This window comes from Pseudonaja textilis, chromosome 1 (genome assembly GCF_049901715.1).
Source record: "Pseudonaja textilis isolate UNSWEBS1 chromosome 1, rPseTex1.2, whole genome shotgun sequence".
NCBI lineage: Eukaryota > Metazoa > Chordata > Lepidosauria > Squamata > Elapidae > Pseudonaja > Pseudonaja textilis.
In genome coordinates this window covers 165,636,424-165,780,602 of record NC_141990.1, presented here as the reverse complement: position 1 = coordinate 165,780,602, position 144,179 = coordinate 165,636,424, and the positions used below count along the sequence as shown (strand labels likewise).

The window sequence follows — 144,179 nt, the reverse complement described above, 5'->3', positions numbered from 1 at the left end:
GACACTTCTGATTCCTGTCATCCTCCCTCCTTATATTCCTCCATTCCCCTCTCCCCTTTTTTATGGCAGGATACCATCAAAGCAAAGTAAGGCCGAGACAGTGCAATGGCAGATCTGACAAGGTTCACTGATTTTGAGCCAGAAGAGTGATTGTATTGACAGAAATGGATTAAATGTATAATCTTTGTAGATGCTGTTTCGTTTTTCAAAATCTGTAAAATCAAAATGTGACTAGACACAGAAGCAGTAGCTATTTCAAAGGAACAGGTAGCATGAAAGCCAAGGGTCACTAAAATAGGGCTTGGACACAAGTATGTAACAGGATGTCATGTATGCCATCATAAAAATAAATCAAAATACGTATGACATAATCACGGCTTCTTCCAGATGCCTGTATCCCTGGCTAATATCAATGCACCAATTAACAAATGTGGGGTTCTACTGGTTCTGTACGGTTCTATAGAACCCCTTGTTAACTTTCTAAGCAGTTCAGAGAACCAGTAGTTAGAAGCAATCTCCTTTTCCACCTTCCACTTTTGTTTTTTTCCAGTCTTATTACATTCTTGCCAGTATGCCTAGACTTCCTGTCTTCAGAGCTTCTGCGGCTTGACTTTCTTAAAGGGGAAGGGATGTTTTAAGATTTTTACACTGCTGTTGGGAGGAGATACTTCCCTGGCCAATCAGCACTTTGAATAAATAATTGAATAATGAAGCAAAGCTTTTAGTGACAGGGAATCAAGATGAGTGAGGCTTGGCTTCTTGGCTAGCTAGAAAGATTGACATTCAAACGTGAGTTTACATACCCTTTCTGAGTTTTGGTCTAAAAGTGGTTTTTGGTGAAGCTTAATTTTGTGCTTGGTGAAGTTTAATCCTGTGTTTATTGGTGGGATAATTTTCCCTATTCAGCTTCAACAAGCAACAGTTACTGTTGTGATTTAATTATTTGTATTGTGTTTGGATTTTTTCCTGCCTCATGGTTTCTTTTTCTATCTAGGGAGGGGGTCTTCCTTCACTGCTTTAGTACTATCTGGCACTGTTCTTTTGGGCTATACTTCCAAGTGGCAGGATGCAAGCTTGGCACTGATTTTTTTACTGCCTTTCTGGGGGGCATGTGGCCTTTCCTTAAATCTGGATGATATCCTTAGGATATCTTGTGAGGTGAGTGAGATCAGCTGGTATTTTTAAGTGATACAAATGGAATTTAGGATTGCTTTTCCTGGGTGTGCTTTTTCTGGAGAGCTTAAATGACCTCTCTGCTAAAGGGTTTCACTTTATGAGCAAGAGTTGGCTGCTTGATAGTTATCAATGCATTTTAACTATTTTAATTCCTCAAGGTGCTCTGGCACCCTGCCTGATTTGTAACTCTGGCTTGGAGGTATTTTTAATCTAATGATTGGTATTTAGGGCAGCTTTTTGCAAGCAAAGAAGCTTTTTGTATTTTTGTACAGGTAATCCTTGACTTATAACAGTTCATTTAGTGACCATTCAAAGTTACAATGGCACTGAAAAAAGTGACTTATGAACATTTTTCACACTTACGACCATTGCAGCATCCCCATTGTCATGAGAGGCCAGGCAAGAAGCACCCCTTGACATGAGTGATGTCAAGTTGGCCACACCCATCCAGCCACATGACCACCAAGCCACACCCACCAACTAAGCCACGCCCACAGAATCAGTTGTTAAAAAAACTGAATCCCACCCCTGTCTAGAATGGGGAGAGAGCTGGTGCAATATAGCAATTAAGGCACCAAGCTTGAAACAGGAGGACTATGTTGTAGTCAGGGGTGGGATTCTACCAGTTCACACCTATTCGCTAGAACCGGTTGTTAACATTCTAAGCAGTTCGGAGAACTGGTTGTTAGAAGAAATTACTGGCCTAATCCTGTAAGGAAGGCAGGAAGGAAACATTCTGGTGTTGCTTACAGAAACTGCCTCTCCATTGACTCTTATTACATTCTTGGCAGGACTAGACTTCCTGTTTCAGGAACTTCTCTGGAGTTTTTTTTCCCTCCTTTGCTAGTATTTTGCTTGTGTGGAGTGACAATTTAAAGTTACAATGGCACTAAAAAAAGTGACTAATGACCTTTTTCACACTTACAACTGTTGCAGCATCCCTACAGTCATGAGAGGCCAGGTGAGGAGATGTGTGCCTCGATGTGAGTGATATTGAGTTGGCCATGCCCAGCCAATAACGTAGCCACCAAGCCACGTTCACCCAGTCACATGACCACCAAGCCATGCCCACCAACTAAGCCACGCCCACAGAACCAGTTGTTTAAAAAATTGAATCCCACTCCTGGTTGTAGTCCCACCATGGCACAAAGCTAGTTGGGTGACCTTGGGCCCTCTCAGCCTCAGGAAGCAGGGAAAGACAAACCACTTCTGGAAATCTTGCCAAGAAAATGCCAGGGGTTAGTTCAAACAGCTAGGCAGTCACCAAGAAGTCACAAGGGATCCACTATGATTTAAAAGCACCAAAACAAAAATGATGTGGGTCACTTTTAGACGTTGTGACCACGGTTAAATTTTTTTGCATGGCCAAATCTTCAGTCTTACAAAAGTTTCCTCTTTTACGTGCATTATTTCATGTACAAATTTGTGATAAAATTCCCTGCTGCATCTTTTTTTTTACCAGGTACAATGCTGGATTGTCCCTCTAGTGGCATAGGTGGCTATGATAAACTATTCCCAGTTCTAGGTTTCTGCTGAATGTTGCATAATGCTCATTCTATCAGGATTGCCCTAATCTACTGCTGCAATTAAAGAAAATGAAGGATGCTAATTTGCTGGAGAAGATAAATATGCTATGCCCTGGTATACACTGCCATCTGGTGATACTATATTATGGATATATTATCCTCTACAGCAGGAGAAAAACATGATTTCCTTTTACTTGTGGTCTCCTTGAATACATCTAGCAGGGATCTCAAGTAAGCTTTCTTATTCAGTTCTTTCTGTATGTCTTGATCTAGCTGTGACAATATTTCATCTGTACCCAGCAAAAAATACAAAAAGAGTCTTGCTACTGTTTCTTTTCAGATTTTATTTTACATAGAAGCATAAGCAATCATATTTCCAAGGAGTTTTAAAATTCTTAAAATAGGATAAAGGTAAAGATTTACAAAAGAATGGTGCAATGACACATAGGGAACAAAAGAATATTTTTTCTGCTCTGTACATAGAATAGAAATTTGCAAGAAACCATTGTGTTTTTATTGCCAATAACAGATCTTGTGTAAGAGGTGAGGTCTATCCTAACATATCCCCTAGTGTTTCAACTGCTTCACCCACACATGTCCACACCTGTTGTCAAGCTACAGAACTTTTCCCATTCACTCAACTAGAATGAACTTCTGAAAACGTATCAAAATGTATCAAAAAGGAATCCTTTATTGAGATGAGACAATTCATGTAGGAGTTCAAAGCAGCGTCTGAGATCTCTCAGGCATACAGGGATACATAAGGGAGTTTAGAACCCCTCCCCTTATCTCAATGTGTATTTAGTGAAACAAAAGCCAGTATGTTAATTCCTCCCCACCCCTTTTGTAAGGAACGATCTTTTTCCCAGGGTATACCTAATTTCCCCCCGCCACCCCATTTTTAAAACAAACTTTTCCAGAGATTCCCAGGACACATCTCACTGTGGAATTTTTATGATCTTCTCATCTCCTGGCTGTGCCTCTCAGAGGTGATAATTCTGGCCATCTGGCTTTTCTCCCTCCATTGTATCATGTGTGGGTTATACAAATTCGATATAAGAGTAAATATATTCAGGTTACATCAAGAAAGGATTTCTTTATCAGCCTCCCTCCCGTTTTCTTCTTCCACTGAAGAAATGACAGATACACGGATCTGACATCCTGCCCTCCTTAAAATACAGATAGGTCTACCTGGAGAAAAAAAATCATGCATTACATTTGCAGTTCAGGATGGTTTATCAAGGTATTTTTGGTGGAACTTATGTAGTAATGTGGGTGCTTTTACATGTTGTTTGGCTACCCACTCATTTTCTGAGGAAGGAAGGTGTCTCCAAGCTACTAAATATTGTGTGGATCCACGATGAGTGCGTGAATCAAAGATATCTTTAATTTCAAAATGTTGTTCCCCATGTACCATGATGGGGGTTGGAGGTGTGGGGGGGGGTCTGAGGTTTGAAGTGATCTCTGGTTTGAGCAAACTACAGTGAAATACTGGATGAATCTGCCTAAGTGTTTTTGGAAGTTGAAGCTCTACCATCATGGGGTTAATAATTCTGGAGATGGGGAATGGGATAATAAATTTTGGTCCTAATTTCTTAGAGGGTTGTAATGATTTTAAGAATTTTGTGGACAAATATAATACACGGTCCCCAATCTTGAAAGGTTTAGGTTCACAACATTTTTTGTCTGTTTGAGTTTTGTAAACTGCTCTAGCTTCCTGTAAAGATAATCTTACCACTGGCCACATGGCTTGTAAGTTATCCATCCACTCCTTAACGGAAGGGATTTCAGGATCTTTGGTGGGTAGTTCCGGCATGGGGTTGAATTTTTGGCCCGTGGCTACCTGGGATGGAATGAACCCCATGCTACTATGGACTGAGTTATTGTATGCTACCTCTACAAAAGGAAGAAGGTCAGTCCAATTGTCCTGTTGGTGATTATTAAAACATCTTAAATATTGTTCTAATATGCTGTTCACTTTCTCCGTCAATCCGTCAGTTTGGGGGTGATTTCCTGATGACAACTGCTGGGTGGAGCCTAATAGGTTTAAAAACGCCCGCCAAAATTTGGATGTGAACTGAACACACCTATCTGAGATAATCCGTTGGGGAGCTCCATGAAGGCGATAAATGTGTATTAAGAACATCTTTGCCGATGCCTTGGCAGTTGGGAACTTTTGGCATGGAATAAAGTGAACCTGTTTGGAAAAAAGATCAGTTACAACCCAAATGACAGTATTTCCAGCACTTTTGGGAAGCTCCACTATAAAGTTCATAGAGATCTCTTTCCAGGGAACAGAAGGGTCTGCTACTGTTTGTAAAAGTCCAGGATATTTTCCTTGTCTTCTCTTTGCAGCAGCACAGGTGGGGCTGCTCGCAACATAGCTTTCGATGTCCTTTTTGAGGGACGGCCACCAAAATTGTCTTTTGATGAGGTGCAGAGTTTTTACAAACCCAAAGTGTCCTGCTATTTTGGAGTTGTGGCAGCATTTCATGAGGTCCATTCTCTAGCTTGCAGGGACATAAAGTTTGTTTATGTCCATTGTCCAGATAAGGGGTTGCCTTGGTTTGGGTTTCTCCCCCCCCCCCCCCTTCGTTTTTAGCAAGTTTGTGATAGGGAAGGCAATGTTTGCAAAAGCTAGAATGAATTGGTGATAAAAGTTCACAAACCCCAGGAAGTTGTTGCAGTTGTTTGCGGGTGTGCGGTGGGTCCCAGTCCAATACAGCTTTTACTTTCTGTGGGTCCATCTCTATTCCCTCGTGGGATATTCTATATCCCAAATAGTCAATTTTTTCTTGGTTGAATTCAAATTTGGAGAGTTTTGCGTATAGTTTAGTGTCTAAGAGTTTTGTGAGGACTGCACAGAGTAGCTTGATGTGTTCTTCCATCGTTTCCGTGTAGATTAAAATATCATCAAGATACACTAGAACCCCTTTATATAAAAATTCATGAAGGGTTTCATTGATCAATTGCATAAACACAGCAGGCACTCCTTGCAGTCCAAAGGGGAGCACTTTAAATTGGTTGCATCCCAATGGTGTGTTAAAAGCTGTCCTCCACTCATCCCCTTCCTTTATTCTTATGCCGGAATATGCCTTTTGTAGGACTAACTTTGAAAAAAAAATTCCTTTTGAAGGGTGGGTTAACATGTCCTTCATGAGGGGGAGTGGATACATATTCTCTATGCAAATTGCGTTCAATTTTTTGTAATGAACACACAAGCGTGCTGAGCCATCTTTCTTTTCGCGGAATAACACTGGGGCAGCTATTTTTGGTCAGGTAGGTTCAATGAAACCCCTTTTTAAATTTTTATTGATAAATGCTCTGAGTTCTTTCAGTTCTCTGGGAGACATGCAGTACATTTGTGGTTTGGGGAGTTTAGCCCCTGGTAGGATTTCGATAGCGCAGTCTGTGGCACGATGGGGTGGGAGTTCATCACAAGCTTTCTCACTAAATGCTTGGGCCAGATCCTGGTACTCATTGGGGATGTTAATGGATTCAGCCGACTGTCCAGTCATGGCTGATTCTCTGTTCTCTGTCCCTTTCTTTATCCTTTCCTCTGAGCTATTTGCAAATATTACGTCTCTCTGGAATTGTACGGTTCCTTTCCTCCAATTTATTTTTGGATTCCATTTCCGCAGCCATGTGAGACCTAGGACCAGCGGCTCTTCCATTCCTGGGGCTACAATGAATGTGAGCATCTCCCTATGGTTCCCTAGTCTTATTTTCAATGGTTCTGTGGTAAATCTGGCTGTCCCCGCCCCCCCACTATAGTTCCATCTAATTGGCAGAAAGCAATCAGATTTTCCATTTCTTTCAGTTGGATCCCCAATTTCTCTGCAAGGGAGGGATTTATTAGGCATTGGGTGCATCCCGAATCCAGTAACGCTGCAACTTCCTCCCGTTTCCCTCGGCTGGGGATAAACAGTCTCAGGGGTAGGGTGATTGAGTCAATTGGATTGCTTACCAGCGGGTCATCTTCAAGATCGCTTTCGGGCTGGCTCAGGTCCCCTCAGAGCATTGGGGGTTCTTCCTCTGAGTTGGTGGGGGATCAGAATCCCACATCTACTCGGCCCCTCAGGCCAGTCTCCTTTCCATGAGGGCTGGATGTTCTGGATTTCCCCCTTGATGGGTGGTCTAGCTTTCTGGCAGGGGTCTTTGAACGGCATTCTGCTGCGCGGTGTCCCTCCTTTCCACACTTAAAGCAACCAGACATTCTTGGAGTTATGGTGGATTGGGGTTTGAAGACTTTCTGTTTCCCCAGGGGTGGGGATCTTTTCCAACACTTGCCACTGTGGTACCGGTTTCAAGTCATGTCTATCTCCACCTCCTCTGCCATCATGTACCATTCGTGCAACAGGTTTGGGGCCCCACGGGCCAGGCAGGCAGCGTATAGGTCATCATTTAGTCCATCTTTGAACCAACAGACTAGGATATCCTCTGGCCAGTCTACCCGGCCAGCCAGGTCACAAAATTCCTCGGTGTATTCTGCTACTGGGCGATGGCATTTTTTTACGACTCTAATGCAATCGCGGGCTTTTCTATTAGCAAGGGGGTCCTCAAAGCAGTGTCGTAAGTCTGTCATGAAGCAATCGAGGTTCCTTAATTCTGGGGCATTGATGCTGTGCAGCATCAAATGCCGTGGCATTGCTCTAAACACTGTGGCAGCAAGGGGGAAGGGAAAGCAACGGTAGCGGAAGGTCTCCCGATATGAAGTACCCCACCAACACAGGCAGCACCATATCTGGGCATGCAACAAAAGTACTTCCTAACGGCAAGCCCCCCCCCGCACCATTCCCTCCCCATTTCGCATGTTTAATATGGGCCTTAATTTGGGGGGAGGGGCTTAATTTGATTTTATGCCAATAAAACATGGTGGGGCTTCCTACTGGTGGAGGCTGTATTGTTGGAGAAACATGGTAATATCTTTTTTTCCAAAAATCTATTTTCTCTAACCATTCTTATAATAAATCTTCTAGACCAGGGATGTCAAACTCACAGTGTCACAGCAGCATTAGTGACATATTGTGACTTTTCCCCCCTTTGCTAAACTGGGTGTTGGCATCAACAGTGCATGATGCATGGCCGCAAGTTTGACAGCCTTGTTCTAGCCAGCAATAGCTTTCTCATGCAGTTGAGTTCAGTGTGCTTGAGAGTTGTGATGTTACCAACATTACTCACTTATAGGACTGATTTAAAAAGTGCATACTGCATTTAACAGGAAAAGAAAATCAGATTTTATCCATAAGCACTGAGACTGCAAGATTATGAAATAGATTGCATTGGAAAATCTGATCAAATCAGATTATAAAATTTATCATGGCTTAGATCGGGGTGGGCAACAATGGCCCTTTTACGTCCAATGGACTTCAACTCCCAGAATTCTGGGAGTTGAAGTCAACAAGTCATAAAGGGGCCATAATTGCCCACCTCTGGGCTTGATAGATCTCAAATGGCTAATAGGTTAGGATTAAAATTAGGATTAAGGTCATTGATCACTTGTCTCTCTGGAGGACTGGAGGATATGAAAGAGCAGCTCCTCTAATACTGTACCAAATGTGTGAACTGTTCATATATACAGACAAAAAACAAAGTTCTGAAATGTGAACATTGCAAGAACATGGCAGTGATGATTCCTCTATCGTGTTATTAGTTGGCAAAATCACATGGGCTTTCCAGCACCTCCTGCAGCTGTATTTCCAAGTTATTTTCTAAGCACATTGTGCTATACTGTTTGTCCTCTGAACAGCAACCATGTTTTGGAAGACTACTGCTGCTACAAAGCTTCACACATCAAAAGGCCTTCAGTTTACCTCCAGCTTAAGTTGGCTAGAGCAAAGGCACTTTGTTGTTCTTTATGATTCAGAGTGGTAGGGTTCCTCATGTCACTCTTACTTAAGAGCCCAGCACATTTACTTGTATCTCTCTTTCATTTTATTTTTAATTGTCCATTACTTTTTAGCCTCTTCCTTGTTTTTAGAATTGATCTGCAGAAATATTTTTGGAGAATCCTCCTGCCAACTGACTGATAGGGAAAAGAATAAGAGATTAAGAAGACAGATGGAAACTCATCTCCCCAAACCCAGGAAAATCTCAAAATATCTGACGACTGATGAACTAATTCTGATGGTGGACTGAACATCAGTAAACAAGCATGATTTATTCACACCAAACAGTCAGTTTAATCCTCTAGGTATAACAAAAACTGAAGCCATGTGGTAAAACAATGGGGAATGAACCCTCCTCCTTCTCTGAATGCAGTCTTATTTCCTCCTAAGAGTAATCAAACTAACTAACAGAAACTAACAGAAATGAGCCACAGAGGAATTCCTCAACAGGTTGTTCCCATTCTGATCTTCCATCAAGCCAAGGCTTCCTCTTGGCAGCCTCCCTTAATGACATGCTTGACATTGGCTGAATAATTTGTCTACTTATATTAGTATGTGTGCACTGAATGCATCCCCTTGGTGTTGGTTAGATACGTAACTTACTGCCATCTAAAGAAGAGGCCTCCCCCAGTTTCCTACTTTCTGTGGCTGCCAGTCTGTAAAATGCTGGACAATTTAATCATATGAGGCAAGATTCCTGGAACAAGAGACTGAGAGATGTAATGAATATGGGAATGCAAAATAGCTAGAAAAGATCAAACTGAAATAGAAGGAAGTGGCAGATTTCTGGACAAATAAACTTGACCACTATTTGACTGATTTGAAATTCATGCAAAAAATAAGAATGGATATATAGCAGATGGAAAAGATGAAAATTAAGGAGTAAAATGGCATAGGAAGAAAAAATCCCAGAAGGTGCAAGATCAAATCAAACCTTTGGGCAGAAGTGGGGTGAGGGGGGAAGAGGCTTGGAAAGCCTGCTATTTGTGGAGATCCAAGTCAGAATTTCAATAAGGAAGAATGAGAAAACATGAAGAAGTAGAGAAAATGACAGAGGATAATACAAAAGGCAGACGATGCCATATAAAGATTTCCCTTCCTAACTTGCTCCCCCAGTCCCTGTCCCAACCATCTCATTTGTTGTTTCAAGCCTAATACCTCTTGTTACAGGGTAGGGGGGTAGGAGGTATGGATTTCAGGGTATGGATTTCTGAAGAGGTAATGGTAGGAAAATACTTTTGTATTTATTGTAGACAAGGAGATAGCGTTGACCAGAGATCCCATCAATTCAGATTTGAGAAATTGACGTAAGAATGGTTAGGAGTTTTGGAGGGGTTAGTGCAGTACATGTAGATGTATAAGATTCTATAATGTAAATTTAGCTAACTTCATGACAATTTAATTTGGGGGAGAGATTATTGTTTTTTATTGGATATTAATGTGGGTAATTATTCTTTAATAGTACTTTTATAGCAAGATATATATTTATACATTCACTTTATATTTAATTGTATTTTAAACTTTATAATACATTAAAATTACAGAACATTTAAGTACTGTTGTCAACTAAAAAGATACTCCTTTGGTCTTTTTACCTGCCAGAAAAAGGGAGTGGGGGAAAAAAAACAAGGCATTCCTTAAATGCCTGGATAATCACCCCGGCAGCCCAAAGTTGTCAGAGCGTAAGAAAGTTATTGGAGAGCATGATGGATGACTCTTGGAGATGGATGTGTCCCATTGGAGAAGTCACATCCAGGGGGTGGGGGGAGACCAGGGTCAAAGGGGAAATGTATGATGCAATTTAGTATCAGCTGCACCCAGCTAAACGCCAACACGGCCACTTCTAATAAATCAATTTTCTTTTCTCTGAGATGCAACTAGAGATTTTTGATTTGAATAGGGCTGGATTTGTTGGAACCCTGACAACTGTATCATTTCGAAGTGTTAGAGAACTCTAATTTATTTTTGACTGTGCATGGAAGAATCTACTTGTGGTGAAAGACGTATGCATCTCCATGTTAGATGGAAATGTTTTGCCTTATGAATTCTGATGAAGTAGATATTCTTTTGGTTGTCTCCAATTATTTGTAGGCTTGATTCTACCTCCCCCCCAGCCCCTCCCCCTCCCACATACATTCATGGTTCCTTGGGAAGGAGATCCAGCACATAGTCAATACTTCACTATATTTATTTATTTAGCATATGGCATATCATACATGGACTTGTAATATATATTAACATTTCACCTGAAGGTTAAAAAAACCTGTATTCAAACACCAATATCTAGGCCATCGAACCATTAAAGGGCAGTAGCGTTTATCTTTATGGGGTGTGAAACTAGTTTCCCTCCTCATGGTGCATCCTGGATAGCTCTGTAGACTTTCCTGGCTCTCAAAATACATGGCAATGAAATCCACACTTCACTATGGCAGAAATTGATGCAAGCAGCATTGAAAGAAGCTATGTGTCAGCCTCCAAGCTTTCTTCTTCTGCTTGACTCTTTCTGGCTGCCATAGAAATGGGGGTGGGGAGGGAAATAATTGGGCTTCATAGGGGGAAGGGTGCTGGAGATTGAAGTTGTGTGAACTGTAAAAGTTAGGATGCTTTCCTGCTTACTGCGCAGATGCAGCCACTTATCTTTTCTAGGTCAAGGTCAATCATCTTGGCATACCAAGATGTGTGAAATGCCACCTGAAGATGTAACCCACATGACATTATACACACCTCAGATTGGATATCCCATTTGAATTGTTGGGGGTGTGGACTTGGGATAACTTTCTATATGTAATTTCCCTACCTTTTGCCTCAGATCTTGTTATTTCTTTTGTTGCTATCACTTCATATTCAGTAAAAGCACTTTTCTCTATAAAAATGGAGTCTCAGGCTTTCTTTCTTGGATTTTGAATGGAGCCACATCTGACATTATATAAGATCTGTTTTTAACCAGCCTACCTGGAGATTAACCTTTATGTCTTCCAAGGGGGTTTGAAAAACGATGTCTAATTCAGCTAGCGATCAAGAAGATCTGGGGGCTGCTGGAGCTACTGCCTCACTGCTTCTCAACACTCAAGAGGAGGCCGAGTTACTGGTGAGGCTGCAGATTGAAGAAAAACCGGTGGTCTGACACAAATGGTCTCTGCGAGTAGGATGGAGAATGCCTGAGGTGATCCGCTCCTTGGTGACAACTGCCAGACACCAGTGTGGAGAAGCTGCATGGCAGGAGGAAAACAGAGAAGATCTCCTGCTAACCCAAGCTTTTCATCTGTTGATGAAGCCCTAGAAGGTCGGAGGGCTAAAGAAAGGTATGCATTGCCTGCATGTGAAGAGGCTGGGGAAGAGAGGAGGAGGCAGAAGCCTTTGAAGATCCACCGGCACTTCCCTTAGCTCAGCCAGGGCCAGATCAAATGGCAGGAATGTCAGTGGCTGCAGTAGCCCAAGCCCTCCCCCTCCAAGTACCGAATTCCAAAAGTTCCTCCCCTGGAAGCAAAATACAGAGGGGATCTCAAGAAATTAGGATTCTTCCTAGCCCAAGTCTGGAACCATATGGAGCAGCGTTTGCCAACTGGTGGGCCATGGAAAAATTTTGGTGGGCCACAGAAGAAATGGCCCCCAAAAGCAATTAATCTGGGCCGTGCAGTTCTCTCACCTCCCGGCTCTTTGCGGGACCCCAGAGTCAGGTCCCTGAGATGCAAGCACCAACCAGCTCCCACACACGGCGGCGGTGGCAACAACAGTCCCCACCCCCAGCGCCCACTGTTAGCTCTCCCCATTAGTTCTCTAGCTTTGAATTGCTCCCAGCTCTCTTTCCTCCCTCCCTCCCCGCAGGCAGCAAAGGAAAGGGAGACGAAGCTGTGCGCAGCTCTCAGCTCTTCCAGCCCTCGCTGCCTCTCCCAACATCGAAGCCTCGGAAACGCAGGCAAAGCCACCGCAGCGGTAGTGCCTTGAGTTGCTTTAGCATGCTTGGTTAGTTAAGAATCACCCTACCCAGAGAAGGAGGTGATGGAGGAGGAGGAGGAGTGGAAAAGCAAGCAACTCAGGGCGCTACCGTGTGGCGGCTTTGGCTGCATCTCCGAGGTGTCTCCGACGCACCGAGGGCTGGGAAAGCGGAGAGCTGCGCACGGACCTGTCTCCCTTTCCTGCCTGCACTTGGGCGTGGGGGGAAAGAGAGAGAGCTAGGAGCAATTCAAAGCTAGAGAAATAATGAGGAGAGCTGACAGTGGGCGCTGGGGGAGGAGACTGTTGTTGTTGCTGCCGCTGTGTGTGGGAGCGAGCATCTCAGGGACCTGAGTCGGGAGGCGTGGGAACTGCAAGTAGGAGCATTTGGTGGTTTTTAAGATCTCCTGGAATCCGGTAGATTGGTGTTTTGTAGGTCTCGGTGAAAGAGTGAGTTTTTTTTTAATAATTTTTTTTATTAATTTTCAATAAACAAACATAGACAAACAAAACACAAAACATGAAAACATAAAACTTCTTTTTGAAAAGCGGCTTAGTCCCGGGTTACATCTTTTTGTACAGACATAAATCAAATTCATGCTCACTTTATATACCATTTCATATCTTATTTACCATTCTACATTTTCTGTATAGCTTCTCCCCTCTTTTCACTCTCTTAATTCTATTTTATTTTTCATCTCAATTTAAATCATTATGCTTGTATCTTTTGTCTGTTCTATTTCAATTATCTATTATCTTTTCTCATTAACACAAAATTTCTCCTGTAATCACTGATTGAAGTATTACACCTTTATATCTTTCCCCTAAATTTAACACTTAAAATAATATATAATTTTCATTCTGATTCTGCTTAGTACATTCTAAAGTTACGTACTATATTTTAAAATAGGAAAATAATAAGTTTATAATATAATTAAAACAATAATCCATAGCAAATTAAACTCTATCATTAAGTCTTAAGCATTTTACACATTCCTTTTAATATTTTATCCCATTTTATAATCATATAATGTTCCAGTTTTCTAACATTATTTCAAATACAAATACAACAATACAGTCTTATGTACTTTTGCAGAATCTCTTTTTTAATTATATTTTTACCCATTATCTCTGAATAAATCCTGTTTCTTTACATCTTGTTTCAAACCTTTGTAACTTCTCTTCCCTTTTTCCCTTCCTTTCTTCTCCAATCTAGCCTTTTTACCCCACCCCCCTCGTCTTTTGATCTCCACCCTCTTAATCTCCACTCTCTTCTGTATTCCTCTTTTCTGTTGCTTTCTGACATTGTATCAATTTTTCACCTTATTTTTCCCTTTTTTGGTTGTTTTTTTAAGTCTTAAATTCTCCATTCTCTTTCCCCTCTTTCCCTTTTCTTCCCCAGTTAAAGTTGTTTGTTCATTAAAGATGGCTTCTTCTTCTTCATCCCAACCTTCTTGTTCTTGTAATTTCTGATAGGTAGAAATCACCATTTCTAAAAAGTGAAAAACAGATCCAGAAGAGCCCTTCCCTTCTTGTTCCTCTTCTTTTAGCTTTTTAAATTCCATTTTCAGTTCATCAACAAGTAATGCCATTATGAAAAAGTTTTTTAAACAACCCAAATGTTTTTAGTCTTTCAAATAATAATTTCCAAAGGTCCCAAAGTCACCAAGCAATCCAATACACAAACTGTTTCATTTAGCACTTTCTTCTTTTTATACTTTCTCTTCCTAGGGTACAGTTCAATTGCAAAGTTCCAAAATATATCTTTTAGAAGTCTTGTTACAATTTAACTCTAGTCTTATAAGTTCCAAGCAGCCTCCTCCAGCCAAGTCTTAATATTAATTCTTTTCCTCTCCCTTCCCAATTATAGCAAAAAATAATACTTTTTTTTTCCAGTGTTCAGAAATCTTTAATGTCCCCTTGACTTTAACTTTCAAGTTTAATTACCTGCTGGTGCCAAAATGGGTTTTTCCGATTTCTTTCTGCTATCACTGTAAGGAAGGAGAGTGAGAAAAAAAAACCTTTCCCTTTTAACTTTATCCGCCGCTTTTCCCGATCTTCTTTGGGAATGATATATCTTTAATGAAATTAAAATTCCAGGGTATTTAGATGTTACTTGTTATCCCGGTCAGCCAAAAACTTTCACTTTCACAGCTTCCTCCTGCACATTCTTATCCGGATGAAAGCTTCTTTGTGGCGGCCATTGCTGACCACCGCTCCACCGCTTTCGGAAAAGGGAGTTAAGCCAGCTGAGGAGGGGGGTTGCGATTTCCCCGGACCCCTGCTGGATCTCCCCTATCTTCAGTTACCTCTACGGGGAAACTATTAGCCCCCAAATCTGGCTGGATCAGGGGCACTCCAGCGGCAAGTGCAGCAGGAACTGTGCATGATCGCGGATTCCTGCTGCCGCCGAAGCCTTGCAAACCGGAAGCCTGGTGAAAGAGTGAGTTTCCTCCCCTGCTAATAGGATAGATGCTGTCTCTTTCTCCCCCCACCCACCCCCAAATAATCACTGGCTGTGGCTGGGTTTGGCAGTGAAGTGCTAAAGTGAGCTAAATGCCCCCAGGGACATCTTTCCTTGCCTGTCTCCAGGTGAGGCTGGAAGAGCCACCTTCCCTGCCCCTCAGCTTTTCCTCCGCTGCAGATCTGAGCTCTTTATCCTCCACCTGGCATCTGAAAGGCTCTTCTGTCTCTTTGGAAGGTGGAGGTGGGGGGTGCAGGTGCAGCCCAGAACGTTTTGTTATCATTAAGCATTTACGTTTTTGTTATAATTAAATAAGTGCGTATGTTCTGTAGAAGCCTGATGATGGCAGATGAGATTCTGCCAAACGTTGCTATACAACTTTAAAAGCACAACTATAATGACATGGGAAAATACCCGAACAAAGCTGAATACCATACATATAAATACCCGCAAAAACTTAAGAAAACATATATATATATATAAAACACACACACACACACACACACACACACACACACACATATATATTCTTAAGTTTTCGTGGGTACTTACATGTATGGCATTCAGCTTTGTTCGGGTATTTTCCCATGTCATTGCAGTTGTGCTTTTAAAGCAAAATCTCAGCAAAATCTCATCTGCCATCATCAGGCTTCTGTATAGTGTTCATCTATATATATATTTGTTTTCTGAGGTTTTCGCGGCTATTTGTATGTGAATCTTTGGTTATTCGGGTTTTCTCCCACATAAAATTGGAAGTAATTTATATTTTTATAAAATTTATATTTAATATAAAAATTTTATATTAAATATATTAGCTTTTTTAAAAAAAATCATATTAGTAGTCCTCGGGATTTAAAAGTATGAATTTGGTGGTCCCTCGGATCCAAAAAGGTTGGTGAACCCTAATATGGAGGAATATGGGGATGATTTCACCTCAGAAGCAGCCAAAGTGAGATACATCATCAAAGCCCTAGAAGGGACTGCAGCCCAATGGATGGTCACTCTTCACAGTGATGATGGCCCTCAATTAAGGAACTATGACTTGTTTATGGCAGCCTTACACACACATTTTGAAGATCCTCTTGCTGAATGCAATGCAAGGATTAGGATGAAAACCATAAATCAGGGGCGAAGGTCCTTAGTGGAATACACTCAAAAATTTAGAGAGTTGGTGTGCCACATGCGAGGTTCGTCCCAAGAGGACCTGATGGAGGCTTTTAAAGATGGGCTAAATGAGGGCATTTATCAAATCTGTATCGGCAGAAGAGATCCTAGAGATCTTCAACTCTGGTACATGTTGGCTGGTAATGTGGAAATCGATCTGACCAGAAACAGACACAGGAGTGGCCCTGACTGGAGCAATCCCACACCTACCAACCCCCGAGAGGCACCCAAAGTTCAAAAGGATGGGTTGGCTGTGAAACCCAAAACTACAGCGTGCTTCTTATGCGGAAAGGAGGGTCACCGGGTGGCAGATTGCCATGCTAAACTGGATGCAAAAGGAATGCTGGCCCGGAGGGAAGGTTGAGAAACCACTGGCCAAGCCACGTGAAATGGCCCTGAAGGCTGTGGAAATCGTTGAGTTCACTTCTCCAGGAAAAGAGGAGCTGGAAATTCTGACATCTTCTGGCGAGAGTGAGTCCGACTCTGAGGATGATCCTCTGGTAAGTCCACAAAGGGGCCCCATGACCATCCCAGTGGAACTAAGGCTCCCAGGGGAGAATGTTGGTGTTGCTGGACTCTGGGTGTACTATATGTGTAATTAGCCCAGAAGTACTGGATAAACTGGGGTTGAGATTAAGAACTTTGAAGACTCTCATAGCATTTTGTCAACTAGATGGATCAGTGGCTGGGAGTGGCCCTGCTCATTTTGTAATAGAGCCAGTGGAAATGTCAATGGGAAGACATCGAGAGACTTGGTATTTTATTGTGGCTCCTGGGATGGGGCGCCCCTTATTGCTTGGATTACCCTGGCTCAGGAAATGGAATCCCCAAGTGAACTGGAGGAAGGGGCTGCTGCGCATATGCACCAACCAACCACTGGAAGGGGAGAAGCCATCCCAGGTAAGGCCCCAGGACCCCAAGGAGTGGGCATCGGTCACTAGTGAATGCATCATGGGGGAGGAGAAAATTCCAGAAGAATATTGGGACCTCAGGGAGGTCTTTAGCGAGAAGGTGTCAGATGCACTTCCTTCATTGCCCCAAACATTGCAGCATAGAGATTCTTCCTGGAGCAAAGCTCCCTAAGCTAAAACTGTATTCGATAACACTACAAGAGTTGCAGGAATTGTGGCCTTTTATTGATTAAAAACCTAAAATGGGGTTTCATCCAACCTGACAGGCCCTGAGTGGTGGCCCCAGTGTTGTTCCAAGAAAAAAAAAAGATGGGCTCGTTTTGCTTATGCGTGGACTATAAAAACCTGAACACCATTTGCATGGAAAATGTTTACCCACTCCCCTTAATGAAGACTTGTTAGCTCACCTTGCCAAGGGAAAATTTTTCACTAAGCTTTTATTTGAGAGAAGCTTACTATTGAGTCCGAATTAAGGAAGGGGATGAATGGAAGACTGCATTTAATTGCCCTTTGGGTTGTTTTCAATTTAACGTTCTCCCATTTGGCCTACAAGGAGCTCCTGCCGTATTCATGCAACTGATAAATGAGGTGCTGCATGAACATCTATACAAGGGGGTGCTGGTTTATCTCGACAATATTCTTATCTATACGGAAACCATGGATGAGCATTTGAAATAGGTGCAGTCAGTTTTGAAAAAGCTTCAGGAGGCTGAACTGTATGCTAAGTTATCTAAGTGTGAATTTCACCAAGAGAAAATTGGCTATTTGGGTTATCACATATCACATGAAAGAATAGAGATGGACCCAGAGAAGGTCCAGGCCATTTTAGAATAGGCTTCCCCATGCACCAGAAAGCAGAAAACAATTGCAGAGTTTTCTAGGATTTGCTAATTTCTACCGTCAATTTATCCCAGCGTTTGCAGATTGTGTTGCCCATTACAAACCTCCTAAAGACTAAAGGAGAATTGAAACCAAAACCCAACCGACCATTGGAATAGTCCATGGAGTGCCAGAAGGCTTTTGAGAAACTGAAACAATTCTTTGCAGCTGAACCGGTGCTTAAGCATCCAGATATGGACACCCCTTTTGTGATCCAGGCCAATGCAAGTGATATGGCGATGGGAGCAGTACTGCTCCAATCCAATGCAAATGGAACCTTACAACCTTGTGCTTACACCTCCCGAAAAATGATACAGAAAGCAGATGGGCTATTTGGGAGAAAGAAGCATTTGCTGTTTGATGGGCATTAACAACTTGGAGACATTTCCTTAAAGGGGTAAAACTGAACAGATCATTAAAACCTGGAGGCGCTGAAAACCCCTCGAAAATTGTCTTCTAAGCAAATTTGTTGGCCACAATACTTTAAGCTGTTTAATTTTTCATTAAAATACCTGCTTGGGGGGGGGGATTTTTTTATGGCTGACGCTTTATATAGATTGCCCAATATAAGTGTCCATCTTGAAGTGATCCGTCCTATTGTGCCTACAAAGCAACTGGCTACCCCAGTGGTCACCAGATCCCAGGAAAAGGGAAATGTTTACCTTTCAAATGATTTAACTGAACAGTTAAAAGAAGCTTTAAAATTGGATGATTGGTTTTTAACCCACTCAAATGGTTGTACTATTTGCAATGGTCTAGCATGGGTGGGGGTAAAATTATATGTCCCAGCTAGCCTTAGAGGGGCCATCCTGAAACAAGCCCATGATTCGAAGGCTGCTGGACATTTTGGTTTTGTGAAAACCTTACACTTGGTCAAATGGCAATTTTGGTGGCCATCTTTGAAGAAAGACATAGAAGTGTATGTAGCTAGTTGTCCTGTTTGTGCTTCAGCCAAAAGATCTCCTGGGAAACTTGCCAGTCTGCTACAAAATGTGCTATGTGCCCCTCCTATGCTCCACTGTTTTTTCCTGAGCCCCAGGGGAGCCTTCTGTGAGCAAAAACACCCCCCAGAGGCTCCTCTGAGGCCAGGAAGGCCCCAAAACGGAGCGTGGAGAAGTGCTCCGATGCTGTTTTTTCCTTCCTGAACCCCAGGGGAGCCTTCTGGGAGCAAAAGCCCCCCCCGGCTCCCCTAGACCAGGAAGGCCCAAAAATGAGGTGGGGTTTGGTGCTGGTCCTGCCAAAAAAGCCACGCCTACCCAATCACATGGGCACACCCACCTAGCCACACCCACAGAACTGGTAGTGAAAAAATTTGAATCCCACCACTGATGTCCAGTTTGGGGGTGGGGACTTGGGATAACTTTTTATACATAATGTCCATGCCTTTCGCCTCAGATCTTGTATTTCTTTTGTTACCACCACTTCATATACAGTAAAAGTACTTTTTTCTATAAAAATGGAGTCTAAGGCTTTCTTTTTTGGATTTTGAATGGAGCCACATCTGACACTACGGTTTGCCTCTTCCCTAAGAAAATGTTTTAAATCCCAGACTTTCTCTTTTTAAAGATAATTGAAATCATTGTTGATGTTCATCCTAGAGAAAACAGATTGTTAGCCTGTCTTTATTTTTTTAAAATAAAATCTTGAGTTCTTTTCTCACTCTCTCTTCTTTCTCAGGGCTAAGTTGCTGTTTCATTAAACATAGTTGCATTGTTTCCTCAAGAATCATAACTGTAATGGACAAGCAGAGATTGTATTCAAGTTTACATGTTATATTTAGGATATTATTATGTGACCCTTGAATATACATGATGTAAAAACTGACGGGGGGTGGGGGGGAATGCCCTGCCTGATCTTGAAGACTGAGGGATCACTCTTTCTGTGACCCATGCATACTTGAACTGGATGGATTGCTCCAAGAAAAGTTCCTATTCTTGGAATGCTGCTTTTATCACTATCAACTCTTTATTGCAAATATCATTCTTTTCAGCTGAGATCAGCAATCTGAAATAAAAGGCACACTTTCTGTCTCACTTCGAAGATACTGGTTCCTAATGCTGTTTGATGTGTTCACTTACACACAACTAAAGAGTCATGGGATAACAAGTCTTCAATGGCAGCTGGGGAAAAAAGATTTTTTAAAGTCCTTTTTAAGAGCTACTTGTTCTTGAGCAAACCATTTATTTAATTCTTTAAAAGTTGAGATAGTGCATTATGCATACTACCAAATTAGGGATGAACGTTCTATAAACATTTGCAAAGCTTCAGCAAGTTTTTTTTGCTGACGATGGAGTACCTCAAAGTCCTCATGCCATTTTAATGAAAATTTGAATCCCTCTCTGAATAGAGTGGGGAGCCTTTCAAAATTTGTGTCAGCCTTTCAAGGTAGGTCAGAGCTCTATTGTTGCAGAATATAACAGAATCATGAAAGACTGAGTTTCCATCTGACCACTTATATGAAAGAGAATCAATACAGGATTATCTTGATCTTCTTTTTCAACTTCTCTCCCATCCCTGTATCCTTAATGTTTTTTCACCATTTTTTACTTTCTCTTTCAAGATTATCTCCTTATTCTTTATTGACCCAATAAATCAGTAAGGATTGTGCCCTAGGCATGAGAACATGATAGCATTGGTTACTCCTATGATTCTCCTTTGTCTAGACCTGGCTGGAGGAAGTGTACCTCTCCTGGTTCTTTTAGATCTCTCAGCAGCTAGGGCTTGGTCCTCTCTACTCAGCTCTTTGAGGTATACCAGATCAAAAGACAGAATTCATCAGAATACTAGAACTATATTTTATTAATATAAATTATAATAAAAAGAACATTGTAAAACTATGTGTCTATGGAGATTCTCAAACATCCAGGCCATAGTTGTCTCAAAGCTTTTTTTCTTCAAAGGGCAACGGGAGTGTTTCTTCCTCAAGGAAAAAACAGTTCAATTGCCTTTTGAAAGAAAAAAGCACCCTTGCAAGTCTGTACTTTTCTTTTGTCTCATACTTTAGTGTGTTGGGACAGAGGATGAGAGGGGATTTAAATTGCGAATTTTAAATTGTAGATTTTTAATGTTGCACACTACACAGAGACAGTGTGTGAGTCGGTCATCTATATAAAATTATTTAATAAATACTGAAACAGATCCCCAGAAGAGTAAGAGATATGAGAAAACAATACCAATTTTTGACAAGACAGTTAATTAAACATGATGTAAATTTCAGATGGCTGATACCCGAGGGAATACTGGTGACCTGGATGGAACAAAGATATAGACTGGATACTATAGAGAAAGCAGAGCAATTTTTTGATGAGCAATTTGGACCATATGAGGAAGAAAGAGAGAAGGAGATGATAAAAAACAAGAGGAAGCATCAGGAGGAGGAAACACACAACCAAAAGACGATGAAATAGAATTAAAGGAAAGAGCAGAACGAGAAGGTGCAAAGACAAAAGATCTGAGAAAAAAAAGAACAACTAGAATAACAAGACCTATTTACAAGTAAAAATGTGGAAGAAGAAATACAATTCTTGTCAAATATAAAGGGACTGAATTCCCCTATGAAAAAGAAAAGGACTTTCAATAAATTAGGAAAGTTAAAATTAGATATAATTTGCCTTCAAGAAGTCCACATTAAAAAACAATATAATAAACTATTGGAATATCCTAAATTTGAGAAATTATACTTCTTACTAGCACAACAAAAGATAAGAGGTGTAGCCTTATATATTAAAGAAACAATAAATGCCAAGCAAATCTTTGCAAATGAAGATTGGAGAATTGTGATGGGCGGGGTAACTATAAATTAAAAACAGATACTTTTGGTAGCAATATATGCACCAAACAATAAACAAGAAAAGTTACACAAGAAAAGTACAGAATTGGAGTATGAAAATATCTGTACAGTAGGATACTTTAATACAATTGTAGATGCAAAACTTGATCACAAAAGCAGCAAAGCAAACAAAAAAGCTAGGAAAAATACTTTCAAAGACTTTCTTTAAAATGGTGGAAGAAATAGGTAATTAAGATGTATGGAGGGAGATGAATCCTAAGAGAAATCAATATACATTTTATTCAAATAGACATATGACCTGATCAAGAATATATATGATATGGATGCCAGTGGAATTAAAGTCAAATGTTCAAGAAATAGAAATAGAGGCAAGTGTCTGGGCAGATCACAACCCTGTGAGAGTCAACTGGAAAGGACAAAAGAAAAAAACGGAGATGGACATTAAACCAGTCAATACTAAAAGATGAGGAATTTATACAAACTATGGAAAGAGAAATGGACTTTTAAAAAAAAGAACAGGAAAGAAGAAACCTTGCTACAAAATGTATGGGATGCCCCAAGGTGTATTCAGGGATTACTTATATCATATTGGGGGGGAGAGATAAGAAAAAGAAAATAAACCAAAAGACATTTAGAAGCATATTAAAGATTGGAATTAGACTTACATAAAGAACCACAAAAAAGACTTTAAAAAATCAAATGGAAAAAAAAACACAAACTGAATTTGCTAAACAAACAAGAATTGGCTCTAAAATTAAAAATGCAAAACAATTTTTTTTTGAAAATGAAAAAAAAAACCTGGAAAATGGCTGGCACACAAATTGAAAATAGAGAAATGAAACTGATACATAGATTAGTAGATGAGAAAGGAACTTTGTATCATCAAAATGAGGCCAAATATGCTTTTTCAAGAGGCAACTGGACTATTTTCCTTGAAGATGTTTCACTTATCCAGGAAGCTTCTTCAGTTCTGACTGAATGATGGGGAATGGAAGGATTTATATTCCTTGTGGTCATCTGGTTGCTAGCATTCTGAGAGTCATTGAAGGCCACTTGGAGATTCATCTGTGCCTTCAAGGTCACCTGAATAGTGTAAATGGGTGTGAAACTTTTTTGAAACTGTTGAACGGACTGTTGTAAACAGGAGATAGGTGGTATCGTATCACTCCCCCTCTGTTGAGAGGGCAGTTAAATTTTAATGTAGGTGGCCTCTTTGACCCCTCTTTCAAACCACCAGTCCTCTGTCCAGAATGTGGGTTTTGCTATCTTCAAGAGTGGTCTTTGTCTTTCAAATGCAGATGGGTTGCTGAATCTGATGTTGTGCCATACAGTTATTTCGTTGCAGGAATATTTGATAATTTGTTTTTCCAACTTATGGAAAAACAAGTTATCATTCTTTTCCCAGAATTGCTGCTGGATCACAAAATAATGCCTTCTGAAACTCACCTATGGTGAAAATCCATCCTCTGTTTTTTGCAAGGCTAGTTTCCCACTGAGATGGGTTTTTTTGAACCCATCAGTAGGGTTTTGTCTTAGCTTGGCCAGATTTTTTGTTCTCATCCCAAAACAGGCATTCGAGAATGAGGGAAATGCATTAGCATTTTTTCCAGCACATTTTGCTAAATATATAATCGTTTAAAATAAAAAAAATTAAACGTGTATTTTATAAAACTATAACGAAACAGTTACTTCCAGACGTGATTCTTTGCTACCATACATATTTGTTCTCCTACCAAAAATCTTTCCTCCGTTTCCTCACGTGCGACCATCTTTCTTTAAAAAAAACAACAAAAAAAAACCCGTCCAAGCATTTTCTCTGTTTACATTTCCAAGCCTTGGCACGCTTTTGCTCCCATCCAGGCAGAATCGCAATCTCGCTCCGCCCGCCTTGCTTTCTACCCTAAATTCTCCCCGGTTTTGCTCAGCCTGCCCCTTCCTTACAGTATTCGCCGAACTGCCTCTTGCTGTCTTCGGATGCACTCGTCTCCTTTCGGAAATTTGTGCCCCCGACCTCCGTTTCGATTGCCCCGGGAGTGGCAGAGGGTTACTGGGCAAAGCGAGGGCCATTCCTTTCTGCCAAGAAAGCAAGCAGACGGAGAGCCGTGCTCTTCCTCGTAGCCCTGTCCTCCTCTTGGATCATGAACGTGGATCTGTGCTTTGTCGGTCAGGCCGAGCAACTAAAATGTCTGCTCAACAGTTCCCGCTTTAACAGCAGGCGTTATTCTCCCTCCCCTCCCCCCTCCCGCGCCATTCCGCGGGTAGTCTGTCGGTCGTTCTTTTCCGCCGCGGCAGCTTACCCCCTTCGGGCATTTCCGTGGAGGCCGTTCGGTTCTTTCCGTGCACAGAGAGGAGGGAGGGGGCGTGCGCGGGGCGGGGGCGGAGGAGAGCCGAGGCATGTTCGGCGGCGCTTGCTCCCTGGCTGGCTCCTCTCTCCCTCTCAGTCGGCCGCTGCTGCCTGCCTGTCGCCGGGGCTGGGAGAGCCTGAGAGAGCGTGTGTGTGTTATGTGAGTGACGCGGCGGAGGTGTAGTTTGACGCGGTGTGTTACGTGGGGGAGAGAATAAAACTGCGGCGAGAGCCTAGGCGCGAACGAAAGCAGTGACGGAGCAGCCTGTAGCCGGTAAGAGGAGAAAAGCAAAGAGAAGGAAGGAAGGCGACTAACAGCCCGAGAAGAAAAACAGGGAGGGGCGGCAGCCACAGGGCCGCCACCACCAGTACCAGCAGCGGCGCGGCCGTTGAGGCGGGGTTGCCTCTCGAGCGGGTGTTCGGGGAGGGGGGGAGGGAGACGGCAGTCGTGGGGAGCGAGAGGGAAGGAAGGACGGAGAGCCGAGTCCCGGTCTGGCCACTCCAGCAGCGCCGGGTCGTCTCCCCCTCGGCCTCGGGGTGGCCTTAATTTAAAATGGAGGCGCCTCTTTCCCCGCAGTTGCTCCTCTCCCGCCGAGCCCAGCCGCCGCCGGCCCGCGTGAGGAACAAAGAATAATGGCGGATGGAGACGGCGGCCGGGCGAGCGAGCAGCGGCGGGAACGGCGCCGCCGCCGCCGCCGCTCTTCCTCCGTGGGGAGGGGACGGTTCGGCGGCGGCTGTCCAGGGTTCCGGGGAGGGGGCAGGAGCGGGAACTCCACTCTCCCGCCACCGCTCTCTTGACCTCGGCGCCTGCAGAGAGAAGCGGCCCTGGGCGATCGGTCCCGGCCGTCTTTCTCCTTTTGGCGTGGCAGCGCGGGAGGCTCCTTCCTCTTCTCCGGCGGTGAGAAGCCTCCGTGCGCTTCCTCGCACGGGCCTGCCTAAGCCTTGGCTGGTTTACCCGCGGGTGTCCCGTTTGGCTGCAGTGGTTGACTGGGGAGCAGCGGTTTTGCCCTGGCAGGCAATCCCCTTTTTTTCCAGCTTCTCTTGCCCTCCAACCCCAACGCAGCTTGGCCACGTAGCCCTAGGTAACGAGGAGTTTGGGGGCCCAGCCCCAAAACCCGCTTGGATTTTCCCGCCCCTCTCCTGCAGGGAGTTCCTTGGCAGTGTTGACGGGGTTGGGGCAGCCTGGCCAAGTTACATCTGCAGTCTCTGCCGTTCTTCCTCTGTTTCTAGAGTTCCACATAGCCCAATGTTTTAAATTCAAATTTTTAATTTTTATGACTGCCCAAAATGTGCACCGAGATTAAAAAGCTTTCAGAGTCCCTTTGTAATAAAGTTCTTTGAATCAAACCTACATTCTAGAACAATTTCCTCCCTCTCGGCGCTCTCTATATAGTGTGAAAGGCTGAGGCTATCGGAAACAAACTTTTATCAGCTTTTGAGAGAACTTGGCTTCACTTTTCCTCCAGTTTCATTTTCTGTATTTCACCTGTCTAGCATAGTAATCCATGATCACAGTAAAGATAAGAGATACATTAAATGAAGTGATTCTTTGTTAGTAATATACTTTGTGTAGTGATACAATGTATATTGTCCTAAACATACTATAAAGAAATCCTTCTAGAATTAGGGTTAGTAAAAACTTCAAGTGATAGTAATAGGTGATAAGTGATAGTAATATTTGGGTTTCTGTCTTGCAGTTATCTGTACATTTGCACTCCGCATTTGCCAGCTCAGAATATTCTAAGGCCTGAGAACATGTAATCATATATTATCTTGTTAGTATAGAGAAATATCATTAGCACTCAAAAAGCTGGCACAACATGTAAGGGAATTTTACACTTAAAATGCAGAGGGGTTTTTTCCAGTTTCAGATTAGTCTGTAATGTACATTATGTTTCTATTGATTTTTTAACTACCACCCACGTAGATTGGATATTAAAATATGAATTCTTCAAAACATTATTCAACTTGTGCAGACTGGATGCTATTGACCCCTTCCAAACCTGAAAAATGGCTCATGGGGATTAGAAACTCTTTGAAAACCAGAGGCTTCCACGACTAGTTAATCAGATTAGGATAAACTGGGTGTCCCTGGTGATGCTATCTGATTTAGATTTCACAGATTGCATTCTTAGTCATCTATCTGTAATTGGCAGCTAAATGCTTTGACAAAAAATAAAATTTGAGCCTAAAAGTGCTAAAACATAAGACACACTGGTACTCACATTCCTTTTTTTAACTTCCCTAATAATTGTCTTTCAGTCCAATACTTCATGTTAGTTATTGAAAAAAATACCAGGATTATCATATTTTATTTGATTATATACCATCTTTATTTTTGGTTAATGTGAGACAGTGTATATGCTGTTGCCTCCTATTTACACATAACAACCCTCTGATGGGCCTTGGGCTGAGAAAGAAATGACCCAAAGTCATCTCTAGATTCTAGACATATATTCTTTTCCATGTAGTGTAGTGCAAATAATACTATCTACTGCAGATAGCACTGAACTTCACAGGGATGCAGAGGTTTTAGTTTTGCAACATTAAGAAAGTCATAAGTTGCTCACTCAGATATAATTGGGGAAAACTTCATAACTTTAGAAGCTGAAATTCTTGCAGTGCTAAAAGGAAAATGTTTGGAAGCTATACCTTTTAAGTCATTCAAAAAGTTCTGGATTTTTTCAAATATTGAGGGTTATACTGCATTGCTTTATCTTTTAGAGTTTTGACCAATCATTCTGATTTTTTTTGATTAGTAGGATAGTATTCATATGCCAAGCACAATAATCTGGGATGCATTTATTGACTGCTTTCCTCCTCCTGTACTTTGAATAAAAGTTCCCGGTTTCTTTTTAAAGAGATAACAGACTTCGTTAGCTGTATAATCCCATATACTAGTCAACGGTCAAACATCTTATTTGTTAAAATACAGTAATCATTTTTCACATAATCTGTTCCATATGGATACCATCAGAAAATGAATATTTTAAAGAAAAGTAATCTATTTTCCAAGAGATGTTGCTTGTAAGGGGAGCTTTCCATTGGGTTGCCTATGCTGCAGGCCATAAATGGCCAAGTTTACTTTACAAAAATGCCTCTGAAAGCATTATTAGGATAAAGAGAAACTTGGAAAATGTAATGGGGCTAATAAACCTGGTTGCAAAAAATGCAGACTGTATAAGAGGACAAGAACAAGACTTGGTATCTTGTTTGTTTGCTTCCCCCCCCCAACTTTTATTTATAAATCAAAGGTGATGAGCATATCTAATACCTCTTCCTCCTATTTTCTCCACAATAACAACCCCAAGAGATAGGATGGGTTAAGAGAATGATGGGCCCAAAGTCATCCAGCAGTTGTTACTACAAACTACTACTTATTCAGATTTTTGCACCCTGATTTAGTAGCCTTAAAAAATAGGGATGAATGAATGTTGCAGTGCTTTAGTTTTCTGTAGAGTGTAATAGGCTACTGTAATTTGTTTTCAAATGAATACATATTTTTTCCATCTTCATTTTTTTTGAAAATTTGATAATATTTCTAATTGCTACATTATATGTAAGGATTTTTCAGAAGAATTAAATGTACTTTAGCCAAGTGTTAAAAGCCTAACGTTGGAAAGCCTCACATATCCTTTTAATTGCCTTATTTAAAGTCTATTATTTAAACTTGAATCCCAACCTCAACTATGAAATTCAGATTTTGTATATTTCCATCTATTTGCTGTTCATCCAATATAAAAACAAAAGATGTTCCAATTTGTGTGGTCTACTTGTGGATTGTATAGAAAATTAGTTTTTAATCCAATAATTTCAAGTTTTCTGGCATGTTTACCTGTATCAGGATCATATGTGAAGATAAACAGTTCTCATCAACTGGACTTCTATTAAGCAATCATTTCAATGAGCCACAATTGACTCTTTTATGTCATACGAGTCACAAATCATGGTTTATGCATCATAATAGCTGGATTCATATATTACTAAACAAGCACCAAACATATAACTTCTTGCACAATATGTGAATCAATTCATAAAGCTATCCCAGACCAGTTACTCCTGTTTACCCTGCATGTGCTGATGAACAAATGATTTTCACACTTTCTTCCCTTTAATATCTACCTGCACCAATTCATGATTGGGGGTGGGTGGGGGGATGTTCATTTTTGATGCCTTTGTGTCAATCTTGATTCCTGGCAGTTGCCTGAACTGGTAACTGCAGTATTTTTTTTAGAAGTGGTTTGTCTTTCGGTGTCTGTTTTCTGGGACTGAGAAGAATGACTGGCCCAAGGTCACCTGGTTTTGTGCTTAAAGTAGAACTAGAATGCAGAATCTCCCAATTTCTAGCATGGTGCCTTAATCACTATTCTTTGGTTCTTTGTGATACAGCAGAGAAATAGTCCCGCACACAGTGAAAATATATAGCCTATCATGATTTTGTCATAAAATGAAAAATGAAACTTTAACAGCTCTTATGGCTCAAGCTTGAATTGATGGGAAATGTGTGGGAGAAGTTTTCCCACAATTTTAATGCCTATCAGTGATGGGTCTCTGCTAAAGATCTCTTCTTAACTTCATTAATGATAGCAGAAAGTCTTGTCTGCCTTATGTTCTTATACCTGGTACATTTGCTAAGCTGTAAATGGTAGTTTTATTATAAAATTGGTTGGAATCATGTCAAAAATATGGCAAAACAAAACCAGAAATGCATTTTGATTGAAGTACATTATATAAAGCGAGAACCAAGCCTGCAACTCCTAAAAAGTTGTGTGTAACCCCTCAAATGTTTCCATTATAAGCACTCACTCCAGCAAACTTAAGAATGACCAGCCCAGAACATACCCAGCACTCATGGCTTTACACAGAAGAAAATTGGAAACACAAATATATATTTATTTAGCATATGGCAAGTAATGTAAATAGCTTCACTTAAGAGAAACATATCTGTCATTACTTACCTGTCAAGACTGTGAGAACCAGAGTACCCCCTCTGATTCACTTCAGCAGGCTTATGGTTATACTGTAGTTATGGTGTCCTAGTTACATATCTCAACTGCAAACTTATGTATATCACTTGAAAGTAAGGCTGAGCTTTGGAAGACTAACCTCCATTAAAATATTGGTCTATATGTGACCCATTTAAACCATGTGTATGCAAAAACCTAAAATTGCATTTTTTGAAGATAAGTATAAGACAAGTATAAGGCAATTATTTTCTATTAAAATTAAAGCTAAAATATTTATTAAATCAACTTTCTGCATTCTTGAAAAAAGCTTATAGTATATCAAATATACAATTAAAACACAACAAAACATAGCAGTCTAAACAAAGGGCTCCACAAACACATTGACTTCAGGCTTGTGAAAATAGCTAAGTCTTAATGGCCTTCTAGAACTGTAGGAGAGTGGGTTCTATACATAATGTGGGGGCAATTCTATACCAGAAGATAGAGCTGTGAAATAGAAAGCTAAGGGATACAAAAAGAAACAATTTTCCTTTGGAAGTAAAATTGTTTTGGTAATATATTTATTATTAATGCATCTGTAATTAATCCTCATGCTATTACATTGGTATTAAAGAATTTATCATCGGCTATTTACAATTGTAAATTGCTCTGATAAAATTACTGAATAAAATTCTGCTAATTTTGGTAAAGACAGTAGTTTTTTAAAAGTCAGTGTTCATTTTTGGAGAAACAATATATAGCATCCCAAAACAACATGTCTTATGTTTTTTAAAATTGTTAGTAGTCTATTTTATGGATGATCAAACCTTCATTTTCACAGAAAGCTGCATATTGATTCAGTGACTGATAAAATTGTGCACCATCCAGAGCCTATAGTTTGGGATGATATTGTATCATAAATAAAACCATTAATATTGACTAGTGTCACTTTTTTTAAATGTGCCTTTTTCTTTTGAGATTAAAGTTGCATAGGTATATATCCAGTTAATAGTATGTTCCATAATTGCTCTAATCATAACATTTATATTAAAATTACATTTAATTCAAATGATTGAATCACAATTAAGTGAATGGCAGACTCGATAATTGCTATTAAACTGAAAATAGACAGCAAGATACTAAAGGAAGAGATGCGTGTGAATGAGAGCCTTAAACACTACACTCTGAGTGGGTTATTATTAATCCTGCTGAAACCTGATACCCTTAGATGCTGGGTTAATAGTGGTTAGCAAAGTGACTGCTAGAATTCCTAGGTGATTGAAAAAGACATGTCAGAGGAGCATAATGACATACTTTATTTTGTAGTGTATCATCAGATAAGGACATTGCTTAAGCTTTGCTTATTTCAAATCTTAGGGATAAGGGACATTCAAAATCTAGATAAGGAAAACTTTCTAATTGATCTATAAACCAGCACTCTTATCAGCTGATCTTAAACCAAAGAACGCCATCAACCACTTTCATCCAAGTTAAGAAAACAATTTAAGGTCTTTTGTCTTTCTTTTTAGACTTCAGTAAAAATTCCTATTAAAAATTTATCACATTTGCACTAAATGGTAATGTGTTTTTACTGTAGCCTCACAGAATTTGTTTATTGTATTGATAATAGTACATATTATCTCATTCAATTTGTGGTCAACACTTGTTCCAAAATATTTTTAACCAGTAGCATTACCAAAATCCTATCAGATATACAATGGATATTTCCCATCCTATATCTGCATTTGCTTTTTGTTTGCTAAATGAAGAAATGCTCATTCATGTTTATACTGTTAAATTTCATTCTGTTCTTTTCAGCATTTCCCATTCAGCATTTTCCCACAACCTATCAAGATACTTCTAAGTACTTTTTTCTTCTTGGTCATTGGCTACATCAACCAAATATGTATTAGTGAAAATTTGATGAGCATTCCATCAGCCTCTTCATCAAAATCATTAATAAAAACATTTAACAACAGAGACTGTTCTCTTCCTTTCTGTTTGAAGAACCATTGATGAGTGTTCTTTGGGTATTTCTTTAAGCCAAGCTATGTACCCACCTAATCATGCCACTCCACATTTAACAAGCTTGTTAAAAGCCCATACTGTTATGGGCTCTTTGTCATATGCTGTGGTGATGTCAAGATACATTATGCCCATTGTATTCCTGCAGGCTATTAAGGAAATTGGTTCTGTGATTGAAGGCACCAGAATAGAAACCAGGAGGTGTGAGTGTTAGCTTGCCTTAGGAACAAAATTAACTGGGTGACCTTAGGCCAATCACTCTCACTCAGCCCTAGGAAAAAGGCAGTGGTAAACCAAAATTTTGCCAAGAAAACTCCAGAGACTCACAGTCACCAGGAGTCAACAATGACTTGAAAGCATGTGTGTATACATGCACGTGCACATACACAAAGTATCACTGAATCAAAATTTCATCTGGCACAATTTATTCTCAACAAACTGCTGAATCCTGTTATTGCTGTGCTTTCAAGGTATACTGGAATTTCACCATGTATTGGAATTCAGCTAACTGTTTTGTACTTTTCTGGGAGTACTTTTCCCCTCCCCACATATACTTTTTCAAACACTGGGAAGTTGGCTCTCTTGATTATTTGACACTTCGCCAGTTGTAGAATTTCTCAAAGATCATCTACAAGAGTTCAATCAAGTTATCGGAAACCAGTATGTTAAGGTACACTTCATTTCATCTTGAAGATTTAAACTTAACCAAAATAACTTTAAAGAAGTCTTAGATTTTTTTTAAAAAAAGAAAAACATTTTCAGGAGGAGACTGAACTTTTTAATGCCCTTGATGGAGAGAAACATCCCAAGTTTTCCTTCTGCTCTCCCCAATTTCTTGGTAAAACAGATACAATTTAATTGACTTTCTCTCAGTATTCTGCAGGCTTGCTTAATTAATTGATTTCAATGATTCTCACATATCCGAAAAATCAGTTTTGTTTCACATTTATAAAAATACAGTCTCGGAATAAATCCAATCTTCACAGCATAGAAGTATGCTGAGAAAAAGCTGGCTGAATACTGTAAACAAGAAACTTATGCAGACTCATAATTAGTTTCTATAATCCAGTACTGTATTGTTTATTATGAAAGCCAATTAATTGATCATTTTAATCTGGCATAGATTAAATGGTGTATTCAGTAACATGTCCTTTGTTACTGAGTTCTGGGCTATCTCCAAGGCTGGAACATTCCCTGTGTATTGTATAAATAAAAATTGAACAGGCTGAGTTCAGGTTTCAAAATGTGTTTTAAAAATTGGACAATCTCTTATTAAAACTTTAAATCCCTTCTGTAGCGATTTTGTCATCATGAGTATTTTATAAAAAAGTTGCACGTTCTGTTGATTTACATGTCTAATGAACATAAACTGAACACAATGTAGTGTATTATTACACAATAATTCATGTTGCAGCCAGTACATATGAATAGGCCAGCTCTATTTCATGCACCTATAGGTGACAATACAGGTAGTCCTCAGTTTACAACCATAATTGAGCCCAGAATATCTGTTACTAAGTGAGACATTTGTTAAGTGAATTTCACCCCATTTTACAATCTTTCTTGCAACTGTTAAGTGAACCACTGCAATTAAGTTAGTAACATGGTTATATGTATTTGGCTTCCCCATTAACTGCTTGTCAGAAGGAGGCAAAAGGTGATCACATGATCACAGGACACTACAATTGTCATAAATATGAGTCAGTTGCCAAGCATCTGTACTTTGATCTCATAACTAAGGGGGTGCGGCAACAGTTATGTGAAAAATGGTCATGTCTCTTTTTTTAGTGTCATAACTTTGAATGGCCACTAAATTAACTTATAAGTTGAGGACTATTTTTAACGTTAACTAAGCCACGAATGTCATTTATAATTTTTATACAGTATTGTCTGCCAGAGCTTAATGTTACCATTAAGCTCTGGCAAACAATTACTGATCAAAAGTCAAGATGGCTTTCTTTGTTACAGTATTTGAGGTTTTAAGCATTGTTTTAGGTGTCGACTATTGTTTTAATCTTCAGTCCACAACATTATTCACAGATCATTGGAAAAATAGACATATTTTCTTAATATGGTCAGGTTGTGATAAAATAGATTTAAAGAAAATGAAAGTTATTTCAAGTATGGTAGTAGTTTGAATGTTGATAGATAATTTAAAGTTTGCAGGTTTGTTCCATTACACATATTCTCAGTTGCATTTATAAAATACTGTGTACTCATTTATGTTTATTTCCTACATTTATATCCTGCCTTTCCACCAGAGCTCGGGTGGCTTATATATGCATTATTCTCCTTCAATGTTTCTTCATAAGAAGCCTTAATTAGATTGGCTTTCAAGAGAGCGCTTGACTAAAGTAAACTTATATGGCTGAAGGTGGACCTGAATCTGAATCTCAATCTAGCTTTTATATCATACTGGTGCAGAATATTTTGTTGTGTTGTGAGATTGTTTTGTGTATGTGTAACTAAGACAAACATAACGCTTCTAAATAAAATTGCACTTTCTGAATTTAATTTTGCTATTTTTCCTAATTGGGGAAGGCTCTCAGTGATGGCAAGGAACATTAATGATGGAACTCTCGTTATCAGTTTTCTTCATGAGTTGTAGTGGAAACCTTGCTTTTCTTTCCTGTTCAGCCAAAGACTGGAGTTGCAGCTTTACAATCTCTTGTTTATCAAAGTTGGCTAATTGCTTTGATTTAAACATATTAAATCGGGTCATTCTGGAAGACTGCTCTGTGGAACCCATGGTGATCTCAGTCTTGCACATCAATTGCAGCTTCTTTGTTGGTTTCCTGATTTACGCGAGTGAATCTAATTCTGTGGAGGCTGACCAAAGAGTGGTCACTTGAAGAATTGATCTCTCTCTTCTCTCTCTCTCTCTCTCTCTCTCTCTCACACACACACACACACACACACACACACTAGTTTGATGTGTAGACAAATGCTTTCTCCTGATAGAAACTGGCAAGAACAACACTATCATGGCACTTAAATAATAATTCATCTTCATCTATTATGACTAAAATTATGTCAGAAATAGTATAGGGAGGAAAAATCTGCAAAGTATAATTTTTACTTGTCATAGTGAAAAATAATCTCATTAGTGCAATTCTTTACTACATTTACAATTGATATAAAAATGTGTTAAGATAATAACTTTTAAAATTCCCAAAGAACAGTATTCTCCAAGAGGAGGAAAGCAGCAAGCAGATTTTTAATAAGAGAATCAGAAGCTGTCTCTAAAGAGGGTGGTTATCTTATTTTATGTATTTGTAATTTTTATTAGTTGGCCATCTTACACCAAGATAAGTCTGGGTGGCTTATGGGATAATTAATTATTAATCTTTAATCATTTCATTATTGTGGATATATACTAAATTGGGGCCTAGATATAAACTATAATCAGTGAATGTCTTGCAATATTGATTATATTACTAGTACAATGGTAATAAAGTTAGTGACCCAATCCAGAGTAAGAGATTTTATCCTTTTAGTTTCATTTCAATGTTGTCTATGCAAATTATAGCTTGCCTTGGCACCCAAATAGAATTTTTTTTGCTTGCATTTGATCTTTAAAACTTAACCACTTCAAAGCACTGTGATTTGATGTGCAAGTGCACAAACTGACTTACCAACTCAGTCAAGATGGCTTGGGGCACAACATCAGAGAAGGACTTGGCCGTGCTCATCGACAGCAAGCTGAAAAAGAGCATCTGCTAACACAGTTCTGGGGTGCATCAGAACACCCCTCTATTCATATAGAATATTGTAAATGATTCTGAACACCATATTTCCAAAGAGATATTGTTAGATTAAAATAGGTTCAAAAGAAGGCAAAATTTAATTCAGAAAGGTGAGAATAAGCTCTATTGTGAGGACATTTTGAAGGAACTTGGGATATTTCATCTAGAGAAAAGAAGACTAAGGGGAGAGATGGTATTTTTGTTCAGTAATATAAAAGGGACTCATAAGAGAAGATAGCGAGAAACTATCTTCCATTGCCATATAAACTAATACCAAAAATATTGCTTGTCAGTGCAGATACAAAGTTTTAAATACAAGGGGAAAGTTACTGTTAAGATCAGTACAGCAGTGGAAAAGTCTACCCATGGTAGCTGTAGATTCTCTACTTCTGGAGTGTTTTTTATTTTTCAAAAGCGCCTGGAGAGCCATCTCTCACATATAGTTTAGTCCCGTCCCCCTCCCCCCCATTGCAAAAGGTTGAACTAGTTGATCTTTGGGTCTATTCCAACTTTACAGTTCTTTCATTTTGAGATTCTGTGCATCTGCATTCTTACCATTTTTTCAATATTCTTACAGCATTGGCTATTGGTTATTTGTTTCTTCAGTACTAGTTTGTATAGCATTTATTTTGCTTCATTGTTTTATAACTGATAAAATAAACATAAATTCTTAGACAAATTTCCAAATACTTTCTCCAACATCAGTTTTATCCCAGATCATTTTATAACCTTGAAATTCCAATAATTCCAATTTTATCCCTCTTCACTCAGTTCTGAAACAATTTCATATTTCCATTAAAATCATTCTGTTTCATTGTCTTTTAATCTTAACTGTTCCTTTGATTACATTATTTTTAACTATGCAGCAATTACTCTTGTTCCATACACAGCCTCTTCCATTTCATACTTCTTTCAAGGATCCTTTCTCATTTTTTCCATGTAACTTGAGATATGCCCTTACTATAAGAAGCACTCATGAAACAGATCACCATCCTCATTTGTTGTAGGCTCCCCAAATGGCCCAGTCACTTTGCTTTCTTGTCTTTGTCCATTCATGTCCCATCACAGAATCATTATTTCCTTTGAGTTACAATTGTTCCGAACTTTCCCCCAAACTCATCTCAGCTTCTCCCATCAAGACATTTCCCTGAAGTATAATACACAGCTATCACCAATCTATTAATTTTATTTTCACACATGCTATAACATCCTAAATAGAAATTATTGACCTATATTACAGCTCTGTCATTCATTATTACACTATATGTAATCCTCAAGTTAAAACCACAGTTGAACCCAAAATTTATGCTGCTAAGTGAAACATATGGTGATTTTTGCCCCATTGTATGATTTTTCCTGCCATAATTGTTGTGAATCATTGTATTTGTTAAGTTAGTAACATGGTTAAGTGAATCTGGATTCCCCATTGACTTTGCTTGTCAGAAGGTCTCAAAAGCTGATCACGTGACCCCAGGTCACTGTTACCATCATAAATATGAACCAGTTGCCAAGCATCTGAAATTTGATCATTAACCATGGGGATGCTGCAATGATTGTAAGTGTGAAAAATGGTCATAAGTCACTTTTTTCAGTGCCTTTGAACAGTTACTAAATGAACTGTTGTAAGTCGAGGACTACTTGTATAGGTTTACTTTTCTGCATGTAATATACAGTGGTGGGCTGCTACTGATTCAGACCGGCTTGCCTGTACCGGTAGTTCCGGCCACCGGCTGAGCCTGCCTACCCACCCAGTGCTATCCTGTTCTATATATCCAGCTTGCTTGCCCCCGCGCATGCAGCCCAGCTAAGTTTTTGCACCCCGCCCACTCTGCTCACTGCGGCTGCTGCGCGCAGGAAATCTCCAGTTTTTTCAGCTGTGTGCAAGTGCAGATGGTGCACACGCTCACATTTTTGGTTCTGCACTAGGCAAACCAGTTGTTACAGTCTGTGCAACCCACCTCTCTACATAGAAGTATTTTTCATTCCATTTCTTAATTCATGCTCTGTCATTTACTCCTTACATTTTAATTTACACTGTTTTATATGGCACAGTTGGCACTAAGTCACAGACATTTGTTTCTTTCACTCTTCATGATTGGCTCAATTAAGGTTTTCCCATAATGCTTTTTTGTAAGTTGGAGTTGATTGCCAGCTGTAGTTGAAGCTGTGCCACATGTAGTATTCCCTGCTTAACAATTAGAACAGGAGTGGTCAGCCTGAGCGTGTATTGGCCAAAATATCACTTGTGCAACCAGAGCCCAGCATGCTCATAGTTTCATGCAAGATAGAATCTAAATTTTAACAATAGCAAGTTTTATCATAAACTAGGTTATCAGAGTTTATTGTTTGGTGGACGGTTACAGTTAAAAATCCACATCAAGAGTAAAGGATAATTTTAAAATTTTAAATTACCAGACCCTTCAAATCTTAACATCACTTTTAGTTGACATTTTGTTGCAACTTTTTTGGCAAAAATCTTTGCCATAATTATTATTTCATAATTTATTTTTTATGCTACTTCTATCTTCAATTTGATTGCTTGTTATGCTAGTTCTTATCTTTGATAAAACATGTAACATAGACAATACTCTTAAGCAAGATTAGAAAAATCATCAGAGACAACTTCTAGAAATAAAAAGTGATTCTCCCTTCTTACCCTGTATCATGTATGACTTACTCAGTAGGTCCTCTGATCTTCTAAGGAGGTCTGTGAGAGGATTGGGAGGAGCAGAACAGAGAGCCAAGTTCCACCAGTTACTTTGCATAAGGTTTTCTGTAGGAAAAAAATGCAGTTGATTTTACCTGTAAATAAATGCAAAATGTATTATTTTTGTAATGTTAAATCTAATTGCGTGCAGAACTGCTGTAATTAATTTATTATCAAAAGCAGCCCTCACTTAACCACAACTGGGACTGGAATCTTGGCCATTAAGTGAGACATTTGACTATTCGCATGACTGCTTTGTTCAATTACTGCACTCCTGGCTGTGGTCTTTAAGTGATTGCATTGTTCATTAAGCAGACTGTAGTCCCAGGATGTCTCTGGCAGAGAGAGATGTCTCAGAAGCTGAAAATCTTTCCCACTGAAATCCTGAGGAAGAGACACTCATGTGCAGCCTGTCCCAAGTCTCACCCCCCAGTCACCCAGTGTTCTTTATGTAACTGTGCTGCCACACTCCTTGAGCTGAAACAATTGCTTGGATTTTGTCTTCCTTTCATCTCTACGGGTTGGTTGAAAAAACTGCCTATCAAAGGATATCCGCTCTTTCCCATCCTAGAAGAGAATTCCTTCCATGAGGTGCAGAAACTGAGCTTAAATCATCAAAAAGGATATCAGTTCTCACTATGTGTGAAAGGAATGTTTTCGATGGGGTGCAGGAATGGAGTCTGATCTTTAAGGAGTTTGGTTTCTTCACCCCACAGAATGAGTTTAGCTTTCCTCAGTCAGCCTCATAAACCAAAGAGAGTCCTCTAGACAAGTGGTAGAGAAGATTGCAAATGGCAATCACATGATTGCAGGACCTTACCCTCTTAAGAGTGAACAGCTTGCTCAGCACCCAGATCACAATCATGTCACTTGGGGAGGAAGGTGGTGCAACCTTTTGTGATGACCTGTAAAGCATCCTTTCCTACACTATCGTAAGTTTGAACATCATTAAGCAATCAATCATAAACTCAAGACTACTTCTATGTAAATGAAAAAGTTCTAATATAACATAAAATAATAACTAATAAATATCTGTTTATTGTTTTTATAATAAATATTCTTTATTTGTTACATGTGAATGATGATGATCATGATTATTACAGATAACTAAATGACAATGGAATCTGGTGCAGAGAACCAACAGAGTGGAGATGCAGCTGTTACAGAGGCAGAAAATCAACAGATGACTGTTCAGGCACAACCACAAATTGCAACATTGGCCCAGGTACAGATTTGTACAGACTGATTTATTTCCCATCTGTGGGATCTACAAAATCTTGCATTGATGAGCAAATTGGAAATTTTGAGACATTTTCCTGGCATTTTCAAAGGAGATTAATGGTGGGATACCCATTTACAAAATTACTGCCATAGTGAAATGACACATTTTAAAGCACTAAAGTTATTTTAAATACATTTTATGTGTATATTTTAGAATCAGTGGATTTTTCTTTAAAAAAAAATTAAAACAAATCAATTGTAGAACCTTAAAACTCTTAAAATAATAAAATCCCCATTTTGTTCGTTTGGAAACATGGCTGCATAAATCTGAGAATGTTTTAGCTTGTAACATTTTATGCATCTGGGTGAAGCATGAATGTACCAAAATATTATCTGCCAACCTATGTAGTCTCCTCTACATAGTTTTATTCTTTTCCAGGTATGTAGGCATATTTCAGATTAAAGCTGTTTACCATTTTATGGGATCTATTTGATGCTAAGAGGTAGTTTTGGAAATAAAAATGAGCATGTATGCTGGCAATTTGCTTTACAGCATTCCTTTTTTTAAAAAGTCAGGTGCAATAAGAAATCTGCTAGTTGCCCTGTAGTGTTTAATGCCACACTGTAGATTCAAGAAGTAATTTTGGTGGAGCTATTAAGTTAATTTTGTGGTCAAATGATTATCCAATTAAATTTTAAATAAATTAAAAACAGTTGTTCTCTTCATAGTTGTAACAATCAGAACAATATTTATATAAATTTGCTGATATAAATGATATAAGGGGTAACAGATTGGACTAGCAAGGGGTAGAAGGAAAATTTAGAGTGGGAAAATGCAGAGTATTATATACAGCTGCTAGACTTACTATACCTTCTGTTAGAGAAATAATCTGATTCCATTAACCATTACTAGTATTATTCATTTTCATAGCACTTTATATGATTATCCTTTTTTCTTTTCACTGAGTATGGCTAGCAAATGGATCAAATGTAAGAATAGTAAATTGTTCAAAAGTACATTGCACAATCTGATAGTGAAGATTTACATGAAAAATATAATAGATTTTGGGGGATTTGAAAGTAAAATATTCACTGGTTTGCAGTTAACTTGAAAAGTTAGTACAAAATCTGCACAAAGCAAGAGTATTGTCACCTTGGATGTTTCTTTCTGAGGAAAAACTAAAATGATGGCTTCTGATTCATCATGAACAATATGCGCATTCACAATTCCTGCAGGACCCTGTAATCTGTCTCAAATAGGTGGTAATTTTTTTGCATATAGTAAGTTTCATAATTTTGTATATCTAGCTACATGAAGTTTATGATACTAACTACATCAAAGGAAAGCCAATATAATTGATTGTAGGTGTATATTTCCAGGTTTCTTGCAAAAGCTAATCATTGCTAATTTTATCTGGGTGGTTCAAATATTGCATCCAAATATATCTGCTTAACAAAGTCTGACTGTATGACTAGAATAGAATTTTAACTTAGAAACTTTGCTGACTTCCAGTGACACATTCAGTGTCTCCGAGAATGCCTAGGTGCACACAAGGATTTACATGTCTACAGACACCTTTGTATATAGACAAATTCTCTCAGTATAGGAAATGTTATTCCTGATAGATCTGGAGATAAATCAAGACTATTAAGGAGAGGAGACATAGCTGTCTCCCTTCTTCTCCAGTGATATCATTGCAACTGATCTTAACAGGAGAATTTTGAACGTAGCCATATATTGTTGGTAGAAGCAAGGCAGGGGTGGAATTCAACCAGTGTTACTACTGGTTCGGTGACTCTGTTTTGCGTGCGCATGCGCGTGTCAAAAAACATCAGCTGTGCCATCCGGACAGCTGAAAAGCATTGCACGCAGGTGTGCAGTGTTTCAAAAGCCTCTTTTTTTCCTGCTTTTCAACCTTAGCTGTGCCACGCAAAGCAGCTGAGGTTGAAAAAGCAGGAAATAAAGGACAGGCGGGCAGGTGGGCCAAACAGCAGCAAACACCGAACTGATTCGGTATCTGCTGCTCTTCAGAGTTACCGGTTCTATAGCATCCCACCCCTGAAGCAAGGGTTGGTGCAAGACAGGCAGCTGGTGAGATCTGGGAACCTGTGGCAAGCCACACAAGAGCCATTTAGGAGTTACAAATGGTCTGCCAACTGGAGATCTATCCTTATGCTGACATTAAATGTTTTTAAAAATAATGTGTCACTCTCTTTCATTAGGTATCTATGCCCGCAGCTCATGCAACATCTTCCGCTCCCACTGTGACCTTAGTACAATTGCCTAATGGACAGACAGTTCAAGTTCATGGTGTTATTCAAGCTGCACAGCCATCAGTTATTCAGTCTCCACAAGTCCAGACAGTTCAGGTAAATTTTAAAATTGTCACAAAAGGCATAGAGCTACTGGGAAATTGCTGTATATTGAGTTACATTACGTGGTATATATACCTATGATATACCACTTTAATTTTATGAATGTAAGTTTTAAACAATGCCTTGTGGTACTCCTCTATTATTATTCCACAGATAATCTATACCATTTAAGTTTAATTATTATTTTGTCTTAAATGTGAATTGTGACTTCCCTGGTATAAGAATATATACTGTATGCACTGGTTAGGGTTAAAAGTTACTTCAGAATGTGCTCAGGGGAGGCCTTAGAAGCTTCATTGGTAAAATGGTTTCTCTTCACTGTCAAAGTTTATCTCAGTAAAGTTTTTGATTCAGGTTAAAAAAACTAAGAACAGCTTGTGTCACATCTTCATTGTATACACAAAATGTTCATGGAGTAAATAACAAGTTGAAAATGTTTGTGATAGAATATGCAGTCCATCAAAGAAAGTAGTACAGGTAGTCCTTTTTTTTTTGTAAGTTTTATTTGAGTTTTCACAAAGAGAAAAAAAAATACAAATAAAACATCTTTTTTGAAAGTAGTGTAATCCCAGGTTACATTTCTTCATACAGACACAAATTCAGGTTCATGCTCATTTTTATATTCTATTATATATCTTATTACTATTTTACATTTTCTGCATAGCTTCTCCCCTCTTTTAATTTTCTCAATTTTATTTTAATTATCTCATCTCAATTCAAATCATTGTATTTATATTTTTTGTCTGTCCTGTTTCAATTATCTATTATCTTTTCTCATTAAACAAAATTTCTCCTGTACTTACTGATTGGAGTATGACGCCTTTATATCTTTTCCCTAAAGTTGTAACATTCAATATAATACATAACTTCCATTCGGATTCTGCTTGGTACATTCTTAAAATACACACTGTATTCTTAAAAAAAGAAAAAATATAAATGTATATAATTAAAACAACATTCTATTCCAATTCAATTCTATCATTAATATTAATATTCATTAAAGTCTTAACATCTTTAACATTACTTTTCAATTAAATATCATACTTCTATGGGAACTATTATAAGCTTTCCATAGTTAATTCCCCCCCTTCACTTATATTTTATAAAACATTAACTAATTAAAATGTTCCCGTTCTTTCCTAATTCAATTTTCTCATTTATTTTATTTCACTTATTTTATTTACAAACATTTCACTAAATTACACTATTTTATCCCTCATTTTAATCATACATTGTTTCCAATTTTCTAAAGTTATTTCTATTACTAATATATCGTATATACTCGAGTATAAGCCGACCCGAATATAAGCCGAGGCACCCCTAATTTTACCACAAAAAACTGGGAAAACTTATTGACTCAAGTATAAGCCTAGGGTGGGAAATGCAGCAGCTACTGGTAAATTTCAAAAATAAAAATAGATACCTCTATGAAAAATAGATACTTCTATGAAATATAACTAAAAAGGCATGTTGCTTTCATTAGTGTCAAGATGGCATGAATTAACATGGCATACTCAATTGCAAGTTAACTTCATTCACTCTTGACATTAAAAAATGCCACCGGGAGGGAATTATTATCTAATTAAAACTTTCACTAGGACAGTTGAGAGTAAGTTTGATGTTTACAATTTCCTCTTTGAAAGAGACCAGTAAATAGGGAACAAGAAGATGAAGAAAAAGAAGTGTGTTTTTTCACACTTTTCACACTGCAATCAACAAAAATGGCATCTTATTCTCAGTCCAAAGGTTTGTTTCTGATTTCTTCCCTGATTTAAGGGAAATTTGGGAAACGATCTCACTATCATGAAAGGTTTAATTGATTCACTAATCCAAAGAAGATGATGATGATGACAGTGGGAGGCAGGAGTCACTCTCTCCCTTGCAAGAAAAAAGCAAGAGCCATTCTTATGATCTCTGTCTCTCTCTCTCTCTGGAATACAGTCAAGCCCTTTCCAGCACGCGCGATCCGCCGCCGCGCTTGCACCTTGCAAATGCAACATCCGGGTTTTGCATTTGCAAGGTGCAGGTGGGGTGTGGATCGCGCATGCTGGAAAGGGCTTGACTGTATTCCGGGGAGAGAGAGAGAGAGATCATAAGAAAGGCGCTTGCTTTTCTCGCAAGGGCCGGGCACTGGGGGCTTGCAGAGAGAGAGTGACTCCTGCCTCCCACTGTCGTCATCATCTTCTTCTTTTGGGTTAGTGAATCAATTAATTTGGGAAACGATCTCACTATCATGAAAGTCAGTGTTCTCTGCCCATGGGGCGTTTGGAAGAAAATGCCCCGCGGCATATCCACGTGCGTGTAAGGGGAATCAGAAATCCCCGCGTTCAACGCCTAGCACGGCAGAAGAGAAAATGCAGCTGTGAGCAAATACTGGGAAAACCTGATTGATCAGAAGGAAGGAGGCAAAAGAGGGAGGGGTGGTGGTGGACGGAGGTCCCACTGGTATTTGTGAAACACTCGGTCGGCAGTGCTTAAAGTCAACGTCCTCGCTCCCACCCACCCAAAGCCACGAAGTTCCCCAATCGCACAGCCCAGAATCGCCCTCCCCTCAGGGGGCAGCAAAAATGCCCAGTGTTTCCCGAGACAAGAAGCTCCACCATGCAATGACAGCGCCCTGGCTCTAGGCTCGCGGGCTCAGAAGACAACGCGAGCCGAGGTGGCTTTGGCTCCGCTTGGCTTTGTTTCCTCAGCCCCAGCTGCTTTCAGTCCGCTCGGGAGGAGGAGGTGGTGGTGGCGGCTCGCGTTGTTTTTGAGCCCTAGAGCCTATAGAGCTCAGAAAACAATGCGAGCCGCCGCCACCACCTCCTCCCCCTCCTCCCGAGCGGACTGAAAGCAGCTGGGGCTGAGGAAACGAAGCCAAGCGGAGCCGAAGCCACCTCGGCTCGCGTTGTTTTCTGAGCCCTAGAGCCAGGGCGCTTTCATTGCACGGCAGAACTTCTTGTCTCGGGAAACACCGGGCGTCGTTGCTGCCCCCTGAGGGGAGGGTGATTCTGGGCTGCGCGATTGGGGGACTTCGTGGCTTTGGGTGGGTGGGAGCGAGGACGGACGGAGTCCGTGAAGTGGGGCTTGCCTGCCCTTGTTGGCTGCCTCTGCTTAGGGGCGGGGAAGGGGGCTCATCTGGACCAAGGGTGAGTCTCCCCCTCAGTTTCCCCTGAAGGATCTTCCGTCGCTTTTGCCTTCTCCCTACGTCTTCCCTCTGTTAAAATCCCCCCCCACACACACACACACTTATTTTCGGGCGGATAGATTTCGTGTCTGAGCATTCTCACATGACAGTGGGTCCTTTCCCCCCCTAAAAACAGTTAAAAAAAGAAAAAACAATACATCCTCATGCAAGAACTTTTCTGCTTCCGATTACCCCCATGCTTACAAGTTGCAAAGGAAACACGGAAGCAGGGAAGCGGCTGCCCAGCTCCAGAGCTCCACACCATTTTTTTCTCAGAGAGGAATCTCACTCGAGTATAAGCTGGGGGGTTTTTTTCAGCACAAAAAATGTGCTGAAAAACTCAGCTTATACTCGAGTATATACGGTATTTCTTCATTTAAATAAAGATCACTGTTTTTCCATTTTACTTTTTGTGTTCCTTGATTTTTCTTAAACTTTCATTAATTTAAATAAATAATGATATCCTGTTTAATACGCAATCTGTTTTCTAATCCTGAAAACATTGATACATAAAAGATGATTTTCAGATAGTACCTGGTTAAATAATGTTTAAAATCATAAAATTACTATGCTCTTATATCTAGATCTCCACTATTGCAGAAAGTGAAGATTCACAGGAATCTGTGGACAGTGTCACCGACTCCCAGAAACGAAGGGAAATTCTTTCTAGACGACCTTCCTACAGGTATGAATGTAATATTGTAATGCCTGCATTCAGTAGCTCAGCACATTAAAAATTTTCTAGATGTTTCATCCTATTATTAGAATATAGCAGCAGGCAAATATGGAATATATATCATGATTGGGCAGCATGGGCTATAATTGGACTGTAAGGTCTACCATTCAGTTCCGTCTTACACAGCATATATATGCCGCTAGGTCTCATGTGAGGAAAATACTATGGTAGGATGACTCATTACTTTAATCAGTTGTTTGCAAAGCAAAGTGGGAAAACATCAATGTGTAATACTCATATTTAAATCATAGATTCATTCTTCTATTTATTAATATGTAAGATGCTTTCTTTAGAGTAATCTCCCATTTGGAGAAGTAGTAATTAGGAATATTGTTTGGGTATGAAACAATCAGTCTGATTGTTAATAGTGTTATTTGCTGTGTTATTTCAAGCACACTGTTTGTAAATGAAAGTTCCACAAGATTTTTTTATTGAGAACCAGTGATCATCAAAAAAAAAAAAGAGTACTGAAACCAGTTTTGTCCAGTTGTATACGAAATATCCAGAAGAGATTCTATATGCCCTTTCTCAGTTTACATCAGATTTTCCTTATGCTTTTTTAGAATGCACGCATATTAAAATCAGATGAGTTGCTTTTCATTTCATTGTCATAAAATTCAATCAGATATTTTAATTGCTGTGAAATGAGTGGAATGGAAGATTTATAGGAGGGAGCCAAGTGTGTTGATTCTCCATTGAGTTCCTGGAGCATTTAAACTTTCACAAGTTACAGGAAGTAAGGTTTAGATCTGAGGAAGCTTAGGATTTAATCTTAAACTTGTGTTCTTCCAGAAAGTCCTTGACAGTGCCAGTTTCCCCACAACCACTACCTCCATTAGCAAATTTTTATCAATACCTAAAAATGCTATTCTGTCTCCAAATTCTATTTTTTAGACAACATAAAATAAACTTCTTAACTTTCTTAATTACTTGCTTCCTCTGATTAATCTTACCTGTCTTTACCGCTCTCGTATTTTAACAACTTTCACTGGAAATTTTGTAGCTCCATAGCCATTTTAACTTTGGTGTCATAGTTTCATGCTTATTCCCTTCAGTTTTACTTCCTTTCTTGCTTACTTAAAGCCATTTTCTTAGTACTTATTACCAGTTCAGTAAATATTTTCTGTAATCATGAAATTTTATCACCTGGCAATATATAAATAATTATGGTTCATTGCACAGTCAGACACATATTCAGACCGGATTTGGCAATTTTATCCACCTATTCAGTCCTTTCCAAAGACCTGGGATAGGCATAGATGTTGATGTTTTATGGTGAATGCTTTATGGCAGCGGTTGCCAACCAGTGGGCTGTGGCCCACTGGTGGGCCGTGACAAAATTTTGGTGGGCCGCAGAGAAATCTCACCCCAACAGCACCCTCTGAAATCAATTAATCCAGGCTGCACAGAAACACAAGTGCCTGCGCTGCCCACATGGCCCACGGAAACCCTCCCTGCCCACTCACTCCTTACCCGGTAAACTTGCCTGCTAAATTTCTATTTTTCCTTTTTCTGACCATCATCTGTTCTCTGTGCGGGAGATTTAGATTAGCTAGGAAGCAGAAAATGGTTGGATTTCTTGCTTTCCAGCTAGTCTTTAGATCTTCGGCTCTGTTTTTAAGTACAGCCGGACCTCCCTTAGGACTGAAGGTTTGCTTGCAAGCAAATTCAGTGCAGACTCACGGCAAGCAAATTTGAGAGACTGAGCTAGCCGATGGCAGATAGATAGATAGACAGACAGACAGACAGATAGATCATTGAATGATTCTGTGAGCAACTCAAGTCTGCTTGCTTTGCCTGATTTTGGGTAAAAGTTGCTCTTTTTTAATAAAAAAATTCAATATTTATATAAATATTTATAATATTTACATACAAGCCATGCCCAGCCAGTCACATGACTACCAAGCCACACCCACAAATTAGGCCATACCCACAGAACCAGTTAGTGGTCCCTGGGATCTAAAATTATGAGTTTGGTGGTCCCTGAGGTCCAAAAGGTTGGCGACCCCTGCTTTATGGTATTGTCTCAGGAAGGAAGCCTTTTTCGAATAAAGCCTCCTTTTGCAATTGACTGATGGTGAATTTGTCAATACAAATGGTGTTCAAGTGGTGCTCTAGTTGTTAGGGATTGCACCCCAGAGGCCTATTACTGTTGGTATTACTTTTTCCTTTGCCACAGTCATTCTATTTTTATGTGCAGGTCTTTGTATTTTGTTATCTTCTCTATTTCCTTTTCTTCTATTTCACTGTCTCTAGATAACTGCCACATCCACTATCCAGATTTTCTGTCTGTCTTATCAACAGCTATTAAGTATGGTGTGTTATGTGGCAGGTGCCTGTCTGTTTGAATTATAAAATTCCAAAGCATTTTAGCTTCTTACATCATTTTCTATTACTTTCTGTATTTTATGATCAGTTCTTGCTTACACACAATTGGTAATTTTTGCAGATCTCCCAATCCATTGTTGTTGTTATTTTGTCATGCCATTTTTTACAGTCTACAAAATCTTGCAGCAGCTAACCAGGTGTTCCACTGTTTCTTCAGTCTCTTTGAAGAAGAAATACTTGATGTCTGTTGCTGTTTTCCCAGCAACAGACTGCAAGTGTTCTAGCTTTATGTGCGTTTGTCCTTAAGGCTGGATCTTGTACAACCAGAATTAGCCCCTCTGTCTCTTTCTTCAACTTTCCTGTTCTTAGCCATTGCCAGGTCTTGTAATGTATTGGCCATGTAATATTTTATCTTCCCATGTCACTTTTCTATTCTTCTTTTGGTCCTTCTTATAGGCCATTTTGGTCACTCTAGTATAGAGTAGTAGTAGCAGCAGCAGCAGCAGCAACAGCAGCAGTGCTACTATGACTAAAAAGAGACCCCTTAAGCACAATCTAGTAGAATCTAACACATCAATAGTATGATTACCGTATTTCCCCATGTATAAGCACCCCCTTTGTATAAGCCACCCCCCCAATTTTTGGACTGTGAAGTTTTGAAAAAATATTTTATTAGAGAAACAAGTTATGAAGAAAGAAAATTTACAAAGAAACAAAATTCGACGTCTAGATCTACAACTTCGGTCATGACGCGAAAGCGGTGCGGGCGGCGACGCTAGCAATCTACGATCGAACGAGAGTAGGAAGCGAAGCATTCAGGCCGATGCCTAGCGTATGCATTTCTATCGCGTACTCGCACTCGTAATCGTATCATCACGTACAATTTTTACAAAAAAGTATAGCATACTGCTGGAAAACCAGTTTATTCCTACTTTATTATTTTATGCATTTTCACGTATAAAAAGTGTACCTGCTTTGTATATGCCACCCCTACTTTTGGGCTTGAAAATTTTGGAAAAAAGGGGTGGCTTATACATGGGGAAATACGGTACTTTTAAGATATAATGCAGCATTCTGGTTATTCTGTCTCAGTAATAGACAGTAATACAGAATTCGGTAATACAGAATTATGAGAAGTACAAAATAAAAATAACTACTGAAAAAGTGGGATGAGAAGAGAGAACTACAATATAAATTGCTGTGAGTAGTTAATTTGAATTTTTAGTTTATGATAGTACATAATATATATATGTTTTAAAATGTAAGTGCTATTAACAACTCAGGGATAAGAGGACAGGTATATTATAGATTATTATCTTTTTGTAAGAATCGCCTCTCCTCTCAACTCAAGAAAGTAAAAACTCTTAAAGACGAAGTATTTCAAAAAGAACCTTTTATTGAGCAGAAGTGAAAGCAAGCTATTCAAAGCAACGTCTGAATAGCCTTAGGCAAGACAAGTAGAATTAAAGCAGTAGAGACCCTTCCCTTTAGCCAGATGCGTATTCAACTAATCCACAGGTGTGTAGATTTTATTGTACCAGCCGAAACAGATAAGCATATGTTCCCATGGCCATCTTCCGCTAGCTTTCAAAGTGAAACAACCCACATGGCCCTCCCCCTAAACATTCCCCAAGAGGTGAAAATATCTCAGGGCACTTCGGGGCCAGGATACAAATTATAAAATAACAGATGTCACAGGCAATAGGAATGAATCAGATTCTCCCAATTGAATGGCAGTATCATGTTTAGGGATCTGACACTTTGATTCAGAGGCAGTATATATCTAAATTCTTGCAAGAGCAGAAGTACAATTGCTTTCATGCTAAACTTCCAAGAAAAGTATAGCTGAAAATGGTTAGGTTGGATTCATAATATTCTCAGGTTTCTCTACAAGTCTTCTGTTACGTTTATTGTAAGATTATTATAAACATGGTAGTTATTGGATTGGTTAAGATTTCTCCAACATTATTTCTTTTTAGGAAAATATTGAATGATTTGTCCTCAGATGCCCCAGGAGTGCCAAGGATTGAAGAAGAAAAATCTGAAGAGGAAGCAACAGCACCTGCTATTACAACTGTTACCGTGCCAACTCCAATTTATCAAACAAGCAGTGGACAATACAGTATGTGATCTGTTTTTTATACAATAGTAGGAAAGGAAAAATATATAAAGTCTTAATTAAATATCAAAAATGCATCTTCTACCCAAATTATAATTTCCCATCTGAAAAATGTTCAGAGCTCCATATTTGTCACTTTTGGATTTTGAAATTGTGTCACATCTGATATAATATATGACAACTTACCAAAGAATTATGAGAACCAAAGAGAAATGTTTGTGCAGTCATGTTGTTACTTAACAATAAACCCAGTGATTGCTCCCAAAACAAAAGATTTGTTATTAAAATGAAACAATAGCATACAAATGTGGCACATCAGCAAAGGAGTAGGGCAAATGAAACTTAGTTAAGCATTGTTACACAGGTGTTTTGTTTTTCATTAAACATATTTTAGAAAATTAGTATGCTTTGTGCCTTCTAGTGCCCTTCTTAATGCTATGGATATTCAGTAGTTCAGTCCCATTACTTTCCCAGCAGGTATTTCACTGCCCACTTCACTGTAAAAGATAGAATACTCTTCACCTATTCACATACGATCTTGGCTTTAAGGACCAATTTACACAATCAGTTGAAGTGAAAAGTTTCCAGGCAATAAAATGTTGCATTTCATTCATATTGAGAATGATTATAATATATAATATTTGCTCAACAATAGTTACTGCATGAAAGCATAATTTATGTTCTAGTTTATCTCATGACAGAAGCATTGCCATGTGAAATCACTCGTACATGTTCAGTGATCAAGGCTGGGAGGGTGGATGAAGGACATAGATTTTTATTATTATTATTTGCTCTGGTCCCCAGTGTGGTCCTGATTTTCTTTTAGGGACTGGTGTTGCTGATATCCATCATCAATATGGCAATGCTGTGCATGCAGGTATTGTCTGCATGAATGTATTGGTGTATATGTGGTGGAGCTGAGGAACTGATGCTGGCAGCATTGAATGAGGGACCATGTGTGAATGGTATTTTTGTTGCAGTCTGAGTGAGGTGTAGCAGACTGAGGAGCTTCATGAAAGTGAATACAAAAATAAGTACAGAAAAATACTAAGAACAGTAATTGTACGTGAAGAGCAAAAGAAACTAACACAGAGGCAACAGAGAAGAGAGCAACTGATGAAGGATGAAACTGATAAAAATATGTAAGAAGAACAAAATATATAAGATATAGGGGAAACCATTCTTATTTATTTTATTTATTAGTATCCTATCTTTATTTTTTGTACAAATAACTCAAGATGGTAAAAATAACTAATATACCTTCCCACTTCTATTTTTCTCACAACAGCAATCCTGTGAGAGGGGTTGGGCTAAGAGAGAATAACTGGGCCAAGGTCAGGTGGCTTTCATAGGTGGCTTTCATAGCTAAGACAGGAACTGAACTCACAGTCTCCCATTTTCTAGCCTGTAACCCCCAGACCATTGGAATGAATGGAGCTCGGTTATCAGAAACAAATTGCTATTTTTATCACTTTTATTAATCATCAGCAAAAAAATTATCACCAGTTTTTTTTAACCAATTACATATACTTTTCATTACCAAAAATCCAAGGAATCACACAATAAATACATATTGTTATTAAATACCAGTATCTGGATTGGTTGATTGAATTAGAAAACAAATTGCAATCTTTAAAAAGATCACATTTTGCAAAGTGCATATAATAAATTACACTTTCCTACATGGTAAACAAAATTCAGTATCTCTTCAGAAGTACATCAGTACATTCTTTTAATGATTATGGGGGTGGAGAATCCTTCAGCTGTTCTGCCATAACAGGTTTAAGAAAAACATGCCATTGACAAAATAGTTTTCAGCATTGCCTTTTGTGGTGATTTATCTATCACTTATTGAAATTGCTGCATCAAGATAATGTCTTTGTTAATAGCTGTAATGAATAAAATATATTCAGAGTCATAATGTAATTACAGAACACAGCATAAGATTAAATGTTTTAAACAACCTTATTTTCAGATTATTTACAATGTTCTTAATATCTGAATTGCTTACCTGCTTTTGCCTGTTTCCAGTTGCTATCACCCAGGGAGGTGCAATCCAGTTAGCAAACAATGGCACAGATGGAGTCCAGGGCCTGCAGACTCTAACTATGACCAATGCAGCTGCAACCCAGCCGGGTACCACCATTTTACAGTATGCACAGACTACTGATGGACAACAAATTCTGGTACCCAGCAACCAAGTAGTGGTACAAGGTAGGATAAGGACATTGTTAAATGATTTATTCAAAGGTTGATGCTTTATTTGTTTGTTTGTTTGTTTATTTATTTATTTAGTCGTTCATTCTTTTAATTGTGAAATTGTTAAAGTGCTACTTACTAGAATAGAAGAGGCCTTTTCTTCCTGTTCTTCAAATAAAATCTGTTAGGATATGAGGAGTAGAGCTAAAACAAGCAAGAACTATAACCATACACATTTTTTTCTGACACAAGTATGTGAACTTAAGGGAGAACAGAAATGCAAACATAACACACACATACATGGAAATAAATTCAGAAGCTATTCAAGGCTACTTCTGGTAAAGAGGTTTGAAAAGATTCCAGAGGCCATGCTCTGCATGCCTTTGCTACCTCATTTCTTACAATTTTCTGGCTCTTTTAAGTAAACAGTTCAGGAATGAGGCAGATCATTTCTACCAGCAATTTCTTGCATAATAGGATTTAAATTACAAATGGATTAAGTTTTATTTCAGATTTTCCCCAAATTCTCTTCAGCTTTATTAGTAGCAACAATTTTTGGAGCAACTATACTATCAGAACTATAGGTTATTATTGCAATTAGAAATACGAGAGATGTGAGACCTATCTCAGCTTGAACCTCTAATTAAGAACAATCTTTAACTCCTATTTTTTGAGAAATGTATAGTTTACTAGAAGTCAAGTGAACTACTGTAATGCATAGCCAGAACTGAAAATCATGCACCAAAATTCTGAAGTCTAACTTTTCCCTCTCTTAGTTGCTTCCCATCACTGGACCCCCATGTCTAATCAAATTCAAGAAAGATGTTTTCAGAACGGTCACTTCAGCCATAGGTTTGGTATACGGCTTGTGTTCCATTCCCTTGAAACTACTCTGGGAAAGATATATTGAACTTTTGTTTCCCTTAATGTATCCCCCTTCCCATCTAGTCCCCGCTAAAGTTCATGGCAGCTGATTCTGAATGGTTGCAGCTGTGAGGTGACAGCTGACAGGAGATCCATCACATAGTTTAAAGAAAGTTTAGGATACTTGTCTTGGTAATTACATACATAAGGCAAATTGGCAGAAACTATGAAAACTGGATGAATTAACCTCAGTTTCAATGCAAGAACTGCTGTGAAAGATAATACATTGCTGGCACTTGACTCCAGTTAGATTGGCTCATGTATATCAGAATTACTCTTCCAAATATTGGACAGGTTGTCAAATACAAACTTGATAAAGCCATATCTTTTTGATGCAAAAGTTTGAGGAGATACTATCCCTTATAGAATTGAATGTTCCCAGAATTAGGCTTCCTGCATTTATTTACAGCACCAAGTTTAAAAATAAAAATATTTAAAGCAGCTAAAATAATTAATTGTCCAACATTGGAAAACTCTAGATAACATAATTGGGATGTGAATTAACAAGGCCACTTTAATTGTCATATTAGAAAAAAAAAGTTAAAATAGAATTTAGAAGCCTGTTAGAAAATGAGGAGAAAGGGATGGAGGAGTTTTATCTGCGAAAATCATACAATGTGGAAAAAGATATTAATATATAAAATTCATTATAATAAAAATTACAAAATGGATGGAAGATGATCAACTGGAGCTGATTGAGTTGGCAGAGATGGTAAAATTTACTGTAAGGCTTAGAGACAATATTATGGGACTTCCGGTGGTGAGGGAAGGACGGTCAGAGGGGCAGAAATCCGCTCGCGGTTCTAGCCATCCTTTTCTTGAGTTTGGTGCGATCTTTCGGGGTGCTCGAGTCTCGGAGAGACCCGTGCCGGTGTGGGGGAACCTCGGGCTGCAGTGTGGGGAAAGCAACCCCCCTGCAATGAAGAGGAAGCCCTCCAGAGCCCAACGATCAAGAACATCCTCCTGTCAATGGAGGCTCCGAAGTCTGGACTGCCACCGATGGGAAGGAAAGAGTGAGTGAAAGTTTGCAAGCTCGCGGGGAAAGAGAGTCGTGGTTAAAGACAGTGGCAGAGAAGATTTTTGACTGATAATAGACTGATTTCAGGCTGTTAAATACTGTGCGAACGCCTGCTGTGAGCTCTAGGAGAAAGCAGCTACAAGAGAATCGGTCTAGTGAAAGTGAAGGGGCTCGGCAGGCAGAAGAGAGTCGGAAATAAAAAAGAAGTAAAGAGAATTTTGGAAGTCTGAAGACCAGCACGGGGGAGCGATTAAAAAGACTCTATCATCACTGACATTTGGATTGAGGCTATTAAATCGGAGCCAGAAGCAGAACGAAGCCGATCGGGGGAAAAGACAGAGCGGCGCCATAGGCGGTATCCAGAACGCTGAAGTGGCTATAACAAAGTAACAGATCTAACTGTCTGAAGGGACACAATCTAATCTATAAACTCTGGGAAAATTGAGTACCGGTCCTAGCAGAGGAGACAGTTCCTTTCTCTATTTGAAGGAGATCAGAACAATTGATTTAAAGAACACTAAAATACAAATAAAAGAGGAAGTCTTTAAACAAGTGGGAACATTGCTTACTGGCAGCTGTTACTCAGCAAATCTTCATTTGTCATTTCCAGTGTGCTCTAAGTGAAAGCTCCCAAAGTGAAAAGCAGAAACAAAAAACTCTTGTCTTTGGAATTTTCTTGTTTCTTTTCCTCTACCCTTTTCTGTGTGTACATACTTACTAAAATAGCCTCTCTTCCTTTCTATTTGTTGATGGTATGCTATGTTGAAATATGCTTGCTTTTTTTTCTGATTTCCTCTTGATAAATATGTACATTTAGTAAAGAAATATTAGAGTGTTAAAATATTGGATTAATTAATTTAGTTAAGTTATTATTAATAGAGATTGTTATAATTTGAATGGGAATATAGGGGAGACAGTAAGAATATTAAGCATTAGTTATTTAACAATCTTAGAGCTCTCTAGACCAATATTTCATTGTGTGGGTGTATCTGTGAATGTAATATATTGTGTAGTTAAGGTTACTTTATATTGAAGTTAAACTAGAGAAATATATATACACTTTACTAATTAGTTAAGAATATAGCTACTTAATAGATTGATAGATCTTGGTCAATTTTAGTTACAGAACTAAGAATACTGAATGCCAATTTGGAATAATATATTTAGCATTGTACAACAACAAAAACAAATTTTAAAGGAAATGACTACTACAACTACCACTACTCTGAAATCTGGTAGGAAGGTTAATCCCACAATATCAACCACTTTGGCAACATCTTCACCTATGGCACAAAAAACAATAGAGGAAACACTACCAACAGAGAAGTCAACTAGCATCTCGAATGCGAATATCCAAGCAATGTTCCTAACCTTACAGGACTCATTGACAAGATTGCAAGAAACAGTGACTAAAAACCACAGTGAAAAAAGGGCAGATATCAATGAATTGAAGGAAGAAACGGGGAAACTAAAGATAGAAATGAAAGCGGACATTTCCAAAGTAGAGGATAAAGTGGGGGTGTTGCAGCAGGCCTTGGAGAAAAGCGAAGTTATAATAAAAGAAGTAGAGAAAAGAACCGAACGAACGGAAAGGGAATTAGAAAGGGTGGATGAAGATCTCAAAAGTATGAGCAAAGAAATGGAGGACTCCCTCGTCCTCCTAGAAATGGACAAGGCAGCAACTTACCTAAGATTCCAAAATGTGGCAGAATCAAAAGAAGAAGACCTGGAATACTTGATGGCAGAAATATTGGGCGGTTTATTGAAGATGGATAAAGATGAAGTTCAAAAAGAGTTTGATGAAGTCTACCGGGTCAATACAAACTATGCAAGACACCACAAATGTTCCAGGGAAGTACACATACGATTCACTAGAAGATGTGTTCGAGACATGATATATAGAACCTCAAGAGATAAAACAATAACCTACAAAGAGAAAGAAATTGTGATTCTTAAACAGATACCGAGGAGAATAAGGGAACAAAGGTGTGACTATAAATTTCTGGCAGCATATTTAAATCAAAAAAGAATTACATTTAAATGGCTTATTCCAGAAGGAATGTTAGTGTCATGGAAAGAGAGGAAAATCAAAATAGACACTATGGAAAAAGCCCAGGATTTTTACGAACGGATGGTGGGCCCACAGGAGCAAAGTAGTAGGGAGGAATTGGACACAAATTTTCAAGAAGAACACGGTGGACATAAAAATAGAACTGGAATGGTAGGAAACCAAGAGAATACCTATCCACAACAAAAGACAGAAGGAACCACATTAACACAAGTGCAAGAAGAGAGAGGAATTGTTACACGACAAAGAGCGAAACAAAACTAAATAGATGGGAGAAGAAAAAAAATTACTATCAATAAACATAAATGGTCTAAATTCGACAATTAAGAGAAAAAGGATATTATCTAAATTAATTAAACAAAATGCAGATATAACGTGCCTGCAAGAAACCCATATAAAGAAGAAGGATGAAAAATATGTAGAATGCCCGAAATTAGGAAAGTTATTTACCACACCAGCAGATGAGGAGAAAAAGAAGGGAATCGCAGTATATGTGAAAGAGGATTTGAAATCTGAGCTAATATGGTCGGACTTAGACGGAAGGACTCTGGGTTTGCAGATCTGGATTAATGATATTCCAATTCTTTTAGTAGTAATATATGCCCCAAATGGAGACCAAAAAGAGTTTTTTAAACACCTATATAGAAAATTGGTTGAATTGCAAAAAAGAAATATTTGCATAGTAGGGGACTTCAACTCCATTGCTGATTTCCAAATAGATCACAGTAATGCCGGGAAGAATAAAAAGGGGAAGAGAGAGCTCCCCAAGATCTGTAGGGAAATGATGAAAGAGCTAAATCTGACAGATATATGGAGAAGATTACATCCTGAAAAAAGACAATTTACATTTTACTCAAATCCCCACCAAACATGGACACGGATTGATATGGCATGGATGAGTGGGGAAATAGCAAACGAGACAAAAGAAGTGGAAATTTTGCCTAATGAATGGGCAGACCATAATCCAATACAGGTAATATGGAAGGGCAGGGCAAAACCAAAGAAAAGATGGACCTTAAACACTCAATTAATAAGAGAGAAAGAATACATTAATAAATTAAAGGACGAATTGAACTTTTTTATAAAAGAAAATGAAAATGGAGAAACCATGAAACAAAATGTTTGGGATACGATGAAGGCGGTTATAAGAGGCATAACAATCTCTTATAACGCCAAGAGAAACAAGGAAAAATATTCCCAACAAAACAAATTACAACAAAGAATTAAGGAGCTAGAAACCCTTCTACAAAATAACCCAAAAGAACCCAAACTGCAAAATCAGATAAGTATAGCCAAACACAAACTGAATTTAATTGATCAAGAGAAAATGACTATGAATTTGAACTTAACCAGACAAACCTATTTTGAACATGCCAACAAGCCAGGAAGATGGCTATCTTATAAATTAAAAAAAAAGAAAGAGAGGAGATTGATATACCAGTTAATAGATAGCAAGGGAGATACATACCAGGAAATAGAACAGAAAAAAGAAATCATTCATAAATACCTTGAAGATTTATATAAAAGAGAGGATGTCAGTGAAGATAGAATAAGGAATTATCTGGATGAAGTAAAGGATAAGGCAATTGGGGAAGAAATGGCTGAACTATTAAATAAAGACATTACTGAATCGGAATTGAAATCAGCAATAGAGATCCAGAAAAATAATAAAACCCCGGGCCCAGATGGGATCCCAGGGGAGCTGTACAAGGCAATAGCAGATCAAATCGGACCACTTATGGTGGAAGTCTTTAATGACGTTTTACTGGCAGCCAGGATGCCGGACTCATGGAGGGGGGCGTTGATCTCGCTGATCCCGAAGGAAGATACAGATCCCAGATATATAAATAACTACAGGCCGATTTCACTTTTAAATACTGATTACAAAATATTCACACTTATTATAGCAAACAGATTTAAAAGGATCTTAAATTTGTATATACATGAAGACCAAAACGGATTTCTCCCAACTAGGCAAATAAAGAACAATTTAAGAATAGTATTAGACGTACTAGAATTTTACGAAGCCCACCCTGACAAACAAGTAGCACTTACGTTCCTAGACGCAGAGAAGGCTTTCGACAATCTAAATTGGCAATTTTTAATTCAAAAAATTTATAATTTGAATTTGGGCACCAAATTTGAAAATATTATAACAACTATATATGATACACAACAAGCTAATATAATAGTGAATGGGGAATGCACTCGCCCAATAAAGATAGAAAAAGGAGTGAGACAGGGTTGCCCACTATCTCCCCTGCTCTTCATATTAGCATTAGAGACATTATTAACACGAATTAGGTGGAATTCAGATATAAAGGGATTAACAGTTAAGAAAGAGGAATATAAATTGCAAGCATTTGCGGATGACATGATTTTCTTCATTGAAGAACCAAAAGACAGGGGACCAAAATTGATGAGTGAATTAGAGAAATTTGGAGCAGTAGCTGGACTTAAAATAAATAAAAAAAAACCAAATTAATGACCAAAAACTTAACAGAAAAACAGAAAATAGAACTAGAAGAAATAATGCATAAAGTGACAAAGAAAGTGAAATACTTAGGAATTTGGCTAACCCCACACTGTAAGACACTTAAAGAAAACAGTTGTGATAAACTGATACACCAGGTAAAGAAAGATTTAGAATCGTGGGGGAAACTTCAAATTTCACTACTAGGCTGAATTGCTACTATTAAAATGAACATTCTCCCCAAATTCTTGTACCTATTCCAAACGATCCCAATCAAATTACATACAATTTTTTTTGAAGAACTCAATAGAATAACCTTGAAATTTATTTGGCAAGGGAAAAAACCCAGAATAAATATAAAAGCAATGCAAGATATGAAGAGCAGGGGAGGCCTAGCATTTCCAAATTGGGAGTTATATCACATGGCCACCTCGTTAGTTTGGCTGAAGGATTGGGTGAACTTAACCAACAAAAGAATATTATTTTTAGAAGGCCATGATTTACAAACGGGGTGGCACGCTTTCTTATGGGATGTAGGGAAAATCAATCCAAAATGCTTTCATAGACACTTAATCAGAGATGCACTATTAACAAATTGGAGGAAAATACGGAAAAAACATTACACAAAAATACCAGTATGGATTTCAACAATGGAGGCAATGATTCACCCAAACAATTTGGAAATTACCAAAATGATTAAATACAAAGATTTACTGGACCCATGAGGAAATTTGAAACCGAGGCAGGAACTTCAGGAGCAAGGACAAAAAATTGATCAATGGGTTTATCTTCAGATTCAAAGCAGATACAAACAAGACAAAAAAGAATTCGGAATCAACAATAAATTGCAACAATTAGATAAAATTTTATTAGGATCAAATAAAAAAAATAAAATTTTATAATTACTTATTAGAAACAGAACTAAGAAGAAAAAATTGTAAAAAAAAAATAGAGAAAATATTATGGACATGTTTATAAGAAAATGGAAGCCATCCATGGACTTTTTACAAGTTTAATATAATAATGGATTGTTCGTGAAGGTACTAAGATTAGTTTATTTCTCACTGTGCAAAGGAAGGAATATATTAGATTTATTTGAGACATATTTGTCAACATTCAACCAGTGTGGACAATGTATGTTTAATGTTGATTCTATATATGTTGTGCACACTTTTTATTGTTTTTTTTCTTTTTGTAGTGTTTGTAATTTGGACGGGGACTGTCTTTCTGTTTTTGTAGTTTTTAATACCCTATCTTTGAAATATCATTTATTAGATGGAAAAAAATTAAAAGAATGAGATATCAGAGGCAGGAACCACAGTTTTATGAAATATGGATGGGTCTTATGATTTACCATTACAGCAGTAGACTATAATATGGTGATAGTTTATATATATGGTAAATTGATGCATTTATAGTACCTATCTATTTATAACTTAATAGATTTGTTTGTATTTTGTATATTTTGTTTCTCTATGCATCTGTGATTTATATTATTTTGGTCACTTGATAATGCTTGATAATCATAGTTAATCATAGAACAATAAAAACTAATTCTGTTATTTGATTCCTGGAAAGCCCAGTAGTTTGCTCAGGTTGAATTTAACATATTTGTTGAATTACAAAAGACATGTGAATCAGGAATATATGGGAGACAGGAAAGGAAACCTTAGGAGAAAACATGTCAGAAATGTAAAGGCAGGAAAAAAAGGTAGAATCTTGATAGTAGTTATATTATGAGGGAAAGAGATAAAGAATAAGAGCAATGGTTGTGGGAGAAGAGGTTGGAGAAAGAGAAGAGACACATAAGATTGGGTAAAAGAAGCCAAAAAAACCGTATTCAGATGAAAATATCCTTTGAATATCAAAGATGATTTGGGTAGGAAATATAATCAGGAAGGGGAGATATTGTTTTAAGTAGTTTCAGAAGGAAAGTGATCAGGGAACAAAGTAACTAAGAAAGAGGGATATGAGACAGAAGTCAAAGAGGATATTCAATGCAAAAAGAAATGCTTGAGGCTTGTATGTTATTTCTATAAATGCTGACCAGTAGAAACTTCGTATTGTTGCAGTGATAGTTGCAGTCAACCATGCCAGTTACATTATTGGAAGAAGAAAACTGCCAACTAGTATTAAAAGATTTTCAAATCATTTTAAGAATTGTCTTCTAGTACTGTCAAGTATAACATTTTGTAACTCTTTCCAGCTGCTTCAGGAGATGTTCAGACCTACCAAATTCGCACTGCACCCACAAGCACCATTGCACCTGGTGTTGTCATGGCATCTTCCCCAGCTCTTCCCACTCAACCAGCAGAAGAAGCAGCACGAAAAAGAGAAGTCCGTCTAATGAAGAACAGGTTTGTTATACAATTCAGCAATAGCCAAAAATATTTTTATTTGACTTACAACCACAATTGAGCCCAACATTTTTGTTACTAAGAGAGACAGTTGTTAAGTGAGTTTTGCCCCATTTTATGACCCTTCTGCCACAATTGTTAAATGAATCACTGCAGTTGTTAAGTTACTACCATGGTGTGTTCAGTGAATATGATTTCCCCATTGACTTTGCTTGTCAGAAGGTCATAAAAGGTGATGATGTGAGCTTCCAGAACACTGCCACCATATTAAATAGGAGCAGTTACTAAGCATCTGACTTTTGATCATGTGACAATGGGGGTGTGCACAGTGGTGGGATTCAGTTTTTTTTTACCAGCGGTTCTGTGGGTGTGGCTTATTTGGTGGGCGTGGATTGGTGGTCATGTGATTGGGTGGGTGTGGCTTAGTTATGTGATTGGGTAGGCATGCTTGGTTATGTGACTGGGTAGGTGTGGCCAACTTGACATCACTCACATCAAGGGGTGCCTTGCATGACCTCAAAGAGGTCTCTATTTCCCTCTCTCTTTACTATTACTGAACATTCAAAATACACTATTTAATGCTATGTATATGTGCCATATGTGTACATACATATTACATAGTATAGTGTGTGTAAAGGCACACAAAAAGATACATTATCTACTATATATGCTGTATGTGTATGTACACACACACACACACACAGAGCTCTTCTAAAACTATGTTTGGAAAAAGACACCCATAGTCCACTTTCTGCCACACATTTAACTATAACGTCTGTACATTAGAACATTGCACACGCCTTCAGATTTACTTCCCTAGCTTGCACATGACCATTAGACCCAGGAGAGGTCATGGATTGAGTAAAATGTGGTGAAACTTACTTAACAACACTCTTGCTTAGCAATCAAAATTTTGGGCTCAATTGTGGTCATAAGTGAAGGACTATCTCTACCTTCTTCTGCATGGCAGCCTTGTTCTAGTAAACTCCTCTGTCAATTTTCCTCTCTGTTAGAGGCACTAAAATAATCCAGATTCCAGATGATTTAAGGTTTCCTGCTGGAGCAGGGGGTTGGGCTAGATGGCCTCCAAGGTTCCTTCTAACTCTGCTGTTCTATGATTCTGTAAGGATATCCTGCTGGAACAGGGGGTTGGACTAGAACAGGGGTTTTCAAACTTGACAGCTTTAAGACTTGTGGACTTCAACTCCAGAATTCCTCCTCCAGTCATGTTAGCTCAGGAATTCTGGGAGTTGAAGTCCACAAGTCTTAAACTTGCCAAGTTTGAAGACCCTTGGAATAGAAGATGACCTCTGAGATCCCTTCCAGCCCTTGATTGCTGTTCTGTTTCAAAGAGTCTTCTGAAGCCAGGGTTTGTGTCCTTCCTTCCTCTCTTTTTTTTCCTCTCCCCCTCCCTCCCTCCTTCCATCCATGCATCCATATATCTCATTCACTTTCTCCTCCCTCCCTCTTTCTCTCCCTTCCTTCCATCCTGTTTTTCTTTGTCTATCCCTTTTCTTCCTTTCTCTCTCTCTCTCTCTTTCTTTCCCTTTTCTTTCTTTTCTTTTCTCTTCTCTTCTCTCCTCTCTCTCTTTCTCTCCCTCTTTCTCTGTTTCCCTCTCTCTCCCTCTTTCTCTCTCTGTCCCTCCCTCTCTTTCCCTCTCTTTCTATCCCTTCCCTTCCTCCTTCCCTCTCCTTCTAAAGCTAGGAGACCCACCTGAAACACATACAGGCTTCCAAGTGCCCACCTGAAACAAACACACAGTCACACACGCTTCTAAGCGCCCGGCAGCGTTGCTCGTTACAAGGATCCTTCTTGGCCAGTCTCCAGGCAGGCAAGGCTTCTGGGTCCAACAAAGGGGCAGCAGGCGGGCAGGTCTTCCTCCCCTCCTGCTTTTGGGGAAAGTTAAGGACTGGGAAAATAAAGCTAGGAGAGGAGACACACCTGAAACAAACACACAAACACACGCTTCTAAGCGCCCGGCAGCATCGCTTGTTACAAGGGTTCTTCCTGGCCAGTCTCCGGTCCCGTGTTGCCTGAAAAAGCCAGCAGGCAAGGCTTCCAGGTTCGGCAGGCAGGACTTCCTCCCCTCCCACTTTTGGGGCTGGGAAATTCAAGTGTGGTGTGTGCTGCAGCCTCGCTCCCCCAACTTGCTGGCAGCTCTGGGCTAGGCAGCTTTTCCAACTGCCTGAAACCATACATACCTTCCTCCTGCACCGAAAAAAACATGCGTGGCTATAGGCTTCTTGCAGCGGCTTTGCTGTGCTACTCCAATGTGCCGCCACATTCTAGGCACCGGCCACTCAGGTCCATCCCATTGAACCCGCTGCACTAAAGCCGAGTGCAGTGGTGCAGCACTCCGAAAGAGGCAGCTGGAAGAGACTTTTTTTCGGTCTCCAGCTGCCCCTTTTTCAGCACAACTGGCCGGTTACTCCCCTCCTCCTCCGCCTGTTCTGTAGGGCTGAGGAGGAGAGTCGTCGGCTGGTTGGGGGAGGCTTCTTGTGCTGCGAAAGAGGTGGCTGGAGACTGAAAAAGAGTCTCCTCCAGCCGCCTCTTTCACAGCGCAAGAAGCCTCCCCCAACCGGCCGACTCCTCTTCCTCCTTGGCCATATAGAACAAACGGGCGGAGAAGGAGGAGAGCAGCTGTCTGGTTGGGGGAGGCTTCTTGCGCTGAAAAAGGGGCTGCTGGACATGTGGCCACCTACCGGGCCGGACTGGAAGAGGCACATCCGCCAGGAGAAGGAAGAAAGCATGCTCCGGCAGGGTGGGCAGGTGGGTGGATGTCCTGGGGCCGCTGCACATGTGCACTGCATGTGTAGCGGCTACACATGCAGGCACATGTGCAGCAGCTGTGGGACATCCGCCTGAGCTGCACCGTGGACACCATGTGGTAGGGAAAGCTGGGAGAGCTATTGGGGTAAGTGGGCGACTGGGTTGGGGGCATGGCCAGCCAGTGGTTGCAACTGGTTTGGCGACCCACGCCAAATCACCACTACTGGTTCACCCAAGACGGTGCAAACTGGTTGAATACCACCTCTGGTGCAGTCATAACTCACTTTTTTCAGTGCCGTTGTAACTTCAGACACTAAATGAATGGTTGTAAGTGAAGGACTACCTGTATTTGAAAAGCAGGCCAACAACTTTCTTTACTTCCATTCTAAAGAAAGTTTTATTATATAAGATGAAATTGATGGTACGAAAAGCAATTAGTTTATCTGAAAAACATGAATAAGGAGATTTGCAAACCTCTTGTTGTGTTGCAGTGGTTAATAGAGCCAGAAAGTGCGGGGCAAGTATTTTTTTTTTTTTTTAGTTATGGCCCAGAATTAATCTTGTTAACAGTCAGAACCATTTCATTTGTGAAGCAACTATGCAATATCAACTAAAAATAAATTATTTCAAGCAAGACAGCAGGATGATACGTATTCAGTCAATTTATATGATTTGATAAGTCCAAATAAAGTTTATCAAATAAAATATTCATTGGCTCCCCATGCAAGTATATCAACCAAAACCATAGATTATTATTGCAATATTTGTTCAGTGCAAAGTTGCGTAGTCAGTGTGCAACATATAGCTCATTAGATATTCTACTTATACATGGCTCCTGTTCATTCATAATTGTGCATTCTCCCTTTAGTTTATTGTCTGAAGAAGGAACTCACATTTTTATTGTTGTTTGGAATATGCCAGAAGAATCAACCAATTGGTCTTTTCTGCAGCACATTCTTATAAACAAGCAGAGTTGGAACATTTTTAATTTGTTAGATAAACCCTCTTGCTGGGGGGGTGGGGGTGGGGGGTTGTCTCTAGGTTGTTGTTTTTTAACCGGGGTGTGGGAGAGGTTGGCAATGCCTAGGAAAGGAAAGGCATACATCCACAGGTCACATGGATATATTTAAAGGGCCAACTAATGTCATTGGTGTTGGGAGATTCATTGGTAAAGTGATAGTGACTGGATGTGTGATATTCACTGGAGCAGTAACTGGAGTTAGTAAATTGACAGGTGAGTGTTAACAGAGAAGTCATGGACAAAGGGCTGGTTATGGTAACAGGGCGGCCTAAGCTCATTGGGCTGTGTATATTAACTGCGCTCAAAATATTGGCTGGACTTCTCATATTCATTACAGCAGCCACAGTGCAAGGCACTGATCCTTTGCTACTCACCCCCACCCCACCCCAATTGTCAGCCACTGTGCTGCTACTGTGGGAAAGCAGCCACGTCCCAAGCACAACCTTTCACAGCCAGGAGGATGATGTGCCCATTTTGCAGGTCCTCCACTTGTTCCGATACCCCCTGACCTGCCTCACCCACCATCAGGGCTTGCACCTGGGTAGCCAGGCCCATCATGCCAGTAACGCCAAAGATGTGATGTTCTTGCAGGCTGTGGTATCTGAACCTCCAGTCTCATGATTTCCCTTCATGCCATTGCCATTGCCCCCCTCACTGCTCCAGCCTAGGGCCAAAACAAGCCTTTCTGCCCAGAGCTCCTATTTGGGGATGCAGGGCCAGTGCAAGGCAGCACTTTGCCATTTCAGTTCCCGCAGTGGATAGAGCATCTATGAGCTGCAGCCAAGGCCAGAACGAGCAACCAAAGCCCTGCTCTGCCATTGCGCCTGCCTCCCCGACCCTGGTTCTTGGAAGAGCCACTTGCTGGCCCTGGGCACCCAAGGGAAGCTCCAGGTGGCAATTTCGAAAGGGGCAGGAACAGTTTATGCAAGACGCGGGATACAGCTTGAGTCTCCTCGGTTGGGGCACTTCCCTGCAAATTGTTACCTGGCCCGGCCTTGGTGTTTGGAAAAACAGGACAGTGCAGAAAGAGGAGGAGGGGCCTTACCTGGAGGCCAGCTGGCAGAACTGCTCAGCCATGCGGGTCCTTCCATCGCGCCTTACTCTTAATTCAGGGGTCGCCAACCTTTTGGACCTCAGGGACCACCAAACTCATAATTTTAGATCCCAGGGACCACTAACTGGTTCTGTGGGTGTGGCCTAATTTGTGGGTAAGGCTTGGTGGTCATGTGACTGGCTGGGCATGGCTTGTATGTAAATATTATAAATATTTATATAAATATTGAATTTTTTTGTAAAAAAAAAAAGGAAAACTTTTACCCAAAATCAGGCAAAGCAGGCAGGTAGATTGAGTTGCTCACAGAATCACAGATTCATTCAGAGATCTATCTATCTGCCATCGGCTAGTTCAGTCTGTCACATAAAATTTGCTAGCAAGAAAACTCACAAAATTAACTCACAACACACCATGCATGTAAATATTGAATTTTTTATAAAAAAGAGCAACTTTTACCCCAAATCAGGCAAAGCAGGCAGGCAGATTGAGTTGCTCACAGAATCATTCAGTGATCTATCTATCTGCCATCGGCTAGCTCAGTCTCTCAAATTTGCTTGCCGTGAGTCTCCACTGAATTTGCTTGCAAGCAAATCTTCAGCCCTAAGGGAGGTTCGGCTGTGCTGAGCCGAAGATCTAAAGACTAGCTAGAAAGCAAGAAATCCAACCATTTCCTGCTTCCTAGCTAATCTAAATCTCCCAACACAGCAGAAGAGGAAAAATAGCAATTTAGCAGGCAAGTTTACCGGGTAAGGAGTGAGTGGGCAGGGAGGGTTCCCGAGGGCCATGTGAGCAGCGCAGCCTTGTGTTTCTGCATAGCCCAGATTAATTGCTTTCTGGGGGTGCTCTTGGGGTGAGATTTCTCTGCGGCCCACCAAAATTTTTTCGCAACCCACCGGTTGGCAACCGCTGCTCTAATTGGCATGGTGGGCTCAGTTACTCGTGGGAGCAGTCACCACCTCACTCGCACCTTCTCATCCAAGCTGCCAGTTGTTGTTCCAGTTCTTTCCACCATAGCCACGCAGCCTTTTCTTCCAATTCTAGCTACACCTTGGTACTCATAGCTGCGGGAGCCCAACACTGCAGTTCCCCTCACTCCAACCAATGGCCTCTGCTTGTGTCAAGAAGCCAGTGGCTGGGCGGGAGCACATTTCCCTCCCCCGACATTGGTTTTACCTTCCAGTGCCATCCCACAGGGCTCGCACCACTCTGCTCACCCGCAGCTGCCTACGAAGGTAAGGCCTGTGCTTGGCCAAAGGGCGGGGGCCAGCAGGGGAAGCCAGCTGGCGGAGGGGTGATGTGGGCGGTGCAGCCTCATGCTCCCTGGTCACTGGCAGCTGTGGCAGGTGAGGCCCAGCAGCTGTGGAGTGTCTGGGTGGGGGCAAGATATAGGCTTTGGGGGACAGGTGGCAACAGCTCGCCTTCCTCTCCGCCACCAGCTGTGGGAGAAAGGGAAAAGCAGGCAGGAATCGGGTTGTGGCCAGTTAGGAAAGCCGAACTGCTGCCCAGAGCAGGGCCCAAAAGGTGACTAAACCATGTCCACTGCACGCCCTGACGGCTCTTCGGCCTAGCACGGTGGGCCCAGAGCAGATTTCCCTACCTCACCATTGGCCTTACTTTCCAGTTGCAGGCCACGGAGAGGAAGCAGAACTATTCTCTGATAAAGTGAAGAAATCTGCATCAGTGAATTACTGACACAACAATTGTTTGAATTCTTATCAGTGTGACAATCAACTCTTACATCAGCACTAAGAGTTCTGTAGCTTGGGCCTTTCTTGTATTCCAAATCTAGAAGAATTTTGAGAGACTGAGGGAGAGCAATCTCTCTCTCTTTCTCTCTTCCCCCCCCTCCCTCCATACACACACACACACACACACACACACACACACACACACACACATACGTTTCCGTAGATTTTCACGGGTACAGGTATGCAAGTCTTGGTGTGTTCAGGTCTTTTCCAGTGTAAGATTGAGAATATTTTGGCGACGTTTCGAAACGTTGCCAAGATACTCTCAAGACCTGCTGAAAACCCCAGCTCAGGGACATTAATGGGATCACGGGGCACAATATGTAGAGACAAAACCTTATAAGTAATTGTACTGAGCCTTCCAGATGATATGATTGCTTTAATGCTTTGAGAATTAGAGTTATTGCATACTAACAAGAGATTTGGTAATAGAAGGTGTTATACTTTTCCAGTTGATGGTTTCTAAACTTGCAGCCCTTCATTGCGGTAACCTACTTTTTAATGGATGAGAAGGAAAACTCTGTTTTCTCTAGCTCTAAAATTACTATATTCTTGAAGTTAAAATCAGCTATGAATGTTGAAAATTATCCTCAGCCTGTATATTTTCTCTTATTTTGCCTACAGGGAAGCAGCACGCGAGTGCCGCAGGAAGAAAAAAGAATACGTCAAATGTCTAGAAAACAGAGTAGCTGTCCTTGAAAACCAAAACAAGACATTAATTGAAGAATTAAAAGCACTTAAGGACCTCTATTGCCACAAGTCAGATTAATTTTAATTCCCCATTTTTGTTTGTTAATGGGGAAAAAGACTGGTTTGGTGATTACCAAACAGACAAAATGAACTTTTTATTTTCTAAGCATTTTTTTCTTTTTCTTTTTTTTCTACATACACAACTGTCTGAAAGCAACTAAGGAATTTGATTTATCTGTGCTCGGCATTAAACTGTGAATGTTGCACATCTGCCTTTACTTCTTCCCCTCCTGAAATCAATTTCATCACAGTATACCCTGATTCTGAAGAAGAAAGCAAACTTCCTCTTCAAGAAATAATCTTCATTTGTGATGTTACAAGAATTGGAGGTTTCTTACAATAATTTCAAGAGTCAGCATAATCTCAACTGAATTCCTTAGCAAGAGTCACCCTGGACTTTTGCCCTGAAATACTCAGTGGGCCACATATATAACCAAGGTATGATGCACTGAGGTTGCTGTGGTTGCCAAGTTATTGCATAATTTCAAATATATGTTAGCAATTGTACAGTTAACATCTATATGGGGGGATAATGCCAAAGGAGATGCATTTCAGGTATACTAACCATAGAGGAATAAGATGAGCTGAAGAAATTAAGGAAGAGGCAAGTGAGGCAATTATGAACCCAATCCAATTTTTGTACAACAAAAAGAACCACTTATTTTCTATAATGTTTTAATAAGCTTAATGTAGCCAGACTTCTGAATTCAAATGACAAGTATCACTTTATACTTGGTTGGGATGCGAATTGGTAGGAAGAAATAGTGTAGTATATGTTTAAGATGGGAACATAATAGTATATTCACTATTCTTTCCTTTTTCTGTATCCAAAAACAACATTATCCAAGGTAACAATTAGAAACATAGCATAATGCACACTTTGGGAAAAGAAAACTTAAAGCTGTCCTAATTGTATCATGCAAGTAATAATTTTGAAACTTTGCCTATCAAAACTTTGCCTTTTGACTTTTCTATTTTGCTTAAACCTCCTTTGATATATCTTTAAAAAGAAGTAAATTCATTCTCTATTGCATAATCTGCATGTATAATGTGGATATGATAAAGATTTTTTTTGCTAAAATCCTACCTATTGTATATTCAGATGCTGTTACATTTATCCAGTGGACACATTTATCAAACACATTTAATGCAGTCTACAATTCATTTAAGCTGACTATTATGAATAGGCCTCCTGTAATTTAAGGTTTTAATTATATACATAAAATTGCCATATGCAAAGTTTTAATCATATTTTTCAGGAGCAATTAAAAGAATCTGGCAGCCATGAGCATAGCAAATCTTTTGAAACCGTTAGAATTTATTTGGTGAAAAAAACATATCCTGGAGTTGATTAAAGCTGAGGATCCATGAGGGTCAGAATGGGATTATATGGAGACAATTATAGCCCAGTCATTATTTCAATGTGTATGTATGTATATATATATATATATACACATACAAGCTATTAAAATAAACTTAAATGGTAGCTGTTCTGAAAGATAAAATACCAGGATATATTAAGGATAATTTAATAAAGTGATGATATAGGGGGATTACTTCATTTTTAAAAACATTTTTCTGTGAAAACGTTTTTTTATATATGGGAACAAATAAACTTTTTTCTTTGTTTATATAGTCAAAACCAATTCTAGATTTGGAAAAGATAAATGTTCCACTCTCCTTTTAATTTGCTAGGCAGACTTGCTTATCTTCCTACTGGCATGGAAAATAGATACCTGAACATTTGTATAAATAATTTATATATGGATTGTGATCTTTCATAAATTGGATGAAACAGAATGAAAGCATATAAATTAAGCATATAATTAAGTGCTGCTATTCTGAAATTTTCATTCTCTGTATCTTTATAAAAACAAGGACTTTGGTCTAGCAAAGATTTGGGAATATATGCTTTTAGAGAGCTGAAATCCACAATTTGTAACTGTATTGTGAAATTTGTCTTTTCCCCCCCTGGAAATAGGGTAGAATCATGAACTCACTGATTTTGCAGAAGTCATTTTTGTGACACTGTTGTCATGGTATGTGGTATCTTTTTGTTTGGATAATTTTGAAAAAGTATCTCATAAAGCTGGCTGTTTTGGGATCACATACATGGGTTAACTTGTATAAAAATTATGCAATAATGTAAGATTTGTTTTAAAGACTTAAGTACTGGAAAAGCAACCACCATAACTCTCTCCACTATTTTAACATCATTTGTAATTATTGGATATGTTTGTATTTTAGCAGATAAGTCACCAGCTGTTTGTGGGGTGGGAAGATAAATAGCCTTTACAGCTTTTGTAAGTGCTCTATGAAAGAGGATAAATCTTGATCACTTGTAGTATCACAGGATCTGTTGTACTGGTTCTATAGTTAATATAAAATTTACATTCTGAGATTTTTCACCAGCAATAACACAACATTTGCGTTCACTTTAATTATCCTGTACTGAGTTACTTAGGCATCTGGCATTCCATATATACTTTGAATCATGTTTTAATTATCCCAAGTATAGAGCAGATTGGTTCCAATATTTGTTTTGCAAGTAACAGCCAAAATGAACGGGGGATAGTACTGAAAAACCAACCCTCCGTTTGTATATTACTAATTTATTGAGTTAATAAATTTATTGAATAGTTAGTATCTATTATACATGTGGCCCCTTTGCTGTATAACAAATGTTTTGTTGAGTTTATTGACTGATTTAACTAAAACAATTGGCATAGAAAGGGCTAGCTCCATTATAGTCGTCTTACATAGAATTGATTTGAAGTACAGTTTCTATATTTTACAAAAGAAAAAAAAACATTATTCAGGCAGTAAAAATATTGCCTGAGGTGTTCTTCTAAAAGATATTCTTGGAAAGGTTTATGTATAAAGTATGTACATATATAAAATATATATACACAGTATATAATCTATAGCTCTGAGAGCTTTTAAGTCAGGAATGCTGAATATTATAGTATATTGAGGTCAGAAAAAATAGTATGTATGTGTGCAGATACATGCTTATTGTTTCTTCTCTTTTCCACCCCTGAACACCCCTCCCCCCAAGTTTTGAGCTATATTATTCTGGCGCTTATTGATATGTTGTACTGTTGTTTACTTACCCATTTTCAGTTACTTTATTTCACTGCAGTTTGTATTTGTTATGGTGAATTATGAAGTGATAACAACTATTTAAAATTCCTCTTGTTCCCAAGTTCTTCACTTTGTGCTTTGTCTGTTGGGCAGCTATTCATTTAAGACAAAACAATTGGAAAACATTTGGGTTATATGGAGGGAACAAAAGAGAAAAGTGGTTGCTCAATATTTTATTTGCATAATTTTATCCTACACTTGACTAATGGAAAGCATTGTTACTAGAATTTGAAAGATTACTTAAGCTCAGATACGTTTGGTAATTGCACAGTATGTCTGTTCTGGAATCTACCATGTTCTGTAAAACTAAGCAATTATAATATTGCATAATGCTATAATCTTATAAAAGAGGAGAGCTTTCATCATAATTATAACTAAGAACTGAAATACATGATCAGCAGATACATGTTTTATTGTGGATATGTACCATTTGAGATGCTTCAGGGATGAATGTTTGTTCATGCACATTAAAAAAAAAACTAGCATGTTAAATGAGAAAGATGCTTTCTACTTTTGACATCACAGTTTTAATGTGTGGGAATATTCTTTTTACACAAAGATGCAAGTGTTCATTTTTCCACTTACAGCCTGCAGAGGAATGGCTCAGCAGCAGATACATCTGAGTGTATGAATGTGACTTTAATGTGCTCCTGCTTATGGTGGGCTTAATATCTCTCTGCTTGGATGTTGTTACTCAGTGGACTCTCACGATAATCCCAAGAGACAGCTGTTTTTTTAGAGGCATCTGCACAAGATAATACCAAAGATTGAAATCTCAAGTTAGGGGGATCCAATAAGAGAGGCTAATATTTAATTGGTAAAATATTTGAAAGAGAGAGAAATTCTAGAAATTCTAGGGAAATTATATATATATATATATAAAAAAAAAAATATTTCCCAGTGCCAATTGAGATGAAATTGTATTAGTGTAGTGTACTGTTTTATAACACTAAACATGTAGTGTTTTATGACATCCTTTAGGATTTCTTATGTTGTATGAATCGATGTTTGCAGATATTATGCCTATTGATATACGTACAACACCCTGACCACCCAAAGAGTTCTGAATATTTTGAGAAGCACTGTCACCTCTGGACTGTTAAATAAAGAAATGGTGCTGAAACTTTAGCAATCTACAGCTTTGTAATAACAATTTTCATTTCGAATATAGCATAACCATGGTCAATAATTAGAATTGAATTATAAATATTCAATCTCACATATCTCTACAGTTAGGAATTCTTGTGGTTAATTCAGGATTGTTATTATGAATAATGATACATTGTTACATCTGTAAGGAACCTCATACATTTTTTGCATCCACTTGCCCACTTTCTCAGGGTTACTGTATATTTTAACATTGCTACTCTGTAGCATAGATACATATAATTTATTTCTGCAATGCTAAACTATAAAGAATGTGTCAGTAGCTTATCTCAGTATCGTATTTCAGAATATATGGCTGAAAAAAACCTCAAGGATTTTTGGAATTGTAGTGCATTCTCAGTGACAGCATTTTAATTTTCCATATGCACAGAACATAATTGAGCTGCATTTACATGTGGTTTCTTTTAAACCCACAATGAACCCAGGGCACTTCAACACTCTTATGTATCTGTGGAGTCTCCTCACTTCCATTAATTGATCTATTGATCATGTAACAAATAAAATGTTGGTGGTGCATGCCTAAGTGTTTCAAAGCAAGTATTTGCTGTACTTCAAAGGAGTATTGTATCACATTGTTACCTGAGTCTCAGACTTCGCAAGATGCATTAATGGTATTCTGAAAAACAGGCTTCCAGAATAAAACAAGCTGGTTGCAATGACAAATTCATAACAAAAAGTAAGGGATAGTTTTGAAATGCTTTCTATAACTTGTGTGGTATCCAAGTGCCACTCCATTTTTGGGTCATGGGGTTATTTGTGAAATAAATGAAATGTTAGATCTTTAATTTCATTTAAGATTTTACTATTCAAGTATGCTTCACACTAATTTGAGGAGCACCAAGGAATAAGAAGGTTGTGCAACATCTGATCAGTGTATTCGTGTTCTGTTTGGATCTCAGGTTCACATGAATGTGAACTTTCTTTAGAATATTGTGAGAGGAGGGGCAGCTGTACTAGTTTTATTTAATAAAATTTATTCTCCCTGTAACTGATTTCTTTATCCAAAACAATCAGCAAAAAAACCAGGGTAGCGAACTTTTAAAAATGTTTTTATTTCAAATTAAATTACTAGGCAGAGAAATACAAACTAGAAATGGATTAAGTTAAATTGAGAATTCCTTATTATTTTGAAATATCCCAGTTTTAATTTTGTAATTTATCCAGTTGTATTATTTTTTTAACGTACTGGGTTATACTGCATTTTATTAACATTGTGTACATACTAACTGCTTTGTGTTTCAGAAGCTAGTAATTGCTTTATATTTTAAAGTGATCTTTGTGAATTTGTGAAATACTGTCATAAAGTGCTTTTTTCTTACTGTAAAGTTTGTGGTATAAACTCATAAAACTCTTTTTACACATCTATGTGCGGATACATAAACCTGCTTTTAAAATCCTTTTGAAGTCTCTTTTTTCAGATGGGATAATATATTAATATATATGGGATAATTTAGTTGAGACTAAAATATAAAAAGATTAAGCATGTATTTCTTCAAGCAGGAATGCAAAGATGCAATTGGCACAGACCACGTGCAAAGCTCCGAATGTTTTTTTCTTATTTGACTATTTCATAAATACATCTTTTAACTCCATCTTGTTTTGCTAACATGATTTGCCATCCTGTCCTTTCCCTGCCGCACATCTGCCCTTCTTGTATCCACCATTCTTTCCATAACACATTTCACCTCCTTCCCTTGCCATACTTAGTTGCATTTGCATATATTTTGAGTGTATGAATGCATGTATGTGCATATTGTAAGTGTGATTGTGTATACATGAGTTTTAGTGCACATGAATACTTCTGTTTAGCTTTTTAAAAATGAAATATAATAGCCTTAGAAATGTATGATCTCAACCTGTTGGAATTTGCATTCCCCTATTCTGGACCATATCTTTATTATTTCTATTACACAATGAGAAAAATAATTTTTCTAATCAAAATAATATAATTATTATGGAATGCTCAAAAAACTGAGTCCATGTCCTAGAATATACAAATGCAAGGTGCTGTGCTAAATATGAAAATCTATAAAATTCTGCACAGGACAGAACTTTATTATTAAATGGGCTGTCTCAAAACAATATTTGATCAGTTTTTAAGCATTTTGGTGCTACAGTAGAGTGACCCATTATTAAAGGACTCTGAATTTCAGTTCAAAATATGTTTGGCTTCTAGAATGAACCCTATAATCCCCTGCATGCAAGTAATACCTTTGCATATGGATTCCTTAAGATTGGAGAAATGTACAATAACAAGTTGGGTATCTGCTTATTATGCCACAAAGGAGCAATTTGATTTTAAGATCCACATTCTCAAAATAAATTTTTGGACAATACATTCAGAGGGTGCGTTTCACCCACACAACCTCTATAAAATTTGCCAGAAATGGGAAGATACAGATCTTCAGAGAAACACTTGGAGCGAGTTCAGATTCTGCTGTGTAGTGGCATCATGGCCTTATGTTACAGATTTTTTTAATACTTCAATTTTATGTTTAAGCTGTTCGTCTTTACAAATGGAGTGGTAGATAAATGAAAATCATCTGATGCCATTGAGGTAGGTGCTTTATTAATGCTGTGCAGGTTTGGTAGGGAAAGAATCAGCTTTGATTCAGCCCTGACAAACAGTGGGTCTGGGGTTTAGAGATCTAGTGTCCAGTGATTTTCTATGGATAACCCTGGAAAGGATCATGCTCCCAAGGTCAGGGTTAATGTGAAATCTGAAGGTTCTAGATTTATAGCATATACTTTGGGAGCAGGTGACAGCTGTCCACGATTACATGTGCACTATAGTTGTGCCTACTCACAGATCAAGAAGCACTACTTATGACCACTCATACCTTAAGTCACTTCCTAACTGAACTGTAGCAATAGAGTCCTTGGGTCTTGAAGAGCATTTGTAATCTTCAGCTGGCCCAAAACAACGGTTCATGGAGTTGCATTACAATAAGCATCCATAAAATACCCCCCACCCCCCAGTGAATGCAGTTGACAATGCTGGTTGTACTTTTATCTCAGAATACATTTTTATTAGGTTATAAAATAGTATAAAATACAAAAGCAAATAAGAGGACAATGAAGAGAAAGGGGAGAGAAAAGTGAGGAGAGGTAGGGAAAGAAAAAGAAACATTGACTTCTAACTCTATCTGTTGCAGTAGAATAAGGCATTAACAACAAATCACAATTTTTTGTTTTACCATAATACTATGAACCAGTCACTTCTACAAGTCTTATCAATCTGTAAAACCTAAAATCAAAGTTTCATTCTCCGCATCAAGCACCAACTTCAGAAGCTGTTTTCATGTGGAAACAAAAGTATTTATGTTCTTTGTGCAGTCAATATTGCCATTTCAGCCAACTCCATCAGCTTCCACAACCATTCTTCTATAGTAGGAATCCAAGTGTCCTTCCATGTTTGCATGCTGGTCGTAGCTTTAAAGGCTTGCATGGCATGGAGCCAGGATTTTTGCAAGACTGCCTACTTCCAATAGTTTCTGCCTGTCCCACTAGGATCAGGCTGAGTGGACATGCTCCAGAACCCATCCATGAGGCCATGCCACCTTGGGGGATCTAAGAAATAGCCCTGCTGCTCATGGTATTCTCATGGAGAAGTTTCAAAGGGATATAAAGACCTGGCTCTTTCCCCAGACTTGGATAGGGATATTGGGTAAGTTGATAGTCATTTCATTCATAAATTATATAGTAAATTATTATTTTCTGATAATCTGAAGTCACAGTTGCCAGTTGTTTAGCTGGTGTTGGCCTTCATATGCATCAAGTTTTTTTCCATGAACCTAGGAAGTTGTAATGTATTGTGCAGATCCAAGCAGTGGATTTTTGCAACTGACAGATGGAAATTTTGTCAATGTGCAGATTTTATAATATATTAAGGTCATGTTTGTATTGAAGTGTTAAAACCCTGGAACCACATTGTTCACTGAAAAAGATGTTTGACAGATTTTATAAGTGCCATCTAAGATTTTTTGGAATGGCATCTGTATTATGGTTCATTGCATAGTTTAGATTGATTTGGCATTTTTATCCACCTATCGAGTAATTCTAAGAACTTGGGATAGGCAGATGTTCTTGACTATTTTTTACAAATAGCTCAAGGCAGCAAACATACCCAACACACTTTCTTCTTCCTGTTTCCCTCATAACCACCCTGTGAGGTGGATTGGGCTAAGAGTGAGTGACTGGCGCAAAGTAACCCAGCTGGCTTTCATGACTAAGGTGGGATTTGAACTCATGGTCTCCCAGTTTCTAGCAACAAAACCACTAGATCTTTTCCTCCACTGAGTTTGGACTTCTCTACTCTTACAATATATTCACTTCTAACCTTCATCACTTCTTTGTTCTTGGAAATTGTCAACTTGAAGGGTGGCACATTTGTCCAGTCCAAACTCCACTGCAATGTTTTTGCTGTATATATAAACAGTACTGAGTGGTGATTCTATTATAACTTCTAATTTATTATTTTGATAATGTAATATTCAGAGCCCCAGTCGAGTTTCTTTTAAACTAGATTTGTATATTTTGGTAGATGGGCAGCTATATAAATTTGTTAAACAAAGAAAACATTGTATAAGAAATCATACTAATTATTTCAACTGATGCAGCAGTGACCCTTTTCCACATTCCACTCCCCATGAAGAGATGATAGAAAAATCTAATTTGGTACCCAGTCACTTAGGGAAACTTGGCAACAATTACAGCAGCATGAGCAAAAAAAACCTATATTACTCCCTTACCTTTCTGCCTGCCCACCTTGACCTTCTTATTAAACACTGGTTGCTGTCTGGAGCAGTGGTTGCCAACCAGTGGGCTGGGGACCACTGGTGGTCTGCGAGAAAATTTTGGTGGTCTGCAGAGAAATGTCAATCCCCAAAGCAATTAATCCTGGCTGCACAGGAACACAAGGCTGCACTTGCCCACATGGTCCGCAGGAACACAAGGCTTGTGTCACAATGCAAACAACACGAGGTAGTGAGGGGAAAGGGCAGAGGAGGGGAACTTGCCCCACTCACCCCATGGACCTTGCCTGGGCACTGGGCTGCTTCTTTTGCTTTTGGCTGCACACAAGCAGCAAAAATCTCTTTCTCCCCCACAAACTCCGCCAGAAATGAGTCTTTGGGACCCTGCAAGGCATCCCGCTTCAAGAGGCTGCGCTGGCGCGACAAGTATCACAAAGACTCATTTCTGGCAGAGTTTGGGGGAGAGAAAGATTTCTGCTTCTGCTGCTTTTCTTGCATGAAGCCATAAGTCTCTCCCCCGCCACCGAGAATGGAGCTAGAAACGGTATCCTGCAATCCCAAAAAAAGAATGATTGGTAGGAAAATGGAATGGGGAATTTTCCTGCAGACTTTTTGGGGGATTTTCCCAGGGTCTCAGGTCCGCAGGATTTAAAATTATGAGTTTGGTGGACCCTGAAGTCCAAAAGGTTGGCGACCTCTGGTCTGAAGGACCATTTTAAAACTATGTGTGTAAATAACTGCTTTTAAACTGCTGTTAAAGATGGCTTAAGTCCTTAAGACATCTCTCAGTGCCAAGTGACAAAAATGAAATTAGAGATCTAATCAAGTAATTTAACCTTGGTAATGCACCACAGACTGTTTTATCTATACATCCAACATAGACCAGTTGGCTCCGATACTCACTTCTTTGCCTGCATTTATTGACTGCAAATGTGGTTTCTAAAGATTAGGACTTGCCTTAATAATTACCAAGAATATTCAATTTCATCAACAACTGTCTTTTCCTCTTGACCCTTCTGGGAATGCACCACCTAGCCAGACACTTTGAAAGAATCCTTGGAAACCTTGGACAGAAAGTTGAAGGAAGTGTGTGCACAATAACTGGGAGATAACTAAGCTAAAATATTTTTGCAAGTGTGTACTTTATGTTCTTCATGAAAATGAAACTGTTCCCAATCTCACAAGTGTAACTGATGATAAAAGTGTTTGAAATGATGTAATGTGAAAAGCAATTCTAAAAAATGGCTAGTCACTTAACAACCATTCAAAGTATTGATCTGCTTTAAAAAAAGGTTATGACCTGTCCATGCAGTTACCGCCACCAGTTATAGTTATGCACAACTTTTTACAATAGTCATTAAGCAAATCATGACATCATTAAGTGGTTGAAGTGCAAACCCTGTTTGGACATTTTCTGCTGGAAAGCAGCAAAAAAAAAATCACAAAATGCTATCATGTGGCCACGGGATGCTGCCACTGGTCATAAAATGTAATCACATAACTTGGGGGCTATCTGTACATTTCTTTGACATCCCATGTTACTCATCCAAGAGAAGCCCCATCTTTATCCCAAGCCTTTTTCCTGAAACAATTTCTTCTTTCAAATATATGTCCCCTTTTGCTTTCGCCTGTATTTACTGAGGAAGTTCTATGAATTGACCAGCTGACTGAAACAGAGAGAAGTACTGAATGTGGATAATTAGCCCATTTATCTTGTGACCATATACAGCTTTTCAGTTATTTCTTCAAAAATAAATTGATAGATTGCTATCCATTGATGGCTCACCTGATTAATTCTTTATTTTAACAATGAGTAAATCAAGAAGACAGTATTTATAGGAAACTCAGCCTAATTAACTCCAAATAACAAAAAATAGATTAGTTTCACTTTATTCTCATGAGATGTTGTATGGAAGGTTTTGATCCAAGTATTGGGGCAATGAGAAGGAAAGAGAAGACATGAGCTGGCAAGAATTCATGATCAGACCAATCACAAATCTCCCTTCAGGACATGCCTCTGTGCTCTAAATATATGCACATCATTACCAGGGTCATAGAGCACTTCATGCACTGTAAACTGTTCTCTAAGCATCTTCAGGAAATTCTGGTCCCGCTCATAGCGGAGGCGGCATGATAACAGGATTACAGTCTCAAAAGAGCAGAGATAATTCAGTGTCTGAAGAAGGTCTGCAAATGTTTCTTCTAGGTAAACTATGTCTGCACCCAAGATAATATCATATTCTCCTGGAGAAAAGTCTGCCAAATCTTGTCCCCAGGTAAGTTCCTTTATTACTGCTCTTGACTGAAGGTTGACAGGTAAATTAGTTTGCACATTTGCTTCAAGTAAGGGCAATGTTGGCTTTCGGTCTGTGATTGTAACTTGAGCACCTAAGAAGAGAAACACGGAGGACTGTAAAGAGAATCCTTATTAGAATAAATCTAGTTAAGCAATATTCTAGGAAAACTCAAAAATAAGTGTGTGCATCCTTTTTGTTCCATTAATATTAATAAAGCTAAAAGGAAACTATACAATTTGAGATCCCTGTTAGACACCAAAATGAATTGTTAGCCTACACCAGCTCCAGTTTCCAGAGTAACTTACCAAGTAACACAGCTACAATTCCAAGGAGGCCTGTCCCAGCTCCCAACTCAATCACCCTGCGTCCCTGCAGATCAATGCCTCCTGTCTCCAGGAAAGTGCACAAGACCACTGCCTAGGTCAGGAGGGGGAAAAAAATCTAATTAAGAATACTGATACAAGTCCAGTCAGATAATAGCATTTCTTCTGTCACCCGTATGACAAGCTTGTAAAAATGTTTTAAGCACAAGATGTGATTTTCAAGCCATCAAGTGGAAGTGGCAGCTGAATCTCAGAGCTTTTATTATTATCTTTATTTTGGGGCTTTTAAATGTGCATATCTAGTTTTTATTTTTTAAGAGTGAAAGATAGAAAATTCCCAATTGAAATGAGAACGCAGGCAGAAGTCACCTTCCCAATGGTAAGAGGAGGGCTAAGGGGATAGTCATCTATTCCTGCGCTTCTGGTGTACAGATAGTCCTTGACTTATGAACATTTGTTTATTGGCAGTTCCAAGTCACAAGTGATGAAAAAAGTGACTTACGGCTGGTCCTCACTTTCCTGCAGCCACATGATCAAAATTTGGGTATTTGACAAATGGTATATATTTACAGTGGTAGCAGCATCCTGGGACTGATATAATTGTTATTTGTGATCTTCCAAGGGAGCTTCCCACAAAGTTAAAGGGGGAAGTCAGATTCATTTAACTACCAGGATAAAAAAAAGGTCATAAATTAGACTCAACTTATTTAATGACTGCATCACTTAGTGATGGAATTCCAGTCCCAATTGCAATCATGTCAAGGGCTACCTGTAAGTAAGTGATATACTCTTCTACTGAGCTATGTAAGAAGTACAAATGACTTGATTTCTTTATGACATTTTGACAGTATGATTAAGTATAAGCATATGTTGGAGGGTTAGTTTGTTCAAGCACCTTTTCTTCAGGAAAGAATTAATTTATACAAAATTCATCTTGCTTCCCTGATGCTTACCACTTTCTAGAGCAGATGAAATTTGCAAACTCGTGCCCCCCAGGCCAGATGCATCATGTCCATGCCTGGTTTAACAAAGGGGGGGAAAGTCACGATAGATCATGTGACGACACCATGACGACAAGAGTTTGACACCCCTGTTCTAGAGGGATGATTGAAAGTATCCTGTCATTACTGTGTGGTTTGGAGGTATTACTGTTTCGGACAGGAAGGCTATGAGAGAGTGGTAGAACAGATTATTAGTTCACTTCTTTCTATTCAGGATATAGCATATGCTTGACCAGGGTCCACAGTTATTGTCAGGGATCCTACACACTATGTAGATTTTCTACTATGTATTCTAAAAAATTTGTGATTGATCACACACACACACGCACGTGTATGTGTGCGCGTGCATGTATGTGTGTGTATATATGTATGTATATATACACATATTCATATTTGTTTTCTTAAGTTCTCGTGGGTACTTGTATGGTATTCAGCTTTGTTCAGGTATTTTCCCACATCATTATAGTTGTGCTTTTTAAATCTCATCTGCCATCATCAGGCTTCAGTATTGTGTTCATCTGTGAGTCAGACTTTCACAGTCGTTTCTGTTTTAAATTTGGGGCTAGCCTACTGCTGTGCCAGAATGGTTTTTTCTTCATCCTGATTGGTTGGGAGTCTTGGTCTGTGTTTATTGGTCTTGGAGTTTGCTGTGTTCTGCTTGATTGGTGTTTCTAATATCTTCTGTCTGTTTTGTGGCTTTTTTTTTTCTTGATTGGCTGGCAACACTGTGTTCCTGTATTGGAGGCTTTTAGTGCGAATTGGCTCTGAGTAAATGGATGGCAGATGAGATTCTGCCAAAACGTTGCTACAACTTTAAAAGCACAATTATAATGACGTAGGAAAATACCCGAACAAAGCTGAATACCATACATATAAATACCTGTGAAAACTTAAGAAAACAAATATCAGACCTCTACAGAGAGGAAATAAACAGCCAGACCAAAATCTATGAGAAGCTGGAAGCTAAAAGAGCAGGAATACTATGTGACCTCAAATTCCTACACAGCTGCAGAGACAACAATGCAACACCAACCTGCTTCAAATTAACATTTCATCACAGCACAGCAGCTACTAAATATATCCTGAAAAGAACTGAAATGGCTCTACTCAGGAATGAGCTCCACAGAAAGAGATTCCAATTGGATCAGTTAAACAAAGATTTGCTAACACTACATCTGGACTTGAGCAGCAAAATCCACCCTCTACTTTGGGACAAGATAAAACAACTTACAACTTGGAGAGCTGAAACTGAAACCACTTACAAAAATGACAAACTCTTGAAGAAACTAAAGAAATTAGAACATGACAAGAAAGCCCCCAACAATTCACAACAACACCTGAAACAATTAGTATATAACGTTTTGAACAGAGAACTCACCAAAACAGAAACAGATGTCCTAACCAAAGGATTCAATTATGCTACAGCACCCCCAAAAATTCCCACAGAATCCATCATATGTGCAGTAGAATCCAGCCTAACTAAATTAAATACAGATGAAGCTGATAGAATAAGACACCAAGTTACTAACATCCTATGCACAAGCAAACCACCCAAAAGCAACTTGCACGAAGAGAAACTAAAAGCCCTAAGGAATGACAACAGCATAATCATACTTCCAGCAGATAAAGGTAATGCCACAGTAGTAATGGAAAGAAAAGACTGTGGAACAAAATTGACAGACCTACTCCACGACTCCACATACAAACCGATAAAACACGGACCCAACCACATATCTGGAAAAAATAACCAAGAAGAAAATTATAACCAGCCACATGAGCAAAGAGATCCAACAGACGATCATCCCAAGAGAAAAATCTTCCAGATGCCCCAAACTATACAGCCTCCCAAAAATACAAAAAGAAGGCATACCTCTCAGACCTATAGTCAGCTCCAGAGGAGCACCACTAAAAAACCTAGCTAAACACTTAGCAAAGCAGCTACAGACCCATGCTGAAGCAGCAGCTTCACATGTACAAAACTCATACCACTTCTTGGAAATGATCAAAGATCTACACGTGAAACAAGAAGATCTGCTTGTAAGTTTTGACGTGGTTTCACTATTCACTCAAGTCCCGATAAAAGAAACTCTTGAAATCATCAAAAATAAATACCAACCAGCTAAACACCTCATGGAACTAGCAGAACACTGCTTAACCAACACATATTTCATATACAAAGAACAAAGATACAAGCAAATTGAAGGAGCCCCTATGGGATCACCACTGTCACCCGTCATTGCAAACCTGTTCATGGAAGAATTCGAATCCAGAGCCCTAGCTAATGCCACCCACAAACCCAAACTATGGTTAAGATACATCGATGACACATTTGTGATTTGGCCCCATGGAAAAGAAAACCTAAACAATTTCCTAACATACCAAAACAGCACACACCCCAAAATCAAGTTCACATGGAAACGGAAACAAACGAACAACTACCATTCCTAGATGTACCAATCTACAAAAAAACAGATGGCACATTAGGACACACCATATACCAGAAGAAAACACACACCAACCACTACCTCAATGCCCAATCCCACCGCCACCCAGCACAGATAAACTCCGTGGCACTAGAAGAATAAGTACCCGCCTGGACGAACACAAAAATGCAGTAAAAAATCTGGAACACACTTCCTCACTAGTCCAACACATGAAAGCCACAGGTCATAGCATCGACTTCAATGGCACCAAAACCCTAGCCACTATAGAAAACCCCAGCCACAGAATTATCAGAGAAGCCATAGAGATTGAAAAAAGACCCGAAAGCATGAATAGAAGAGATGACTCCACCAGACTGTCAATTATTTGGAAGCCTGCACTCACAAACAAAAAAAATCTCCACACCACAAGCCAGGCAAACACCTGGGCACAAACAGATCCCCCATGATACCTCCAGCTCAAACACACCCCAACCAGGCACCCAGATGAAACCTAGCTTCCTAACAAATGATAGCCATCCATTTACTCAGAGCCAAGCTGCACTAAAAGCCTCCAATACAGGAACACAATGTTGCCAGCCAATCAAGACAAAAAAAGCCACAAAACAGACAGAAGATATTAGAAACACCAATCAAGCAAAACACAGCAAACTCCAAGACCAATAAACACAGACCAAGACTCCCAACCAATCAGGATGAAGAAAAAACCATTCTGGCACAGCAGTAGGCTAGCCCCAAATTTAAAACTGAAACGGCTGTGAAAGTCTGACTCACAGATGAACACAATACTGAAGCCTGATGATGGCAGATGAGATTCTGCCGAAACGTTGCTACAACTTTAAAAGCACAACTAGAATAACGTGGGAAGCTGAATACCATACATATTCATATTTATATATCGCATGCATTTATATGTGTGTATGCGTGTGTACATACACACACACTTTTGAGAGCGGGCATCAGACTTTCATTTTTTAATGTGTGACAATAAAGTGACAATAAAGTTTATCTCTTATCTTAATATCATAGTGCTATATAAGGAATATCTTTAAAAATTTCCACAGTGACCAAAATTTATTCTTAATGCAGTTCTAACTAATCTTTTTTTAAATGGATATCTTTGAAGACCAAATAATTCAGTGCTCAGAAATAGATATCAGTTTTATCACTTTCTTTCATACCCAAATAAATACTTTTAGCAAGGCAGCAAGAATATAAATGAGAATATTCCATAAGGCTATAATCCTAGATCCATTTATAGGAAATGAGCCTCTATAACAGCATAGAAATTCTAGTAAATATATACTGTAATGTTTTAATTTTCAAACTTTAGAGAACTATTTTTCAGCAATAGAAAATTATTGACACTTATTAACCAAGTGTCTTCAACACTAGGTGTTAACAGTTGTCAGAACATTGTCAATTTCTGTAACAATGTTATGACAAGTTAAGCAGATGACAAACTAAGAACTACCTCCACAAAGTAAGCTATAGTATCTCTTGGAGAGCCATGTTTTGTATCATCATAATTAAATTATTTTTAAGTAGACAGATAACTACTGTATTTTTCGCAGAATAAGGCATACTTTCCACCGCCTCACCAAGAGTGGCTAGAAATGTCTGTGCGTCTTATAGAGCAAATGTTGTCGAAGCTCTGCCCACCCGCCAGCCCCCACCCTTAGGCCTCTGCCTCCCAGCAATTTGCCTCCTTGCAGCAAACAGCCTGGTCAGCTTCAGCACAGCCTGATTTAGCATGAGCAGCTGATTGGCAGTTGGATTGGCCTCCCGGAATGCTGCCAATGAGCTGTTCCAGGCTGTGGGGATCGCCACCTCCGCGCACTAGAGGTGGTATTCAGCAGGTTTTGACCAGTTCTGGAGAACTGGTAGCGGAAATTTTGAGTAGTTCACAATACCACCTCTGACTGGCCCCGCCCCTATCTATTCTCTGCCTCCCAAGTTCCAGCTGATCGGCTGGATCTTTTGTTGGCCTGCACAGAACGGAGCTGGAAAGCAAGTTAGTGGGGTGGGGAGAGAATGGAGATTTTACAGTACCCTTCCCCTGGAGTGGGGTGGGAATGGAGATTTTGCAGTAGCCATCCCCTGCCACGCCCAAGCAACACCCACCAAGCCATGCCATGCCCACCAAGCCATGCCCACAGAACCGGTAGTAAAAAATTGAATCCCACCACAGCCACACACCCCATTTTCAGCCTCCATGTGCCTCATTTTCAGCCCATTCCTGGCAGCAGCAATGGGCAGTGATCCCCACCGCCTGGAACAGACTGAAAATAGGACGCACAGAGGCTGAAAATGAGGCACACAGAGGCCGAAAATGGAGCATGTGGAGGCGGCAATGGGGAGTGGCAGCTGTTCAGCCTGGAACAGCTGATCGGCAGTATTCCAGGAGGCTGATCCAACCGCCAATCAGCTGCTTGTGCTAAATTAGACTGTGCTGAAGCTGACCAGGCTGTTTGATTTTTGCTGCAAAGCAGCAAATTGCTGGGACGCAGAGGCAGATTTTTTTTTCTTGTTTTCCTCCCCAAAAGCTAGGTGTGTCTTTTGGTCTGAAGCATCTTCTAGTGCAAAAAATAAAGTACATTAATCCCAGCCTACGCCTCTGCCTAAACATCATTTTTTAAAAAAATCATATTTTACTTGTTTTATTTACTTCATCTTTATTTTGAAATAACTCAAGGCACAAAACATACCTAATGCTCCTTCCTCCTCCTATTTTCCCCACAACTATGTAAGGTGAGTGAGCTGTGTGTATGTGACTGGCCCAAAGTCACAGGACTAGAACTCACAGTCTCCTGGTGTCTATCTGAAGGAAGATTTTGGGGGCAAGTTATAGGGTCTGTTATTGATCTCAGCTATTGGTGATTGCTGGTTGAAAATGGAAATAGAAACAGATTCAGCTCCATGTTAGGGAAAGACTTTAAATCTAAGCTCCAATTCCAGTGGAAAAAAAACAATAGGAATCTCAATTAGGAATGTGCAAATTCTATCATTCCATGAATATTACATACTTGTATTTTTCAGAACTTTTTATTGTGCAGATTCCAGGCATTCCTACAATAGTTCAGTAGCCTTCCAGAAGTAGAAGGAGAACTGGAGGTGGTTTACAAAATTCTGGATATACGCAGAATTAATTATATTACTATCCTCTCAAAAAAGGTTGCCACTGGAAATTTTGGAAAGGATGGAAAGATAATTATAGTAGGAAGGAATGGAAAATCTACACCAGCCTTCCTCATTCTGATGTTTTTCCATTTTGGGGGCTGATGAGAGTTGTAATCTAGCTAATCTGGAAAATGTCAAGTTCCCTATCAAAACCTTAGCAAAACATTTGGATGAACCACTCAGCCAGAGGCTCTCAGACACACAATATTATAAGGTTAGATAAGAACTGCACTGTCCACTAGGATTAAGCCAAATAAAACAGATAATTGCCATCTGCCATGGGGATTAAATGCAAATTATCTCTTATTATCCCTAAACCTGGCAGTTCAAATCTATTACCTATTTCTTTCCCTATATAATTGATATCTCTTTTCTAGAAAGCATAGCTTGACTCTCAGATGGTTGGAAAGATAAATGAGAAAAAGTTCTCCAAAGCTTCAGTTAAATAGGCTATATCATTTTAGAATTCTGCCACTTTTGTTTTTGTTGAATACAGTAAATATTATGCCCACAGAGAAATATTAGTTCAATTGCTAAATGGCCATGTCCAATTTCTTCAGACCTTCTTAGTGAACCATTACAACTCTCCACAAATGAATCAATGAAATTATACGTACCGCATCCCACACCACAGCAGCTATTCCCAACTGCGTCCAATTCTGCTTAATGTGAATTGTATGGTTGGCAAAACAGAACGTAGAGGAAGATTTATGTAACTTCTGCATACCCCAAAGAGCTGTGCTGTCATAAGGAACCAAAGCCATCTCTTTGCCTATCAAACCAGGGAAAGATACAGAACTGAAAAACCTTTCATGTGAAACTCATTCACAAGAATAAAGATTTATTCTTGTCCAACTTTACTCAATTTTAGTTCAGATTCATTCCATTAAGAAGACAATAAAAATGCACACCCTGAAAACTGAACTCCCAACTGTACTCTAGTGATGAAAACCAGGCTAAATGTATTTATTTATTTATATATACACACACACACACAGTAAAGTTATTAATTTATGGTAATTGTTCGAATATGGTTATTGATATGCACTCTCATATTCCGGGTACTATGTTCAGCTGTTGACTAGTTTTCATATTCCAAAGAATGTAAAAGTTATTAATCTAATAATGCAATCAAAATACAAACATTAAATATACATATAAATTTGGACCCTACATGGTGCTGCCCTTAAAAAGCATTCAGAAGCTAACATCATTGAGAATATAGCAGCTCCAGCAGTCATGAGTACGCCCATTTAACATCACCACTGCAAGAATGCTAACTAATTATCAATTAATTTCTGGGCAAATTCAAGATGCAGCTGACATCCTTAAAGCCTTTCAGGACTCAGAATATGGATATCTAGGGGACCTCCTGTTCTCAGCAGGTTCCCTTTTTTAAAAAAATATTATTTATAGATTTCCAAGACTTGGGTCTTCTTGAGAAGATGCTGCCCATTCCTCTACAGCAGCATTCCCATGAAGATTCAACATACCCTAGCATTATTGAGATTTAGGAAACTATTAAACCTCATGATTTTAACAGTGCTCTGAAGGGTTCATTCCTTGAGAGGGATTTTCCTGTATAAGAATATACAACCCAAAGGAGATATGATTTATTTTAACATTTTTAATGGAAGGTAGGATTGTTAGCCACTCAAGAGTCAGTTGATGGTTGGAGTGGCATGGAAGTCTCATAAAATAAATACATATGAAAAAATATAAAGAAAATGGGAATCATTTGACAGTTACTCCAATTATGGAATCCTTGATGCTCTCTGAGCTTGGTTGTTTGCTTGCAGACATTTTGTTATCACTCTGGGTAACACCCTTAGTGTTAGAAGGGAGTGAAGTTTGCTCTCTTTATGTAAGAACCTTGCCTTGTCAGGCATGTTTTCTCATTTATTTTTATTTTATAAAAAAGGAAGTTACATGAAACCATAAACAACACTTTCAAAGGAATGATTTAATAAGGAAAGAAAAAAACAACGTATCAGAAGGCAACTAGCATGAGTGAAAAATCACAGCTAGCAAACCAGACAGAGAAAGTGCTCCTAATTCCCACTGCCAGCGAATTTCCAGAAACTCTCAAACAGTGCATACCTGATCCTTCAGAGGATCCTAAACTCTGCCAAACAGGGATAAGTATAGCTAAACCTTGAGCTGCAGAGCTACATTCCAGCCTCCTTTCTGCCATCCATTCCACAACAGGTGCTGGTTTAGAATCCCCACTTCTTTCCTAGAGTAAGATGGAAAGAAAAAAAAAGAAAACATGTACGGCTTATCCAGCATTCCCATTTAGGTAGCACAAAGGACAGAAAGGAAGGGGAAATCTTGAGGCATCTATGAGCAATCTACAGCTATCTTCCCAATGACACTTGGACCAAAAATTAATATTCTACTTAGGGTAAACCTATCCCATGTGGCTACTTTTATGTTTTGATGTATCTAAGGAACATAGAACATTTGGAAAATTGAGTTAGTTATGGCTTGATTAACAGTGGGCAAAAGTATCATGCTATTACCAGTTATCAATTGTTCTCAGAGTTTTTGATTTGCAAGAAAGGTGCAGCCAATTTTCCTTATTTGGCCATATTCCAATAATAGAAGAAGATGCAACTAGTAAAATTCTACCTAACTTTAAAGATATAGACTTGGTTATTGAGATATGTTTTTCATCATTCAATCAATTTTAACTACTATAGTTATTAACTCAAAAGGGATAAAATGAAGCATACTAAGGATTCAGTAATACAAAAGAACCATAATACAGGTAATCCTCGACTTACAAGCACAATTGAGCACAAAATTCCTGTTGTTAAATGAGGCATTCCAGTTAATTTTGCCCCATTTTATAACCTTCTTTGCCACAGTTGTTAAGTGAATCACTGCAGCTCATAAGTTGGTAACATGGTTGTTGAGTAAATCTGGCTTCCCCATTTATTTTACTTGTCAAAAGGTTGCAAAAGGTGATGACATGACCTTGGGAAACAGTCAAAAGTATGAACCAGCTGTCAAGCATCTGAATTTTTATCACATGATCATGGGGATTCTACAAAGATTGTAAGTGTAAAAAATGGTCCTAAGTCGTTTTCAGTGCGATTGTTACTTTGAATAATCACTAAGTGAACTGTTCTAAGTCGAGGACTACCTGTATGTCTAACTTTATGAATCCTCATTACAAACAAACCAGAGGCAGTTAATCTGTCTGGGATCCTAGTCCTAGAACCAAAACATAAATTCTTAGGACATGCAATTAAAAAGATTGAACCAGATTCTTAATAAGATTTATAGTCCAAAAGAAGGATCTCCTGTAGTTTTGCACATAATCAAATGTATACATTTTAAGAATTGCATTATGCCTTTGAAAACAATTTGTCAGTGCTCTACCAGGAGAGCACTCAAAAGTGCAACATTTAAAAAAAATGAAACAATATTTAAGATACAATGCACATAACAAAAGCTCTGAAAATGTTAACAGGTTAGTGTAAAGCCCATAGTAGCATAAAAATGTAAAAAGTCAAAATACTACTGTAAGAAGCCCTCCACTCAGAGAAAGAAATATGCCACATCTCAAAACCCTGTAAAAATCCATGTACTTATCAAACCAATTTGTCAGCTGTCCCAGAACTGTTCTGCTCATCAATAAACAAGTCTTTCTTTTCAATCAGTCTCCATTTTAGTTGCAGCACCTTTCTCCCAGTTTGAAACCGAACCGGATTTTTCTTTCAACACTACCATATTCAAACGACACTAGGAGAATAAAATCTATGAAACGTATGAAAGTATAATAAAGTAAGCTTGCCTGGTGCGTTCTGGAAAGAGTAAGAGTAATGGACGGATAAATCCTGAAATACAGAAGAGCAGAGGTGGTTAAACGGAGTCAAGATATCTTCAGTAGTCGCTATTAAATTTGTTTTGTTTGGCTTGGTGCGTTGCATTAACCCCTAATGTAGTTTGCAAATTACACGTTATGACCTGGTATTGGAATCTCCTAATTGTGGTTTAATGCAAGACACCGTGGTTTAGTGCAACACGAGACTACCATAGCTACCAGCCAAGAAATCGCGTAGGCTTACAACCCTACATTGATTTCCCCTTTCTCTTGTTGCTTCCCTGCAATGTTCTCCTCTCCCTTCTCCCAATCTTAGGTATTACTAACCCTAGAAAGGAACCCCCACCCCCAGCCTTCCCCACCCCTTCCTCACACAACTCTGAATCTACGAAGATCCTCCACTCGTCCTGGGCACGTGAGCACTGACGCTCCAGAGAAGCTAGCCAAGGGGGAGGACAGCCATAGAGATAGGAAGAAAGAGAAAAAGAAAGGGGCGCGTCGCTAACATGTCCCATCAAAATAAGAAGAAACCCAGACAGCGTTATGGACACACAATGCTGCTGCTGTACAACCTGACCTAAGATTTAGAGAATGTAACTTGCTTCGGAAGAGAGAAAATAATACAATGGATCATTAGTCAAGGGTATTTCTAACTTGTTTCTATCTCTACGAATACAGGCTCCTCTATGGAGACAATATCTACGGCCGGTCGGCGTACTTGCCTTCAATCTGAGCCGCCTCTTTCGGTTTGCATTCAGAAAAAACGTACCATTTATTCTTAACATAGCCGTTTGATCGTCTGTCTGTAAATATTGGTTAGGAATAGACGCCAATTCTCTAAGCTTGATTTTTGACTAACCGTGATTTTTTTTCTCCTTTCATTTAATCGTGTCCGATTCTCGGAGACGATTCCAGACAAATCCCAGCAGTTTTCTTGGCAAGGTTTTTCAGACATGAGAGAGAGGCCGAGAGAGGCCAAGATCACAGCTAACTTTGTGCCCAAGGCAGGACTAGAACTCACGATCCCCCAGTTTCTAGTTACACCAAACTATGGTTAGGATTCCATAAATTTTATAAAATAAATGTCCAAGGGCAGAACAAGAAACAATGCATGGAAATTAATAAGAGAAAATCAACCTAGAAATAAGACATTTCCTGTTAAAAGGGTTAATCAATGGAATAGCTTGCCTTCAGAAGTTGTATGTCCTCCACCAGGTTTTAAGAAGAGTGGACAACCATTTGTCTGAAACAGTAGAGTGTTTCCAGCTTGAGCAGGGGTTGGACTGGAAGACCTCCAAGGTCCCTTCCAACTCTTTATTCTCTCATTCTGTTATATTAAATTCAAATTAAATGATAAGTGGGTAAGTATCCATTGAATTCATGATACTTTTTGTTGTGGATATTTGTATGTAATTTCAATTCTGCTGTCTTTATGTATCAAGTATAACACCCTGACCAAATAATTAAGAATATTGGAATATCAAGCAAAACACAAACATGTATTTTTACCAGCCATTTTTCTCCTAACTTCTAGAATATTCAGAAACATGTTTCTTCACCATTATAAAGTTTACTACATTCATTACATTCTGCTAAACTATAAACTGGCTACGTCTGTCCAAGAAACTACATAAACCATGGTTTATAAAATATATAGGCCACGTACGTCACATTTCTAGAGAAAAGGATTATACAGAGGAAGAGTCACAGAGGAGATGCTAATATTATTTTCTGATCAGGTTCATACTCATGTTTCCCATTAGTGGAAGAATCCAATTTGCATGATCACTGCTGAACCTGCATCACAGTTCTGGCACATCTGCCCACTAGCCTATGATGCTAAAAAGATCATCATTAAGGAATGAATGTATTCACCGCATAATAATGGTGAACTGTGGTCTAAATGAATCAGAACGGAGAGGGCATTACTTTTTTTTAGGTCAGCAAAGTAGAAATGAATGAAACATTTATTCATCAAGAGTGAAAGTTTTGCATGCTTTATTTGCTTCATTTTTAAAAATACTATCCTTGCAAGAACACAAATTTGGTCAATATCGAGTTATCACTATCTTTTAGATATGAAGTTGTAGCCAGAAACTGGGAGGGAGCAGTCTGCCACACAGAAAAGTAATAAAAATCTGCATATTAAAACAAGTTGTAAAATTGAGCACTCTTCAAAGTTAATTTGCATCTGTTATAACTTTAAATCCAAGATTTTGCTTTTAACACTTTGTTTCTTCAATCCCCTTAACATTCTTATCATTTTCTCTCAGTGTCTCTTTGGGTAACACTTGATTTCTAATTTCTGCTTTTCCAAGCACCATATACATTTGAACTGAAGCTTACTGTCAACCCATCACTAATATTCCAATTTGCATGATCACCGATGAACTTGCATCACAGTTCTGGCACTTCTCTGCCCATTAGGGAATGATCAAATGCTCTGGGGTAGCAACTGACAGTTCCATGATGAAATCTGCAGGAGGGAGAGAATGTCCACCAACCTAGGTGTTAAGATCCTAGCTAGCTTTTAACAAAGCAAGCAACACAGCTTTTCAAGACCAAAGTGACTATATTTATTGATATGCAAACTTTCTCACATTACTTTTAAATACATTTTTGAAGAACAAGTCAGATCAATCATTTAATAAGATAAAATCAATTAAGTTTGGAATATGCAAAGATTGTCTTATTTGGGGGAGATGCTTAATCAAAGAAAACTTTGCCGAATGTTTTGGAAATAGAAGCCTATCGGCAGCTGGATTATGGGGCTTTTTTAGTATATCCACTTTGAGAGTTTATATGAATATTTTATCCCAATATTTATTTTGTGGTAGCTATTTAATTCTTATTTGGTCTAACTGCACTGCTTCTATTCAAAATACCATTCTAAACAGGTTTTCAAGGATTATCACTGGATACAGTAGCATTTATTTCTCTGTGTTTACTGTTCATTTTGAAACATCTTATTAAATTATAAAATACAAAAATACAAAAGCAAGTGGGGAGGGGAAGAAGAAAAAAAAGTGTTGGCTTCAGATTCCCTCTGTTGCAGTAGAATAAAGCATTTACACCGAACCTTAACTTTTTACTTTTCCATAATGTAAACTAGCCTTTTCTATAACAAATCAATCTAATCAGTAAAACCAAAAATCAAAATTTCATTTTTTTCCACCTTAAGCACAGTCTTCATGTAGCAACAAAAGTGCTTATATTCTTTTCTTTGATCAAAACGGTCAACTTAGCCATCTCTGCCAGCTCCATCAACTTCTGCAGCCATTCCTCCATGGTAGGAATCGAAACGTTCTTCCATTTTTGTGCATATAGTAGTCTTGCTGCCGTCAACATATAGAAATAGTAATAGCGCTTAGATACCGCTTTACAGCTCTCTCTGAGCAGTTTACAGAGTCGGCATATTGTCCCCAATAATCTGGGTCCTCATTTTACCATCCTCAGAAGGATGGAAAGCTGAGTCAACCTTGAGCGTGGTGAGATTTGAACTGCCAAATTGCAGTCAGCCAGCAGTCAGCAGAAGTGGCCTGCAATACTGTACTCCAACCACTGCGCCACTGTGGTTCATATAATATCAAAGCTCCCCTTTTTTTTTTCCTAAGCCTTTTTCCATTAATCCCAAAAGAAAAGTTTCTGGTTTCATCTTTATCTTCATTTTAAGAATTTTCTGTGTTAAAATATGAATCTTGTTCCAAAATTTCTTTGTTTTTATCTCTGTATTTACTGTTAACTGCCAGTGTTACATAATTATTTCTAATCCGGATTGTTATGATTGTTGGGTGCACAATGCACAGTCAAGCAGGTGGCAGCCTATCAATTGTATGTATTTGCATGTTGTGCCTTTTGAGTCCAATGTTAACTCCTGGCAACTGCACAGGCAAGTTCTTGCAGTTTTCTTGGCCAGGATTTTCAGACATGGTTTGTCATTGCCTCCTTCGTAGGGCTGAGAGAAAGTGGCTGGCCCAAGGTCACCCAGCTGGCTTTATGCCTAAGGTGACTAGAACTCAACATCTCCCAGTTCCTAGCGGGACTCTTAAGAACTATTCAAATACTACCGTAGGAATCTTCACTATTATACTGGGCCACAGGAGCAATCACCATACTTCCCTGTAACGTTTTTTGCACTAAAGAATCCAAGATACTATAATTTTAGGGGGGAAACAATAACAATCAATGAGGTCTATTAAAATTACAGGATAGTCAAGTAATAACAAAAGCGGGGGGGAGGAGGAATGTGCACGCTGGGCCTGCTGTACTGGTCATGTTTACTTGCTTGAGTTGTGCCCTACTTTCTTTGGAATAAACTTCGATTCCTACAATGACTCCGGGGATGCCACATCCCTTCATTTTCTTAGGAATGCTACCTAACCGGCTTGCCACGCCCTTCTTCCAGCCCAGTCCTGGGATTCCCCGGAGACGTTCGCTCGGTCCATCGCTACTCCTCGGTTCGGAAAGCAGGCGCGGCGGGCTCCACTCTGCCACCTGCCGACTCTTCAGCAAGTGAGACCCGTCAGCGGCGATCACCGGGCCGGGCCCTTCCCAACGCAGCTGAGTGAAAGTCGGGGCAAAAACACGCCAGGCCATTTGGGCCAACGTTGCTATCGGCAGCCACAAAGGAGAACGGCTGAGCCGGACGGAAAAGGAGGGGCGTCCTCAAAAGAAGAAGAGATTGGCGTTCGGGATCGTTTCCGGCCCAGCCATCCTCTCCACTTCCAGTTGTCAGCACAGGCAAGAGATTCACCGGAGGAAGCGCGCCCCGCCCAGCGAGTATAGAAGCCCCGCCCCCTCGTCATCGCTCCCCCACCCCCGCTTCCTTTTCGAACGCTCAGAGGGGACGCAGCGGAGCCGGCCCCGCCCTGCTACAGAGCTTTAGGTGGCACCACCGGGGCTATCCCCTGGGACGGGACGGCCGTCGCGGTCACGTGAGGGCGTAAGGCGCGGGCCGCGATTGGCTGGTGGTCGAATGCCGTGTGAGAGCGCCGTCGCAGAGCTGCCTCTGGCGGAGACGGGGCTGCAGCCTCCGCTCTTCCTTCTCTGGTTTCTGGGCTCGCCCCACTGAGGCGGCGGCGGCGGCGGCGGCGAAGCGAGAATGGGACGGCGCTGATGTGGCCGGCGCTGCGGCTTCCTGCAGCCCCGCTCGGGCCCAGCCCAGGCGGCGCCGGCGGCGGCAGTAGTTCCGCGCCAGCATGGGCAACACCGTCACCTGCTGCGTGTCTCCCGGTGCCAGCCCGAAGCTCGGCCGGGGCCGCGGGTCTGCTTTGGGGGCGGTCGGCGGGCGAGCAGGGGCCGGGGCCGCGGCTGCAGGGCTAGAGCGGAGGGGTGGTGCTTACCGGGAGATCGCCGAGGCAGATTCGGGAGACTCGGATCCCGGCGGAGGGGGCCCTCACCTGCAGCACATCAGCGACCGCGAGTTCCCGGATGGTGAGTAGTGACAGCAGCGGCGGTGGCGGCTGCTGCGAGTACGTGCTGGCCTTTTCAGAAGCGCTCCCTCGGCCATCCCTCGCAGGCGGAGAGTAAGTGAGCCTCCGTTGAAAGAATTCGCGTAAAGCCCCGGAGTTACTCGAGGAAAATGGGGTTCGCGGGGAAGGGGGGGGATGTTTGTTTTCCAACCACTATACTTGGCCCACCTGGCTTCTGTCACGCTGAACGTAGAACATGGCCGGGTTCCCATTGTGGGTGTGGGACGGTCAACTTTCTGGAAGGAAGTGGTTGGGCCCGCTCAGTCATTAGGGTGGAGGAGATAACATTAACGTGTCTTTGTGAAATACAAAAGCTACACAGGCGAAATCATAAGTTGCATCCATTTACCAAAAAAAACCACATTTATAAATCAAAATATTCTCTTAAAACGGATAGGCAGTCATGAGTTAAAACAATATTGCCAACTTGTTGAGTTGAGACATCAACATGCTCTAATGGACTTGGGGGGAACAAATCTGGAGAGAGACCCCCCCCCCCCTTTCAGATCACCATTTGTTGGCTTTTTCTTGGTCATTTGAGCAGCAATAGCCTGAGTTGTTACAGTTATGTGCTTGGAGTTGTTGTATTTTTTTCTTCCAGAATTACTTTTGTTTCTGCTGCTGTACATTTTCATATGCATGGTAATGTAGCACTTGTGAAATGATGTCTTTTCATAGATTGAAATTTGCTTTTGGAAAGGATTCATTGATCTGCTTGAATATCCTCCAAATTTGTGGCAGAAGGACTTTCTGGAAAATATTTTAATTATATATTTGGGGGGGGGGAGTTGCTTGTACATCTCTGTAGAACAAGAGATTCCAGCTTCAAAGGATTTCAACATTTTGGTAACATTTAAGGTGAAGTGATTCCCAATATGCAGTTATATTAATAGTAAATTTATGATGTTCATGAAAGTCTCAGAAATTCAGTAGATTGAATTTATACTTAGTTATAATTGGAATTTGTCTAAATCACTGGGGCAGCTCCATCCTGCTCAGTAAATTAATAAACTCTTGTTTTGATAGTCATATTTTGAGCAAAATTGAATTTAAATGAAAAAACTTAACAGCACATAATTAAGAATCTGTGTATTTGACAGATAAAAAATGTTTGTCTATAACATAAAACACAATTTTATCTGATTTTCAGTTGGCTTCTTCAATTCAGATGCTATTTTTCTATATTTTGTGAAGTGTTATAAATTTTCTAAAAATATTGAAAACAGCAAAGCAAGAGGGTTTGGAACCTGATACTATTTTGACTGGATAATAGTGAAAATTATAGCCAAGCCAACAGTTGAGATACAGTATTTAAGTCACATTCTAATCCATTTCTTTTTCTTAACTCAAGATTAGATTGTTTTATTGTTAAATGAAGAGACCATTTTACTTTGCAAGGAAGCAGAAAATTGTTACTCTATAATGGAGACAAGTTTGGATATACATGCTAGTTTATGGCTATACATTGTTGTGCAATTTATAAATCTATTGTGGCTGGTTTATGTGGTCAAGCACTATTCAATGTGGTTACTGTATGATCTACTGTATCACAAAACCAGGAAATTGGATTAATTGAATACACTGGTTAATTTATGTCTCTTATATGGCTTATAATTATACCAGCCTTGTAATGTATTCTGAAACAACTTAGTATTGATAATTGATTTGGTAAAGTCAATATCATGAGTAGGACTGAAGGAAGTACACAGACTGTAATAAAGAAAATTAAGCTCTAAATTGATCAAGGTTCCTCCCTCTCCCCCCAAAAAAATCCCAGTTTCAAGATTTAACTAATTTTTACTTAATTCATGCTATGCAATTCAGAAATAAGAAAACTTTTAATGGGCAAGCATCATGCTTAATATTTTTGGAAGAACAAGGATTGCAGTAAATTGGAGAATTATATGATTGTTAGGTGCATAAGTGGAGTTAGAATATTTAGTTTTTCTTCGGTCGATTATGGGCAAACCACTTGGTGGCAATTCTCAGTGACCACATAGATTTTTCTCCATGATGATCTGTACCTGTACTGATTGGTCCTCCTTCTCCAGTGGTAGGATTCAACTATTTGTACCACCGGTTTGGTGGGCGTGGCTTGGTGGGCATGCTTCGTGCGTGTGCGCCAAATGTGCACTTTGAGCAGGCACAGAGGTGTTTGTGCGGGTGCAGAGTCGTTCAAACTCACCTGCAAGCCTGCATTCTCCCGGTCACTTCAGCAGCTGCCACGTGGCACTCTTCTGTGTCGCACAAAGCAGCTGCGCTTCAAATTCAGAGGATAAAGGTGAGTATGGAAGCCTGGGCAGGCGGGTGGGCCAACAGCAGAGTGGCGGAGAGAACTGGTTCGGTCTCCGCTGCTCATCGCTGCTACCGGCTTGGCAGAACTGGGCAGAACCGGTAGAATCCCACCACTGTCCTTCTCCTCTCATTCTATGAGAGATTGATATATTTACATAGTTTTCCAACAAAAGCCTATTTTACAGGTTTCACATGCATCTCTTTTCAAAAGATTAGGAATTTAATCACATTTTTTGTAATTTTTGCAATTCCAAAGTGACTTTGGGATTGCATGTGGTGTTAAGCCTTAAGATACCCACGTTTACTCTGGATTATGCATCAGTTTATGTAGATTTAAACAGAGTTACATGTACTGAAATATTAGACAGGGAGAATGTGTTGGTTTTTATTTTCTCCAATTTAATACTTAAATTTCAAAAAGGGGTTTGATCTTTCATGCTTTAAGACAGATGGTGCATTTTTTAAAAATGACATTTCTTAAAATAGCTGCATGCAAAAAGTATTCCAGAAACAGCCCTGACTATACTTGGATTAGATTAATTTTATAAGATGATTTAGCAACCAAGAGCTAGTGGAATGAGTAGAATGGTTTGTAGAAAGGATACAACTAATACTCTTTATTTGTGCTAATATTTATTTAGAAAGGTTTTCTACAATACAGCAGACTGAACTAGCTAAATTGTGCCAAAACCTTTCACATTCTTTTTTCATAAAATTCATCAGGAAGGAAACAACAAGGAAATCTTGGTTCTTTGATAGCAAGAATGAGGACAATATGTAGAAGAATTTATTCACCTTTTAAACTAGCAATATATGAGAAGTGATTTACTACTGAATTCAATATGTGAATACAATATTACTGATTAAGAAAATAGACGTAAACGCCTATACAAAACACAGTTGTACTTTTCAACTTCTACTGGTTATTGGTGAATTATCTTTGAACTGTTTTATGTATTAGCTGCTTTTGGTAATTATAAACGAGCATGATGAATATAAATTTTGTATGATGATTGCTAGTGTTGTACAGAATGTTTCCATTTTCTTTCCTATTCAAAATGTTCTGTTTTGAGCTTTAAAACTTGTCTTCTTTTTGGGGGTGCTTTGAATTCAAAGCAGTCTTAGTAAAAGCATTCCAAAATGATTGAGATGCCTTATCTGAATGCAGAGTAAGGTAACCCTTGATTTATGACTATTGAAACCTGCCTGTTACAGTCACAATGGCTGTTAAGCAAGGCATCCATGTGATTGCCTATCTTAACGACCCCATCGCTGCTCTCCCTTATGTGATTGTTAAGTGAAACATGGGATATCTTATAGGAGGCCTAGTGCAGGCCCAGGCTTGCACTGCAACACCTCCCTAGGGCACACATGGCCTACCCCAGGCTTCCCCAGGCTTCTCACAGCCCCTGAAGGATCCCCATTTCTGCTTTCTGCCACACTGGGTCATCACAAACCTTGGGCCAATGTTTCCACCCCACTAAGTCTTTGCAGGACTTGGGTCTGTTTCCCACTCTACTGGGTTCCACATCCTCCTCCCCCCTGCATCACAGATTGGTCATTTACCTTTTCAGTAGATCTCTTTCTGAAAGTAGCCCCTCCACCGTGTGACTCTTCTACACAGTGGAGGCCATCTGGCAGCATTCTGGAAGTGGAGACCCTTATAAGAGTGGCTGCAATGAATTGTGGCTGCACCAAAATGGTACCTGCTTCCAGGACAGTGTCACATAGCTTTAAGGGAGGCCAAGGGACAATGTGACTGGCTCTCTTTTTCAAATGCAATGTTCAGAGCACTTGAGATTACATTCAAGAAGGAGAGTGGACTGATCCACCCCTTAGCCTCTCTATACAGTGGAGCTCATGTGGCATGATCATAGGTTTATTTTTTATCATTTAGAGTAAAGTTATAACAAGTCACAAAAATAAATCCCAATCATTACAGCAAATAATTGGTTTGGTTTGTTCTATTTACTGAAATTTAATATTTGTTTTCTTTAGGATGAAATTGTAAAAATGCAAGTGTTAACATTTTTAAAGCTTGCAATGATAATGGAAAGAAGTTTAAAATCCTAAACATAAACATAATATAAAACCAATTTTAAGTGGCTACTAAAACAATGCACAGCACAGAATTAAATATTGTAGGAAATCTATCATCTATCTATCTATCTATCTATCTATCTATCTATCTACCAATCAAAGCAAAATGCCACTCACGCATCACCATAAATCTCCAGAACTGTAAAGTCTACAAACTTGAAATTTAACATGTATATTCTCCTTGGCTTCTATGTGCTCACTAAGAAAGGATTTTTCAAAATGACCATCAGAGAATTAGTATTTTGTATATTATTATTAACACGCCCAGATGCTAAGGAGTTCTATTCCCCCTCCCCACCTGAAAAGAAATATGTTTCAAATGCAAAACACAAGCAAGGAGCGGAGTTTCAGTTTTAGTTTCACAGCACCAAGCAGCTTTAGTACAGAACAGTTGAGCTAAGCCAAGCCCAGGCTCCTTGCTGTCTCCTTGCTCACACAGCAAGTACTGCTTCACTTTCCAAACAGCCCTCAACTCTCTCACACACTGACAGGACGCTAGCCAGAGGAATACTGATGGATGCTGGTAGGCAGAGGCAGAATCTTTTCCCCTTATTTTCCTCCCCAAAAACTAACCCGACTACATAGCTTCGTTAGCGAAGCACGGGTATCAAGTTAGTAAAATAATAGTTTTCTTGAATACATATTATTAAGACAGAGAGAGAAAGAAATGTAAGATTCTAGAGTTACTTCAAAATTGTCAGTTGACTTTCCTGAATAGTACTATTTGGACAAAGTATGAAACATGGTAAGGCTTATCCTGCTCAAAGTAGATGAATAAAATTCAAGGTGTGCTTCAGAAGACACTTCTTAAAAATAGGTATCACAGTTCTATGACTTTTAACCAGTAATAACCAGAATAGAATCAGGATAGGCCATGTAAGAACTAAGACCAAGCTAAGTGGGGAATGGCTGAAAACCCTGTAATGTGACTGTGGTGCATTGAAACACATGATAACACATATTGTTCAAGAATGTACCCTCAGGAAATTTCAAGGCACCTGGGATGATCTCAGTGCAGCCACACCAGAAGTTGTTAAATGGTTAGCTTCTTTAGATATCGAATTATAACATGTATCTCATTGCAATTGTATGGCTCCATATTATGGTGATTTTATTATAGTTTTATATTAATTTAATATTTTACTTCCTATATTGTATTCTTCACATAGAGCAGCATTGGGGCCTAATGGTGAAGATGCTCACCTCCCACTCGGAAGGTTAAGTGTTCAATCCTTGGTAGCAACGGATATTTTTCTCTTTCAGAGTGCAAAGAGAAAATATCTGTTCAAACTCCATGTAGGTATCAGGAAGAGCATCCGGCCAGTAAACTCTCAGCTCCATCCAGTCTCATTAACTCTACCCTGAATAAAGGGATTACAGGGTCATAAAAAGAAGGGATTTTAAATTGTATTGTCTATATACCATATGTATATGTATATTTGCTGATGTTTTGTTCAACCTAAATTTATATATCAATGATTGCATGACCTCTGTAGATGTCATACACTAAATAAACCAGTACTACAAAATTATACTTTGGAGCTTGCTTCAGAAGCAGGTGCCATTTAGTATTTCCACGGATTATTATTTTTTATAAATCCTGTTTTTAGAATACAGATACAGTCATACACATGCTTGAAAATAAAACATACTGAATACTCTACAGCAGAATGAGCAATTAATTTTCCCAAGGGGAAACATGAGAAACTGGAATTGTTATGGAGGGACAAATAATAAAACTATAAAGGTTGTATAAACTATAAAAGTCATACATACACATAAATAAATTGGGGAAAAATAGTCACTTTAAAAACAAAAACAATGAAGTTGTATTGCATGAATGGCACACACTTATGTACATTTGATTTCTAATTACTGATTGACCTCACGCAGGCAGAACAGGGACAGATGTGGTCCTAGATCCGTAAAATGCCCAAGTCTATTTTATAACTTTATATTAACAAATGATTTCTAGATCCAGTTTTCAGATTGCCAAGTTAAACTGAATCTCAGGTAGCTAAACATTCCTATGAACAGAGAAAATAATTCGTTGATTAAGCAAAAATTTTCATACATTTAGCAAAAAGAATTGCCATTTAATTTCAGCCAGTGTTGAGTGATTGAACACAAACTGCCAAAATTCTATGGGTAGATTTTAAAAACATTATAGGAACTCAAGTTATTAGAACATGTTTGTTACTTGTTAGATAAGTTATATTGTTTAGTATTCTCTCTGCATGTGTGCAGAGAGTTAAATAAAAATAGTTGACTTTTCTTACATATCTGAATTTGAAATAATGCTCTTCTCTGTATTTCAATTTTATAAATATTGAATAAATATTAAAATATTAGGCTTTATACACTCAACACTATATTTCTTCATATGTATATCAGGATTTTAACATACTAGTCATGAATTACTGGAAAGCTTGAATTATTTACACTCTTGGTGACAAAATCATTGTGTTTAACATACCATTATTTAATTGCTGTTGCTAAATTCTTTCTCACAATTGTCTCATTCTTAGGAAAATTTGATATGAAATGTACATGGTTTTAGTACTGGTGCTAAACTTTTTAATGTAGTAATGATGTGAAAATATATTTCATCTATTACTTTAAGCTAGGAGTGGAAAGAAGTACCCACCCAGAGAGTGGGAACATTTTCCAGACTTTCTCCCGGGGACTATTGTAGATTACAATAATGGGCCTCTCTAAAGCCTTTTCCTTTTACTGAAGCTGTGTACTCTGTGTACACTGTGATGGAACACCATGAAGCAATAGTTCACAGAAGCTATTTTGCCACCTCTCTTTTTTTTTTCCAAGTGGTAAAGGTTGAAACCTCAGATTGTATCATTTCACAGTGCTCTGCTTCTGAACTAAGTTTCCTGAGGAACTGCTTTTCCTTCCCTTTGTAAAGATGTAGAAAGCACATGTGTGCGCTCAAGAGTAGGGCTTCAGATTATTGGATGCTTGGATATTAGTAGGCCAAAATCAACCCATATATCAAAATTTAACTATTCACTGTTTTTGCCATTATGCAAAGCAGGAGTATGCAGCTTTTTGGGTAGAATTTAATTGGTATCCTGGGAGATGCACTCTGAAAAAATGTGAGAACATATCAAAAAGTATAAATGGATTTAATGTCAATTTAAACTTAATTTACAATTATATTAAATACTGTAAATACAGTTGGTTATTCCCCAATTAATTAATAGTTTTCTTTAAAAAGTATTAGTATTGATTGAAAATTACAATTTGGCATCAGGTTTCAAGGATCTTTGCATGATTATCTCCAGAGTTTGGGACTATGTATTTTATAAAACAGAAGTCTCCAAACTTGGCAACTTTTAAGACTTGTGGACTTCAACTCCTAGAATAGCTGGCTGAGGAATTCTGGGAGTCCACAAGTCTTAAAGTTGCCAAGTTTGGGCATCCAGTATAAAATCTCAGATAAGTGACCTAGAATAGGGATGTGCACAAAATATAAAATAAGTTTCATTCTATGCACAGAACAACCACATTGTGTCATGCAAGGTTTGCTGGAATGTTCTGGACAAGCCACAATTGAGCAGAATTGGAAAATACTCAATCTGGGTTTGGACTGAAAAACATTTTGGAGGCTCTTATTGGACAAGTAGAGTTATACCTTCCTCTTCCAAGTATCTTGTGTTCTGGCCCATTGTTTCCAGTGTTCTTCCCATCGTCCTCCTGACTTCTTTGCTGCCATTGTAACCCTTGACAGCATATTCCACCTGCCTAACTGCACTTCCTCTCTTTTTCCCTTTGGCCACAACACCCTTGGCTTGGCATACTTTGCCAACCTTTTGCTTTTTTGGTCTCAATTTCCTCTTAGCTACTGACACAAATCTGCCCACAGCATACACCTCTCAAGTCCGTGTTCAGACAAAATGTGTGGCAGATCCATGCACAGATGGAATCTAGAGGTGCATAAAATGTTTGCCCTATTTTAAGTTGAAATTGCTTGAACTTGAAAGAATTACTTGGGGTCCAGAAGAAGTTGTTTTGGTTTACACTTAACATGCACAATTGTCATTTCCAGTTGTCACAGAAGGTAGTATTTGATGTGTTCTCTCCTACCCATTGCCAGTAGCCTATGGAGTGCTAGAAAATTTCATCCCCCCCCTTTTTTTTTTCCAAATGTGCATATCAAACGTACAAAAATATTCCAGATACTCTATCTAAAGTGTCATCAAAAATTATTGATGTCCACTTCTCATTTTCATGCACATCTCAAAGAGGTGCTGAACCTTTGAACACTTTTTGAGCAGTTTCTTCCCCCCCCCTTTTTTTTTTTTTTTGAACAGTTTGGAGACTGGGGATGATTGAGATAAAATGGGATTTAAATCCAACAAAATGGAGAGATCACAGATTGGAAACTGTTTTGAAAAGATGCTTTCAATTGAGCTTAAATGGAATTGTACTTTTGTGAAAATATATCAACAGGGAAAGTACAGATAAAATTAGGGCTTTTAACATATTAGGCAGATATACACTGCACTGATCAAGAGAAAATAAGCTGCTTTTTAAAACATACTCTTCATGAGGCCTCCTTTGAAGATGATCAGAAAGATTGTTTTGTCTAGACTGAAACTCTGATTGCATGTGCATTTCTAAACTCAATTTAAAATGTGCTTTAATTGCAGAGGTGAGAAACATCTGCCCTTCCAAAATTATCGAAATCTTATCTCCCATTAGCTTCCGTTCAAATGGGTGATATCAACCTACTTATATATGAACTTATAAGAACTGTAACAAAAACCTTTTCATTCACCATTCAGGTCTATTAAGAGCCACTAGAGAGATTCCTTTCCATTATGACCCATATACTTTTGCAATGATTCTTTGTAATAGTACTTATATTTAGGAGTGTGCACAGAATTGAAAATGTTTTAAGCTTAAGACAACACCTCATTCAGAAAGTTCTATTGAAATATTTTAAGTTGATTATGTTACACTGGCACAAACCTTGAAACACCTGGATGTTTTAGTTGAGTGTAGCTTGAAGCATTTTGACTGTTCCATCTATGTAAAATGATGGAACCAAGTATGAGAAACCTACTCCCTTAATGTTTCTTCCCAGCATCACACATATATAGACAGGCTATCAGTCCACATTGATTGCTACAGATCTGAGCAGATTTGTGTATTGGCTGCCCAAAATAGGAGTGAATCCATCACCCTCTAGCTTACTTAAGTAGGATAAAATGCACTGATGTCATTTGGAAATGTACCAGGCATGTTGCTCTAACTAGGAGAATCACATGCTTGTATCTGCTGAGGGACTTTTCATGCCAGAACCTGAATCTTGACTTCTGTTGCTATTGGGCATGGAGCATTTCCCCTTTTTCTGGAGGGAGTCTAATCTCTTTCCTTCAGCTTGGACCATTTCTTATAGGCAGGAAGTCTCTGTAAAAGCAGGGGAGATTGTAAGGAGTTAGTCATTGTCAATTAGCTTCCCCTCACCATTGGCTCACTTAAACCTATAACTATGGTGTGCTTGTTTGTACCCATAGTTTTTGGTAGTGCATGAAGTCAGACTGTCAAAGTTTATTTATTTGTTGTATTAGATTTTTATTCCACCTTAATTTTTTTATGAATAAGTCAAGACAGTGAGCATATATAAGAACATGCACAAGCTCTTACATTCTCAAGAGTTTGTTCAGGAATTTTCAATTGGGGGAAAAAAACCCATAGCTCTTAAGTGGCACTCTGTTCTTAAGAGAGGTATTGCAAAACAGAATGGCTCAAACACAGAAACTGCCTTGGCTATGACTACCCCTTTCTAAAGATCAAGGAAATATGTCCATGTAGATTTGCCATGTTGTGCCTGGTTGCTTGCACTTCAAACAGCTGCTTTAATAGCAGGTAGTGTAGGTGGTTCCACTGAATAAAGACATTCAGAGAGATCTGTGGTCAGGGTCAATCGTACTTGTCCTTAAACTTCCCTTAACAGAAATTACTCTTAACAGAAATACCCAATATTATTATGGCACTTACCAATAAAAGTACTCCTGGCAAATCTTAGTGTTCAGAAATTACATTGGAAGCAGTAATGACTGTCCAGTTTTTTACTATGGGCATCTTAGCAGCAGCACTTGTGCCTTGTGAATCAGAAACAGTATGTGGTGTGAAGGAGGTCCCTTCTGCATGAGCCTGCATTTTGTCACATAGGAGATGCTAACAAATATAGCAGCCAAGAGTTAGTCTCAACCCAACTAGTGCATGGTGATGAAGAGGTAACTATGTTTATGACTGAGACCAACACATCTTTCCTGCATAAGTGATAGAGTATCCACCTGTATTGTTGTTGTTGCTTCTGCTGCTGCTAGCTGCTATTATTATTATTATTATTATTATTATTATTATTATTATTATTATTATTATTATTATTATTATTATTATTATACCAAAGCTGCCAATTGCTCAGTTAGGTCTGAGACATTTGGACCTTATTATCACTTGCCCCTTCACCATCCCTTGGTTGCTTTAGTGACTGCCCCTAGTTGGCAGTATGAGTTGCTTACTGTTGGATGTTGCTAATGTGAGTGTTTAGTAATCCCATAATGGAAATCATTTTGGATTCTTGCTCTGCAGATGTCTGCCTTGTAGTAACTGAGTAATGAGCTCATGAGGTGTGGCTTGGATTTAGGACGGTACAGCTCTTCCTGAGTGTTAATTCAAATCTATGGGTTACTATGAAGCAACATAACCAGTTTTGCTCTGCTTGCCTCACTTATCACGATACCAATATTGCTGCTACAGGAGCCACAGGCCTATTACTAAAATAAAACCTTTCAGTGGTCTCTCTTCCTCTCTCTTGCCCAGCCATAATAGATTTAGAAAACCACTAAAAGTGGGATCATGGCAATGACAAACAGTAAGTGTGAAGGCATACTCATTTTGTGGTTGTTCATTAAGTATTTTCCTATTACTGTAGCTTTGATAGATTTAACAGCTTTTTGAATTTTTGGAAACACCATTGATTTAAGTAAAAGGGATAGTGCACTTAACACTTGACTGTTTTATCTCAGAATGGAAAATTTAAAATGTCAAGCTAATGGAGATTCCTTGGAAAGTATAATTTATTCTATTAGTTTATCCATGCTGTTTACTTTAAATCTAATATCTCTGCTGTTTAGAGCTATTGTTATGATTCTGATATACAGTTCAAATTCTCTGCGCATGTGAGATCAACATATAAATACTAGAACTGTTTATTAAGAAACACATCCTGAGATCATCTAGAAACAGATTTAAAATGTAATGCTTCTTAAGTGAGATTTGGGTTTTAACTGATATATTCTTCCAAAAAGGAAGTCATTTCTGAATAGCTGCCTCATTTCATATTTGTTTCAGATTTAGCATTGGAGTCAAACCCATCTGACCATCCTAGAGCAAGCACAATTTTCTTGAGCAAATCCCAAACAGATGGTAAGCTAATTTTTGCTCCCTTTAAAAAAGAGGATGGGAGGAGATGGAGTGGGCGTTTAATTCATTTCCATTTCTGTCAAAGTGTTGTTTGAATCAACATTTTTGCTTGCTCTTCACTGCATTTCTCATAGCTGTTTGTCTGAGACTGTTTTTTTTAATCCTCTTAATTCATTCCCAATTCTCCCCATCAGTAGAATAACTAGAAGATGGTTATCTTCTGGCCAGTGATTGAAGTGACTTTCTCATCAAGCACCATTTACAATATTCCTAGCAAATATGATTCACTGCCTCCAGAAGATGTTACTTCTGTCATCTCATTTCTTCCTAGTGGCAAAAGAATTCAGTCTAGTTTGAGTTATATGTCAGACTAACATGCTAACATTTACTGAGATAATTTTATATTAACATTCAGCTTTGATGCTCATGTAACATATTTCCACTTTTTTAAACCAGTATTTATAACATTGAGTCTCTTTATAAAAACAGTGCAGCTTATTGTTTATTTATTTATTGGCTTTCTTTATATGTTACCATTGTAAAATAAATGGTTGAATCAGTAAATGATCTAATTCACAGAATGAATTATTGCTATTTCCCCTGATCTAAGAAACAAACAAAAAATAAGGAGTTGGTTCTGGGGAACTGACTGATATTTATTCCATGAGATATGCCTTTAATATCTAGATACAATAGTTTTTAAAAAATCCAACAAGCTGCCTCACTGTTTTTTATGATCCTAAATTATTTTCAGATAATCCCAAAAATATTGTCAAAGTTGAATCTGTAGAATGAGAAAACGTCAACTGGTGTTGAATTTTAAAGTAGAATTTTTAAAACAGTGTATTGATTGACTGAACTTGTTTCTCCTTTTTCAGTGAGAGAGAAGAGAAAAAGCAACCACATCAACCATGTAAGTACATACAGCAGCTGTGAAAGGAGTAAATAAAAAGAATAGTTCATGGTGCTTGTTTCTCTATAGCCATGGTTCCCAAAGTGGGTGGTATCGTCCCCTGGGGGGCGGTGGGATGCCTTAGGGGGGTGCTAAGAGGCAAGGGGGCCAGCAGGGGGGCACTAAGAGGCGGCCAGGGTGTGTTTGACTCGCCAGCCCCGCAGGCTCACTGACTGCCAGCCACACAGCCCATTGGCTGTTTCATCACTCTAGCCGGCGCCTCAAAGGCGGAACCCGCGTGCAATGAGCCTTGCCAAGCCGGGGTGGGAGAGAGGTGAGAGGTGGTGGAAAGGGGATGCCTTAGCTTGCAGGCTGCCCTCCGGTGGAAGCAGCGGAGGCACGCCAGAAGGCCCGAAAGCAAAACCCTCCCAAGGCACGCAGTGGAAGGGGTGGGTGGTCTGGCGTTAGGGCCCCCTTCCCCGGAGGAGAACAAGGGAGCACGCAGCGCCTGCCCAGCCTCCGTCTCTCCAGCCAGCTGGGCTTGCGTGCAGGATGCGAGTGGGTGCAGCTGCAGCTCTCCAAAGCGCGTGGCTCAGTTTGGGCTGTCCCAGACCTAGAACCTAGCTTCCCTCTGCAGCCCGGTTCTTCCGACTGAGACCTGTGCTTGCTTGCTTGCTTAGTTTCCAAGCGATGGTTCCTACCGCGTCCACCGATCTGGGCTGCTTCCGCACGCCTTCCTCCTCCTGGGCAGAGTGTAAAGATGGGTGGAACGCTTCCCCGAAGTTGGGAGCCTCTGAGCGTGTGCAGAGTACTTCCCCTTGCTTGGCCCGATGGAAGTGGACCTGGGGTTGAAGCAAAGAGGGTGAAGTCGGCCACATCGCTGCACTCGGGAGGTTGGCATTGCAAAATTGGATGCCAAAGAAAGAACTGGGGCAGGGGGCTGGAGAAGGAGCAGAGGGGCAGCTGCATTAAGGAGCAGGAAGATCTTAGCCATGGTTAATTGACTAAGCTGGAACCAAACAGCATGCTAAACTCTAAACCAGAATGGCTGGGTTGATATATTCAGCCCGTGTTTCTCAATCTTGGCAACTTGTGTGGACTTCAGTTCCCACTCTGGCTTTGCTCTACTTTCCCAAAGTGCCGCTGCTTTTGCTTGCTTTCTTTCTTTCTTTCTTTCTTTCTTTCTTTCTTTCTTTCTTTCTTTCTTTCTTTCTTTCTTTCTTTCTTTCTTTCTTTCTTTCTTTCTTTCTGTACATACATACATACATACAAAAGGTCTGCCTGCCTTCCTGCCTACCAACCTACCTGCCTGCCTGCCTGCCTGTCTTTCAGTCTACTTATCTGCCTACCTACCTATCTACCAATATAGATCTATCTATCTACCAACCTACCTATCCATACATTCATCCAAAAGGTCTGCCTGGCTACCTACCTACCTACCTATGTCTCTGTCTCTCTCTCTCTCTCTCTATATATATATATATATCTATCTATCTATCTATCTATCTATCTATATATATATATATATATATATATATATATATATGTATGTATGTATGTTTTCTGAGGTTCTCGCGGGTATTTGTATGTGGATCTTTGGTTGTTCGGGTTTTCTCCCGCGTAAGTTTCGAAGTATCTAGGCAGAGTGAGAAGCAAGAGCCAAAGACAGAAGCCTGAAGATGATGAATGAGACTTCATCGAAACGTTGCCTAGATACTTCGAAACTTACGCGGGAGAAAACCCGAACAACCAAAGAGATAGATATAGATATAGATATAGATATCTGATCTATCCATCCATCCATCCATGTTCGAAGGAAACATGGAAAAGTAGAGCAAAGCCAGTCTGGAAGGGAAGGAGGGAGGGAGGGGGAGAGAGAGAGAGAGACCTGATGCATCGGATTGAAATGAGGCCTAGTTTAGACTGAGGCCCTTTTCCACATTGAAACCTCTTTGGCTTCTAGTAAAGGTTTTGTGGACGAAACATGGTCAAGAGTATCAGGAAGCTCTCACATTTTGTTGAGGCTTTAAACAGGATCCATTGGACCAGGTCTCCACCCTAAAAAATTACTTTTCCCCAATGTATTACAGTGCCAATTCTGAAGGCAAAACCAAAATGTTCTGGTAAATTACAAGGAGAGCACACACACACACACACACACACACACACACACACACACACACACACACACTCCCTTCTAACCCTGCTGGAGCAGGTGATTGGACTAGAATAGATATCTCATTATCTTTCTCCTCCCTCCCTCCTTCTTTATTTCTTTTTCTTTCTGTCCCTACCTTCCATCCCCCCCCTCTTTCTTTGTCCCTTTTTATTTCTTTCCCTTTTCTCTTTCTTCCTTCTCTCTCTCTCTCTCTCTCTCTTTTCTCTCTTTCCCTCTCTCAGGGAAAGAGTCACCCCATTGACTTGACTTGCTTGGGCAGGTCCCTCCAGTGCAGTGGGCTCAGTGGGGTGGACCTGCAGGTCCGGCACCTAGAATGCGGCAGTGGCGGCATGTTTGAAAAGTAGAGCAAAGCCAGAGGTCTGTATTTTTTGCTGCAAAGAATCACAAAAGCTTCTGGGTTGTGCACAAGAAGGGACACACATGTCAGTGCAATTCAGCAACATAAAATAATGAGATACAAATAAAACAAATCAACAAGAATCAGCAAAGCATCTCTGATTAGGTTTTATTCACTGCTAGAATCTAATCAGAGATGCTTTGCCGATTCTAGTCCAATTACCTTGCTCCAGCAGGGTTAGAAGGGAGTGTGTGTGTATGTGTGTGCATGGCTGTCAAAACTCCAAAAACAGGTCAAGTATTTCTGGGGAGGCCAGTCATAAATTAGAACACTTGCTAAACAACCGGCCATTAAGTGAGGACCACTTGTTTGCCAGTCACCTGGTCATGCCTACCCAGTCATGTGACCACCAAACCACACCTACCCGGTCACGTGACCAAGCCATGCCCACCCAGTCACATGACCAGCAGGCCACACCCACAAATTAGGCCACACCCACAGAAATTTGAATCCCACCCCTGGGTTGGGAGCATCGAGGATGAGTTTGTAGCAGCAAGGGGGTGGTGGACTGAAAAAGTTTGGGAACCACTGCTCTGTAGAATGTTGTTTTTTTTAAAATTTCTGCTGAATGGAGTAGAAGAGGTTTCAAGTCATACAACCAGACTTCAGCCCACAATTTGTCTCTCTCCCTTACTTTTCTGATAGTTGTAAGATAACGTTGAAGATGCAATCAGGTGAGAAGAATGCATCTACTCCTGCTTACCATTTTAAAGCTGTAGAGGAAGAATAGTCCCTTCACTACTACTCTTATTCCTATTAATTGCTAGGAAAAAGACATAGATTTTATCTTGGAGCAGCAGGAGAAAGTTAAGTAACATAGGACAAAGAGTGAGTATTGGATGATGGCACAATATTCTTTGCAAAAAGAAGGGAGTAGAAGGTAGAACAAATGCTGCAAAACCTGACAATAGCTTTAGAAAAGACCCCACAAGCTTATATCCAAGTCTTCTAGCAAAGAGTTTGGGCACTGTAAGTTGTGCATGTTTGGTTTGAATTAATGAAAATATGATTTTTATGTTTAAAAAAAACCCTTTAGCAGAATAAAACCAGTTTACAATGGGCTGCTGCATATTATTTTGACCTAATTGGTGCTTCAGTTTTAATAAATCTTGTCACACTCTGAGTCCTAGAAAGACCATAGTGGCAAACTACTTCCGAAAAATATTGCTAAAAACTACTGAATTGGTGTGAATCACCATGAGGAAAAACGGACTTAAAGGCAACACCCCCTCTGAAAAAGGCTGTGACACTTTCATATATTCTTTAATAGTAATAAGGACATCTGTATAATTTATAGAATTAGTGGCACTGTATCCCTTGGACCTTCTGTGTATGTGTGTTGTCTACTAAAACAGATACAATTTCTGTACAGTACTTCTACTTCCAGTTTATTTCAGAATAGAACCATCTAAAGTTCTCAAACATAGATAGGCAGCAGACTAATGATATATCAAATAGCTCACGCGAGGCCTCTGAATTGGTAAGAAATCCAACAAAGAATTTTGGATTAGTTGGATCTTAGTCTGAGCAGGTAGACCAGAGTTTGTCACTAGGAGGAGTGTGATTTTTGATTTTGAAACCCATGGATTTGGAGAATATACCTTGTTCTGCGAATGTACAAGGGTTATTGGGGGTAGGGGAAACATCTACAAGGTTACAGTCATCTCACTGCTGTTAGAATATAGCATTCCCTTTTACAGATGAGACATTACTTTCCTAGATTTGAATATCAACTTGACCTATTCTTGCTTCAGTAACTGCATTTGTTTCCTCTTGCTTTGATGCAAAGATATATTAAGTGTTAATTACATAGACACATCAAGCTTTAACCTTTTTAAATAGCAACAAATGAATTTTGATCTGAGTCGGGACTGGAAGATGATTCACTGAAACCTCACTGAATTTCTTTCTGTTATTTCAGTAAGTGGTGATGGGTTCAACATAGTGGCCAAATAAATTTCTGCCCAGTGTTTTATTATTTGGAAAGTCTTCTGTCTCTTCTTTATCTTTGCCAGATAAACTTTAAAAGAAAAACAGGTACCAAGAAAAGAAAAATAATGGTGTCCATTGGTGTTTATACCACAACTGGCTATTGCTGAAAATATTACTGATGCTGATTTCTTTTTGCTAGGTTATTTATTCTTAGGCCAGCTATTTAAATGCTCTCCTTAATATATTTTGATTTATTTAATAATATTGTCTGTGTGATTCTAACATGCATAGTAGTGAATCCTGATTAAACCCAGAAATCATGGTTTTCAAATATTTTTATAAACTCCTATATATTTTTTCTTTCCACATAGGTTTCCCCGGGGCAGCTTACAAAAAAGTATAGTTCATGTTCAACTATATTTATAGATGACAGCACAGTCAGCCAACCTAATCTTAGGAGCACAATAAAATGGTATGTATCACTTTATGTGTGGTTATATTGGATTCAGCTCACTTGAATCTATGAAATCCAAGAAAAATGCATACCAAATCTAGAGGAAGTGATAAATCAGTATATGCTGAAGCAGATTCCCCGCCTCTTATTCTCAGTATTGGTAGAGCAACATCTATATGCTACTGTCAATTTGAGATATTTAACATAGAGCAATACATTGGCTGAAATTCCATACATATCCCCAGTTTTAGGGCAGGGTTTATTAGCTCATAGTTTAGAACAGGAGTGTCAAACTCGATTTCATTGAGGGCTGCATCAAGGTTGTGTTTGACCTCGGGGGCCCCAGGTCAATGTCACTTGTGTCAGGGACTCCTGTGGTGCCTGAGTACTCTGCCAGCAAAAATAGGCTCCTGAGCTCCGTTTGCGACGGCCGCCTGCAACCCTCTGCCAGGGAAAACAGAGCTTCATTTTCACTGGCAGAGGCACTGCTGGCTGGTCCTTTGCTGTTTCCAGGGTGGCCCCCCGGGTCAGAAATAAGCACCCCATGGGCCTTGAGTTTGACACCCCGGTTTAGAAGAAGTTTTCCTTTGAATATCTGAGTAGAGTATGAATATTCCTTTACATACTCTAAAGCAAATAGAATCCTGCATTGCAGAGAAAACAGGATTAGGATCGTTAATCTGAACCCAGAACAAAGGCCCATTTTGTATAAGATCAACTCATTTAAATACTATTAATATTCCTGGTAGACCTCATTCAACAACTATCCAAAGTTACAGTGGCACAGAATGAGAAGATTTATGACCATTTTTCATAATTGAAGCCGTTGCAGTGCACCCCCGCCCCCATGGTCATGTTTTCATTATTTGGATCCTTAATTACCAGCTCACTATTACGATGTTCACAGCATCCTATGGTCATATGATCACTATTTGTGACCTTCCCTGCCAACTTCTGACAAGCAAAGTCAATGGGGAAGCTGAAACTGCAAGAATTGCCTAAGGGCTACAACTGGAGCTGTCTTTGTAAGTCAGCGCAGTCATATGACATCACACTTTACAACCACATCACTTAGTGAAGGAATTGCCTGTCCCAATTGCCATTGTTAAATGAGGACTACCTGTACATTTTGTATTGCATTATACTGCATTGTATTTATAAAGTATATAGTAATACATTTATAATAATCTATGAGCATATGAAGAGGAGAGCCAGTTTAGTCTAGTGCTGTGATGGCGAACCTATGGCACGCGAGCCACAGGCAAACTTACCTCACTGCACAGGCACACACCTCACGGCTGATTTTTGGCCTCCCAGAGGCTTGAGGAACGCCTTTGGAGGCCAAAAAATAGGCCCGTTTTTCAGCCTGCAAAGGCTGCAGAAGTTTTCCTCAAGCCTTTGGGAGGCTGAAAAAGGCCTCAAAATGGGCCGAAAATCAGCTTGGAGGCGCAGTGCAGGTGTGGGGGTGGGGATTGCGCACAAAGGGGGCAGGGATGCACATGCATTGCCTTCTGGGTGCTGGCATGCAAGCACGTGCACAGTTTTTGGCACAGGAGCCCAAAAAGGATAGCTACCACTGGTCTAGTGGTTAAGGCACCAGCGTAGAAGCCAGGAGATTGTGTGTTCTACTTCTGCCTTGGGCATGATGGCTAGGTGCTTTAAGCCAGTCACTCTCCCAGCCCAACTCACTTCATAGAGTTGTTTTGGGAAAAATATGAAGAGGAAAAAGTATTGGTATGAACTGTATATGAAAAAAGGATAAAAATCTTTAAAAAAAGATTGACTATGTCAGAAATATCTTCTCTAAGTGTTAACTGAAATAACTACTAAAGCTTGGAACTAAGATATTTGTAAGTGTAATTTGTAGAGCATTTCAATTATGACATACATGAAGGATGATGCATCTGTAGCATCCAATGTAGCAACTTTTGGGGGGAAAAGATTGGAGTTTATTCTCCTTTTTTCCATAACAGGATCTTAAGACTAACTTCCAATTCTGTTGGGTTCCAGCTGAACACAAGTTCAACCCAGTTTATGTTTTGTTTATGAGTGTCTTATACTGTTCATTGACCTTTATCAGCCTAGCAGGATAATCCATGCAAATCAACTTAGCCCTTTGCAGGTAGGTCCTATTGTATTAAAAGTTCATTGGAGTCAGGCTGTGCCTAAATCAAATGAATGAAATGAAATGAAATGAACTCCCTTCCCAAATTGTATTCTTCGAATATTACCTCTGACAAATTCAATAAATTATAAATAATAATTTGGAGCTTTTAAGTTGGAGAGATTAAAGAATTAAGGCAAATATTCGTGTCCCAGAATAATGTTGCAGGATCCAATCTGGGTTGATCACCAGGACCAGAAGTTTGGTCTTTGGAGTTTTTGGATTCATGCTGAAGCCTATCTTCAGAGAACTTCAGGCTGCTAGAGAGCAGTTCCTTGAAGATAGGATTCAGCATGAGTCAGAAAGCTCAGAAGACAAACCCTCTGGTCCTAGTGACTGATCCAGATTGGATCTTGCAGATTGGAGACTTGCTCTGCTCAGTGAATGCTAAATTCATAATTTCGTTGAGATATTTTGAGCCTTGGATTGGATCACTTTGAGGCTACTCAATCAAGGCATCCTTTCCTTTGCTTAATGTACCCTATCACACTCCAATATCTACAACTGCTGTTCAGACTCTTGGGTGCTTTGACTATATCAAGATTCATGCTTGTTCACACTTTTATATTGGCCCTTGTTTGGAATAGGATAATTTTTAACCTTATATTAATGTCTGTAAAACATGGACATGTACAATGTTCTGTTCTAAACTGATGTTTTAGACTTTAAAATGAAAGGGGAACATGGGAAACAGGAGAGAACTAAACTATAGTTTAGCATATAGTATAAATTTTTTCTTTATCTAACTTGTATCAAATTACATTCATAGCTCTGCTTCTAATTAAATGACTTCCCCTTCTTTTCAGTGTTACTTTAGCAATATATTATCACATAAAGAACAGGTGAGTATTTCTAAAATTTCTTGTTCGAAATTGTATACAATGATCATGTTGTTTGTAATTCCTTGTAAAGATGCAGTCTTTAATTTTGCTACCTGCTTTTAAAATATCAAGAACTATGATATGTTGACCTGTTTTGTTATATGGGGATTCCCATAAAAATATTTTCCTTTCATTTTTTCTCATTTTTAAAATTTATTTTAACTGTAAGGATTGTTTATTGTAATTTTGCTATTGTACTGTAGTATATTTTGGTATTTTTGTCTATATTTTGTAATGATCTATAAGAATAATAACTTCAAACAATACTGGATTTCCATGGCAGAATAACTTGATATGAGCTAATGCCTAAACATAGGAAGAAGGACATACTTTAGGAAAATGTAAAACTTAAGACTTTTGAGCAACCTATCAACATAGATTTTAAAAAACAAAACTCCAATATTTTTCTTTTTTTAAAGTGAATTTATTTAATTTTAAATATATTAAAACTTATAATGATTGGGCATTTGAAAAGTGAATGCTAAGTTCCTAAAAATTGGTAAGATTAAATATATGCATAACCTCAACTGTGGTACCTCCAGAGCAGGGGTAGGATGCAAATATTTTTACTACTGGTTCTGTGGCTGGGGCCATGTGATTGGGTGGGCGTTTCTTCTTTTCCCCCCCCCCTTTTTTTTTTTCTTTTTGCTCCTAGGAGGCTTCCCTGACGCCCAGGAGGCAAAAAACGGAAGGGGGGGGGCTGCACAGTACACACACACACACACACACACACACACACACACACTCCATTTTTTTTGCCTCCTAGGCCTCAGGGAAGCCTCCTGAGCGAAGCAGTAAGACAGCAAGGGGGATCCTGGCACAGCTGATCCTTGGAACAGCTAATCGTCGGGAGGAAAAAAAAGATACCGGTTCAGCTGAACCTGTAGCTGTTTTTTTTCTACCAGTTTGGCTGAATCGGGCCGAACCAGTAGAATACCACCAATGTTCCAGAGATATGGACCAACCCATTTAGGAAATGTTCACTTTGGAATTAAAACTGAAGGAAAGGATGATGGACTTATTGGTAAAATTAAATCCTCTATACAATGCAGTGTATAAAATTAGGTGTTCTTTATGTAAATGAAGGATTAATTAAATAATATATGTATTATACATATTTATAATTGATCTTATAAACCATAGATGTTTCACATTTGCTTAATGAAAATAAGATACTTAAATCTGTCTAGTATCTGGACCTTCCTTCAATCAAAGGCATTATTTTTGTTTGCCCTTTGTTATTGTGAGAATGGGCTGGTAACATCACCTGGAATGGGAAAAGACCACAGAGAAGATCAACACTGAGGTCTACTCAGGTTCCGATATTTATCTGAAGATAATTATCTGGCATCTTCTGTACATATAGCAGCTGCGTAAGTGGGGAATAAAAGCTGTATATTATACATACTGCTGAAGTCATTGTTCCACTGCAGAATGTTACAGATAGTCCCATAGTGGTGAAGGGGGTTTCTTAAGTACAGGCTGCACAGTGACACATCAGGCCTAGCTGCAAAAACTGTAGTTAAGTTCATCCAAAATGGAGACTCAGCCTGATGGAAAAAGTAGTTGCAAAGGCTTTGAGGGCATCTAAAAGAAAACCAGAATCTGATCACTTATGATCCTAGAAATCTGCATGTGACTGATTTTCTTCTGTGTCCTGGAAATTTTTTACCCAGTGAACTCCTGCTTTCCTTTCTTCTGTTAACTAGCAATTTCTCTCCTGGCTAATATAGAGAGAGAGCAGACCTGCCTTATCCTTTAGGTCAGAGGTCTCCAATCTTGGCAACTTGAAGACTTGTGGACTTCAACTCCCAGAATTCCTCAGCCGGCAACGCATCCAGCAAAGCTGGCTGAGAAATTCTGGGAGTTGAAGTCCACAAGTCTTCAAGTTGCCAAGGTTGGAGACCCCTGGTTTAGGTTACAGTCATGTTTGCATGTTCTATACTTCTAAATCCTATTCTCCAACCAAGGCCTCATGTAAACTCTTACTTGATCAAAAGTAACTAGTATAATAACTATCATTGAAAGCTAGGAAGTATATAGCATACACTTTATTATATTTGCCTTAAATATTTAGGATTTAACAGCAAAATGAGACGATGATGGAGAAAAAATATAGTGCCTTGTAACAGACTATGGGCAAAGATTTATCACGCTTTTCTAATTCTAGTTACATTCCTCTTTGTTGCAGGGATTCAGATAGATCACTGGATATTTTTGATGAAAAATCACACCCACTCACGGTAAATCAGATTGTTTTTATATTCATGGTCTCTGTTGATTTCTTGAATATTTTAAATTTTTATTTCTGAAATGTTCATATTTTTTCCATTTATAAGCTAAATCAAGATTGCAAGTAAAATGAAGTTGGATTTTTAGTTTTCTGTCTCCTGATGTACAAAAAGCATTTTAGTCTAAACATATCCAGGTAGACGTTTGACCTCCTGAATTTCAAGATATACTGCAGAGTAGCATCCTTGGACCTTTGATTCTATTCTTGATTCCAGTATATCTTACAGAAGGCAAAAAAGCATAGCTTTAATTATATTGAGAAAGGCGAAGCCTTTCTGTAATCCTTGCCTGAAAAGAAGTCACACGTGCAAATAAAATAGCTTATCCATTTTTCTTAACCTCCTTAAATTCTACTGGAATAGAGCTCTGTGGGATGCTGCAGGACTCTTTTCCCTTTGGAAAATAAGTAGATTTCTTCTCCAAAGCTAGATGAGAGGACTTGCAGCAAACCTAAATGGCTGTTGTGGCCTGTCAGACTCAGACGATAAGGAGGTTGGTGAAGAACTTGGGCCAGTCCTGAAGTCTGGGGAAGATTCTGATGGAGGCTCTGCGTTGGAAGCAGAGATAAGGCCAGGGTGGTCCAACATTTCCCAGCTGCCTTTGGAGTCGGAGATAAGTGGGGAAGAAGAACAGTTGGGGCCTGTTCCAGATGTGCATATGCACAGAGCTGTCAGGAGAGGAGAACAACTCGGGCCAACTCGGGAAGAAAAGCCCATGTGGATGCTGAATGGCCCCCCTTAGGAAATAAAGAGAAGCAAAAAGGGAAGTAGTTGGTTGCAGGAGACAACAGTTCATATTTCTTTCTGAAAATTTGCTTATCGTGGTTCATTGCCTCACAGAGACTCCTTGCCAGGAAATAATTTACAGTTTTGTGACTGGAAGCTCTCAGCCTGGAAATTATCCATGGACTGTAGGTCTGTTCTTGCAATTAACCCTTGGAAAGATTATTGCCAGGACTTTTCTGTGTGTGAATGCCATGAATTCATAGTAACTAAATAAAGGGGGTTTATTTGGGACAAAGAGTCAGTTTCTTGGTTCTGCTAAGGCTGGGTCAGATCAATAGCCAATAGGAGCCAGGCAAATAGATCCCAGTTTTTGTCTGCCTTCTTCAGCAAAAGCGGCAAAGTATTGTAGGTAGGCTCAAATAGCAGAACAATTAAAGACAATTTCAGGCTACTATCACAATGAGCTAGGGAAGATGGACTGATATCTTGAGGATAGCTATTCTGTATACTGTGTACATCTATATATAGTACTATCTATCTACATAAACGCACGCACGCGTGTGTGTGTGTACACATGCACATCTATATTGTATTCTATGTTCTATTTTCCTTAAAAATGAGGTACTGAGGTTTCTCCCTGCTGTGGTAAGCAGGACATGAGTATGAGCCTCAACAGTATAATTCTGTATGTTTCCTCAGTACTCCGTCCATTATTTTCAATGGCATTTTTAAAGTACTTCCAAATTATGTCATGTTTCAGCGAGAAGAGGTTCCAGAAGACTACTGTAAGCATGATCCTGATCACAAGCACATTTATCGCTTTGTTCGTACCCTTTTTAGTGCAGCACAGCTGACAGCTGAATGTGCAATAGTGACTCTGGTAAGCCTTGCTTAATTATGATTGTCTTACATTTTATTAAAGATGTCTTATATTGTTAGCATTAAAAATATAGAAAGAACCAGTGCTGTCTAGTGACCTTGGGCCCAAAAGAATTCCAGTGTGAATCATATCTCAGCATTAAAGATGCCTTGGGAAGGAGGCAATGGCAAGGCACTCTCAAAGACGTTGCGAGAAAAACTGAAGGGATTTGTCTAGAATCACATACAATTGAATAAAAGAAAAAATGCATCACATATGAAATAGAAACTTATGGCTGTAGGAAACTTATTTTGGAGGCATCTATTCAATATCTTTCACAAATCTGGTTAAATAGTTCAGCTTTTTTATGCTAGTGCTTTAGTTTAGAGTATAGTTGTTTTGTGTTAAAACAGTTCCTTTTAGTGTAATCTTTGGCTCTAGATTCTGGAGATCTGCATATGGAAAATTCTGTATAATGATGATGTCTCTTGCAACAAAATCACCCATGTTTTGTGTGGCCTTACAGACAAGTTATTTCATTATGGCACTGATGGATCATAATCCATTTGCAGTCTCTGCTTCTATATGGGAATTCTTCTAAAAGAGTTGTAACCAGACCAAAAAAAAACAATTTTTATAGTCTCAAACACATATTTAAAAGTGTTTCTGCCACTAGTTGGCAGTGTTTTATCAACAAAACAGCAAAACTGGGTATCAGGCAAAGGGCAATAAGAAAGTACACTACTTAACACACCTTACTGTTATAAAAGGGCTTGTTGTGGAAGTTGCAGGCTTCTCAGTTGGGTATGTGTGTGTGTTTTTCTCATAAACATACTAAAGGAGAAAAAAAGCATGGTCTTGCCTAGTTGGTATTTGTTCTAAACGCTTTGAAACTCCAGATTTAATTTTAAGGAAGAAGAAACTATATAATTAAATAAAAATAATTATCTTTTAGAAAATGGGGAAAACTTTAAGCAATATAAAAATGTCTACAAGAAAGTCTCTTCCTATAAGCCTGGTTGAGATTCACACCCTCTGTTTCCCAATGTGATCACCGCCCTGGGATCTGTAAAGGTCTCCTAAGTATTAAAAAGAGTCTGTCCTGCTTTAGTTAATGAGCACAGAGAGTTGGCCCTGGTGGTGGCACCTGCTGAAGTAATTAGTTCTGGCATCTTTAAAATGAGTGTTTATTTAAAAAACATTGAAACACAATTTTCTGTCTAGAATGAAGTTGATTATGTGTGCTGTTTAACCAGTTTAAAATCAAATTACTGATGCACATGGATTAGAATTTCAGTTGAGTCACCTTTCCTTATAAGGAATATTGGAATTATGAGTAAAGAATAAGGATGTGCAGTGGGAAACAGAAAGTCTAAGCAGCATGTTGGTATCCATTCTCTCTCTGACACTTTTCTCTCTCTCTCTCCCAACCCAAGAAGCTTCTGCAAAAAGCTAAATCAAATCTGCCACAGAGCTGCTCACTTTCAAAGTACAACTGAAATTATACGGGAGCCATGGTGCCCCGTTCCCCTATGTAGGCAAACATATTGAAAAATAAGAGTTTTGAGATTTTCCTTGTCTGTGTCTTCTACATAGAAAGTATGAGAGCCGCTCCTTATATCCATAGGTTGCAACAGAGTTCTGGTTAAGAGAAGCTAGAAGGTATGAATAATTGGATATGTTCAAATGTTCTTTATTTTCAGGTTTACTTAGAAAGACTCTTGACCTATGCAGAGATTGACATCTGTCCAAGTAACTGGAAGAGGATAGTCCTAGGTGCTATACTGCTGGCTTCTAAAGTGTGGGATGATCAAGCTGTTTGGAATGTGGATTACTGCCAAATCCTGAAGGATATTACGGTGGAAGACATGTAAGCTAGCAAATTTAGTTGAAATTGCTTGTCCGTGTCTTGTCCAGATTGTATCTTTTTAATATTTTTTCTTCATATAAAATACTTTATCCTATATATTCTGCACAGATAGTGCATTCTAAAATTGTAGCTAGATATTCAGCACCCTTGATGAAGTTTATTCCTTGAACATCCCCAAAATTCCATTCATCATGATTTGCTCTGCTTCTCAAATACTACATTTCTCTCTTTATCACTATTTTTATGATATGTATTCTTCATGTTTATGCTTTACTAATTGAAAAAAAAGAAAAGTTAAAGGTAATATAATAAAATAATTTTAAAATATTGATTGATAAAAGGAAATAGTGGATTCATTATACCAAAATAACCTAGCCTTTTTTTTTTAAACAAGGGAGGAGCACAGGGATAGCTTAATGATAGAATCTCTAAAATAAAATCTACTGTAGGGAAAGCCAACATTTGGGAGGTCATTGCCACAATTTTGCCTTCTGACCAGAGGTGGTATTCAGAAGATTCTGACCAGTTCTGGAGAACCGGTAGCGGAAATTTTGAGTAGTTTGAAATAGCACCTCTAACTGGCCCCATCTGTTCTCTGCCTCCCGAGTCCCAGCTGATTGTCTGGGTCTTCTTTGATTGCCCTGCACAGGAGAACTGAGCTGGAAAGCAGGTTAGTCGGGTGGGGAGGGAATGGGGATTTTGCAGTATCCTTCCCCTGCCACGCCCACCAAGCCACACCCACAGAACCGGTAGTTAAAAAATTTGAATCCCACCACTGCTTCTGACTTTTTAGAAAGGCTGTAGGAAGCAGTGATGGTATTATTTGAAGGAAGGAAGCTTTTCCTTTGGGTTTTTCAACTTTTTGAGGAAAGGGATTTAAGAACATAAACTGAAGTGGCCCTCATTTTAAAACTTCCAAAAATTGGAAAAATAGCCAAGAATTATGCAGCTGAAATTTGTAGTAAATTGGCAGAATTTTGGTAGTAAAATTTCTGACAGTTTTGGAGAGATTATGATGGCCTTAAGGGAGATGTTCTTTGACATCATGGATCTACTTTCATACAAATTATGTTTAATCACATGATCCAACCTTACACCTCAGTCTACTATCCCATTCAGAGCAAACTACAAAATTTTTTTCCTGAACCAGTGAAACTAATCTTTGTTGGCACTTCAAATTTGTACTTTACTTTGAATCAGTCTACAAGAGATTTTCATCAGTCTATAATTATTCATATAATGGCTGGTGGTGTTTGTCCATATTGTAAGACATTGCTCTTCTGCACTGTATTGTAAATTTGCAGTAGTAATTTGATCCAATCCCATAAGGTCCATTTGGGATGGATCCCACTTTTGAGGGATCACAGAAATCAAAACATTTTGGGTTTTTTTGTTTTAAGCATCACTGCAGGCATGTGAAGAATTCTGTTTTTACTCATTAACTTTATAGGATAGAATTTCTGTAGGTTTGCTCCAATAAATCTAGCATTTAGACTGCACTTTAGGATGGGATTTCTAGTAGAAGACTATTTTCCCCAGTTGCTGTCCTCCTGAACTCTCCTGTCCAGTGGGATGCTTCGTTTAGGGCATGCACGGAAGCTTCTAGCATGGTTCTCTTCAGGTTAAATTGCTGTATACATCAGTGTGATTGGGGACAAGTGGTAGGAAACATGCTGGGTAATACAATCATGCAGAGTTCCCCAACCTTTCAGGCTTGTGGACCAGCGGGGCGGGGGAGGAGGGAGGGAATAGTTCTATGTGAGCAGTGTGCATGCGTGCATACCACCCGCATAACTGGAGTGTGTGTGCATGTGCTTGCCTGCTGCTTATACATATGGGGATGTGCACACATTTACCCGCTGTTTCCGTGGCCTGGTTGCAAACAGGTCATGACCCATTAGTGTGCTGCGGTCCAGAGGTTGGGGACCCCTGCAGTAATATACTGGAGGCTGGGCCTAGTGTACTTTTTCATCACTTCTCAGAAAAATATATTTGTACACATGACATACATACACATTGTCACATACGCTTGACAATACATACATGTGACATCTTATGATAGTATGCAAGTGAAGAAGAGACATTGGTGGATTGGATGAGAAATGAGTATTTGAAGGTTGGGGAGGTAGATAGAGAGTAAAAAAGTTATAAACTTGACTAACAACATTATACATCAGAACTATCCTTGTACATCATTTCTGATTCTGCAGCAAGAAATATAAAATGAGGGAAATTGATGCAAATATATGTACCTCTCATATATTGTTCTTTAATGGGCTATCGTAATAAGAATGGAGAGGAATACATTTAGTTAATTGCTAATTTTGTAGATTACAGTGGGTGTAAAAAGGGAGTCTGCCATTCTTGAATTGCACATCATAAGAATAAAACAAGGGCCTTTCTTGTTTCCCTAGGCTTTATACCTATTAATAGAGTTGTTATCTGACAAAACTATTGTATTTTTTCACAATTAAAATGTATTAGCAAGTCTTGAACAAAGGGGATAAATGAAATCCTGATGAGATGATCATCAAAACATCATCTGATTTGCATTTCTATAAGCTTTATGACCATATGAACAGGAAATTAATTCTGGCAGTAGATTTAATGGGACTGTAGCCTATCTTCTAAAAGCAAGCCACACAAAGCTCCTATTCTCACTATGAGTAGCATCTAGGTGATTGATTCTGCTTTATTTTCAGTCCTTAGAAAATATATTTAAACATGAAAGATTACTTTTCCATCCACTTGTAGGTCATCAAGAAAGGGATATTTTGACATATCCAGGGGTTCAAGTTGTGAACTCTGCGGGTTTGAGAGTTAGCTCCACCGTTTGAGCTGATAGATAACGGCTTTCTCTTGCACCCTCATGCACCCGAGCCTACCCAGAACGTGCATCTTGTGCACCCCCTGGCACCCTCACTCTCCCTGCTTTGCGCCTCTGACGCTTCCCCTTGCCTACCTTCTCCTACCTGCCGCACAGAATGGGGCAACTAACCATGGCCAGTTCACCACAGGACAACTCACCATGGGACAATTAAACAATTCAATTTATTTAAAATAAATAAAAATTATTTTAGATTTTTGTAATTCACATTTTCTTTTGTCCCTCCTTTTGCATCCTTTCTTTAATGATTCTATTCCACCATTTCTTTGATATTAGTGTATCTCTTGCCCTGTGGTGAGTTGGCTGCGGCAAATTGTAATAGGCCCCTCCCTCATGCCGTCCTGCTCCCTCCTTCGTTCAGCAGCAGCCACTTAATCTTCTGTTTTATGGTAGTGGGAAGTTGGTAATAAATTGCCTGGCCTATTGACCATGGGATTTGGTTAATGATGACGGCAACTGGAAATGTAGGCAACTCTAACTGCAGGGATTACCACTGCTAAACAGTGCAGTTGGGTTTTGCGACTGCATTGCTTAGCAACAAAATAGCAGGCTAAATTGCCGTTGTAAGTCCAAGACTACCTGTACTATCTACTTGTTCATTTTAAAATATTGTATGAATTTGGGTAGTCAGTGATGTCTTAGGTTGCTTCTGTTTTTTTCTGAGTCTGTCCATCTCGAGAAGTGCTGACCTACAGATCTGAATATATAGAATGGATTTTGCCAAAATTAACATCACTGAAAAAATTCCCCTTGCCAGCTAAGGTTGATAAAGTAACCACTTAGGAGTTTCAGGACAGAAAACTCCTTTGCCTATCTAAAGCTGCTTGCTTGCTTATTTATTTATTGATGGAGATGAATCCAGGTTGCTTCGAGAGGCTTTTTACACCCAAATAATAGCAGCAGCTCTTCAGAGATCCATTTGTTGCCGTGGTGATATGCCTCCTCCTTTTGTCGGCCCTCTCCCACTTCAGCGTACTCTCTTCCTGTTATGAACCTGGTGAAAATGCCTGCAAGTTCTTCAGAGCTAATCAGCAGCACACATCATTCTTTTCATCTGATAACTATAGTGCAGGGTCTTGTGAGAATAAGAATGCAGTATGAATTGTGCTGCTGGAACTCTAATAAAGAAAAGGTCAGAGTATGTGGCAGAATGTAATCTTTTTCATTAGCTTAAAATACCAGAATTCAAACAGTGCCCTGCCTCTAACTGTATTAATACATTAATTCTATTCCTTTAAAATGCTTTGGCTCTAAAACAGCATTTTTACCAAGGGCTTGCTTTGCCTCTAGCTGAACCGCATTCTGTTTGTCATCCTCTTCTGTTTTCTTCCAGGAATGAGATGGAAAGACACTTTTTGGAGCTGCTGCAGTTCAATATCAACGTTCCTGCCAGTGTTTATGCCAAATACTACTTTGACCTTCGCTCCTTAGCAGATGACAACAATCTGTGCTTTCTGCTAGAGCCCCTTAGTAAAGAGCGAGCACAGAAATTAGAGGTAATAGTGTGAGACTTGTGCGGGGCAGTTAGCTTGTATAGCTGCTGGTTTTGTGGCTGTTGATTGCTCTAGTGTCACTTACTAAGCTTTTGGGACTTTAACGTCTTAGCTGATATACAGATAATCCATTCTGAGAACAGGTGTGCATCCTGTTTCCACAATGCAGAAAAGGCTAGAAATAAGGCATTAGAAATTTAGAGTTGTTCATACTTAGAAATATTAGCTAGCAACTCTGATGCTCCTTACATTTGCCACTTTCGAGGCTGTAATTCTTCAGATTAGGATCAAAATTTAAAGGACCACGTGAAGTATCCAATTTAAATCTCATTGCACATGACTACCCGATGAATCCATACATTTTAAGGGAGACTTTAATAACTTTTATCATAAAGACTTCGTGTATCTATTGAGAACTTAGTCTTATTATATGTAATAAGAACTTGCTCCCAGTTAAGGGTGCCTAACTTTTATCAGCTTCAGAGAATGCTGAAATGGGATCTCCCAAGTTAGGCCAGTTGTGAGCAGTTGCTGGAAGTTCTTTTGCATTACCATCCCAAAGGGTATCATATATTGTTACTGATTTCAGCCTGTAGGAAAAACGCATGACCATAAGAGTGGAAATGTAGTAGAAAATTACCAGCCGCAGTTCAAATGGTAATGGTAGAACTGTGGGTATTTCTGTCTGTTCCTGTGAAATGTATTTTTGGTGTGACATGAATAAGAGTTCCTTCAAGTATCCGTGTTGATGCTTAAGTCAGTATGAAGTACCTTAGAAATTCTAATGACTGATATTTCTTCTTGATATTTCTTCTGATATTTGTCTTTGTTAGGATAACATTGGTGTTTTACAAAAAAAAGCATTGGTCATTCATTCTGTTTCAAGGAAGGTGTTCCTGAAAAAGTAAAACACAGTTCCCAGTGATTGGGAATACATATGCAGTAACTTGATGTAGAGTGGGATGTGCTTCCTGTCTTCCCTCATTCTTCATGTAGGAGGGTACGGCTCAAATCACCTGTTCTCTTTCAAATTTTCCAAAACCTGGTTATTTGATAATTCTTTGCAGGGGGAAAATGTTAATATAAGCATAGGTTGTTGTTGTTTTTTTAAATTTAAAAGGCTACTATATATTCTGGTGAAAACATAGGTGATGCAATTATATTAATGCCAATTCAGAATCTTGCTGGCTCCAATAACACTAAAACAAATGCTTTGTAGGCTATCTCCCGGCTGTGTGAGGACAAATACAAAGACTTGTCAAAAGCTGCTATGAGACGGTCCTTCAGTGCTGATAATCTAGTTGGCATTCACCGTTCTAACGCCATCCTCTCTTGATCAAGAAGGAAAGCTACAACACTGGCACCAGCATCCTTACAAGTGGAACAACACCTTTATTCGAAGTTCACCAGTCAGCAGTGATCGTGTCTTCCACGTGGAGGGCAGGGTGAGCAAAAATACGCCAAGGAAGTTCAGAGCCGGAGGAGGAGTTTAATTCAGTGGGGAAGAAAAGATGGAGCCTTGTCAAAGGGGAACACTTCCTTTAAAATCCAGAGGTGCAGAAACTTTTAATGGGTCTTTTTTCCCTTTTCTCCAAACTAATCTCCTCAATCCAGAGATGTTTGCTTACTATGTAGGCCTATAGCTGTGAGCTCTCTGCATTTTAAATAATGACTAGTTTTAAAACTTAGACTTTGAACATTAACAAAATAGTCACAATGTTCTTTCCTCTTCAGTAATCCAGGACCCAACTGCAGTTGCCTTTCCAAGTCAGTGCAACAGCCTTCATGCTAATACGGCGAAACGTCACTCTGGAACTGAAGCCGTGGCATTAGCAAGCAAAGATTTCTCTCCCCTTCTTTCAGTACGCACACTTCAAACTTCCCTAATTATTGGTACATTGGTGGTCAATTTGGGACAAGGAGTTGCTGAGTAGTATCTGCTAAGGGTAAACAAAATCTCTTCATTTGAGATTGTCACGGCAAAAGGAAATGTTAGGGAGAGGAGCAAAGGAATGGTGTTCTGCATTTGCTAGTAAGTAAACAAATGGTTCGGGGTCTATTTCTTGTCAGTTTTGGTGCATCTTATATATTCCTAGTCAAGCTGTGAAAGGGACAGACTTCACAATACACTTTCTTTTCTTGAAGTGCTGAACAGAATTGCCCTGAAATCCCTAACAAATGAGTTGACATGGTGATCGACTAAATTCTTCCAGTACAAACAGTAAATGTATTACTGCTTCTATTATATGCTTCCAACTAGCTTTAAATTCCACGGTCAAACTCTGGTCCTGATGAGGGAGATGCAGTTGTTCTCAATTCATAAAATGAATTATTTTTCCTTAGAACCTAGCATTTAATTATCTTTGTTCTGAAGTAAAATTATATTGGCTTTTCCTAAATTTGCTCTTTTAAGAACAGAAATTTGAAATAAAATTGTTCTTTTTAAGAACAGAAAACGTATTTACAGGTCTTCACAGTTCTGGGTCACAATATCTAAGTGGTTTGTACTTTAAAACATCCCACTGGGCAGTGCTTCTTACAGTTTTGACTCTTTTTGTCTATTTAATTATGAACCAAGCTTGCTTCTTGAGTGTTCAGCAGCACTCAAATTGTTAGTCTCATTACAGTATTTTAATCTACCAGCCCCAGTCTGTGGCATCAGGTATTGATTATAATTCAACTTTGAAATAAATGCTACACCTTCAGGTGGCTTTCCTTTGTCATGTTTGTATTAAAAAAGAAGCTAATAATAAACTCTATTTTAATTAAGTGAAGATGTCCTTTTGTTTGTGTTACATTTTCCCCCTCAAGGAATGTGCACATCAAAACACTGAATGCCAGAACTCAGCTGCCGTTGTTTTTGTGTCTCCTGCATTCCTCTTTCCTTCGGCCTGCTCCTCTGACATGGTGTGCTGCAGCACCTGCTGGATTTCATCAATATATTTCATTTTTTTCAATAGGTACTCTTTCAGTCTTAAGCTAAGATTTTCAGAGTGGTTTATATTGACTTAGCAACATAAAATAATGTTAAAATAAAGACACAGCAGCCAGCAAAGAAACCAAAAAAAGATCAGAGGAGCCTCTGCAAAAAAATTTTTTTCATGTGATTCCAAAAACACTGCAGGGTCAGCAGACTCATCCTAATCTTAATAAGGCAGGTATTGCTACCAAGAGTCTATGGAGATTCTCTGTCATCCTGGTCATAGCTGTCCCAAAGGTGCTTTTTCAAGGGGCAACTGTATCTTCAGCTCTGACTGGATGGTGTGGAATGGAAGGATTTATGCTCCTTGCAAACAGCTGGTAATTTGCATTCTTTTAGGGGTTGTTGAGGCCACCTGGAGGTATATCTGTCTTCAGAGTCACCTGAGTAGTGCAAATGAGTGTGGAGCCTTCTTGGAACTGTTGAAAGGACGGTGTTGTAGATTAGAGAGGGCCAAGGATAAAACACCCAGACGCAAACTTAGCAATGTGGTATATGCAGTACAATGCAGTGAGCCATGTGCAGAGCTGTACATTGGGGAAACAAAGCAACCATTTCATGAATGCATGGCACAACATAGAATAAACCCACCAGGACAAGATTCAGCAGTCCTGCATTTAAAAGGCAAAGGCCACATTTTGGACAGAGGACTGCAGGTTTGAAAGAGGGTCAAAAAAGCCATCTACGTCAAAATAGAACAGCCCTCTCTCAACAGAGGGGGAGGGATACGACCAGGGGTGGGATGCTACTAGTTTGGCCTGGTTCTATAGAAGTTGTAGCTGCAAAGAGCAGCTGACACCGAACCGGCTTGGTGTTTAGCCCACCCGCCTGCCCGGGCTCTAGACTGTCCTTTATTCCCTGCTTTTCCCTCCTCAGCTGCTTTGTGCGGCACAGCTGAGGTTGAAAAAGCAGGAAATGAGGATTTTCAAATGCCGGGCACCCGTGCGCAGCGCTTGTCAGCTGTCCAGGTGGCACACCTGATGATTTCTTGCAAATGCTGCAGACACGTATGTTATAATTGTCTGCAGTTCGGAGAACCAGCAAATCACTCCACAGGCTGGCCCGCCTCCCCTCCCCTCCCCTCACTCCTTAGCTGGCATGCGAGTCATCCAACTTGCCTGATTTGGTAAGTTGCTATTTCCCCCCCCCCCTCAACCATCAGTTGTTCTGCTCTGCAGGGAGATTAAGATTAGCTAGAAAGCAGGAAATCCTTGGATTTCTTGCTTTCTAGCTACTCTAAAAGCAGAGCCGAACCTTCCTTAGGACTGAAGCTTTTCAGTGTAGATTCAGGTTGCCAATTGCAGATAGATGTCTAAGTGAATCTGTGATTCTGTGAGCCTACCTGCTTTGCCTGTTTTGGGGTAAAAGTTGCTCTTTTTTTATAAAAAAAAATCAATTTACATAAATATAATATTTACATACAAGCCATGCCTACCCAGTCGTATGACCACCAAGCCACACCTACAAATTAGGCCACACCCACAGAGCCGGTGTTAAGAAATTCGAATCCCACCCCTGGATACAACATCGTCTATCTCTAGTCTACAACACAGTCTTTTCAGCAGTTCCAAGAAGGCTTCACACCCATTTGTCCTACTCTGGTGACCCTGGGGACACAGATAAACCAAGTTGTCTCATGCAAATGACCAGCTGTCTGCAAGGAATATAAATCCTTCCGTTCCCCACCATCCAGTCAGAGCTGAAGAACTTGGATGAGAAGCGAAACATCTTCAAAGAAAAACCAGAAAGTCCAGTTGTCTCTTTAAAAAGCACCTTTGGGATTATTGCTACCAAGATGTTCCGGTACCTCAACTCCATTTTCTTTTTCCTTTGAAGTGGAAGTATGCAGTATTTGGACAGAAAATTGGAAAGCTACTCTGTTGCCACTTCTGTAACACTTCAACCTCAACACACATTTTCCTAGGATTGTATGACTTCTGGGCAGCCCCAGCAAAAGGAGAAGCTTCTTCAAGGAGCTGCTGACAGATAAAATGAGCAGCCCCAGGGTAGATTTGAAACAGTTTCCCTTCCACATCCAAATACTACACAGCTGTACTCTGAAGGCAAGATTTGAATATCTTTAAATGAAGTTGCTGTCCTTAATTATTGGGAAACCCATGAAGCAGAAAAATACAGGGAAGGTATGGTGTTTTTAGCTGAAAATGGGAAGTACATATTTAAAATCAGAAGTACGTATTTAAAAGGAAAAACAGGTATACTATATTACTGTACTGTACTATACTAATACTAACGGTGAGAATTGAATTGAAATGCCCAATTGCAGCCAGCAGCAGTAGCCTGCAATAGTATTGCATTCTAACCACTGCACCACCGTAGCTTGTGATGGTCTTATGATGCACAATGTTCTTAACAGTTATGAATCCATCATGCACATGCAAATTTCAAAATAAGCTCATTCAAACCTGCTATTTTTTTGTATGAAGACAATATTTAAAAGGAGTGCAACCTCAAACAGTCATTCATATGTGCTTAGTTGGAGTTCAATAAGTCAAGATTCCAACACTTGAGTTGCTAAATTGCTTTTACATGAGAGTGATTTTATTTTGTCACCAAGGCAATTCTATGCTGAAACCTCTTAAAATGAAATTGATAGGTAAGTAAACAGACTAGAGCAATAGAATATATGTTAAGCCTGTTGCTGGTCTATAACCTAATAAAAATGGATTGATTATTAAGCCTGTTCCAGAATAAGCAAATTGTTATCAAGAGTGAAGGAATGTGATACCAAAATTAAAATCTCTTTATGATTGGAAAAAAATAAAACAAAATTAAAATCGGTTGACAGGGTTAGTTATTGTTGGATTTGACTTGATGCCACTCAACTCCAAACAACTCAAATGTTGATTTTTAAAAATAATAAAGGTACAAGTTCTCCACCAATGTGGAGAGAAGGATGCTCAGTGGCAACAAGGTCATTGGCCTCTGAAGTTCCCCTCATATATCCATTGAGACTGTGCAGAACCAAGCATTAAAGTTTTTGTTCTGCACTCCTGCACTCACCCTGTGTCTTCAGCTGACGTGCAGCAATCCACTGTGCCGCGCGATGCAGCTGAGCTTCAAAAGCAGGAAGTAAAGGTCAGTATGGAGCTGGGTCGAGCAGAAGGGCCCAGCAGCTGATTGTCAGAGCGATGATCTTCAGAGTTACCGGTTCATCATTATCGGTACAAACAATTTAGAGACTACCTGACTCCACATGATTCTGGACCAGTTTCACTTTTAAGAATAAGTAACAAATTAACACAAGAACATACGCAGGGCCTGGGAGAGTAGCCAATTTTGCAACGATATCTGATCACCAGGGTGGGACCCAAACAACTGTCTGGGGAATGTTATTCCAGAGAGCAGGTGGGCCAGATGTTCCTTGGAAAGTTGTTTGTTAACTTGGCTTGATTAGCACATGAAGTTTTTACAGGGAATCCAGATGATATTTTCCATTTGCAGTACAATTTTTCTCACTATTGCCACTGATGAGGGCAAGACTACTTAATGGCAAGGCGTCAACATCTATAAATTAAGCCATGTCTCTCACACAGCTCCATTGTGTTTATTAATCTGAGCATTATCAAAAGCGAACATACTCTTTTCTTCCTTCCTTGTATTTGAGAGCTCTTCCTGAGCTGTTTCGAAATCCGTCTGACCCAAAGGATTTCCTTCCACGGAGAAGCATTTCCGTTTTGTTTTAGCCACAGTCAGAGATACCTTTCTTCAGTGACAGAAAAAAGCATTTGTATCTTTTAGTAAACTTGGGAGATAATTGGGTTTGTAGACATATTACTTTGTCTTGGCTTCTCATTGTAATGTATAGTAAAAGCCCAAGTTTGAAGATAGCTTTCCATGTTTAGACTAAACCATACCAGATTCTAGGCTCTGTTTCAAAAATATGCAGTTAAAGTATGGACATTTCTAGATGTACCTAGAGGTTTTCTTTTGAACCTCTCCTGCTGGAAACCAGAGAACACGATGTCCTGGACTTCTCTGCAGTCATAAGAGCCCTTCCCTCAGTTGCCATCAAATAGCATTTTTTGCATATTAAGATCATGATGGCATGCAAAGCAGAGAACAGTAATTATTGTTTCTAATTCAAATACTGTTTGACTATTAGTTAAAGCTAATGTTCTGACAATTTTCTGAAGTCTGCCCTAGCGCAAGTGCAGCCTACTTCCCAGAAAATTTGTGTTCCTTTCTGTAAATCATTGGATATTCTCTCTGGCATTGGCTCCTTCGTCTACATGAAGTCTTCCCAATCACCAACATTCAAGAGGAAACAGTCATCTCCTGTCATTGACTTGTTAGGTTAAAAAGATGTCTTTAGGGCATTACTTTTAGGAGAAAGGTGACTTTTTTTTTCTAGGCTGGAACATAGAAAGTTATGTAGTGAAGTGACTTTCTTTTTTATTCATCATAATCACAAACCATAAAAACACAATTATGCTTTACTTTGAGGGAGGTGTGTCTATTTAGTAAAGGCTCTAAATATTTTTTTATATTTTCAAACTACACCATGTGCACCTAAACTTAAGATTCAGTATTCTTAAACAACTGAGCCCAATGGACATTGTATTGGGTCAATGATTTGATTGTCTTGTATACCTTATGCTTCTCCTTTACCACCAGTTTTAGGCTTTGATACAGACTTCTAAAGGACATGATCCATTTTTTTTATCACAGTGGTCTATTGTGTACAGCAGGAAGTAATCCAAGCCATATTTTAAAAATGTAAGTCAGTTTGTGGTCCCATATTAAACAATAATATCCTAAATATGTACACTATAATGTTTAAATGTTTATTAAGTAACAGATTGAAGTCCATTTCTTTTTTAAAAAAGCTTTTTACATATTTTTATGTTTAACCTTTTGGCATGTTCATAATCATTCTGCAAGTAGTATGTAAAAATTTCATTTCCACAAGGCACAATTGAAAGAGCAGTATGACCTAAGCATGAATCCAACTTTAAATACAATGATTTGATGCCCTAAACTTTCGTCCTGTTATCTACAGCTTTCAAATTGTTTTGACAAAAATGTACAATCTTTTCCCAACCCCTGATATTCACACTAGAGATTCCATATATACAAACATATTTATTTGAAGACAATTATACAGCTTTTTACATATTATACTACAAGTAATTTGATCCTAGAGTACACAATACCTTAAAGAAACCCTGTAACACCTTGCTTAGAAGAACCTTTATTTTCAAAGCTAATAATGTACTTGACAGTTTTCTACAGTGAAATAAAGCCTTGCATACTGTTTGTTAATTTTCTACTTTTTAAGCCATGCCTTTTCAGCTTGCTTACAGGAAGCAGTAATGTTCCTAAAGCATCAAGCATGTAACATTGATTCACCAAAGCCCCCCTCAGCCATGAAATTCTATAGATGGATGTGTGCTCAGTTCCCAAGTTTACTGCCCGGTGGAAAAGAGTGCAACACTTTAGGTTGACTTCAAATGCTGTTAATTTTGTTGTAGCCTTTCCCTGTCAGTCTAAAGTTATTCAGGATACCACCATGGATCATATCTTCATGAGTGGCCTTACCTTATCACTGGAAGAAAGGTCAAGATTGCTGTAACTATACATACTTGGTTCTATTATTAAATCTCTATGATTGGTCATTTTTAGCAAACATTTCCATCTGGAATTAGAACTCACTCTTGTTTCCTAGTACCCTAGATTTGGGGGCCAAAAAGCCTATTTGAATACTGAGAAAAAGTTGTTTTCCAAAAATGTCCACCACAGAAGCAGGCTTGTGCAGTCTTAACCTTACTGCAGTGCTAAAAGCATTACCAAATACCCAACAGACAGAAAGTACATTTATGAGGCTGCTCCAGCCACCTAGCTTTTCTTCAGAATTGACAGTAGATCAGCAGGCAGCCATTTTCTTCCATTAAAACTATACTTAAAATCAGCTGGAGTGGGGATATCCCAGCAAACAGTGTCTGGGGTAGCTGCAAATAAACTGGTGCAGTTGGATAGTGAGGGGCCCTAAATACAGAGCAGCCTTGCAGGGCCCTGTGGAAAAAAACGTTCCTGCTATTCATGACAGGTTAAGAGGGCTATTTCAGATTTTTGACAAGACATGCAATTGCCCCTACCAGGCATAACTCAACACAGACACATCTGATCTAATTCCAGAAAGTGTAGCAAGATGGTTAATTTTATACTTGAATGGGTGGTATCTTCCCTAACTCCTCTTATATCAGAATGGACTGAGAAAAAAGATGTGCTAAATGGATGGTAGGAATCCTCTCCAAATCTAATGCAATCAGATTTAAGTTGCTTGCAACTCTCAACTAAGTACTTTTGTCCACATGGTTGGGCAGTGCCATGACATTCCTGAGGAACAAAAGTGGATCTTGGGCAGTTTTGACACAGATCTTTTCAGACAGTTGGGACTGAAGTCAATTATTCTAGGCTGAGTGTCCTGGGTGCCCACACAGTACACGGAACAACTATAGGTAAGTCATTTCAGTTGAAATTCCAGATTTCTCAAATGTCTGAATTTTGGTTGAGACACCAAATAACTAGTGGATAGAACAAATGAATCTTGTTATTTTCAATCAAGTAAATATTATCCAAGTCATAACTTTGGCTACAAGAGTAAATTCTGATTTTAAGTATGAGTTTAATACTGTTCCAGAATTGTTAAGCTGAGCTTTTTTCCATCTCTTAAGAAAGGGCAGTGAATCTATAGAACATGTTTTAAAAGAAAGCATCTTCTCTATTATACATTCCCATTTGTAAGAAATAAAACTGAATAATGCAGTAGAGTTGCTTAAAGCATGTCTAATGTAAAGTCACCAATAGAATTTAGTGTTTTAATTCATTTAATTTTCTGATGCAATTCTACATATGATTTAAATATTTAGTGCTACCAGGCTTTAGACCATCTGTCAAGGTGAACAAAGCTTTGCTGTTCAAAATTGAAAGTCTAAAGATGAAACTCTCCAAGTTATTTAATTAGTGACACTGCTCTTCAGAATCTATCTTGAAAAGTCAACCTATTGAATACAGAATAAAAATGTATAAAACACAGAGGTAATGGGTCCAACAGTCCTATTTTGAAAGCGAATGGGATAAATATGCCAGGGCAAAGCAGCCAGGACTTGTATCATAAAGGCAAAATCAAATATGGCCTCTACATGTTTTCAACGCTGTATGGCCTAGAATGGTCTTCGGTTCCATACCAAACATTCAAATCCATGTGCCTAATACATCATTTTCTGTTGTGCCCTGGTGAATAAGCACCACAATGTCAGAATTCTGCATTGGAAGAAGCCAACAAAATTCTTTCTCTGCCTTCAAGGCAGGATCTTCTACTTAACTCTCATCACCTTAATTTGTTATCAGAGAAATAAAAGCAGCACTGCATAAAGAAAGGACGTATATGTGCAATGTGATCTCTGAAAAGCAGCACTAGATTAATATTTCCTTCTTCGGGTATAACATTCAGTAGGTGACTGAAAGCAAGTTCAATGTGGCTAGCAGGGTTGATGCAAGTTAATCCAGGTTGGGATCTTTTCAAGGAACATAAAAAGATATATAAATTGTGCAGTCACTTAAAAGTCCCCAACTTACCTATGGAAAAGCTCCTTCAGAGTCAGCCACTTGCCTGATTTGGGAATGTTTTAAAGCTCAGAAAGCAGCACCCAGGCCCCAATTATGCTAGTTTTTAGGAATTCAGTTCTTTCATTCAAGTAATTCTCAAAAACCTTGTAATTATTTTATCAGTAATTATTTGGGTTATATTAAAGATCTTTTCAATTATTTAATGAAATAAGGGCCATAAAGAGTCTTATGAAGTCTTAAAGGAAAAACAAAACAAAACCAAATAAAAAAGATTGTATAAGCTTCTGTGGTTTAGAATTCGTTATGCAAATGAAAAGGGATACTCCAATTGTAAGTTCATAGTCCGTCAAGCTTAAACTGTTTCTGTTGGAGAGCATCTCATAAGGTGGATTCAAGTTCACAAATAAGCTCTGTGGTCTTTATAGTGTCACACAACTGAGAAAATGCAGGTCTTCTCTTCTGGGCAGTTGATTCAAGGGAAGAGTTACAGCTTGCAGTTGGAGAAGCCAGCTGGACTAGTTCATATATTATGTGCAGAACTGACCGACTGTAGAACCATGAACAAAGGCAATCAATATTCTGCCTCAGCAGCTTCTGGTGGAACAAGGCGAAGTATTGCTAACTCCAATCCAGCCCCCAATTTCTGTGGCCAAGTTTCTGCAACCTCCTGGTCAAACCTCCATTCAGGCTCCTTCTACTTTAGGTGTGCATTAACATCTGATCCTTAGAACATAACCATCTGCTCCAGGAACCAGACGTGACCCTTTCGAGTGGCCTACTTGCTTTCAGTTAACTATGGACAGAATGCATTGTGAGGTTTTCTTCCTAGAAAACAAAAGCCAGATTCTTCATTCTGGCAGTCTCCAGCCTACATACACCCAACAACAAATAGACATTCTACTGCTGAGACATTTCCTAGACCTTAGGACAGGTCCTGGCAAGACCCATAGGTGCCTTTCTCTCCTCTGTGCACAAGTGTGCTGGCCTCAGAGACAGAAGGCCATGAGTTCTGTTAACTTACTGGGACAAAAACTCTTGGGAAAACAACAGAGATCCTTGGAAGGTTCAGGTGAAAACTTTAAAGTGCAAGGTGACTATTATATTCAATAAAGTAGTATAAAAAAGCAAGGCTACTTCACCAAAGAAACATTTAGAAATGTTTAGAAAGAGCATCTTTCTAAAATTCTTAGAAATCTGAGAATATCTAAGGGTGTGTTTTTGAAACTTTTTCTCAAGAATTGGAAATATTAATCAGTCCACGTCAAGCATTTCTAGCAACATATGTATGTCTACTCAGAAGTAAGTCTCACTGAATTCAATTAGATTTATCTCTGTGGTAAACTAAAAACCATGGCCTCAATGAGCAGGGAAAGAATGAAATTTGTGAAGAGTTAAGTCAAATCACAGGCATGTAGGTATAAACCATCCGTAGAAATAATGGCCTTTAAAAAGGAATTAAAAGCTTGCAATCTACTTTCCAGGGACATGCAATATACTCCCTGTAGTGTATATTTAAATTGCTAACATTTGGAAATGAGACTTTTCTCCCTGCTGATTATGGCTACTGCTAACAGTGTTTCATATTAGTAAGAGGCGGCAACTTCGGGTGGTTTACAAACTGCTTAAGGATATGACCACCACTTTCTGGAAGATAGATCCAAGGGATCAATGTTCACAGAGGAACCAGTGTTCTTGCTTCCTAACAGTGCAGTCAGGAAGGGATGGAAATTTGCTTTCTATCCCTACCTGAGAGCCAAATGCCAAATTTGAACAGCCAAGAACTTCACGCCAATTCAATCTGTGACAGACAGCAAGTGGAAATGTTTGCCCTGTCTTAAGGCTGCCCTGCTGCCAAATTGCAGGCAACTAATTCCCACTGCACTTGGCATCAATATCAAACAAGCTGCATCTCCCCTGCCAGGTGTTGCTTTTATCAAGTGAGAATAAGCTTTAATTCGTAAGATTTTACACTGCATATGCTGCATATGTTGCTATATCAACTCTAAAGCAAGCAGGTTGCCTTCGCAATTATTGTTTGGAAATCAACCACACAGGAGACACACTCACTTCCCTGTCTTAGGTGGCTATCTGGCAAAGACCAGTGTAAAAAGGATGAGGGTATATTTAACACCAGCCAAACTAAAAGGTGAAACTGGATTCTGCAGAATCCTGCAGTCACAACAGGTCATTTTAAAGTAGTCCTTCCCCTTCAACTGATTAAATTTGTTTTTCATCTGAATCTGTAGCTTCAATAGATATATAACTACATTACTATTGGTAGAATGTAGTAGATGAACAATCACTGCCTGGAGGAACATTTCTCAAACTGGCAGGTGCCTACTAAGAGTCTTGTGGTAAAATTCCATGAAAGCTACAAGATTTACTTCTGAGTAAACATGTACATGTCTGCCTGCACTGTTTGCTTGCTAAAAAGGATAGTTGTCAAATAGAAATTTAGGAAGTGTTTAAACTTCAAATTTCTTGTTATTTGTGATCTGCTCAACTTACACATTCTGAGCTTTCTCAGAGTGGTCAAGGAAAGGGTGAAAAGAGCTGTTTTAATTTTGAATTAAGCAGGTTGAACAGAAAAAAATTACATATCTCATCCTCCCTGATCCTGTACTCTCACTCTGTCTTGCAGACTCCACGGATTGAACATGCCTTGAACGAGGGCACAGTGGCCTTCTACCAACTCTGCAGTCTCAACCTTTGTCCAGATGCAAGGTCTTCTCCTTCCCTTTTCTTAGACCAGAGGCAAACCCGGAAGGCCCACAATGAACAAAACTCCAGAAGGGCTCCAGATGGGCCCTAGGATGAATGGTGCTTACCTGCCCCCCTACTGACCAAGTGTTTTCACACATGGGACAGGGGAACCTGTTTGTGGTAAGAAGCAGAAGTGGCAAGCCCACTCCGGCCTGTCAGTGCTATGTTGGCTTCACTGTACATGGTGGCGCTCATGGGCTTCCCTCCCCTGCAGCATCGACCTGTGAACTGCTTCCAAGACTCCAGTGTCTTGCCTGACCAAATCCAGACCCCAGAGGTGATGCCCACCACCAGGCACATGAAGTACTTGAGCATAAAAACAGCATAGTCAGGCTTCGGTCTGGACTTGTCCCCAGGGCAAGAGCAATTCTGAGCCATCTCCCATTTCTCCCTGTAGTGCTGCTCATAGATGTAGCAAGCCACCACAATGGTGGCTGGGACAGTGTAAAGAACAGTGAAGATCCCGATACGAATCATCAGCTTCTCCAGCTTGTCCGTCTTTGTGCCCCCTTGTTTAATCACATTCCGAATTCGGAAAAGGGATACAAAACCAGCCAACAGAAACATGGTCCCGGTGAAAAGGTACACCACCAGCGGAGCGAGGACAAAACCCCGCAGCTTGTCCACATTCTGATTACCCACATAGCAGATCCCAGCTACTGGGTCCCCATCGACTGAGCTCAGGGCCAAAACAGTAATAGACTTTACACTTGGAAGAAGCCAGGCTGCCATGTGAAAATACTGTGAGTAGCTAGCAATGGCTTCATTCCCCCACTTCATCCCAGCTGCCAGAAACCAGGTAAGAGACAAGATGACCCACCAGATGGAGCTTGCCATGCCAAAGAAATAGATCAAGAGGAACACCACAGTGCAGAGGGCAGGCCCTGTGGTTTCATAGTGTATGTGGTTGTAATCTTTGTTGCAGGCCACATTGGCATGGCCCACAATCAGCCGGATGATGTAGCCAATGGATACAAAGAGATAGCAGGCTGATAAAAAGATGATCGGGCGCTCGGGGTACCTGAACCTTTCCATGTCAATCAGAAAGGTGGCCACTGTGGTGAAAGTGGAGATGAAACAAAGGACGGACCACAAGCCGATCCAGAAGGTAGCAAAGGTTTTTTCATCTTGGGTAAAATAGGGCTGGAAGCAAGGAATGGCGCAATTGCGCACATGGCCAGTCTCGATCTTATTGTAGAGCGGGTGAGTTTCTTGGGAAATGAAGACTAAGGGCTCTTTGCAGGCGCATACTCTCTTGCAGTCACCACTGGTTAGTGGGGTGAGATTTTTGTGGACTCCTTTGGAAGAGCGGGTGGGCTTGGTAAACAATGGGGGCAAGGTTGTAGGCTCCGTCTGGTTGTGATCCATGCACAGCATCTCGGTGTCTCCTGGAACGGGCAGCTTATCACAGTTCATCCTTTCCGGCCAGGCAAAGCCGTACTGCCTCATCAAAGGAGAGCACCCAGCTTTGGCCCTCTCACACACTGACCGGCAGGGCGGCAGAGGCTTGGCGTAGTCCAGCAAGCAGATGGGCGTGTACATGCTGCACAGGAAAAATTTCAGATCCAGAGAGCACTGAATCTCCACCAGGGGCCAGAACTGGTGCACTTCCAGGCCAGCTTCGTCTTGGGTATCGTGGTTGAACTGGTTCGGCATGTAGGTCAGGTTGTAGCCAATGCCCTTGCACATGGGCACGGTGATCTCCTGGCAGACGACGGCCTTGGATGCAGCCGGAGCAGGAGCTGGAGCCTTCAGCAAGAACAGCAGAAGGCTCAGCAAGGTGTCTCTCAGGCCGGGGCGAAAGCCGGCCATGGCAAGGCGCAGCAGAGGGCGCGGATCAGGCCAGCCTCCTCCCGGGCGGCTCCTGCCTTCGCTTTAACCCCTCCGGCTGATTCCAAGGCGGGAGGCGCTGGGCTCACAGGTGGCGCGGTCCTGGAGAGCGTCCAAGGCCCTCCCGACCGGCCTTCTTCGCCCTCCCAAGGAGCCCGAGTCTTCCCATGGCAAGAGCTCTGGCTGCCAATTCCGCGGAGGAGTCGCCGCTCCAGCAAGACAGGTGCGCGCCTGCGATACAACCCGGCAAAACCAACAACAGGCGACCTCCATACCAAGCCAGCCTGGAGGGCCCGCTCCTTCGCTCTCCGCTGGAAAGTTCAGCGCAGAGAGCAAGGCTGGATCCCCGCTCACCGCAGCGGGAAAAGTTTCGGCTGAACTTCGCCCTCGGCAGAAGCCAGAAGTCCTTTCGGAAAGATCCCGCGCGGAGGAGAGCAGGCTGGGCAGCCGGCGCGCGTCCTCCTGCTCCGGCTCCTTTCGCCTTCCCGAGAGGAAACTTGGTCAGCGAGGCCCCGCGGCGTGGAGAAGGCGCGGACTCCCCATGCTTCAGTCGCACCCGGAATTAAACCCCCGACGGGTTCCCGCCGCCTCCCGGCTCCGGGGACGTGCTCCGTGAAGGCCCTCAGTTTCTCCGGGGCTCCCCACTGGCGGGCGGAGAAGGGGGCGTCCAAGCCGCGACCAGCGCCTCCCGTTCGCCTCAACGCACGGAGCCCGCGAAGCGCCACCGCGGCCGACTGCAGCTCCCAGCCGGAGCCACCTGCGCTCTAATGCCCTGCCTGCGAGACCGCCTCCGGGATCCGCCCACCCGGGGCCGCCCCCTCGCCTTCCCCGAGGGAGGAAGTTGCAGCCTAGGGAGCCCCGGGCCAGAAGATGCGCCGAAGACTTCCGAGGCCGGCGGGGTAGAATGAACTCTTGAATTCGCAGCCACTGGAGGCTGGAGAGGCTCCGGCTGCGATGAAACGTTTCGAATAGCAACGGAGTCCGTCCGGCACCTGATCGCCAGAACGAAGCCTCCCCGTGCAGAGACAGTCTCTCAGCTGCGGAAGAGTTGAACTGAGCTCTCCCTCCCACGACTGGAGGCCGGATTCTTTTCCGAATCCCGGTCGGCCACTTAGAGGCTAATTGAACCAAAGTGTGATTGCGATATTATAGCTTAGTTTTATCTTTCAAGAGTAATGTGTGCATTCGAGGACCTATAAAAACCCAATTAAACCGTATCACTGCACCTGTTAGAACAGCAATGGCCAGCTCGATGTTCTCAAATTCACAGGCAGTTCCTTGTCCTGCTTCTTCCCTGAAAGTGGTGTTGGGGAGCTGCCCTGAGATTTTCTGTCCACCCCGAGGGGTGGGGGGGTGTTGTCCTGTCTGGCTTTACATCCCCAGTAGTCCCTTAAATCTCGTTAAGTCTCAGAGGCTCCCTAGTAATGTAAAATATGAACAAGTCCTTTCTATGTTGCCCTTAACCTATTGGCCATCATCTGTCTCACTGAATTAAAAGCAACCGTATCTTTTCTCTTCCCTTTTTTAAAGTTTGCCTATATTTTCAGAAGATCTGCTAAATATAGACTCTGGTTGATTTAAGGAACTTTCATGGTGGGCTGGTAGAAAAGGGTAAACATTCTGCATCCCTCCTGGCACTGAAGCATCCAGTAACTTCAGTTAAAAGTGCCAGGGATGTGGCTTAGCTGCCACAGAACCTTTGGGGTGGAAGTGCAAAACCCCAAACCTCTCCCGAAACAGGTGATTCACCCGGAGGCAACCAGAGATGCATGGCCAGGATTTTGCTTTTTTAAACAGCGTAATACAGGAGATACATACATAATTACATTTGTAAAATTACATGTAACCAATTTTCAAGTTCTAAAAATGGCCCCTTAAGCAGAAAGCACCCTCCCCTCACTTGATGCCTTCTATCGCTCGAATAATTCATAGTCAGAAGGACCAAATGTGGGATAGGGTCACGGTGGTTATATTTCTTTGCTTAAGGGATTGTTTAAAATTTTACTCATCATAAAAATTATAATGTATTTGTATACATTTGTATAATGTAATTATAAAATAATGGGCTCTACCATCTCTGCTATTAAGACAATACTTAGTCCAGACTACCTTCCTTCCTTCACCAGCAATATTGAAATTTTAATATAAGCATTTTACCTGTTGCATTAATTCCACAAAATATGTTGGTTGTAAGACAGACTTCTTCAGGCTGGTACTTTCCAAATATGTTGTGCTACAATGGTCACCATGCATGCTTGCTGGGGATAATGAGAATTATAGTTCAATATATCTGGAGAGCATGAGCATAAAGGCCAGTTCAACATTTTTCAAGAAGATTCTCCTCTGGCTGCCATTTAGCCAATGACTCAATGGTACAAAAAAAAAAAAAAAACCTCACCTGATGCTGACTTTTTCAAGTCTGCTTCTCTCCTCCATGGTATTTCTGATTTCCAAATGGCTAGATTTTGCAAAGTACTTTTACTGAGGATAACGGAATCATCTCATTTTCTCACCCCAAAGGAACATGACAAAGGCTGAGCAGATTTCTACATTCTGTACATTCTGTACTATGACTCCCAAGCAGGAGGAAATGCCCATGTTAATTTGTCCCTGGATGGTAAGCAGCTGGAGAAACTTTTAAGTTTACATTACTTTGCTTTTCATAACCACCTTTGGAAACTGGTCTAAAAGCCACAAGGGAAAC

General features: G+C 39.5%; 4 protein-coding genes across 11 annotated transcripts; 2 read left to right on the top strand and 2 right to left on the bottom strand.

Annotated features, from left to right (window-relative positions):
* The first annotated feature begins 24,086 nt into the window (after positions 1-24,086).
* On the top strand, positions 24,087-73,537 carry CREB1 (cAMP responsive element binding protein 1). 4 transcript variants are annotated; one of them, XM_026707773.2, is made up of 9 exons: positions 24,099-24,349; positions 38,603-38,724; positions 40,944-41,090; positions 44,850-44,950; positions 49,309-49,451; positions 50,275-50,325; positions 51,480-51,662; positions 60,337-60,487; positions 67,705-70,866. In XM_026707773.2, exons 2-9 carry the CDS (start codon positions 38,611-38,613, stop codon positions 67,847-67,849), a joined length of 1,035 nt encoding a protein of 344 aa, XP_026563558.1. In that variant the 5' UTR covers positions 24,099-24,349; positions 38,603-38,610; the 3' UTR covers positions 67,850-70,866. The 4 variants fall into 4 exon arrangements, with proteins under 4 accessions (XP_026563557.1, XP_087775785.1, XP_026563558.1 ...); XM_087919658.1 differs by having other exon boundaries at positions 24,111-24,235; XM_026707772.2 differs by lacking the exon at positions 50,275-50,325 and having other exon boundaries at positions 24,087-24,349; positions 67,705-73,537.
* Positions 73,538-78,585: 5,048 nt separating this feature from the next.
* METTL21A (methyltransferase 21A, HSPA lysine) lies at positions 78,586-94,623 on the bottom strand. 4 transcript variants are annotated; one of them, XM_087919663.1, is made up of 8 exons: positions 93,145-93,252; positions 92,316-92,445; positions 91,158-91,296; positions 89,940-89,982; positions 88,238-88,373; positions 86,755-86,909; positions 79,498-79,609; positions 78,586-79,283 (listed from the first exon to the last, which is right to left on the bottom strand). In XM_087919663.1, exons 5-8 carry the CDS (start codon positions 88,329-88,331, stop codon positions 78,886-78,888), a joined length of 759 nt encoding a protein of 252 aa, XP_087775789.1. In that variant the 5' UTR covers positions 88,332-88,373; positions 89,940-89,982; positions 91,158-91,296; positions 92,316-92,445; positions 93,145-93,252; the 3' UTR covers positions 78,586-78,885. The 4 variants fall into 4 exon arrangements, with proteins under 4 accessions (XP_087775789.1, XP_087775788.1, XP_087775786.1 ...); XM_087919662.1 differs by lacking the exons at positions 91,158-91,296; positions 92,316-92,445 and having other exon boundaries at positions 93,145-94,623; XM_087919660.1 differs by lacking the exons at positions 91,158-91,296; positions 92,316-92,445; positions 93,145-93,252 and adding an exon at positions 90,348-90,431.
* A 336-nt stretch (positions 94,624-94,959) lies between these two features.
* CCNYL1 (cyclin Y like 1) lies at positions 94,960-129,081 on the top strand. 2 transcript variants are annotated; one of them, XR_003374784.2, is made up of 11 exons: positions 94,960-95,402; positions 107,216-107,290; positions 108,166-108,200; positions 113,059-113,159; positions 116,112-116,147; positions 118,378-118,429; positions 119,964-120,083; positions 121,766-121,932; positions 126,153-126,315; positions 127,532-127,757; positions 128,047-129,081. XR_003374784.2 is itself a non-coding variant. In XM_026707771.2 (10 exons), the coding sequence occupies exons 1-10, from the start codon at positions 95,168-95,170 to the stop codon at positions 127,646-127,648; spliced, it is 1,101 nt and encodes a 366-aa protein (XP_026563556.1). In that variant the 5' UTR covers positions 94,960-95,167; the 3' UTR covers positions 127,649-129,081. The 2 variants fall into 2 exon arrangements, 1 of the variants encoding a protein (XP_026563556.1); XM_026707771.2 differs by having other exon boundaries at positions 127,532-129,081.
* A 5,002-nt stretch (positions 129,082-134,083) lies between these two features.
* Positions 134,084-142,235, bottom strand: FZD5 (frizzled class receptor 5). The gene has a single exon (XM_087919656.1). It carries the CDS (start codon positions 141,455-141,457, stop codon positions 139,736-139,738), a length of 1,722 nt encoding a protein of 573 aa, XP_087775782.1. The 5' UTR covers positions 141,458-142,235; the 3' UTR covers positions 134,084-139,735.
* Positions 142,236-144,179: the final 1,944 nt, after the last annotated feature.

Coding starts and splice junctions, on each gene's coding strand:
- CCNYL1 (XM_026707771.2), top strand. CDS start 95,168: ATGGGCAACACCGTCACCTGCTGCGTGTCTCCCGGTGCCAGCCCGAAG. Junction 108,201..113,058: donor AAAGCAACCACATCAACCAT/GTAAGTACATAC, acceptor CTTTCCACATAG/GTTTCCCCGGGGCAGCTTAC. Junction 121,933..126,152: donor GATATTACGGTGGAAGACAT/GTAAGCTAGCAA, acceptor GTTTTCTTCCAG/GAATGAGATGGAAAGACACT.
- CREB1 (XM_026707773.2), top strand. CDS start 38,611: ATGACAATGGAATCTGGTGCAGAGAACCAACAGAGTGGAGATGCAGCT. Junction 44,951..49,308: donor TCTAGACGACCTTCCTACAG/GTATGAATGTAA, acceptor ATTTCTTTTTAG/GAAAATATTGAATGATTTGT. Junction 51,663..60,336: donor CAACCAAGTAGTGGTACAAG/GTAGGATAAGGA, acceptor AACTCTTTCCAG/CTGCTTCAGGAGATGTTCAG.
- FZD5 (XM_087919656.1), bottom strand. CDS start 141,457: ATGGCCGGCTTTCGCCCCGGCCTGAGAGACACCTTGCTGAGCCTTCTG.
- METTL21A (XM_087919662.1), bottom strand. CDS start 88,331: ATGGCAGAAAGGAGGCTGGAATGTAGCTCTGCAGCTCAAGGTTTAGCT. Junction 79,610..86,754: donor CTGCTGTGGTGTGGGATGCG/GTACGTATAATT, acceptor CTCCTGACCTAG/GCAGTGGTCTTGTGCACTTT. Junction 79,284..79,497: donor AATTGTAGCTGTGTTACTTG/GTAAGTTACTCT, acceptor TTCTCTTCTTAG/GTGCTCAAGTTACAATCACA.